A 144,179-nucleotide genomic window follows, 5' to 3' on the forward strand; every position below is an offset into this window, starting at 1 on the left:
CTGCCAGAGCTGCCAGTTTCGTTCGCAGAAGTACCAGGAGAGTCTGAACTGGAAACTGGAAGCGTTGAAGTATTAGCAGGATTTCCAGTTTCGTTTGCAGAAGTGGCTGAAAGCTGCAGTGACTGAGTAACAGACTCAGGGACGTTGAGAGAATCATGCACGCTGTCAGAGAAGTCAGCAGCTTGAAGATGATGATACACAACACTCGAATCATCGGATTAAAGAGAAGGAAACTTCGACAGCTCTTGGGGATCAGCCAAAGGAAAGGTGTCTTCCAGAAACTGAACATCACGGGACGCAAAATAATTGCCTGTCGAGAGACCAAACAGATACCAACCTTTCTTCCCAAAAGGATATCCAAGAAAAATACACCGTCGACTACGACTATCAAACTTGTCGCAAGAATGAAGATTCTTTGCATAGCATAAGCATCCGAACACTCGAAGGGATTCGAGAGTGGGAGCAGTACCATATAAAAACTCATATGGAGTTTTGAAATCGAGTACACGAGAATGGGTTCGGTTAATCAAATACGCACCGGTTAATACACATTCGCCCCAAAAATAAATAGGTAAAGAAGATTGGAAACGAAGAGCACGAGCAACATTGAGAATATGACGATGCTTTCGTTCCACCCTAGCGTTTTGTTGAGGTGTTTTGACTATAGAAGTTTGATGAATAATACCGTTCATGCGAAAGTATTCTGCAAGACCTTTGAACTCGGTCCCATTGTCACTTCGCATGATTTTCACCCTTTTGGAGAATTGTCGTTCGATCAAAGAAAAAAAAATTCTCATTAAATGAGGCACCTCATCTTTAGTTTTCATCAAAAGAACCCAAACACAACGAGAATAATCATCCACAATAGTCAAAAAATATCTTGAGCTGCAGGCCCGATTAGCGTGATAAGGACCCCAAAAATCACAGTGAATTAACTCAAATAAATCAGTAGATTTATTATCACTTAATGGAAAAACATTACGAGTCTGCTTGGCTCTATAACAAATATCACAAGCATGGAAATCTAACTGACTAGTAGTGCCACAAATTGGAGGTAAGAACTTCATTGCTTGCATGGAGGGATGACCGAGCCGTTGGTGCCATAAAGATGTAGAAGACATCCCGGACACAACATTAACACGAGTTGGTTCCCACGACTTTAGGCAATAAAGCCCTCCCATAAGTTTACCCGTACCAATCGTCATCCTCAAGGTATGGTCCTGTATAACACATTCAGAGTTAGTGAATTGAAAACGAATCATATTCTTAACATGTCGAGAGGTTAAGAATTGAGATACAGATATGAGATTGCAGGTGAATGTGGGCACAAAGAATACATCAGATAAAACGAGAGTTGGATTTAACTTCACAACTCCCATTTTGGTCGCCTTAATGCTTGCACCGTTAGGTAATCCTATTTGAATAGGTCGAATGGTATAAAGAGAATGAAAAAGAGATTCATCACAACAAACATGATTGGAAGCACCAGTGTCGATAATCCAAATATGAGCATCCTTACCATTGAGACGAACATGATTCAAAGAAGCGGAAACGTCACCAAGAGTAACATTAGTTTTGACAGATTTGTCAAGTTTACCACGGCCTGCAGTTAAACGTCGAGGTTCTCGGCCTTCCGGATAACCATGTTTCTCCCAGCATCGGTCCTCCAGATGACCATGAAAACCACAGTAAGTGCACTTCAATAGGGATTTCGACCCCCTCCTGATTTGGAAGCTGGCGGCTTTTGGCTGGGCGTAGCAAATGCCATAGGGGTAACAGATGTCTCAGCTCTGCGTTGAATATGCATCTGAACTTCCTCTTCTTGTATAAGACGTGAGTATACAGCATGTATAGAAGGCAGCGGTTCTGTACCCAAGAGATTAGATCTAACATTGTCATAGCATGGTTGAAGACCCATAAGGAATTGACGCACCTGATCAGCCATACGTCTGTTACGGAGAGTAACATTGAGTCCACAGCTACAACCAGTGCAAGTGCAATAAGGAAGAGCATCAAAGTCATTGATGTCATCCCATAGCTTCTTTAAACGTCCATAATATTCTAACATAGGCTCAGAAGGCTGTTGTTTACAACTAGCAACAACGGACTTCAATTGATATATCTTTATACCATTACCCAGTGAAAAACGAAGTTTAATATCTTCCCAAAGATCATAAGAAGTGTCACGATAAGAAATTGTGGAGCGAACGCTTGGCTCAATGGTATTAAAAATCCAAGCAACAATCATATAGTTTGTAGTCCACCAATCCTCAAGATCAGTGGAACTATCATCAGGTTTACTATACGTACCGTTAATGAAACCAAGCTTGCGTTTAGCACCCAAGGAGACTCGAAAACCTTTAGCCCATTCTTCATAATTGGAACCTTTGAGGACAACATGAGTAATAAGCGTTCCCGGGCCATCATTAGGAGCTAATGCATACAATGAATTAGGAGGTAGTTCAACCGAAGGTTGTTGAACCAATGTTTGGTGAACTAAATTCTCTCCCATGGATATAAAATTTGACTCACAATACCATGAAGGTTTGTGGAACTACTAGAATATGAAGAACACAATCTTTTGTTGTTTTTTTTTGATTTGTTTCTTGCTTTGTTTACAAAGAAAAACGTTTCCTATATAAATAAGTCTAGTGCTAGAAAATAATCCATCATCAAAACAAGTTCTCTTAAGCTAGGCAAGATAATATACAAGATATGCACAATATATATCCTAAACTAGGTAAGATATTATATACAACACATTGCCAAATATACGTGAGATATATTTGGCTAATAGGATCAATGATATATGCTACAACAACATAGTGAATTTCCATGCCTTTGCTCCTCCAAATAATTTAGAGTTTGAACCTATTTTAGACTCTTTGAGGACTTGTTGAAAAGTTACATTGACGCGGCTAGCAATTATTTCCAAGTACGGACGTGTTAAAAACACAAAAAATGGATCATTTGTCCAAATATTTTTAAAACATGGTTCTAGTGGACGAGTAAAAATTAGTATGGGTGAAATGGACACCAAAAAATAGCAAGGATTATACTTAGAAAATAGCGAGGATGAAACTGGATTCATCCTGATGTAAATTAAAAATAAGAAAAAGTATTTGAAAATGGGTAGAAGGAAACTGTTTACGTCTTGGCTATTTTTATATTTTTGTTCAATTAAACAGTATCAAATTTTAAATATCTTTTTCATCCAGAAATTGTCTTTATTGGGTTAATTAACCAATTTTGTATTAAAAATACCATGCATGTTAAGATTTTTGGTGGTCGGAAGGAAAAATATTGGATTAGATGCCATTGAAGTAGCGACTTAGATCTTTCCAGCCGCAGTAAGGACATGGAAGTACGAAATGACAAGTGAAATTCCATCCTTGGAATCATATTGAACCCCTCCACTTGAAGGGTCTATCTGTCCGTAAACCTCGTTTCCATGTTTCGGAGGGAACTTAAAAGAAATCCTTATTTTCCTCATCGAAAGAGAATCAAACGAAATCCAAACACGTTAATGTTATTAGTAGTGTTTTGTCGAGAATAAAAATCAGTAGTGTTGTTGTTTTAAGACCGACCACAGAAGATTGAACGCAAGAACATTTTACACTACAAATGATTCCTCTCGATCATCCTTATTCTGATTCATCAATCAACACATAATGGGTCGCACTCACAGTAATACATAATATCTGTTGTTGAAAATAACTTGAATTATCACGTCCTAAATTTGATAGATAAAGAAAGATTCCATTGATTAGAAAAGGGTACAAAAGATTTGAACCACCGGACAAACAGAAAAGAAAAAAGGAAAAAAGACTCGATTACAAACAAATAAGCCAAAAAATCAAAACTCCTGACAATTAAGGTGGCTCAAAGTAGACAGAATACCAGTTAGTAACCACAGTGTCAAAAGACACAGTTTCGAAATCCTTAATGTCCATAGCCCATTGAAACAAGCAGTACTTTACTATGCGAATTACATGTACCTTGATCTGCTGTTTGCCAGTAAAAACTCGTGAATTACGTTCATTCCAGGTACACCATAGAATTGCTGCCGCCAAATAATTCCACAACTTCCTTTTCTGCAAAGTATCAAAATGCAACTGCCATAACAAAAGAGCAGATGGTACTGTTGCTGGCTTTATTTTACGACAACTCGTTATCAATATTTTTCTCCATGAAGTGATGCCAAATCTGTGAAACAAAATCACAGTGAAGAAAAAGATGAGCCGCAGATTCATCCTCATTGCAAAAAAAAACAAGAAGAAGGGGTTGAATTCCTTTTCTGAGAAGGAAATCTCTAGTTGGAATTCTAAAGTGAGCAAAGCATTGTTCATAGCTTTCAAATTTTTAACCCCCAAACCTCCATTTTTTTTCTTTCTACAAATAAACGCCCACTTAACCAAATGAATTTCTCAGTTCCTTCTATTGTCATTCCACAAAAAATTTCTCATCAGTCTCTCAAGCTTTAATTCAACAGACTTGGGCATCTCAAACAGATTATCACGTCCTAAATACTCGATCCGATGACGTAGTACTTTAATTGTGTGCCCTTAATTCGCCCTTAGGGTGTATTAGTTTGATTTTCATGAATTTTTAAGAGGCGATCATAGTCTAACAAAAGAAATTTGTTGAATGATTATTAGTTATTTTTTGCTATAATAAAACCATTATCAGTTGCAAAAGAAGTAAAGATCAATCACTATCACATTAACAACCATGAAATTCAAAGAAATTATACTTGAGTTCGTCGTTCAATGCGGTTAATATTTTACGATAATCGTCATCCAATGAATTTGTTACATGTAGTAAATTACAGTAGACTTGGATGGTGAAGGTGATTTGATTAGAATTTGCAATTAGGAAATTAGATTGAGTATATTACAGAGTCGTGAACTCCCAGAGGGCTTTGAATGCGAAGGAGCAGATAGAATGGGATTTCCTTAGACGTGACGTCTTTCCTATACCGGTGTTGGTGGCAGAAGAGGATGAACTCGTTTTTATGGAGGATTTCAGTGCACAAAAATGTTACGAAATTTTGTCAGGTAATTACGATATTTGTAGTTTCGACAAACATCTTTGGAAAGGATATATTCCTAACAAGGTTAGTTTCATTCTTTGGGCTTGTTTCCACGATTCACTTCCAACAAGAGACATGTTAACTCATCGAGGCATGGCCATTGAAAGTGACATGTGTGTTCTTTGCAATGACGAAAAGGAGATGATCATATGTTTATGCATTGTTCTTGCTCCTTTGAAATTTGGGATTACTTTATTAAGGCTTTCAAGATAACTTGGCCTATGCCGAGAACCTTGTTCCATTTGTTTGAAGCGTGGTCGACGAATGTGCTGTTTGAAAGAGGTAAAGAACAAGGTTGAATTGGGTGTCCTGGAAAAATAATTGGGGACTCTAGTTACAGGACAAAAAAGGTCATGAAGTAGTAATTGGGAGTTATCCCTTATCCCCAACTTTTTTAAATGGCTAAACTACCCCAAATCATTAGTGGTAATTAAGTTAATTAATTGTTAATTAGTTTAATTAGATTAAAATCATATTTAGGGATAAAATTTTGACAAAAGAAAAATTGTGTTTTTGTGTTCAATCCTCAAAATAAAGAACCAATCCTCAAAATGAAGGAACCAATCCTCAAAATAAAGAACCCGAAGCTCAAAACAATGAGGTAAACTTCCTATAATCTTCAAATTGTATGAATGATGCCCCAAGTGGTCGATTCATGTACACTAGGCAACTACTCAGAGTGGGGATCGTTAAGGGTAATAAACGAACGACTCTAAGGAGTCGTCAATTACTTGACACAACCTTTGACGACTCAAACCTGCAACTTTTGCAGGTTATGAAAAATCGTCAACCAAGTATGATATAATTGACGACTCCAGCTAGTTAGGTCATATAGAGTCGTTAACTTAATATGTTTAGAACCCAACGACTCTAAAACTTTTTACTCTCTGAAGATGTTATTCTTAGGGTCGTTAATTAGGCATTCCTATATACTAACGACCCTAGAGAGTCATTTCATGGATCAAGGGTCGGCAAGAAAAATTTATAAAACCAAACGACCCTTCAACATCTTTAACGACTTCACATGACGATCCTTCAACATAGTTAACCACTACAACCATTTGACATAATAACCCTAGAACAAATTTTGTGTCATATAGAGTCGTTAGCGATTTAGAAATCCCTAGACGACACTATTCTAGGGAAGAAAACCATGTTTAGGGTCGTTATCTACTACACCCTAATGGTTAACGATTTTTTATCAATTCAACATGCATATCAAAAATCGTTAATCAATAAAAAACCGTGGTTAACGACCCTGGAACTGTAACTGTAATTTTGCAGTTGAAAACCTAATTTTTTTTATTTCACCTACGACGATGAATCGGTGAGATTTTTTTTTCTCAGAAGTCGTTAATGGAATGGGAAACAGTGGGAGAGAGGGAGCGGAGGAGAAGAAGAATGGGAGGAGAAGAAGTTATTAGAGAAGGGTAAAATAGTTATTTCACCATCATTTTGGAAGCCCCATATATCTTTTGGTGTGGGTATAAAATATGTCCTGGCCCCCAATTAGTTTCCATGGCCCCCAATTCAGCCCTGGTAAAGAAGTGTGGAAGATCATCCATTATGCTATTTTTTGGACTTTGTGGAAGGAGAGAAATGGAAGAGTGTTTGGTGGTCGTCAGAAAAGCACAACAGAAGCTATTGATCTTGTGGAACAGCTTGTAGTCTTATGATTTTGTGACACCAATACTTTCAAATTTGTTACCCCTAGTCTCACTTAGAGCAATTGGGAAAAGCTTATGTGAGATTGATTTCCTTTGTATTTTAAAAAAGCTTTTCTTTTTAATATAACGTTTTCTTCGGAAAAAAACTCTCATATGGCCATATACTCTAAGATAAATACCTTAATCACAGTTAAGTAAGAAATTCGTCTAGCGGAATGTTGATTCACCGAGATAATGAACACTTAAAACACATCCGTTCTCACTAATAACAAGGGTGTTTTCCATATATATTTTCCTTTATTAGTATTTACAAAGAAAACGGCTTAGAAAATTTTCTTCTGTGGATAAGCAGGCAATGCACCAGTAAGAGTTAAGTTGAGGAAGTGATAATGCAGTGATAGAACGTTCCATTAATACTTTTAAAATCTTTCCCATAATTGAAAAAAAGAAAAGATAAAAAAAACATTCGGAATTCTTGGAACCCTTGGGGAACCCTCCTTGTTGGTTAGTAAGTATGCACGCATTAAAGAGCTCGGTAGAATTTAATCAGAACGTACATGCGCCAAGTACTAAGACCGCGTTATAATCATAACCTATTAGTCCACAATGAGTTCAATTTCACTCGGAAATTCTTTCCAGTGACCCACAAAAATTTCTTAGAATCCTTCGTGAAATAACTTTGAAAGGATCTGGCGATCTGCACTTTCTAATTGTCCCTTTTTCATGCTAGTCCAAGTATATATATCAGTGTTTTCAAGTCATAACTTGAAATTCAAAGTCCAATGACTGGTGCAACAACGTAATGAATTTTCATCTTCTTACTCTGCCAAATAATTTAGGATTATGTTGTTAAAAGACAAGATATTTGATTAGATACCGATCACGTAGGGACATAGATCTTGCAAGAGACCCAGTAAGAACGTGGGATGGAAGTACTAAAGAAAGTTCAACATTGAAATCCTTGGAACAATAATTAATGGAACCCTCTTCAACTTGAAGGGCCGTCTGTCAGACGTCCATACATTTGGTTTTCCCCGTTTCAGACGGAACTTAAAAATTCCAAAATTAAACGAGAATCCAAAAACATCCATAGTGGTTTGTCTAGAACAAAATGAGTAGTGCTGTTCATAGACCTATCATTCAAGATTGAATGCATGAACAATACAAATCTCATTAATTCATTCCTTTCCACCACATATAAACCATACTGTTGTGGGATTCTTATCCTTTCGAAGAAGACTACAAACAAATCTAATTAATATATTCCTATGAAGAACAAATTTAATTAATATATTCTTTTGAAGAACATTACAAATTCCATTAATATGTATTCATTTGGAGGTTTTGATATATATAATCTTTCGCTATCAAGCAAAAGAAAATAATTACGACTTTCTTCATTGTAAGTTTACAACCACAAATTTCTGAATTAATATTTTAACATTTTTATAGAAAAGAATATTATGAATGACAATAGCGCATACCCACCACAGATCAAGTTATCTTATCGATTACATTGCTTATGAAAGTAAAATGCACAATGTCTAATTTAGAAAAATCCGGTCATTCGAAATCCGGCTTCTGATTTGATCCCACTCAACATTGAAAGAGAACTTTCGAAGGATGATAATATTCTAGGTAGTAACAATTTTCCACTAGTAGAAGTAACGTCAACACCAAATTGTAATTGGTTTAGTAGATCTTTAGCTTGGGTTAGCTGATTGACAATCAATGGCTTTTGATCCAATAAACTCATGCTAGTATTCTTCTCCATTTTAAAGTAAGTACTCATAATTCAATATCAAGAAAATTTTGTATAATTGATTGAAAGACTCTGAACTTTGCAAATTTGGGTAGTATTCAAGTGTATGCACAATGTTTTCTGGAGAAATGCCAAAATGACCAAACAAGAAAGAAGGTAGAGTTTTTGAGTGATGAATGATGAGGAAGAAGCCAAGAAGGGATGTAGATTTATGTGGAAATCCTAATGAGGTTTTATATAGAGAAATGAATGAGTTTAGGAAAGGACAGAAATGGAAAATGAGAAGTTTTCTTCCCGGAAAGACTGTCCTGAGGTAGAAATATCGAAATCTAAACTTTTGTATTGTAATGTGACCTTAAAGCTTACTTAAATACTACTACACTGCTGGAAGTGACGTTATGGTTATTTTCCCTGGTTATGTCAGTCAGATACTGCTGGTAGGATATTCCATGTGATGTGAACATTGACCATTGACATTCCATTACCTAAACAAGAATCTCACGTGTTAAACTTAAACATCTCAATAATAGATAAATTAGAAGTTAGCTTGTCATCCAGTTATCCTATCTAAATGTTAGCGTTTGGACTTTGGAGTGCTCGCTTGACGCGGCTTGTATGACGAGTAAAATTATACGCGTCAGTGTACGAGTCAAGCAGCGCTATATGATTTTATCGGCAGTGTATAAGTCGACATTTCTTTTTTAAATACTACAAATGGTCTACCCATAAAAGAAATCCTCCAATTTCAGGCGTGGATATTGGTCGTGAAAAGTTAGGTTTATTGGGACATAACTTTTGCAACCAGCATAAAATCACGTCTAAAAGAAGAAAAAAAAAACTCTAAAATAAATATTGGAATCCCCTCCTAAGGGATGGGTGTAGATTATAAGATGTAAGGAAATATTTGTCATCTTAGAAGGCATATAATTTTAATGGACGGATCAGTTTGTTTGAAATTTATATTGGTGAAAGCACATAATTAGGGGGGAAAAAATTTATAACGTTGCCCCCAATCCAACAACAATTATGATTTCTTACCCTACAATTACTATAGTTTCTAATCTCTCTTTGATTTAAAAACTCCATATATATATTTTTTTGTTTTTTTGTTTTTGTTTTGAAAGGTAAAGAAAGATATATTGATCAGAAAAGAAGAGGGTATAAAAAGACTTGTACACCCTTAAGAATACAAAAAGGACAAAGAAGCTAAGCAAGAAGAAGTTACAAGAGACCCAGTAAGAACGTGGGATGGAAGTACTAAAGAAAGTTCAACATTGAAATCCTTGGAACAATAATTAATGGAACCCTCTTCAACTTGAAGGGCCGTCTGTCAGACGTCCATACATTTGGTTTTCCCCGTTTCAGACGGAACTTAAAAATTCCAAAATTAAACGAGAATCCAAAAACATCCATAGTGGTTTGTCTAGAACAAAATGAGTAGTGCTGTTCATAGACCTATCATTCAAGATTGAATGCATGAACAATACAAATCTCATTAATTCATTCCTTTCCACCACATATAAACCATACTGTTGTGGGATTCTTATCCTTTCGAAGAAGACTACAAACAAATCTAATTAATATATTCCTATGAAGAACAAATTTAATTAATATATTCTTTTGAAGAACATTACAAATTCCATTAATATGTATTCATTTGGAGGTTTTGATATATATAATCTTTCGCTATCAAGCAAAAGAAAATAATTACGACTTTCTTCATTGTAAGTTTACAACCACAAATTTCTGAATTAATATTTTAACATTTTTATAGAAAAGAATATTATGAATGACAATAGCGCATACCCACCACAGATCAAGTTATCTTATCGATTACATTGCTTATGAAAGTAAAATGCACAATGTCTAATTTAGAAAATATAAATCACAATGCGTACTACTGGAAATGAATTATGACGTCTTAAATAAATGATAAGGTGACGTATTTTGTGATCATCGAAGAATTTGTCCTTAATTCGGCCAAATGAGAGCCATGCACCCTAGCCGACAACTCGTTTTAGTTGTCCTACGTATGATCTAATGATAGAATACTACTTTCCTTCTAATTGATTCTCACTCCGTTCCAAAATGTCTGAAAGTTTTAATATTTTTCCACAAAACTAGCAACAACATCTTTAAATTTTGTCTGAAAACTATAAATTTATTTTTAAATGGACTAATAACATTTAATGTTTGGAGACCTTTTCTCAAGGATATAGGTGGAAGATCTTGTTATCTCTTATCTTTTAATCTACGTGAAAACTCTAAAAACATCATCTAAAATATAACCGAGGGAGTATAAGAGATTATAAATTAACAATTGACTAACTAGGAAAAGACAACATGACAAGAATAAGGCAAGTGGAATTTTGTGTATTTGTACGCATTTTAGAAGTTATTTATGGAGATATTTTGTAAAAGCATCTTAACTTTTTAGGCTAATTAGGATCTGGGTCGCAGAAGATGCACTTGATACGCTAGGGTCGTTGACTAACCAAAGACTTAGTTTGACCGTCTAAATTCTTACATCAATACCCTTATAAAGATGATGTATGACATTTTATCCTAACTCGTTAGGATGCGACTGTTTGACATAGTGACTTAATAGTCAGATGACTTGGAAACTCGTCATCTAATCGCTGAGGAAAAATTCATTATTGTCTTCCTCTTATTTCCACCGCCGCCGCCCCCTCCATTCTCAATTTTTTTCCCGAGCATCCTAAAATACTTAAAATAAGACTACGTTCACCTAATCATATATCAATCCATGTTAATCAACTCTAATTTAATGAATAAATCTATGGATGATCAAACAATTTCAATTAAGTTATCATTCTCAGATATTTGTCGAAAAATTACAAACCCGCTTTTTAATATCCAACGATTATTGAGTTCATCTAGTTGTTTATTCTCATAAGCATCTATTAACCACCACGAACTTCCCTCCATTATACATAAATGAAATCTCCTACCTGAAACTTATCAAGAACAATTAACGATCGTAAGAAAAATGATTTATTGATATCATCGTCACCTAATTAACAAGTACATTGAATCTCTTTCTTTTTTCTAATTTGCCGATCACCTCAGTAGTTTGAATCAATATAGTGATTCCATTGATAAGAGATAATAGGATGTTGAATGGTTTAGATCACCGTGGGGTTGGATGTAGCAAAGAGCATCATGAGTTACACCTTATCTTTGTTTATCAACTAATAGCCCTTGAGTCTCTTGATGTTGAACACCTAACCTCTCTATTCAATCTTACTATCTGTGCCAGTAATGGAAGAACCGAGGAGAAGAGGAACTGGACCAAAGAGTTACATAGAGAATAGGTACTCAAACAGTCCACGGCAGTTATTAACGGTCTGGGTGTATAAAAAAATTTCAAAATGTTGCGAACAGATTTTTCACGGTCAAAGTGAGTCTACGACCCAGACCCTAATTAGACCAAAAAATTACGATCATTTTATAAAATATCTCTTATTTATTTATGTTTTTGAATTTGAATTTAATTTGGTGATTTTTTTCTTTCTTTTCGTGTCTATATTGCTCGGGCGAAATGCAGATGAATTTAATTTAGTAAAGTTCGAGCAGTAAACTAGTGTAATCTGGTTAGAGATATTTGGTCATACTTTCAAGCTCAAAGTTATTTTCCTGGCACTTCATAATTTAATCAAAATTAATGGTAACTACAACATATCAAATGGAACATATAGAATCAAGAAAATCGAAATCCAAATAAAGATCCGTAGGGTCGAATGCTGAAGTGAATTCACTAAGATCAAATTCTGAATTCTGCAAACTCTGTCCTTCTCCAAAACTGTTAGGAGAAATTGATGAATTTGATACTGAAGTTGATGGAGATGAAGTAAAAGAACTACCCATGAAGTGATTATCAGGTGTCATCAAAGAGAAATTGTTGTTGTTGTTGTCACTTTGTTTCTCTATACTTGGAATGGGTATTGAAGCCGAAGGAAATGAAAATGAAGATGAATTGATTACTACTTGTGGTGTACTGACTTCCTCTGTTTTATCATGACAACTTTTTTGAAAATTGATAAGTGTTCCTTGTGATTTCATCCCTTTATGATTGTATTGTTCCGGTCTGTTTTGCGATTGCCCTGGTAGTAAATGTACAGCTTGAATACAAGTATGTCTTCCGCGATACGTGACACTAAACAGCGACGGGTCTTCGTCGGATCGTTGAACTTGTTTCATTGCTAAACAGCCTTGAGGTTTTCTATGAGTACATCTGTAATAGCCTCTGAAAACATAGCAATAGTACACAATTAGAAAAAAGATAAAATGTTTAATTGATGAAAAATTTCAATCTTTGATGTAATAATCAAGATTAGTAATTCTTTGTTTTGCTCACCTTGGATAAGTGGCTCCAAGAATATCCTTCTGTCCATATTTCCTCCAACCATACCCATCATCTAGGTGTCCTTCCAGTCCCGTCTGTTCACATACCCGCACTTGTTCAGTCCATCTCTGTATAGTTTTCTTCTTTTTGGAGGGATTTCCGATGAGTAGATCAGAACCGGAATCCCTTTTCCGACTTCCGTTAACCGAACGTGGAGACTCGGTCGATCCGGTTTTCTGCGACTGAGTACCACCTTCCGAGTTGCTTGCACTTAACATGGAAAGAGAGATCTCAAATGATGATAAAATCTTAGGCAGTAACAAGTTGCCATGAGTAGTAGAAGCAGCATCAAGTTGAGATTCTAATTGCTTTAGTAGTTCTTTAGCTTGAGTTAGCTCATTGAGTATCAATGGCTTTTGTTCCATATAACTCATGCTACTATTATTCTCCTCCATTTTAATGAAACTACTCTATTTTCTGGACCAAAATTTGAAGTTTGGAGATTCGTGATTGGATAGAAGAAGATCTAAGGAGAGGGGGAGCTTAGGAGTGATGAATGATGATGAAGAGATCAGGAATGTGGATTTATAGGGAATATTAAAAAGAATGGACGAACTTGACTAAAAGGAGAGGAAGGAACAAGAAAACGAGTAGTAAGTTTCTTCTAGGAAATTAAGACTAGTCTTTTTGGTCCCACGACCATTACTGAGAAAGTGTTAGAAATATTTAGTGACTGTAGTACGTTGCAAAATCCATCTATAGATTTGCCATGTCCGCATTTTCTTGACGTCATTTTTGTTTTCCTTGCTTACGTACACTGGCTGGTGGAGAACCTCCATGTGAACAAAATTTTTTTTATATGGGGTACTGAAAATCACATGTGAACGGATACCATTGACATTATTCCACAAGTACAAGATGTAATTAAAATGTAATTAATCAGTAATCTGAATTTGGTTTTGGTCCACGGCTGAGTAGGGTTATAACGTGTATGCGTCATGTAGAATACAATAATATCTTACTAGATGACAAGATTTCTAATTAGTTAACTACTAATACTACTGCTGAATGAAAATTAAACTAAATTATCTCTGTACTCGTCGCCTCTAGAGGAAATACAACGAACATGAAAATACAAAGAATGAGTATTCTATTAAGAGTAGTTATCATCTTAGTGGAATATATTTGGGGGGCGTAGAGGTTAGATACTTTAATGGAACCCTTAATTGAATACTAGATGTAAATCAAGAGATCTCAGCACGTAGCCTACGTTAGACATACGTAGCTTTTCAGAAAATGATGATCTACGTACCTGAGTAAAATATTTTTGACGATTAGATTATGCAAATATGTACATGATTTCATTGAACATAACCCCCGCTGTGACAACTAGATAACACATGGGAAAGGTTTAACCGGTTGTTCTAACGTCATTAGTCAAGCAATTTGTTGTCCGTATTTTTCCAATCAAAGCTAACATTAATATCTTTTGATAGTCCCAAATGGTATAAATTAGCATTCTTGAATAAAAATAAAGCAAAGATTATAATACTAATGCAGGTGGAATAATTGATATGCTTCATTTTGATGCTTATAGAGGCCACCAATATGCAGGAAAATTAGCTAGGATGTCAACCGGGAAAGACAGGATATGTATGTATGTGGGATACCAAAGGATCGAATTAAGTTTTGACCTTGTCGGACATTTGTTATTGGAAAAACTGCATGATAATAAACGGCAGACCATATCTTTATTCACTCTCCCATGGTCCGTAAAATTTGGGATTATTCATAAATTGCATTAACAGTCTTATCAATTTTTCTGACATAGTTCAAGGGTTGTTTAGCAGTTGGAAAAGTTTGCATCTCTCTGACAGAGGCAAGCATCTATGGAGAAGGCTTCCCGCGGCTATTATATGGGGTATTTTGCAAGGCGAGAAATGCTTTGGTTTTGTCGAATAAACTCTTTAGGGAGTAAGATGTGATCAGAGATATTAAGATTGATGCTTTTTATTGGGCCTAAGGAAAGTTTTGTTTCGATGGAGTTGACACTTCTACTGTATTCTCAAACTGGCGACATATAACTCAATAGTTTAATTATCTTTTCTTTGTGTAGGATTGCAGGTCCTCTGTTCGGGTTTGCTTGGTCTCTGATCTTGGGGAGTGTTTTAATCGGGATGATACAATGATCGCGTGCGCGGTCCATCCTGTAAAATACAAAACATTGGATTCCTGGTCCGACGGATTTGTAAGGAATGGGTTAAGGATGGGATCCACTCCTTTCTCTCACAAACGCACTTCACAATACATTGGATTCCTGACCCGGCGGATTTGTAAGGAATGGGTTAAAGATGGGACCCACTCCTTTCTCTCACAAACGCACTCCACGGGATGACCCACCAAATTTAACCCGCCAGATGTTAATCATTTCCGTGTTTTAATTTGTTTCTTGTATTCTTTCTCCTCCTCTCACCAAATTTCTTCCTTTACTGAGCAAAATAGAAAAAAATCAAGTTACCTACATGTTAGATCTTCGGGTTCTCACTTGACGCGGCTTGCATGACGAGTAAAATTGTACGCGTGTAACAGTATAACTCTCTCACAATCTTCATATCGTTTGTAATGATGGGCAGAAATACGAATATGATGTCGTACCCTACAATCATAATGGTTTCTGATCGATGTTCCATTTTAAAACTTCGATTTAAAAAAAAAAAAAAATCCCACAGGATTTCTGTTGTTTTTTTCTATATATATATATATATACTACAAAACTATACGGTGAACTCTTCCACTTTAATGGGCTTGTCGTTGAGCTACGATCTGACTAAAAGATAAAAGTTGGCAACACACCCACATATAGATTCTTGTTTGAGGGAACAAGAAATTTGGAACAAGGGAAGTACAAGATAAAGATAACTAGAGGGAAAATATCTAATTAACTACTAATAAAGAACAAGGGAAGTACAAATTAGGATACTAATGCAGGTGTGAGGAGTAATAATTGTTCTGGTATATCCGTGTATGTTGTATAGAGTGTTATTTGATGCTTATACTCTTATTTTGTCTTTTGGTAGAGGCCACCAATATGCAGGAGAATTAGCTAGGATGTCAACCGGGAAAGACAGGATATGTATGCATGAGGGATACTCAAAGATCACATAAGTTTTGATATTGTCGGACTTTTATTAATTGAAAAGTTTAGACGTCAGTTTCTCTTTGGATGCACCAACAATTATGGAGATAGAGTAATTCTTCCAAGGACTAATTAAGGTTATAATGGCAAGGGAAGGTATGAAAAACATCAAAACATGCCTAGTACCTGCGTTGCATATGTGGTGTTCTAGTATTTGAACAGAACTTTATAATTAGTCGAAAGCAATATAACGCTGACGATTTTGACAAATTATCAAATTTCTTAGTGATAGAGTTTTTCAGCTAAATAAACACAAGTTGTAAACACTGTATATCAAATGAAGAATCAGAAGCAAAAGCCATCAAAAGAATCCCAGTCCCAATCCAAATAAAGTTCCGGAGAATCCAATGCCAAAGGTAATGCTGATGTGAATTCACATAGATCGCAATCTGAAGTTTGTAAATCCTGTCCACCTTCAATATTCGCTCTATATGGAGAAAAAAGGGAATTGGATCCTGAAGTTGAAGGAGATGAAAGAGGACTACTCATGAAGTGATTATCAGGAGTCAGCTGTGAAGAGCAAATGTTGCTTTCACTTTCTTTCTCTTTACATGGAATGGGTATTGAAGCTGAAGGAAATGAGAAAGAAGGGGACGTTAGGACTACTTGTGTCGTATCGTAATCCTTTGTATTAACATGACCACCTGTTTGAAAATTGATAAGTGTTTCTTGTGATTTTCTCTTTCGTTTTTTATCGTGCTGTTCAAGCTTTTTTTGTGGTTGCCCTGGTTGCAGAAGCGAAGCTTGAACACATGTATGTCTTCCTAGGTACATGACACTAAAGATTGATGTGTCTGTATCGGTACGTTGAACTTGCTTGGTAGCTAGACATCCTTGAGAATTTTTATGAGTACATCTGTAATAACCTCTGAAATATAGCAGTAACATCCGATTAGAGTCTACATTTTCCAAACATATAATACAATTGTGATTCAAATTAATGGACAAATGTTAATCTTTGCTCACCTTGGATGGTTGGCTCCATAAATGTCTTTGTGTCCATATTTTCTCCAACTGAAACCATCATACACAGGTTCTTCGAGTCCTGACTGTTCGCAAGCGCGTACTTGTTCCGTCCAACTAGGTATTGTTTTTCTATAATTAGAGGAAAAGAAATATATTTATGAGATGACATTTAGAACAAAAACATCTCGCCATGTCAAATTTATAAAACAAACAGATATGTATATTGATTGATCCATGTATTGATGCATACCTCTTTTTGGAGGGATTTCCAATGAGATTAGAGTTAGACCGAGGACTTCTGCTAACTGAACGAGGCGAATCAGCTGTCTGCATCAATCCGGTCATTCGAAATCCGGCTTCTGATTTGATCCCACTCAACATTGAAAGAGAACTTTCGAAGGATGATAATATTCCAGGTAGTAACAATTTTCCACTAGTAGAAGTAACGTCAACACCAAATTGTAATTGGTTTAGTAGATCTTTAGCTTGGGTTAGCTGATTGACAATCAATGGCTTTTGATCCAATAAACTCATGCTAGTATTCTTCTCCATTTTAAAGTAAGTACTCATAATTCAATATCAAGAAAAATTTGTATAATTGATTGAAAGACTCTGAACTTTTCAAATTTGGGTAGTATTCAAGTGTATGCACAATGTTTTCTGGAGAAATGCCAAAATGACCAAACAAGAAAGAAGGTAGAGTTTTTGAGTGATGAATGATGAAGAAGAAGCCAAGAAGGGATGTAGATTTATGTGGAAATCCTAATGAGGTTTTATATAGAGAAATGAATGAGTTTAGGAAAGGACAGAAATGGAAAATGAGAAGTTTTCTTCCCGGAAAGACTGTCCTGAGGTAGAAATATCGAAATCTATCCTTTTGTATTGTAATGTGACCTTAAAGCTTACTTAAATACTACTACACTGCTGGAAGTGACGTTATGGTTATTTTCCCTGGTTATGTCAGTCTATACTGCTGGTAGGATATTACATGTGATGTGAACATTGACCATTGACATTCCATTACCTAAACAAGAATCTCACGTGTTAAACTTAAACATCTCAATAATAGATAAATTAGAAGTTAGCTTGTCATCCAGTTATCCTATCTATATGTTAGCGTTTGGACTTTGGAGTGCTCGCTTGACGCGGCTTGTATGACGAGTAAAATTATACGCGTCAGTGTACGAGTCAAGCAGCGCTATATGATGTTATCGGCAGTGTATAAGTCGACATTTCTTTTTTAAATACTACAAATGGTCTATCCATAAAAGAAATCCTCCAATTTCAAGCGTGGATATTGGTCGTGAAAAGTTAGGTTTATTGGAACATAACTTTTGCAACCAGCATAAAATCACGTCTAAAAGAAGAAGAAAAAAAACTCTAAAATAAATATTGAAATCCCCTCCTAAGGGATGGGTGTAGATTATAAGATGTAAGGAAATATTTGTCATCTTAGAAGGCATATAATTTTAATGGACGGATCAGTTTGTTTGAAATTTATATTGGTGAAAGCACATAATTAGAGGGGGAAAAATTTATAACGTTGCCCCCAATCCAACAACGGTTATGATTTCTTACCCTACAATTACTATAGTTTCTAATCTCTCTTTGATTTAAAAACTCCATATATATATATATATATTTTTTTTTTGTTTTTGTTTTGATAGGTAAAGAAAGATATATTGATCAGAAAAAAAGAGGGTATAAAAAGACTTGTACACCCTTAAGAATACAAAAAGGACAAAGAAGCTAAGCAAGAAGAAGTTACAGACAACTTCTTGAATTACATAGAGTTAAAGTAGATTTTAGGCCAACTAGAGATTAAATCCTGGAAAAATAATGTTTCGAAGCCCTGAAAAACTAAACACCAACTAAAAACATAATACTTTATCTTCTGTTGAACAACAACTGCAAAGATAATTTTGTTTTGAATATCATTCCTTGCAAGCCCAATTCCCCAAAGAATTGGCACAAATATCCTGGACCAAATGTGATATCTTGTTTTGAGTTGAAACCCACATTCCAAGAAAATAACATTGCAAAATTTTATCTGGCATAATGAAATGCCAATTCAACTTCTGTTTGAAATGAGCCCAAATTTTTTCTGCAAACTCACGATGAAGAAAAAGGTGATCAGCTGTTTCAGGTTGAGAACAAAAGAACAACTTTGAGGGACATCTCTCTGCTAACATATCCCTAGTAGGTAAGCTGCTATGAGCCAGAGTCCATAAGAAGAAGCAAATCTTAGGAGGACATTTCAGCTTCCATATGTATTTGAAAATATGAGAAAGATCATTGTCAGTAGATTCTTGAGAGAGAGAGTCATAAGTAGACTTCACTGTGAAAATTCCATTGCTACCAATATCCCAAATAATTTCATCTTCCACAGTGACATTAAGAGAAACCAACTCCAAACTTCTTTGTAATTCTTCAAGTTCAGTTCTAACATTACTGTTTTGGCTTCTAGGTAATTCTAAGTTCCATTGATGCTTTTCCATTTGAAAATTTTCTACAACAGTTTTATTCTTAGCTCTTGAAACTAAAAAAAGATTTGGAAATTTCAAATACAAAGGTACATCCAAAAACCACTTGTCCATCCAAAAGCTGATACTACATGACTTCTGAATAAAGAGTAACATTGCATAATGCCCTTCCAAACTGATTTCACATAAGAACACTTATGAATCTTAGAGAACCAAAATGTGTCAGACCCATACACAATTTCCCTCCGTAGTACTTCTTTCTCTACTGCTAACCTCCAGTGTCATTTAGTTAACAATGCTTGATTCATTTTCTTGAGACTTTCAATACCAACTCACCAAATTTTCTTATTTTGCATGGAGTTAGCCATCTCATTAAATGAAGCTTCTTTCTTTTTTTGTTATCATGCCACAAAAAATCGCTAATAAATTTTTCAATCTTCTTAGCTACAAAGACATGGATGATAAACAAAGACATATAATAGATAAGTAAACTAGTTAAAACACTGTTCATTAAATGATTTTACCTGATCTGCTAAGATGACAAACAAAATGATCTATTTAAAAACTCCATATTAAGCAAATAAATACAAATAAATATCATGAGGTTGAATGGTCAATTACAACAGAGAACCACATAAGATATAAACGATTTGTTCCAACCGCATTAGAGGAACAAGTTGTTATCACTATGTTTCTAGGTTCTAAGTCTAACCATTGCATTCTAAGGGCCAATTAGAAAATTAAGCCAAGATAATTAAGAACAACTAATGCAAGTGGTCCATACGATCCATGCCAATAATAGTATATCAATTTAGCATATGCATCCACCGCATGGTTGGCTAGGCTAGGCTGTATGTCGCCTGATTTCTTTCCAATTATATGTAGTGGAATATAATTGTAGCAAAGTGGTAATTTCATCATTCATATCTTTTAGGAACCAAGGTTGGTTGTTTGTGTCGATTAAGTTTACCAGATTATCTGCTCTATGTACTTATGTTATGATACGGTAAATAAAATTTACATAATACTTAATTGTAGTAATTCGGGAGTCGCGCGCCTTCTTGTACTCTGAAATGAGTAAGTAAAACACAAATCAATATTGAGAGGTTGAGCCGTCCATGGCAACAGAGAACCACATAAGCTGTGGGAAAGATATAATCCAGATGTTCCAACTGCATTATTATTGGAAACAGCACACTGTCAATATGTTGCTCTGATCAATGCATGGCCCCTAATTAGAAAATTAAGACAAGATAAGAAAAACTGATGCAAGTGGTCCATGCCAATGATGCCATAATAGCATGTGCAAGTGAAACCTAACTGTTTGTTTATAATATTGTAAGCAGATGAGTACAATACGTTGGATTGATCGGATGTGATATCATGGTCCTTCCCCATGATTACGTCGTACGCACAATGGTGGTACGTACATAGATAACAACGAACCACCCCCATGTGAACTTATCCCGTTGACATTTGACATATTACATTAATCCCCTGTAAACAAGGATCCCGCGACATACAATCTTTTGTTATGATTTGATTTAGATTTAATTAGTGATGGCTAATCTGGACTGCATGACTATGACACTCACTGATCACCTCACCACCATTAAAATCAAGGAGTTTTATACTATGACGGGGATCATACAAATGCATTAACGAATAAGAATCAACCAATCATTTTCTAACTATATACTTGATGTTGATTTGATATTTTACTTTGTGAAAAGTACGTAAGAACCAAAGTGAAAAGTTGAAAAGATTGGTAAGTAAAATACTCCCTGGAAAAGGAAGCTTAAGCAGGCAAAGTTGAATCGAATTAACAAATGGTTAGTTGATAAATACAGTTGATTGATCCTTGGAAGAAGAAGGCGACAAAGTTGGCCAGTGGCCACCATCTTCTTAATTTTGTTTAAAGTAGTACTAATCAATCTAAAGAAACATATTAAACTGTATAATCACACAGAAAGTAAACCATCTTCATTTCCTGCTTCACACTTCTCCATCGAAAGCAAATACCTCAACTTGTGGAGGAAATGGCCGGACAGTGGACATATTCTTTCTTCTTCTCTTTTCTTGGAGAGGCAGAGGACATATTCGCTAGTTTGGATTTGGAACATAACTTTTCGTAATGATTTGCTATATGGCATCCAAAAATTTAGATTATAGGGCGTATATGTTTTCGGCCATGTTTCACATTGCGACGTTTTGAGTTGGGTCGGAGTGTAAATCCCGTTTCAGTTATGTTCATCACTTTAAGTCATGGGGTACATTTTGGATTTATGAACGAAGTTTAGATCAGGAAATAAATTTCGGAACACATAACGTTATTTGAGTCTGAATCTCTGATCAACAATCGGAATTTCCGTAGGCAGCATCGGTTAGTGATATTTTTGTTTAATTATTTTATAATTAAAGTAGTGTTTAACATTATTTCATTGGTTTTTTTTAATCAATTTTATTGGTTAAAATTGATAATATAATCCGTAAGATGTGATGTTACACATCAGCATAGCATTTTTTATTCTAATTTTGTACAAAGGTTTGTCTGATTTTTATTATTTTTTACTAAATCTTTTGTCCTTTTTATTTTGTTTTTTTAGATCAACTGATTTATTACATCCTAATTAGCTGAAATAATGACGTCTAGCGTCAGTGTTAAGTCACTTTTGCCCTCTATCAGACAACCATATTTGATTCATTTTTTTTATATATTGACTAAAATTTAAATGACAGATTGATTTTAGGAATTTACTTCATACTCATATTTTTTTTTCCAGTTTTTAATTTCTTTTTCTCGATAAAAGGATATATTATTATGAAATAAATATAAGCATCTAGTATGATAATTATCGTCGTATGTATCTCTGCAATTATTAAGGTTGCTAGTTATTTCTTTTTTGAACCACCCTATCATGGTGCACAGGAACCGAGCTGGACCGAGGAACCGTCCCGGAATCGGCGGAACCGAGCCGATATTTGTCCATAACCGAGGAACGGGGTACAGGTACCGGTCCAGAAAATAGAAACCGAGGTTGATGAGGTACAGGTACACGGTCCTGTATAAGTCCCGCACCGTCCGGACCGAAAGAACCGACCATTCGTAGCCATTAGATTTAGGGATACTGAACAAATATAGTCGTTAGATTAGGGGGGGGGGGTATATATAGTACCTTAACGATAGGGTTTCTCTCTTTCTCATTTTCGTTTTTCTTTTCCGTCTTCGAGTTCGACTCTTCCCTCTGAGAGACTGATATAGAGAGAGAACTGAGTTCTTGAGTCTCTGATTCTCTGAAGTCTGAAAGTGAACTCCATTAATCAGTGAGCACGGAACACCGAACAACACCTCTCGATCCAGAAGAAGAAGGAGAAAAAGTCAGTGATTTCAATGATTTGATTTGTGTAAGTTTTTTACTTTTTTTGCTTTTTTTCTTCTCCAATTTTAATCCTAGGACTATGGATTTCTATATGAAGTCGAGTTCTGGATGATCCTAGGACTTTTGATTAATTTAATTTAGGGTTTCAGTTTCACAGGGTAAGTTATCAATCACGTCAGGGAGAAGACGAAGGGAAAGGATTCAAGGAAGAAGCTGAAGGAAACCCATTTAGGTACTTTGTATTTCTTTAGGCTTTTTATAATTTTTTTAATTAATACTGTTTGAGTGTTCTTTTAACTTCTTTTAGATCTTTGTAGCTAACCAATTTTGTTGTTTTTCAGTTTTTAATTTTATGATGTTTTGAGTTTTTAATTTATGATGGTTGAAATGTTTCTCATATTTGTCCGTGTAAAAAGTTACACAACTTTCATTCTTTCACATTAACATGCATATATAGTGCTTCCTACTTAATCTAGCAGCTTGCTTGTGTAATGTGTGTGTGATAGTAATTATGGGCTATGCCATTTACTTCATAAGTTGTTCGATGAACCAAATGTGTCTAAATTTTATCTCAATGCTCCTTGAATTGCTATGCTGCATACTCAGTTTTGAGTAATTTTTGCTGTATCTTTTTGTTATCATTAAAAGTCTTTTCTCTTGTCAGTGATGGAAATATGGCTAAGGACATATTAGCCATTCCTGTGTCTTCTGTTGCCTCTGAGTCTGCTTTTAGCACAGGAAAGCGAGTCTTAAGTCCTTGTAGAAGCTCTTTATCTACAAAGACAGTTGAGGCATTGCTTTGCTTACAAGGAAGCCAATACAACTTGATCTTTTATCTGATTACATACTAGATGATGATGTTGAAGTTGAAGAAGGTAACATATTACATTATTACTTGTGTTTGGCAGTAATAGATATAGTCTAATAGTTACTAACTGCTATTATTTGTTTTTGCAGCGTTACTTGGTCCTATCAACACTGATGACACCACAAGTGTTGCTGACATGGATTAGAAGACCAAGATTCAAGACTACTGCAGCACTAGCTACACTGCTAGTTGTTCTTTTTTCAGATTTTCTCATTTTCAAGACTTAGTTTGTGTGTCTGTGGCTACTGCTACTTTTTTTTTTCCATATTTTCAAGACATTGTTTGTTTGGTTTGTTAGTAAATATTGCAACTTATTAGTTGCTGCTTTGAATGAGAATTTGTTATATAGAAAAAACAGGTAAAAACACAGGTAAAAGAAAACGCAGTCAGTTTTTTCGCTGAAAAGGTACCGACTGGTACCGGTCCCGTACCGGAACCGAGGTACACGGTACCGGTCCAAAAGTTCAGTACCGACCTCTGGGGGTACAGGTACTCGGCCTCGGCAAGAACCGAGCTGAACCGTACCGTGTGTACCCTTAATCATATAGAGTTATTTTTGAAGATTTTTATTTGCTTTCAGGATTTCCTTTTTCTTCTTCTTTTTCTCTATTTCTTTCCTCTCTTTTTGGGTGGGTATAACCCTTTTGTACTCCCTCTTTTGATCTAGTATAATCTTCGTTATCGATCAAAAAAAAATATTGAATTTTTCGAAATTGATTAAAAAATTCAGATGGTTATTTAGAGATTTAATCATGAACTGCATACCCTGGAAGAAAAAAGAAAACAAAATAAAAAGGTCAAAAAGTTTCTCTGTCACACCAAATTGATGTCAAAATCTTGTTATCTAGCTGTTCATATGATATCATTACGAAAGAATAAACTCAATAAATATAACCATTATATCATAATATTGTTGTTATTTAGCTGTTCATATGGTATCATTTTTACATAATATGTAGCTAGGAATTCTAATTTAAAAGGTTACAAGTTGTATCAATTAGTATTTCAATTTGAAAGTTAAACCAATGTAAGAAATTCTTTACATTTTTTTTTACCTTTTTTTTTGGGTGGAAAATTTTACTTCAACAATCATACAAGTAGCTAATTAATTGAACAAAACTAAAGAGGAACAAAAATACTACATATCAAACCGAAAATTAGAATCAAGAAAATCAAAATCCAAGTAAAGATCTGGAGAATCAAATGCTGAAGTGAATTCAGAAAGATCGTAATCCGAAGTTTGTAAATCCTGTCCATCTTCCAAGTTGTTCACTCCATGATTAGAACAGACGGAATTGGATCCTGAATTTGACGGAGACGAAAAAGGGCTACCCACGAAGTGATTATCAGGTGTCAATGAATTAAAAATGTTGTTGTAATTTTCTTTTTGTTCATCACATGGAATTGGTATCGAAGCCGACGGAAATGAGAATGAAGGCGATCTTGGTACTGGAATCGAAGGAAATGAAAATGAAGGTGATTTTAGTACTACTTTTGCCGGCGTTTCACCAAGACAACCTGTTTGAAAATTGATAATTGTTTCTTGTGATGATTTTGTTGGCTTTTGATGTTCTAGACCAGCTTTGTTTTGTGATTGCCGTGGTAGCAAGTGTGGTGCTTGAACACAAGTATGTCTAACTCGATACGTAACATTAAAGATGGATGAATCTTCGTCGGAACGTTGAACTTGTTTCATTGCTAAACAACCGTGAGAAGCTCTATGAGTACATCTATAATAGCCTCTCGGATATGCAGCTCCGAGAATGTCTTTCTGTCCATATTTCCTCCAACTATACCCGTCATCTAGAGGACCTTCAAGCCCTGTCTGCTCGCAAACACGCACTTGTTCCGTCCATCTTGCTACTGTTTTCCTACAGAAGCAGAATCAAATTTAATTAATTTCAGTCATAATCATAAAACCTTTTGAATGCCATGTGAATATTGGAAAACGAACAAATTAAATTCATCATCTATGTATACCGCTTCTTGGAGGGAGGTTCCATGAGATCGGATTCGGAATCGCTCCGAGAACTTCTGTTAACGGAACGAGGTGAATCGGTAGGGGTGCTGTCCGTCTCCGATGCCGTCATCTGAGATTGATTGTTGCCGGATTCTGACTTGCTCCCGTTCAACATGGAAAGAGAGTTTTCGAAGTACGATAATATTTGAGGGATTAACAACTTGCTTCCATTAGTGGAACTAGCAGTATGGAGATCAGTTTCTAACTGTCTTAGTAGCTCTTTAGCTTGAGCTAATTCATTGAGTATGAATAGCTTTGGATCCATATAACTCATGCCGGTAGTGTTCTTCTCCTCCATCTAGTGCACAGAGAAAATCTGAGAATTGATTGAGAAAAATCTGAGTTTGGGAAGAACTTTTATCTTTTTTGTAAGAAATTGGTGAGAAGATCTAGTGATAGATTTGAGTGATGAATGGTGATTTGTGACCATTTGAAATGAATTTATAGGGGACCATGATAGGAGGTGGGGTGAATTGAACGAGACAAAAAGAGTTGGATAGAAAATTGAAGAAAAAGGAAACGAATCGGAAGGACTGGTTATTATGTCCATTTATCCCGATATTACCCTTAAATTTTGCCCACAGTTTGTTTCTTAGTGTTGGAATTTTGTGTCCTTAAATGTCATTTCTGTTAAATGCATATTCAACCGCGTCAATTGTAGCCCGTTTAAATCGGAAAACATGATGTCATGGCCGTTTCGAGGTTATACGTCATAGGCTAGATGGATGGCGTAGGTGCTGATATGTCACCATGCGAAATGGGAACCAACCTGCCCTACCCAATTTGACATTTTGTTTTTCGTTCCTATCAACATGGATGCACTAGTGTTTATCTTAAGTTCTTTATTATCAACTTGATTAAATTTGTTAATCAAATTCAAATCATTAAATTATCTTAGTTATTTTGAGACAACCTGATCCTGTCATCTAGTGAATTTGGAATCTCAAACACTCAAGTGGCTGATAGAGAAACGAATCTCAACCCTCAGATGGGCATGTGCATTTAGCTGCAATTTGTAGCCCTATGCACTCTGCATGTTATTGTTAAGTAAATTCATAGACACTGTCATTACTAGCGAAAGAACAAAAACATATAGAATGCAATAAGCAAAGTGAAATTTTCCCAAGGATAAGCGGTATATACAATGATTTTTTTTTTATTTTTAGAATAAGAAGGCTTTCGACATCTATAAAATAAACGGAAAATGGGTCGTTTGTCCAAATATTTTTAAAACATGGTTCAAATGAACGAGTAAAAATTATTACGAGTAAAATAGACACCAAAAAAATAACAAGGATAAAACTGGATTCATCTTGACTTAAACTTAAAAAATAGCAAGGATGAAACTGGATGCATCCTGATGTAAATTAAACATAAGAAAAAATATTTAAAAATAGGAAGGATGAAACTGTTTACATTCTGACTATTTTTACATTTTTGTCCATTTAAACAGTGTCAAAATCTAAGTATCCTTTTCATCCAGAAATTGTTGATTTTGACCTTTTTAATCAATTTTGTGTAAAATCTATACAAAAAGGAAACGATGACTATCAAGAAATCGAATTTGAAAAGTTTATATGAAGTCTGGTAAATTCTGCTCCATAAACACTATAAAAGTAGGTTTCAAGATTCTCCGAAAAGAATAGCTGATGCAACTGTAACACGACAGTAAAAATTTTGGGTGATGATACTAATTGTTGAGTTTAATGTCATCATTACCAAAAAAATTTCTCAAGAGATTACTAATTTTAAGAAGTTTTACGGTGGAATTGGATTGAGTGAAAAGATTAATCATTAAAAAGAGATTAGCAACAAAGTTAATACAACGGGTAGAGCATATAAGCACGACTAAGCAATAATAATTTCATATACTACGAATGAATAGTTAATTAATGAAGTTGAAATTAGCCAAAGCGTACAAGTAAACAAAGTTACCCACCCTGATTTGATTAATTTCATAAAATTAGCTTAAAGACAATATATACGTAAAATATTGAGTTTAATTAATTAAAAACAGGATTACCAAAAGTGAACAACTTTGAAGGACAATTTCCCACTTGATCCATCCAAAACAGTACCTTCACAGCAGGCATAGAAAAGGCAAGGGAAGTGGGAAACTGAATCATTTTAAACCAATCATTCATTAGTTTTTTTATTTGGGATAATTGGTGTTTAGGACTCAGATTTTGATCAACACTAACATTTGTCCAATGTTAGTGTTTGGTACCTGGACTGGATGTTGATCCGGGCTGACCGTATATGACCAGATTTTTATTAATTTTTATAAAATACAAATATTGAGTTACAATTGTACCCCTAAAGTATTTCGTTACCCTAATTCCCCACTTTTTGTCGAGAGGTGATTTCTTTCTTCTTCATCTAAGGTTGCCGATATAACAGAGAGATTTGAGAGAAAATGTGGTGTTGTTGAATCGAGGGAAGAGTTAAAATCCGAGAATTAAAAAATAGTTGTAGGATTGTTGGGTAACAATCCGATTTACGCTTGGGTTCGAGTTTGAAGTCTAGGGTTTGAACAATCGAAGAGATTTCATTCTGTATTTTTCAAGAAATCAGAGATTCATGGAAGTTGAGACAAGGATTAGTTGCTTGTTGTTGATGGAAGAGATTTCAGAAGATTTGCAATTGAATGGGATTTGGCTTGACTTTGTGGGCGATTGATGGGTTCTTAAGCCAACAAAAAAAATAGATGAATCTGAGTTGAGTTTCGGTGAGAAGATGGGTTGAAATCGAAATGTTTTTGATGTGCAGAGGTTATGAATCTACAGGGATTAAGATAAACCAAGAAGAATTGATGAGAACTGGTGGTGTGTTGAACTAGTCGAGAAATAGGTCTCGTTGTTGGTGGCCTGAGACAATCGAATTGAACTGATTACAGGGAAGAGATGTTGTTAAAATGGGTATGTAAAGGTTGTGAAGATTGGTAAAAATAAGAAGTTCTGGAAGTGAAAGAATAATAGGTGTATGTTAGGATTACAGGGAAGAGAGAAGAAGTTCGGCAAAGTGAAATCAAACAATCATAAAGAGAAGAATCTTGTTTTTATTTCTCTGATTTTGTTCTAAAAAATCATATCTAATTGAAAAACCTTTTCATACAAATTTACTTGTTCTTCATCAAAGATCTTATCTTTCTTCTAAAATTTTGATTCAGAATCAGATTAGATGTCAGATTTACAGCCAATAAGTCTTGTTCTACAAACCCATTTGATTAATTTTGAAAACATTAGGTATTAGAACTTCAATGCGGTTTGGAGATTTTTCTCTGGGAACAAAATAATTTACCCGTTCGGCGATAAGAAGAAATAGATTGAGAGTACATGATTCTGGTGTTTCTTTGTGTTACCAGCAAGGAATCGAATATGGGGTTTGTCGATGCTTGTTTGCTGTTGAGAATGAAGAGTTGTGGTGGCTGATAGTCAAGGGATTGAGAGGAATTGATGTTCGTGTACAGAAGATGGAAAATAAAACTTTTTATGCTATGAGTTTGAGAAGAAGACTACCAGGAAGAAAATGGATTGTATGGTTCTGAAGGTGGAGAGGGTGTTACTGCAGTTCATCTACGGTAATGGAAGATTGGTTTGCTGTTGTTGGGTTTTCATGGTGGATGAGTTGGTGGTATTTTTTTATTGGGGAAGAACTTTTTTATTCTCTCTTATAGTGGTTGCGGCTGTTGAGGGGTGATCAAATTATCAATAGTTGAGAGCTTGCATTGAACTAGTTGCCACAAGAAAAATCCCACTTTGTGAGGCCAATTTTGGTGCACATCTATTTACCTCCGTATGTAAATATCCTCATCACCGTCGAACATGGAATGCATCCACGGAGCAAAATGCGTTGAAGAATTAAAATCAACATAGCCATCACTATCAATTTACGTCGATTTTTACTATTAATTGTTCAACTTCCAATTACCATTTTATTTTTCTTTATGGGGGTATGAGTATCAAAAATTTCGTATAATTTGATTATTTTCTTTTAAAAAAAATCATAACTAACTTAACTAATTGTTGCGGGTGCCTTTAGTATTTCTAGGGGTATATAAAGGAACGCCCTATTAATATCAGGTTTAAAATCAGGTTCCATACCATACCAACACTCTATTTCATCCATCGAAGCCTCACATAGAGTGTGATACTAACCGTTGGTTTTTTATAGATAGTCGAAATTATCCGCATCCGCAGGTTTTCATTCGATCTATTTTTTTCTTCTAATCGATTGTGGAGTAAATTTTTGATGGGAGCGTTTTTTGAAAGGGGCATGGAGGACAAATGATATGTTGACACACGTTTTTGATATTAATTGATTTACATGAATTCTGTCTCCAAAAATATAAAAGAAATGTATTTTTGGAGAGGAAATTGGATATCTTAATTGGTGTTTGGATATCTTATGGGGGACAACCTGATTCTGTTAGCACGGCACAACACATTAATTCATGTGTTGTACTCATGGGTTGTGTTGTGCTTAGCTTTTGACTAGTAAAACACAGCACCAACACGTTTAAATCATTGGCACAACACATGGCACGTGAAGCACGCGACTTCGTGTGCCGGACTCTGCTGGGCCGACGCGTTTTACACCTCTAATCTGATATGCTAGTGGAATTTAAATCTCAACTGTAGTTGTGAGAAATCCCACGACTAACACCCCTTATCAATTTCTATAGATCTAAACATATTGAACATGAAAATGATGATAAGAGTGCTAAAATTGTAAGTGGACACAAAGATTTTTTTTACATGGTTCGATCAATGTGATCTACATCCATGGTTCTTCATTATGATTGTTGTAATTACATGAATATTACATTTAGAATCTCCATTAATGGGTTTTTGGTAGAGCTCTAGATCTAGTTTTGGTGATAGAGGATGAAAGAGAAGATGAAAATAATACATTTGTCCTCTAGTTTACAAAATGTGTCCCCCTTTCTCTCTCCTGCCTTTCTCTTTATATAGGTGTTTACATAGTGGATGACAGCTAACATGTAGTGGAGAGCTAATAATTCCTTTATTTTCGGACCCGACGTGCGTCAATGCCGCATGCTGATATTGGTGTTTCTCGCATGTGTTCTTCATTACCGCACGACTCTTCATAGTTTTAATGTGACTTTGTGACGTCATCTTTGATATGCTTTATGTGTTCGGCTTCGCTTGATGGTGAAATGACTATTTCGCTTAGTAACAACGTGTGCGATGTTTTACCTATACATCAACTCTCAAGCGACATTTGAATAATGTTGCAATATCCAATATCTCTCCAGCTATATACTAGTGCAACCGTTGCCACGGTGGAAGGGCCGAACGAAGAAGAATCTGAAGATGGGGTTTGTTCGCGGCTACTTTCACATTCCGTTTCAGAAAAAATGATATTTTCTCCCCGTTTCGGAAAAAGTGATACTTTCACCCCGTTTCAGAAACAGTGACACTTTCGCCTCGTCCCAGAAAAAGTGATACTGTTGCCCCGTTTCAGAAAAAGTGATGGAACAGAGCGAAAGTATCACTTTTCTCAAAACGGCGCGAAAGTATCACTTTTCCCTAAACGGGGCGAAAGTATCACTTTTCTCGAAACAGGGAGAAAGGATCACTTTTCCTGAAACGGAATGTGAAAGTATTACTTTTTTCTAAAACGGAAAATTAGTCGATCCATAAACCAAAATATGGTTGCATGATGTGTTATGCATCCTTTGTGATGGTTTGCATAATGGCTACCCATTCAATTTTCGAGAATTGTGCCTAAAATGAAAGTATCACTTTTCTTGAAATGGAGGGAGTACATCGTTTTATTAGTTGCAACAGAAAATTAGTTGATGCATAAACCAAAATATAGTTACATAAAGTAATATGTTTCCTTTATGATGGTTTGCATAATGAATATATATTTAATTTTCTAAAATTGTGCCTAAAATGATAAATACCTCCGAATTTTTCGTAAAAACTCAAAATTTGATATTGTTGTATGTACTCATTGCATAGCTTTTTTTATTACCTTTCTAACGAGATAAAATTTATAAAATTCCAAGACACGAATTTTTAGATATGTTATATTAAAGTTTGCATTCCAATTATACCCCTAAAAATAGGATATATAAGGAGTTATAGTAATTGGATTAAAAGGGAGGGATAATTGTGTTTTATATCAATTAATTACTTAGGATTTACAAATAAGTGGTCATATAAAGATCCTCCCTCGCTTGGCTCGGTCGGCCCAATTACTCGATATTTGCATTTATCTGCATTAGGTAAATAATGCCACATCTGCTATTGGCTAGTAATGCTTTCGGAGGCTGGAAGAGCCTTCCTTGTTAGTGGATAAATTCCAAGGACGCTACTAGTAAATTTATGAGCAAAAATGGATAGATCTATGATGCAAAGTGAAATTTTTTCCTTTTGTGGATATAAGTACTAAAGAGAATCTAGTGAAATAAAAGAGAGACAAAAACACGACTAAGCAATATTAGTTTGACATTAACCAAATTACTAGTATTATTATCGGAAAATGAATTATTTGTCCATATATTTTTAAATCACGGTTCAAATGGACGAGTAAAAAATAGTTTGGGTGAAATGGCCAAAGAAAAAAATAGTAAGGATAAAACTGGATTCATCCTAGCTGAAATTTACAAAATAGTAAGGATGAAACTAGATACATCCTGTGTAAATTAAAAATAAGAAAAAATATTTGAAAATGGGCACGATGAAACTGGTTACATCCTGCCTATTTTTACATTTTTGTCAATTTAAACAGTATCAAAATCTAACTGTCCATTTCACTCAGGAATTATTGGTTTTGGTCTTTTTAACCGATTTTGTGTATTATTATTAGATAATTAATGGAGTTGAAATTGGGCAAAGGCTACAAGTAGACAATGTTAGCCACTCTCATTTGTCTAATTGGCTAATTAAGAAAGATAGGTATATAAAATATTGCAAAATTAATTAAGAAACAAGAAGATTACGAAAAGTAAACAACTCTCCTGGACAGTTTCCCACTTGATGATAACAACACCTCCACAGGTACGTAAAGGGCAAGGGAAGATCATAAAGAATATGGTATCGGAAGACGGAATATGTTTTTCTTTCCTTTTATGAAATAATAAATGTCAAAAAGAACGTTAACGCGGGAGAATAATCTACAATGAAATTCATTTCACACACAGGATGTTAGTTGAATTGTTGTCTCCTTGACTCTTATACTTCTACTCCTAGTTAACGAATCAAACACAAAACATAATTTAACTAGGCGTGGAAGGATGCAATTGCAATGCACCACTTTCTAATGCATATCTGGTTATGATCGTACATAGATACCCTAGTTACTCACCATCGAACATGAAACACATCCGAGTAAAATGTGAACCATATCAAAGAGATTTAGAAAGGAAGAACAGGAACTAAATTACAGGTTTTAGTGAAATGCTGACATATAAAAACCACATACTCGTATTGGGCGTTGTTTTTTCATGTCAAGCTACATTATTTCTTGTATTTCCTACCTACTACGTACATTTTCTTGCACCCTTCCATAAGATCCGAACTTATGGAAGAGAGGAAGAGTAAAGCAAAAGTGGATGTTCAGTTTCTTCTTTCATTTTTCTTTTTCGTGGTATATTCATTTTACCTTTCTACAAAGATAGTGATTTCTACATCATTTAGGCTTACCTGGAATTATTTTCTGATCGGACATCATTCTCGAACTTTTAATTGACTTGTGCCTATGGACTAATTAGTGTGGCACACCACTGGCGCCACAACTTGGATGTGTCACATAACTATCAAATAACAATCACACCCACCCACAAGCGTGGGCATTCATAGCTTTTAGTTGTGGGTCTCCCAAGGGTCCAAAAGCAATTGCATTTAACAGGGCATAAAGAAAAAATTTCTTGATCATTTTACCTGGAAAGCCTAATCAGTTCCCTGGGACTTTGCTTCGAAATAATAATATTATCTCCATAATTAAGATAAATAGTTAAATAGTTGAACAAATATTAATGAGGACTATCAAATGGATATTGAGAGCCATAAGGAAAATCAAAGCCCAAATAAAGATCTTGAGAATCCAGTGTTGAAGAAAATTCACATACTTCATAATCTGAAGTTTCTAAGTTTTGTCCACCATCAAAATAGCTCACTTGGTAAGGCGAGAAGGAACTGGATTCTGAAATTGTAGGAGATGAAGAAAAAGGACTAGTCATGAAGTGATTATCAGGTGTCGTTGAAGAGAAAATGTTGTTGTTATTGTTGTCGTTGTTACTTTCTTTATCTGTACATGATGAAATGGGTATTGAAGCCGAAGGAAATGAGAATGAAGGGGATCTTAGAACTGCTTGGGTCGTAATGAAATCCTCTGTTTTACTATGACAACTACTAGTTTGGAAATTGATTATCGTTTCTTGTGTTTTGATCCGCCTCTGATCTTGTTGATCTTGTCGGTTTTGCGATTTCCCTGGTAGCAAATGTGCACCTTGAATACAAGTACGTCTTCCGCAATATGTCACACTAAACATCGATGAGTCCTCGTCGGAACGTTGAACTTGTTTTCTAGCTAAACATCCTTGAGCATTGCTATGTGTACATCTGTGATAGCCTCTGAAAATTTGCAATATATCTAATGACACATTTAACTTCTGAAGATATATAATGCGAATTGATGAATTTTACTGTTGCTCACCTTGGATAATTGGCTCCAAGAATATCTTTCTGTCCATATTTTCTCCAACTATACCCATCATCCACAGGTTCTTCCAACCCGGTATGTTCACAAACGCGTACTTGTTCTGTCCATCTCTGTAATGTTTTCCTGTTATCACAAAATAGAAGTTGCTTATAAGATAAAACTCATACAAATAAGAATTTCACAAAACTATACAGTCAAATGGATCCAAATATACCTCTTCTTGGAGGCGTTTCCGTTGAGATCAGACTTATAATTGCTGCAAGGACTTCTGTCAATAGAACGCGGGGAATCGGACTGGATAACATCTGACTGGGATCCAGTAATTTGAGATTGGTTGCCAGCTTCCGACTTGGTCCCGGTCAACATGGAAAGGGTGTTTTCGAAAGATGATAAAATTTGAGGTAGTAGCAAATTGGCAGCAGTTGAAGTAGCAGAATCAAGACCAAATTGTAATTCCTCAAAGTAACTCTATAGCTTGGGTTAGCTCATTGAGTATCAATGGCTTTTGATCCATATAACTCATGCTACTATTATTCTCCTCCATTTTAATGAAACTACTCATGATTGGAACCAGTACTAGAACTAGTAGAGATGAAGCGGAGGAAGGAGGGATGTGGATTTATAGGAACGACCCTGACTGGGTAAGTACGAAATAACTATCCGCGTTATATTTTTGTACGCAAATTGCAAAGATGGTAATATGTCAAAGCTAAAAAAAGAAAAAACTAGTTGAACTTACTTACCCCGTATGAACCTACCAAATGGATGCGCTTGCTAATGTTGTTTTTAATAATGATTATTTTAGTTATTTTGATTACTGTGACTTTACCTTCTTCCCCATTCAAGTGGATAATTTAGAAATTATAATAATTTCAAGTGGTTTGATAATTTAGAAATTATTTTAGTTATTTTGAGTATAATTCTAATTTCAGTATTAGCAAATTTAGAAACATTAATTGGACTGAATGATGGTGTAAACCTAGGCTGAACATGGTTTCGGTTTTCCGCTAGAACCGAACCAAACCAGACCAATTAGGAAGAAACCAAACCGAACCATTTACTAATGGATTGGTTACAGTGTAGAAAGTGGAAAACGGATAGTGTTGGTTTTGGTTTGGTTTGACCTCTAAAACCGAACCAAAAACCATTGAAAAACCGATTAATTTTTAAACTTAATTTCTACCGTCGATATACAAGTATTAGATTCAACCCATTGATTTAGAGGATAAATAGAAATTCTAAATCTAATATTTTATTATGATACTCTCCCTCTTTCTCTTTCTCCTTCTCTCAGTCGCCTCCTTTCTCCACCCCCAACTACAGCTGCTGCTACTCGACTATTTTCTTCCCGTCTTCCTTTTTTTTTTATTTGTCAATAACTAAATTAAGATATATTATATATCTTCTTTTGATCTCTAGAATTAGAGTAAGCTTTAACTATTCTTGATATTTTTTTTATTTTATTTTTTTGTCTATAAATTTGTGTAAACCAATACTATCGGCAACTACGATTTTTTATCTGTAAATTTGTGTATTTTTTTTTTTGGTTTGACATAATTATTGGTTAACCAAAAAACCACTGGGACAAACCGAAACCAACTGGAACCATAAACCGAACCAATGGTTAATGGATTGGTTTGGTTTAGATTTTTAGAAACCAATAGTATTGGTTTCGGTTTGGCTAGAAACCGAACCAAAACCGACCATGAACAGCCCTAACTGTAAACTCTTTCTTTCATTCTACCGAAAATATCTTACCCACGTATAGATTCTCATTTGACAAACTAAAATTTCCGTAGAAATATACTTTTGGGCCTGGTTTTAAATTTTTTCGTAAAATCAATTATTTTTATGCAATAAGTCCAGTAGGTAAAACTAAAAGAAAAATGCTTGACTTACATGGACTAAAAAGTTAGCTTACAGAAATATAACCGCAATGAAAAAGCAAAAATAAATTCTAAAGGTCGCAGTCATTACCAAATCTATGAGCAAAAATTGATTACTATTTCATAAACAAATTGCAAAGATGCTTGAAAATTTCCTTATTTGGATATAAGTACTAAAAAGTGGATATAGATGAAGTTGGAAGGAGTGAAAATGTCGTTAATCGTGGGTTAGCAATACTAATTTGAGACTTAAAAATGATTAGTTCACCGAAAGGAGTTGAATAAGTGCAAACCGCCACTAGAGGAAGACAAAATTAGGCACCCTAATTTGTTTAATTTTCTTATAAATTTTATACTAAGAAAAATGAATACCTAATAAAAATGTTGAAAAATTAACTAAAAATAGGAATGGGAAGTTCCCAAGTCGATCCATTTGCAAAAGAGTACCTCCAGAGGTATATGAAAGGGCAAGCGAAGTGGAGGAATAGTGGATCATTTATTTATTTACTTTTCTATAAATAATAAAATTATCTAGTTAATCAATGTTATTTTTGAACACAAAACTGGTTAAAAAAATCAAAATCAATAATTCCTGAGTGAAAATGACATTTAGATTTTGATACTGTTTAGATGGACAAAAATGTAAAAATATCCAGGATATAAATAGTTTCATCCTACCCATTTTTAAATGTTTTTTCTTATTTTTAATTTACATCAGGATGCATCCAGTTTCATACTTACTGTTGTTTAAGTTTAAGTCAAGATGAATCCAATTTTATCCTTGCTATTTTTTTAGTGTCCATTTCACCCATACTGATTTTTACTCGTCCATTTGAACCATGTTTTAAAAATATTTCGACAAATAACCCATTTTCCGATTTTTCAATTAATCAAATTATTCCTCAATTGTGGCAAGTTATGGTGTAAATCTCAAGATACTGACTCCTTGTCCAAATTTAATTTCCTCAAAAAATTCAAACAAGAATCATCAACCAACCCTTGTTAGCAGTGGCATTCAGCCTCTTTGGTTTCATATTTTTTTCTACTTTCCATCTTTGTTACGCAGTGGGCTCAGGGGTATAGCACCCAAATGCTTTGATATACACAGGAGTTCTTTCTTGGGAAAGGTATATCAAGGTTGGAGCATTCCACTGAACCAAGTTGAATCCTGTTGTAATGTTTAGATTTTAACATCACTGGGAGTCATGACTGGGTGGAAGATTTAAAGAAACATTGCAAAACCCTGCAAGTACTACCAAATCATGTTGGGCTGTAGCCTGCAGGAAATCCAACTCCTTGAAAGGTAGGCTAGATTCCAAACAGTTTTCGGTCTAAAATAGATCCTTGTTTACATCTGATTCAGCATGATAAATCAAAAGGACTTTAATTGAGATGCAGTTGAAAATAAAATTACAGAAACTTGGGATGGGCAAAGCAACCTATTGTGTAGTAAGTAATCTACTTCTGTAACAAAACCTTTTTTCACAGAGAAACTAAGATTATACCTTCATCATCTTAGCCGAGTATAGACTACAGAAAACTCTGAAGGATGAAACTGATCATGCAATTTTGCAAGCAAAATTACTATGTATTATGAAAGTTCACAAAAACAAAAACAAAAAAAAGAAAAAAAAAAAAAAAAAAAAAAAAAAAAAGGAAGAAAATTGAGAAGAGGAAAACAAACAAAGAACTAACAAGCAAAAGGACTGGAATACTCAGCCTGGAAGAGGTGCTCAATACAAGGAGGGGAGGAGAGCCACACATAAGATATGTGGTTACTGGCTACAAAGGCATCAAGAGAATGCGCAACAGTATTGGCATTCTTCCTGACATGAACAAATTAAACTCAATGTCTTCAAAGGAGATAAGGTAAACTTTAAGGAGATAAAGTTCACAAATATAGATACATCAAATAGGAGTTCATATAAAATTCAGAAATCATAGTCAGTAAGAGACTTCATTAAACACGTCAAACTGAGAACATTAAGCAAAAAGAACCAAACATCATCTTGACTTCTTTGGTTTTGAAAGAAAACTGGTGCAAATAAGGCATACAATTCATTAATTGAGTTCTTTAATATGCAAATAGAAAGAGTAAAATAACTCAAGCCTTAAAAGAGACAGCTGAGTTCCTCAGTTAACCTCAGACTGTCTTCGTTGTTTTTTTGTATTCAAGGTTTGAAATGCAAGGATGGCTTCAAGTGTCTTACCAAGATGAGGGTGGAAGTATTGTTGGCATCATTTTTAGCACAAATGGCAGGATCATCTTCCCTTTATAACTTGTATGCCTGTTAGCCACAAGTGAAGAATGGCTGAGCTCTTCAAAACATCCAGTTTGGATATTGAATCCCCGAACCCTGTGCTTGCAACCAAACAAAACAATATTACGGTCTAGCGGACTGAAACCTAAAATCTGGACTGCTACATAATCACTTATCGAAAGACAAATTCCTGCTATGGTATCGTAAACTGAAATATCTGATAGAAGTGTGTGGGCTTCCAACTCAAAACCAATTGGCAATTAGTGAAGTGGCTCCACACCTTATATATTAGGATCTAGACTAACGAGTTAGCTATGTGGGACTATATTTAGTTCTCCAACATGCCCCTTCCACGTGTAGGCCTCTGTGAGTCCGCTACATCGTGGACCTGTTGTATGGTTGCCCTGCCTTCTTGGGTCTTATTGGGTCTTACGTCTCATACAGGGCATAGCTCTGATACCATGATAGAAGTGTGTGGGCTTCCAACTCAAAACCAATTGGCAATGAGTGGAGTGGCTCCACACCTTATATATTAGGATCTAGACTAAGGAGTTAGCTATGTGGGACTATATTTAGTTCTCCAACAATATCCTTGTGCAACATTTGCCAGTTTTTCCTCATCAAGCACCCAAACACTGACAATTACTTTCCTCCTTGTAACTCTAGCGTAACAGATGCCACCTTCTGACTCCCCAAGAATATGATAATAAAACATACCGAAGTGTTTATCACCTAAGTTAGCATCCAGCAAATTGATCAAACTACACTGATGCCCATCACTTCTGTTGTTATGGTTGATATTATAAACTAACATTCTATTCGACCCTTCTATCCAAAACAAAATACCGTTAAGAGTAACAACATTCTCATATTTAGTATGACACATGTAGGTACAAAAAATAGGTTCGCCACGTGGCCACACAGGAATGCACAAAATATGACCGTGGGATCTCACTTAAAAATCTCGGTCAGCGACTTGTCAAATCAAGTCAGGATAGTCATTATTGAATAAGTCAACGAAATGAAAAACCAGGCGCGAGATATCATATTGAGGAGAGGTAACTCGCTCGAAGAGTCTAAGCTGCGAAGAATCAGTTGGAGTACCCAGCAAGTTAACGATCACGAAGTAAAGGTTGGTGAAATGAGGTTGCTTGGCTGAGAAGATAATCGGAGAAGTTAATTAATTATGGAGCAATAAAAGAGACAGCTGTCCAAACAAATATCCAAAGTTGTCAGCGAAAGAAAGGGAAAAACTTTATGGAAAATGATCTGGGAGAAGTATAAATCATCTCCACGAGAGTCGGGCGAAGTAAAATGAGTTGTACACCATTAGTGTCAATTGGTCTATAAATAGGAGTCCTTGAGTAATGTAAAGGGGGTCGGATTCTAAGGGAGGTAAGAGCTAGGCTTAAAGTGAGAGATTAGGGTTTCCTTGTACTTAAGAACTTGTATCTTTCACTACTTGGAGTGATTACTTAATAAAAGATTTTATCATTGAAAGCATTTATCATGTCTTAGATCTGTTTCTCTTCTCACTTGGGTGTGCTACCGGATTTTTGGTAGTTACATTTTGGCGTCCAGAAACAGAGACTTAGATCAGGGATTTATCCTCATCTACGAGTTTCAGAAAGGTTGAAACTGTTAGGAGATTAGAGATCTTGGGAAGCTGTTTTAAGATTAGGGTTTTGTAGATCTTTTAGAAATCTTGAAGAGAGAGTAACCCTCGGTGCTGCATCGGAATATTGGAGGAAAGAAACTAGTCGGAAGATATCAAGTCAAAGATTAGTTGATGGCCAGAACACCAGATCGAGCAAGGCACTTGATAGCGACGAGGATAAGTAAACGTTTGGAAACGAAAAGAAGAGGAAGAATGGAAAGGGGAGATGCATCAAATGCAGGGGAAAGACAAGGCGTGAACAGGCGGCGGAATAATCAGACTAATGAATATGGCTTTCGGGAAGGCTCGGTACACACTTCCGACACAGACACTATTGCAGAGGAAGAAATGACTCACGAGGAGTTGGAAGAGAACATTAACGAAGAACACATCACGTTGGAGCAGCTAAGGGAGACACTTCGACTTGAACGGGAACGAGATAGGGATCTAGGAACAACACACCCGAATGATAAGGAAAAATGCTAGGTTGGAGCAGCAAAATCGCCAACTAAACGAGGAGGAAGAAGTAGACTCCATGGATCTCATGGACTCGGAAGGAAATACTATATCGTCAGGGTAAGAAGAGCCATGACGGAGGAGAGTTTCCCACCAGGACAACGGAGGAGAGCGACGAAGAACAAGGCAAAGGGAAGATAGTGGTGAAAGAGATCTGAGGAGAGCATTGGAGGCAACACGATGGGAAGAGCAAAGACGGAGGTAGGAAAAAGAAAGGATGAAGGAGGACGAAGTAAGGTGAGAAGAAGAAATGCAACACGAAGTAAACCGGAGACATGAGGAAGCAATCATACGAGGGGAGGGAAGGCTTAGCGTAATGAGAGGCGACCACCATGAAAGAAACGGAGGGAATCTGAACCACGAGGTCATGCATGAGCTACGAGATATGAGGACACTGATAAACAATTCACGAAGAGATGGAAGGTGGCAAAGGCGATAGAAGAGGCAGAAAAATCCCCATTTACCTACGAGATAATGTACGCAGACATTCCTGAGAAGTGTGTGCTGCCAACATTTTCAAGCATATTCAGCGGATCGGAAAGTGCCATGCAACATTTGTAGAAGTATACTCTGTCATTAATGCAGTGGGGACGAAACTAAGCACTACTCTATAAATACTTCCCGGCGAGCTTGACCGGGGAAGCATTGGCATGGTTTGACGGGATACCAGAAAGATCAATTTCGTTGTTTAAAGACCTCAAGAGAATATTTCTAACAACGTACATAAGTAACAATCTACTGATACCGGGAATTGAGACGTTATTTAACCTAAGGCGAAGACCAATGGAAAGTATGCGAGGACTAGTAATAAGATGGAGGACAGTGTGTAGAGAACTTGGGGGACGAGTTGACGAGAAATTTTTTATCCTATCCTTCGTGAACGCCTTATTCCCGACTGACTTATTGTACACCCAAATATTTATAATACGAAATTCCTTGACGATGAATGAATTAAGGGAGTATCAAGAGGAATATATAGTGTTGGAGGAGAAGCAGAGGCAAGTCAGCGAAGTGACACCACTTCCAGCAAAGGAAGGAAATTCAAGGCTATTACGAAGAACAATACATATCGTAAAGGATGATCCGAAACGGGAGGAAAGGGAACCTTCAACCCCCGTTCCGGCGAAACTTGTAGCTGTGTCAAGCGGGGATCAAGAGTGGATTGACCAGCAGAGATACGAGGAGTCAAGACGAAGAAACTATGAGCACCGAAGCAGTAACACAGGGTATCAAAACAGAGGAAATCAAGGACCTAGGTTTGGAGAGCGAAAACCAAATGCACCGGCCTTTGAAGAAGTAAAGCTTCCCAGACTTAATACAACTGTGGAGAAGGTATGGGAAGTGATAGTACTGACAGAAGAGATTTCTCCCCCACCAAATCTGGGAAGGGAACCACCTTCTGGTATTAGGAGTCATGAATTTTGCAGGTATCATCAGTTTCATGGTCATAACACGAACGACTGCCGAAACATCTGAAGGATCATACTTCGTCTGCTGGAACAGGGGAAGCTCGCTCATTTTCTGGAAGGATATGTGCAGCCACCCCCAACCCCACCTCACAATAATCAACCAGTGTACCGGATCGAGGAACCCACAAATTAAATTGCAATTCGATAATACATTCAGCCAAAATCATTCAAATTTTCCATGATAATATACTCAAAAGAGTGCACAAGAGGGACTTCGAAGGGAATGAGATATTTAGCGTGGAAAAGACGGGGCCGTTGGAAGAGTGGAAAAAGAGGGAGATAACATTTTCAGCAAAGAACGCACCAGAGGGAGGAGCTTTGCACACAGAGTCGTTGGTCGTAACCTTAAGTTTTGGAATATATTCAAGGTGGGAGGAAGTCGGAGCCGAGAAAGAGAAAATTTGGGCAATAGACAGAATCCTGGGAGCTCAGTCGACATACTCTTTTATCATGCATTTATAACTATGGGGTACAAAGATTACGACCTCATACCCTCGACATATAACATATATGGGTTCAACGGGGTTGCGTCAAAACCAAAGGGAGAATTAGTTGTAAAGATTTTCGCGGGCGAGTTGGAAACCAAGCTTACTGTTTGTGTGATAGATATAGACTCACCTTATAATGCTCGTATAGGTAGACCATGGATACATGGGATAAAAGGGGTTGCATCTACATATCATCAGGATGTGCGGTTTCCGATGCCAAGCGGAATGGGAGAGATTAAGGGAGACCTAAAGGATGCGCGAGATTGTATCGAAAAGGATATCCAGAACTATGAGAAAAAGGTGAGAAGAAGGATAGAACAAAATAAGAAGGTATGTGAAGCAAAGAGAGCGGAGCAACTGATGGTGTCACTATTGGGATAAGCGAAGAGCAGATTGCAACACAGAAAATCATGGAAGAGACAATAAAGATGACGAGTGCCAATGAGAAAGACCGCGAGAAGACTCCAGAAAAGGAAAACCAAGCCGAGATAAAGCAAAGTGGGAAAACAAAGATGGAAAAAATAGCTGAAGGAGGCGTAGTTGTGAGAAAGAAAAAGAAACCCCAATCGCCAAGGAAAAACGAACCTCGCAATGCGGAACAAACCCAAACAATTCAAAGCGCAAAAAGGTATCGACACAAGAGGTGGAGGAAAATATTGAATTTCCCGGTCGTCTCGATAAGGAAAACGAGGCATGCGACGAAGACAAGGAAATTGAGCAACTAAAGGAGGAGATCTACCAAGAAATACGAATGAAGGAAGACTTGATAAGAGAACGAATAAGGCTAGAAAGGAAAAACGAGAAGCTCTTGATTAAGAACAATAACCTAAAATAAAAATGAATGGAACGTGACACTAAAAGAGGGGAAATTACTTCGGGAATAAGTTGGCAGCTGAAGAATATCATGAGTATCAGCGAGATAGGAAGGGGCGAAGGGAAAAAAGTGAAAAGGAAGATTTGAAAAGAGCCATAGAAAGCAGCAGGAGGAAATTCAGGGAAAAAGAGTATCGTATGCAGCAATTGATGGCGACCCGAGGAAAAAGTGTGTCCATTCTATATTCTTTAGATTGACGGGAAACAGAGTGTCGTGATCTTTAAATATCGAGCGGTGGGATCCACCAGCATTGATGCGAGGAATGCCAGAGCATCTGCGAATATATTATCTTTACATTATTTTGCGGATCACCAACTGTGAGTCATTATTTATTCTAACGTCATCTAGTTCCATTTCAACTGCCAATCGCAATGCATGTATTACGCCTTCATACTCTGTTTCGTTATTGGTGGATGCGAATTCCAGTCTAAATGAATATTCCATTTTCGCTCCTAGCGGTGAGATAATCACTCTCCCTATTTCGTTTCCTTCTCCATTTACAGATCCATCAACTAGTATCTCCCACCTTTTTGAATTTCGCTCTCTTAATAGATTTTGAGGACTTCCCTCATCTTCGCCTACCTCCATCATCTCTTCTACACTCTCATCTTCCTCCAATGGGAACTCTGCTAAGAAATCCGCAATGACTTGTGATTTTGGTGAGGATAATATCTCATACTTGATGTTAAAGTACCCCACTTGTGCGTTCCATCTTTCTATTCTTCCAGATCTTTTCGAGTTCTCCATTACAGATTCAATTGGTACTTTTGTAAGAACTCTGATCGTATGAGCCTGAAAATATGTGCGAATCTTTTGAGATGCTACACTAGTGCAAGGATTAGCTTTTCGATCTTCGCATAATTTTTCTCTGCTTCATTGTAGGTTTTTCAGATGTAATAAATTGGTTTTTCGACTCCACCATCTAAGCGAAGATGTACGTCACTTAACGCATTCGGTGTCGAATCTAAGAATAATAATAATAATAATTCCTCCCATAGTTCAGCTTTATGCAAAATAGACACATTCATTAAGTAACTTTTAAGCTTTGCAGTGCCTTCTCACATTCAGTTATCCACTCGAATTTGGCTCCCTTCTTTAGAATGTTGAAAAAATTCTTGAAGCTAACAATCCATTCAAATTCTGCATATCCTTTAATGTCGCTGGTGTTGGCATGTCACGAACTGCTTGCACCTTCTCTAGATCTACCTGTATTCCTTTCTCCGATACAATGTATCATAGGAATTTCCCTGACGCCACTCCAAAGATATACTTTGCAGGATTTATCTTCATTTTGTATTGCCGCATTTGATCGAATATTTCTTCCAAATGGTCTACATGATCTTCAGCCTCCTTTCTCTTTACTAGCATCTCATCAACATACACTTCTAGAGTCTTGTGGATCCACTTCGGGAATATATTTTCCACCATTCTTTGATACGTAGTACCTGCATTTTTTAAACCAAAGGGAATTCTTGTGTAACAGTATAATCCTATGGGTGAGAAGAAAGCTGTGTGTTCTTGGTCCTCTTCAGACAGGGGGATTTGATTGTAGCCTTTATGCCCGTCCAATAATGATATCCTTTTATTCCCTGAGGAAGACTCTACCATCTGTGGTATATCTGGTAAAGGAAAGTTGTCTTTTGGACAAGCTTTGTTTAGGTCACTGAAGTCGATGCAGATCCTTATCCCATTGTTCTTTTTTTGGCACCACCACCATGTTTGCTATCAATTTTCGGTACTTAGTTGGTCGTATTATTCCTACATCTAGCATTTTCTGCAGCTCGGCTTCTATCTGCGGATGGTATGTTTTTGCTATGTTCCTTATTCTCTGCTTGAATGGCCGTACATCCTTCCTGACATATAACATGTGACATGCAACATCAGGATCTATATATACCTGGAATTTCATCCATCTCCCATGCGAAGACATCGCTATATTTTTTTAGAAGTTGAATTGTTTTTTCTTCTTCTTCTGCCCCCATTCCAGTTCCTATCCTTATCATTTTGGACTCCTCTTCTGTCCCTTTGTTGACCTCCTTAGTTGGCTCGGCTGCGATAAAGTTCGCCTTTGGTTCACCTAGTGGAGATGGCTCTTTGATCTCTTTCACTGGTGCCCCTTCTTTATCTGGGATTTCGCTTGGTATACCTCGACCTTCTTTCGCTCGCACCATGTATACCCTGAGTTCTTCTTCATTCTTTAACTGCTTCGCCTTTCTCCACCTATCTTTTCGCTTTTTTGCTCTTCTTTCATAGTTCTTAACATCTAACAGGTTATAGGCTTTCGCTCTTTCTGTGTCTCCTGCAATTTCTCCTATTCCGCTCGGCATCGGGAAACGTATACATTGACGTAAGGTTGATGCTACGCCTTTTATACCATGCAACCACGGTTTTTCAAAGAGCATGTTGTACGGTGACTCCACATTTACTACGCACAATGTTACCTGCACTTCTATCTCTCCTAGTGGCATATTTATAATTACCTCCCCTTTTGGCTTTGTTATTGCTTTGTTGAAACCAAGGATGTTGTATGCAGACGGCTTTAAATCTGCATCGTCATATCCCATGTTTTTGAACGTGCGATAAAATAAGATGTCAGCTGAGCTGACGGTATCTATCAAAATTCCTTCGATCGCCCATGCCTCTGAATCTTTCGTATCTTTATCCTTCTCCATCTTTCGCGCGGGTATAGTTACTACCAATGGATCTGTTCGTCGCTTCCTTGTGGTACATCGTCCGCTTCGAACATGATCTTCTGTTTTTGCTATTTGTGTAACGGAGACATCTTCTCAACACAGCCCAAGGATACGTCCCATATCAATACAAGTACGTCTTCGCCGGAACGTAACAATAAACATTGATGGGTCTTCGGCGGAACGTTGAACTTGTTTCAACGCCAAGCACCTTTGTGATTTACATCTGTAATAGCTTCTGAAAATACAGAAATGGCACCTGGTCAGAGACTAAACTTGTAAATGTGAACGGATGAATTATGTTTATGTTTCATGTTATAACCTTGGATATCTGGCTCCAAAAAACGTAATTCATTCCATATTTCCTCCACTTAAACCCATCATCCACGGGACCTTCCGTTCCTGTCTGTTCCGGTACTTGTTCTGTCCATCTCAGTACTGTTTTCCTATGATCACAGAACAAAATTCCGCTTGTAAGATAAAGTTCATACACAAAAAAAAAATTAACAAATGTGTTTTGGATAGGCAATTCAATACCATGTGAATGGTTATAAAACAGATCCAAGTATATACCTCTTCTTGGAGGGGATTCCCATGAGATCAGACCTATAATCACTACGAGGGCTTCCATTGGTAGAACAATGTGAATCGGTCGGGATAACTGAGCTCCTCGATCCCCTAATTTGAGATTGATTTCCGACTTCCGACTCAATCCCACTTGACATGGAAGGGGAATTTTCCAAGAATGATAAAATTTGAGGAATGAACACCTTGCACTCAATTTCTGCACTAAAGTTCTCCCAAATATATTAGTGAAGTTGTGCTAGTTGGACTTGGAAAATTTGATGAGAGGTAGAGCTTATGAGTGATCAATGATGAGGAAGGGGGGTTGTGCTTGTGAATGGAATTATAGACAGGTGAATGAAAGAGAGAAAATGTTTGACCAAAAGGGAAGAAATAGAAGACAAAAATGGAGTTTTTTCCAGGAAAGACTGGTCTTTGTGAATTACGAGAAGTAGCCCACCTTGATGGTCGGTTTTCCACCTGGACCATCCTACACAGTACCTCCACAGGTGTAGAAAAGGGCAATATACTTCAGACTCCTATTCATTTATATCTGAATGTTGGCCCCAAAGCTAATGCCAAAACAAAAAAAGCACATCAAAGTCTTAATTCGCAGAAAATCCATGGAATTCACAACTTTGATCAAAGCTGAAAATCCCTTATTAGCCGCAGCGTTCAGCCTCTATAGACGCATCGCAATGAAACCAACTGGATTGATTGAAAGCAGTGGGCTCAAGTGCATTTTCACAAAACCAAGTTGAATCCTGCTGTAATGTTGAGATTTTAACATTACTGAGAGTCATGACTGGGTGGAAGAGTTAAAGAAACACGGCGAAACGCTGCAAGTACTGCCAAATTATGGTTGGGCTGTATAGCCTGTAGGAAATGGATCTTCTTGAAAGCTAGGATAGATTCCAAACAATTTTCGCGCTAAATAGATCCTTGTTTACAACTAATTCAGCATGATAAATCAAAAGGATTTTAAATGAGATGCAGTTGAAAATGAATAGTTTGCTTCAGAGACTTCGGATGGAAAAAGCAAGCTGTTGCGCAAATATTTTCTTTTTTTGCTTAATCATAAAATTTTGATTACTCACACAACTAAAGAAATTACAATAAGGAACGCCAAAGCAATCTAAAGTCAAACAAGAAAGAGCAAAATAAACAGCAAAAAAGGGCAACCAACCTAAATTTTGTAATATGCCTTGTCAGGCATTTCTACCTGACGCATCCAAAGGGGTCTCTGCCATAATACTCTTCTTTCCTCCCAGACAAAAGCCTAGCAAGTCTCTTAGCCAAAGCATCCGCACAGAAATTTATCTCTCTAAAAGCAGGAACGAATCTCAAAGAAACAATTCTCCTGCTTTTTCTGCATAACTCTGGCCTTAAAATGATTCACATCAGGTCTGACCCCATCATTGACAAACCTATTTCTTTGAAACCACAAACCAACCATCACACAAAAAGCAGCAAAGATGTTGTGCTAAAGCTAATCCAATTGTGTAAGAAAATGAGAGACTAAGACCATTGAAAGAAGTCAGAAAACTCTTGAACTTGAAGAAACAGTTAAAAGACGGACTGAACTTCATCATCTCAGCTGAATATAGACTATAGAAAGCTCTAAGGATAAAAATTGATCAAATGATTTTGCAACTAAAAAGACAGTATATTAGGAAAGTTCAGAAATATAGATACATCGAATAGGAGTTCATATAAAAGCCAGCAATCATAATCCGAATTAGAAGACTTCCTTGAAAACACCAAATAGAGAAGATTAAGAAAAGAGAACCTAACATCATCTTGACTTCCTTAGATTCAAAAAACACCAGTAGTAACAAGCAAGGCATACAATTCATCAGTGTTCTCTAGTTCAAGGTTACCTCAATCTGTCTTCATTCTTTTTGTATTCAAGGTTTGAAATGTAAGGATGGCTTTAAGTGTCTTACCAAGAGGATGGTGGAAATTTTGTTGGCATCACCTTTAGCACAAATGGCAAGACCATCTTCCCCGTAACATTCATATGTCTGTTAGTCAAAAGTGAAGAATGGTTAAGCTCTTCAAAACTTCCGGTTTGGGTATTGAACTCCCAAACCCAATGCTTGCGACCGAGTAAAACAATATTATGGTCTAGTGGACTGAAACCTAAAATCCGTACTTTGCCAACATCACCTATAAGAAAACAAATTTCTGTTAAGGTGTTGTGAACTGAAATATCCTTTTGCAGCATTTGCCAATTGTCATTATCAAGCAACCAGACACTCACAGTAATTTTCCTATTTGTAACTCTAGTACTAGCGTAACAGATCCTCCCTTCTGACTCCCCGAGAATACGACTAGTAAAGGTATCAAACTCATTATCACTGATGTCCGCATCTGGCAGATCGATTAAACTACACTGATGTCCATCACTTTCGTTGTTCTGATTGACATTATAAACCAACATTCTATTCGACCTTTCCATCCAAAAAAAAACACCAGAAGAGTAGTAACAACATTCTCATTATCACACTCAAACCACTCAACATCTTGATCACAGTAAACTTTGAAATTTCTCCATTCACCCAAATCAGAACAAAACACATCAACATAAAATATCTTTGAGGGCCAATCAAATATCGGAATACGCACAACCTTATAACAACAACTTGCAGATAACGATAACTCACAGAATATACCACTAATAACAAATCGACTACCCCGGGAACCCGGTAGTGAAGAAATCCAAACCCATTTTTGTGTAAGTGGATTACAAACATGATACCTCCTTTCCTCAGAAGAATAATCTTCATTTCTTACTGATAAACAAAGTACCAGACCATTACTAGAACCTAGCAGGTATAATTCAGCTCCTTCTAATGGTATCTCATTTATCAGAAACTCAAAAGAGAAAAAATGTTCATTTCTAGATATAAATCTTGAATGTAAATCAGGATATGAGTTTCTAAAATTCAAAGGGTTTTCATCAGAAAATGGAAAAGTTAATCTAACTGTATGATACTGTAACCATGGGAGAGATTTGTTGTTAAATTGGAACCATTTGGTAATGAAATTAGGGTCTGAGAGTAATGAAAACCATACCTTTGAAACTGATCTGAATCTGTAAATTGAAGTTAGAGGAAGATACATAAAGATCTCAACAAATGTATCATCTGTTATTGATGAAGAAGAATCCAATCGAGATCGTAAACCCCCATAAATTTGATTTACCATTTCTTAAGTTCTTGATGATGATACCTAGAAAAATCCCCAAAACCCATACTTCAACTATAAACAGCTTTGATTAAATATTACACCTTTACTGAACTCGGGCTCAATGTGACTAGGCTATTTCCACTTTTAAGGCCCAGTAAAATCTTTGTACACCACCACCACATTATTATGAAGTAGGGGTGAGCATAAAAACTGGAACCGCGGATTTGACCCGTATCCGTCCGCAAAATTGCGGATTTAACCCAAACCACAAAACGTATGGGCCGGACACGGGTGGAATTCTCAAATCCGCACGTTGTAGCGGTTTGGGTGCGGTTGAATATTGAAAAACGCGGATTACCCGCACCGTAGGTTAGTTAAGTAAAACCTTATAACATAAGACAGGCCCAGACCCCAATTCAATAGCATTGGCTTCCACTAGGCTTAAATGGGCTTCCACTAGGCTTCCAATTCAATTCAATAGTAAAGTAAAACCTTAAATGAGCTTCCACTAGGCTTTACGCAACGGTAGTAACGACTACCAACTAAAAACACGATGCCAAAGACAGGCCCAGATCTTTTTTTTTTTATCCCTAATCCGCGGTTAATCCGCAACCGGACCGCACAATCCGCGGATCCGCGGATGTAAAATCCGCGGATGATTGGGACGGTCACGGTTTGATTTTTCAAATCCGCAGCTTTGACGGTTTGGTTGCGGGTGACCCCTAATCCGCAACCGTCCGTCCGTTGGAAACCCCTATTATGAAGGCTGTTTTTAGGCATACGTAAAACTTCCAGGGCACAGTGAATAAAGATAAAAAAGTTGTAAGTAGCAAAATCAGAATCCCCTTAACTAAATATTTTTGTTAATGGCAAATCTGCCCTTTTAGAATTAGTGTTAATACTAATGATTAGTTAAAATAATTCTGATTAGTGACTAATAATTAGTGATTAGTGATTAGTTTTAAGATTATTTTAGTTATAAATTTGTGTAGATGAAAATTTTTGAGTAAGAAAAAAAAAGTTAGATTTTTTTGGAGAAGGAGAAGGGGAAAATGAGAGAAAAGCTTGTATTTGATTCAACGGATAAGGAGGGTACACTTCTATCTTATGTTTAATTTCACTTATGTAGCTTAAAATCATAAAACGTTTGTGTTTTTTCACTAAGGTTCGGTGAGTCTGGAATATGTTCGGCTTAATATATCAGCCGAACCCACCTGGATATTGACAACTAATGAACAGTTCGGCAAGCTGAAAGTGTTATTATTATGAGCCTAACCCACTTTGTAGCCCCTAGTTCGTCTTGTTTAAAAATGTCATAATGAGCCGAACCTAATCCTGTATGATCTGGAAGAAAAATTATGTGAGGTTCCGCTTATATTGATAAAATCGTAAGCGCCGAACCTTTTGGTAGTACATGGTTCGACTATTTACATAAGTATTATATAAGCCGAACCTGATCATTTATATTCCTGATAATTGTTGGGGTAAGAATTTTGTATTGGTTCGGCACATAATGTGAATATTGTAATAGCCGAACCTCGTAACTGTGCTAGGTTCGGCACATATTATGATTATCGAGTAGCCGAACCCCTATGCATCTCTATTTGTGACTAGGTTCGGCTTGAAATGTCATGTCGAACAGTCCATATACACTTACAGGAAGCTTTTGTGAAAAACAGTTCGGCTAAAAACGCAACTCAATTTTGAGCCGAACCCAACACCGTAACCGTCATTTAATTGATGAAAAACAACAAATAGGAAATTGAGTTTGTAAAACTTACTTTCTTATCCTCATTTCCGGAGTTGGAGATGCAGTTGGTTCAATTTCTGGTTCGATTGGTGGTTGATTTTCAGTTTCTACACCTTCATTTTCAATTGGTTCTTCTTCTTCAATTGACGGATCAGAAGATGATTTGGTTTGCCTAGTCCCTTCTTTTCTTTGTACAAGTCATTATGTAGTTGAGTTTAATCGATGATCAAATTTTTACGAATCGACAATTAATCACGGTGATGAATTTTTTTTTCGCCGGAGGGGAAGAGTTCGTTTATAGGAGGAAGAAGAAGAGATGTAAAGGGAAACTGATTTTGATTTTTTAGAAAACTGATTTTAGATTTTTGTATTAAGGGTATATAGGTAATTGAACTACCCATAGGGTACCCCTTATAAGGTCACCCAAGATGGGACTATTGTTTTGTATGCCTAGAAAGATTTACGTATGCCTAAAAACAGCCTTCCTTATTATTGCTTTTTCTATGAAACCCGTTATAGGAGCTGTTGAATCCATTGGAGGGGCCACTCTAAGATAACAAAATCGGTTACCCGTTAGCAATTTTAAAAGCCCTTTATCTAAATATTTTTCGTAATAGCTAAGAGCATCTCCAATGCTTGGGGTCAAGGTCATCCTATGTGGGGGTCTGATTAGTATCTTTTAGTTGTGAATCATTTACTACATGACAAAAAAATAATGAAGATAACACTCTTTACCTAAATTTCATCTCCAATCTTCAAGGTCCTATTTAACACTTTTTGTCTAACTTTAGAGACAAAAGATGATGTGGACTTAAGACCCAGGATCATGAAGAATGTCTTATTTAGACTTTTTCCTTTACCCCCATTTGGTCCCCATATGGACAGGCCATCTCTTTTAATAACCTTCACCCTAGTGTTGGAGATGAAAAGTTGGTAGAAAAAATCTTAAATCATATGTGTCATATCAATTTAAGACCTTCACCCCTAACATTGGAGATGCTCTAAGAAACCCTTATTTACTCAACGTTCATCATTTAATTAGCTAATTATTAGAGTAATGAATTTTGTGAGTTCAAATTTGTGCACCCCTTTAAAATCGGGGTGCACGTTCCGGCCCCTTTTATTGGTGAGTTTTTCGGTCAAAACCACTTTCAATATTTAGTATTCAGTATAGTTTTACAACAAAAATTAAAATACAAATTTCTATGCAGAAAAATATTTTCTCTCCCATTCTGCTGCAATTTTCTCATAACAATAATACTGTTGAGTTCATCTTCTTCATATTTTGTTCTGTTCATTTTGATAATTTCTTGCATTTTAATTTGCATTTCTTCTACCTAGTTCCAGAACATTAATGTTCTAAACACAATGAAAATTGAAGTCCGAGTTCCCTTAGACAGTAAAAGAAAAGCAATCTAACATACATAAAAGAATCGTTTTTACTATCTTTATACTGTATTGGAAATCTTCAAGACTCGAATTCATGGCTTGATTATTGATTTTCCTAATTTTTTTTTTTACTTAAAACACGTATTAATAAGGAACGCGCAATTGGGGAATATAGGAAAAAGGCAAAAACGAGATTTAAATAGTAAATCAAGGTCATCCCCTATCCAGATAATTTATATAATTCCTAATCTACCCCTTACTAATCATGTTTAGTGGTTAAATATAATTAGTTAAGTTAATAGGTTAGTTTGATAATCATTAGAATATGTCATTATCATTGAATTTGTTGATGCAACAACATCAAATCAAGATATTTGTGATCATAAAGGTTTAGGTGAGGAACTTATCCAGGAAAGTAAACATGCTGAACATATAAGTTCTCCAATTGCTAATATATAGGTATTGATGTATTGAAATTTGATTTTTTCATTGAATTCGCCATTGTTGCGCCTGAAAAACTCAGTGCCGGCATGGTTAAAGTATGAATACCATGTCGGTAGTGACCAAATCGGCATGGTATTCATACTTTCACCATGCCGATACACAATATCCCCCAATTTTGAAATTGTAAGTACACTGCCGACACAGAAAGTTCATTATCGAGCATGCCAGTAGTAGTGCCGGCATGGTCGATTCCCAAGTATACCGTGCCGGTTTGAGGACAAAAACATAAAAGAAATTTGTATGAAATAGCAAGTATCGACATTGTATTCATCCTAAAAACCATGCCGGCACTAGTATCGGCATGGTATTCATTCTAAAAACCATGCCTACAATGGTATAGCATAGTATTCATTCTAAAAACCATGCCAGCACTAGTATCGACATGATATGCTTCTTGCTCAACAACAATTCATTTTTACCTATCTTTAAGAAGTTGTTAGGGTTTGATTTTGATTTTGATTTTTAGTTTTAAATTTTAATTTAGATGGAAGGTATTTTAGTATTTTCACCCCAAAAAACACCCGTTAGCAAATATTATTGGATGGGGTAAGTAATTCATATCCCTCAATTAAAAAAAGTATCCCCCAATTGCGCGTTCTTAATAAGACCTGGGTTTTTTTTTTGTTTTTTGTTTCCTTTGGGGAAGAGAGATTACAGTTAGAAAGCTTTGATGTATATGGATTTTTTTATAGAGTTTAAGGTTCAAAGAAGGCAAAGATATAAGAAAATTACCCAACAACAAAATATGATAAACATCATGCAGAAGTGAAATTGGCAAAAACATATCAATAATTGAATATCGTGATTTAAAGAATAATTCATTGAATCATTGATAGAAGAAGAAGTGAATATGGCAAAAACATATCAATAATTGAATATCGTGATTTAGAGAATAATTCAATGAATCATTGATAAAAGAAACTTGATTACAATAACATAAACTAGGTTGGTAACTGCATTTGCAAAACATTTTAGATTGTTGATTAGAATTAGTAAATTAGGTTTGTTTTTCTTTTTTATTGAATTAGATTGATTTACGATTGTTGATTAGAATTAGTGAACTAGGTTTGTTTGATCGATGAAAGGGTTATTAATGGAGAATAATAATTAAAGTTTGAGGAGAGGAGAAGAGAAGAGGTGAAAGAAAACTGATTTTGATTTTAGTTCTCTATTGATTAGGTTAAAATAGTAAAGGGACTTTTAGACTTTTTAACGATGCAAGGACGACCCCCAACCATTTAGGTAGACATTAGAATAATAGGTGAAGTCCCTCTAATGGATTCAACAACCCTTATAATAGGTATCTTTTCTATTTGGATTTGGATTTGTAACCGTGGAATTAGTTTAGTGGTAAAACCTTTACCATGCGATAGGAAATACATTAAGTACAATTTCTGATTTTTGGAAAGGCAATACTTTCACCTTTTCAATTTTGTAAAAATAGATTAAACCGGAAGAAAAAAAAAAGTTGTAAAAATCTCACTTTTTCAAAAACAAAAGGAGTATTTGATTTCAAGTCCATGAAGAGACAACGAATAGAAACATAGGGCATGTATGCAGCATTCCTAAAATGCAGTTAGATGACAGATAAAATATTAGTTTAGTTAAATACCAAATTAAATTAGGTTATCTACCAAACCAAGTGACGACATACATCTCTATTTTCTTTTTTGTTATACGAAAAAAGAGATAACTACACAGTTACTCAATAATAAAATTTGGAAGTGCAAAGCTACGATTAGCCTCGTGCAGAAACACATAATAAATACGTATTGAATTGGTGTGACCAGTGATGCTTACATAAAAGTTTGAAATAAATACATCAAATTTGTACCTTTTCGATTTAAGTATCCTAGAGTGTTGCATGAGGAAGCTAAGTTTCCAAATTAGTAAGCCATAGAGTTTTGCTTCTAATGAATCTTGAAAAAATTTATCATCACAAAAGAAATTTCTTCAAAATTTCTATCATTCATTTGATGGAACCCCAGATTGAATCTTCCTTGCACTTCCTTATGATAAATATCATTTATTTACCACATAGTGGCACTAGAGCTGGCAAACGGGCGGGCCGGGGCTTGCCCGTTGCGGGTTCCACGGGTTCGGGTTGATACGGGTTGAAACCCGCGGGTTGAAATTCTCCACGGGTTGTCATTTCTTCAACCCGTGCCCGTAACGGGTTTAACCCGCGGGTTCACGGGTTAGCCCGCCCGTTTTATACCTTAAGAACATATCCTAAATGAGATCAAATTTTGGAGCCATTATTTAGCTAAAAACAAACCCTATATAATCTACATTGTTCTAATAGTAATAATGAATATCGACTACAACATTCCCTTATCGCAACCGCTTAATCTCCCTTTCTCCAGAATGAGCATCCCTCGGTAAGTCTAGCTTTACCTCCAGTTGGTTGGCACAAGACAGTTTGACAATTTCCACATACAACCACTGTTTGTGAGTGACTGAATACAGTTGTTCTGCCTTCAAAAATCCAACAACAACACAAAGATTCAAATATTCATATATTCTCCAAAATCACAAGAAAAACTGAAAAATACAAGTAATAACTACTACTTACATGTTGAAGCATCCTTGGCACTTAATATCTGACAGCATAATTGTTAGTTTTTGTGCCCACTAGACAGCAGTGAAGCGAGACATTCCTTCGGCTTGTATTGCCGACGAGGTTGACTGCTGCCACCCTACATCCATAGTAGTATCATGTTGGGGTAAAAAGTAAAGTGGCAAAACCTTCTTGCAGAAGAAATGTCGCTGTCACTGCCGAAATCTTCCATACACAAGCAAATTGGCAATGGTGGCAGAAATTCAAGGGAAAAGACAAAAAAAGTTGTTGTCTATCAAAAACACAAAATGCTGAAAACAATACAGTAGCCCCCTTGAGTAGTTGATTGTAATAAACTCACCGGTACTACGACGTTCACTAGCCCCATCTTCTCTGCTTCAGAAGCATTGTAAAATCGAGCTAGAAACCACATTTCACGTGCTTTTTTCGGCCCGACCTGGTAAACCACCACCAGAAGAAAAATAACATGTTAAGGGCTATGATTCCCCCACTGCGCCAGAGAATTCAGTTTCAACACTTACCAAACGAGACATGATGGAACTTCCATAACCTGCGTCAAGACTTCCAACCTGCACAAATCCACCGTAAAAGGTATTTTGAGGAGATCAGAAAAATAATTCTAGTGTGCAATTTCTAGATATGCATTAAAAAATTAACATTCCAAAGAATGCTCATAAAACAAGCATAATACGAGTACCTTTGGACCTGTCTGGCCAAAAACGGCATTGTCAGCAGCTATTGTTAAATCACAAACCATATGCAATACATGTCCTCCTCCAACCGCATAACCTGCAAAGATATGTAGTAAACCTTTTTTGCCTTCTTCAACCATAGCAACGTGATTTCCTTTCACAAGTTTTCTCTTAATCCATGTAAAATACTTTCTGAAACCCGAAGATAAATGAACTTGTAGCAGGTTCTGTGCACGCCGGTTGAAACAACCCACAATTGCAGACATCTCATCGTGGAGAGACGGAAAGAATGTCCCATCACAAACTACAGAATCAAACCATTCATTACAAACCCCAATTAGATGTACAAATAATAACTCAATAAAAAGAATGAGGCCAGAGAACGTTACTCGAAAAGTCTCCGAGACAGTCTGAGTTCACATTTGATCGCAACATCAATTAGGGAGTGTCTCTTAGACTGCAAATGATGTCCTCCCATTAAAGTGATCAAGCAAATTGGAACATTGACATCTCAAAAACATCCAACAAGTTAAAGCGTTTCCAAAATTATTCTCAAATACATACAAACTGAATGGGAAGCAGTTTCGTTGACAGGCAGGCAGGCTAGCAAAAACACAATAGTGGAACTTCAAGTTAGTTCCGAAAAATTGAAATCATCCAATTTTGCAACAATTTCCACAGAAACACATAAACACAAACAAGCAAATAAACCCAAATCAGATTCAATAAAATGAAATCATAGATAAGAGATTGATAATGATGAAGATGGTGATTAGTACTAGGAGTAGTTACCATGAAGAAGGAGTTTGGGATTGAACCAAACGCTTAAGCTTGTGCCTCCTCTTCTCCAAATCAGGTTTTGGATTCAACAGATCGATATCATTTGAGAGAACCTGAAAAATACAACAACACCATCAGAATCAGAATCATCAATAGAGATGACTAATGAAACGAACAACGAATTAATGAACCACGAATCTTCTTACCATGATGAAGAAAACCCTAGAAAGCCTTTCGTTTCCTTCTTCTGAGCCGCAGCGGAGATTTTAGGTTTTGGAGGAACTGAGAAATTTTTTGTTTGAGGAGTTATATAAGAGAGAAGTTAGATCTTACGATATCAGCCGTTGATAGCATTACGGGTTTACGGGTTCAACCCGCGGGTTCCCGGGCTGGGACGGGTTAACCCGTTTACTCACAAGCCGGCATTTCTCCAACCCGAACCCGGCTTGTTTTGAAACCAGCCGAGCCGGGTTCGGGTTTTCACGGGCCGGGCACGGATTAACCCGCGGGTTTTGGCTTGTTTGCCAGCTCTAAGTGGCACCATCCTCAGCATGAAATTATATATTTTTTCTCTGCAACTCCTTGGCCTAGATGACAGCTAACTCAACTCATTTTCTTGCACGGTTTCTATTGTAGCCGTAGGCTGTGAAGTTCCTTGCTCCTACACAATTTCCTGAAAAGAACACAGCAATCAAGGAAAAGTTAGTACAAGGAATATGAATAATATTACCGTTATTTTCCCTGTCAGAGGATGAGTCCATTGAACAGTTGATGGTAATGCCAAATTTCTCCTTGTGATGTCTAGTAATCCTTTCCTTGTTGGTGTCCTCAGTATGCCTTTGATGATAGAGATTGTTAAAAATATGAGTACGATTGTGCAAGACTATGTCAACGGAATAAAGGTGTTGTCTGATGCTGTTTGCAATAGCCTTAACAGAAGGAGTGATTTTAGTGAAGACCAAATTACATCTGGCTATTCCGTATGAACCAGCAAGTAATGGCAGCAACTATCTAAGGACCCAGCTGGGATTATTTGGATGAACCTGGTGCTAAGGCAGTCGTGGAAGGAATTTTCCCCTCTAAAGATATCGTGGTCCTCCGCAAACAACTAAGACCAAACAGAAGAGGTATAAGGGAAAAATATGAGGGTATGAGAGATGTCTTCAGCTGCAGTTTTGTAAAGATTGCAGATAGGATCAATATAACTGAGGAATTTGTAGAGAGGATACCATGAGCACATTTCCATATAAACATTTGAATGGAGGGATAAGTCTCAAGCTCCGAAATATCTTTCCAGTTAGAATTCGGGGTATCATCCTTACATATTTGTCATGTATTCGCTCGTTATACAAGTATTTAAAAGTGAACCCTTCCTTTATCAATTAAGCTGCATGTAGGGCTGCACATGGGACGGGACAGTACGGGTTTTTGCCTAACTCAGTACTTGTACCTCCCTATGACCAGTACTTGTACCTTGTACTTGTACCTGTACCTAGAGCTGGCAAACGGGCGGGCCGGGGCTTGCCCGTTGCGGGTTCCACGGGTTCGGGTTGATACGGGTTGAAACCCGCGGGTTGAAATTCTCCACGGGTTGTCATTTCTTCAACCCGTGCCCGTAACGGGTTTAACCCGCGGGTTCACGGGTTAGCCCGCCCGTTTTATACCTTAAGAACATATCCTAAATGAGATCAAATTTTGGAGCCATTATTTAGCTAAAAACAAACCCTATATAATCTACATTGTTCTAATAGTAATAATGAATATCGACTACAACATTCCCTTATCGCAACCGCTTAATCTCCCTTTCTCCAGAATGAGCATCCCTCGGTAAGTCTAGCTTTACCTCCAGTTGGTTGGCACAAGACAGTTTGACAATTTCCACATACAACCACTGTTTGTGAGTGACTGAATACAGTTGTTCTGCCTTCAAAAATCCAACAACAACACAAAGATTCAAATATTCATATATTCTCCAAAATCACAAGAAAAACTGAAAAATACAAGTAATAACTACTACTTACATGTTGAAGCATCCTTGGCACTTAATATCTGACAGCATAATTGTTAGTTTTTGTGCCCACTAGACAGCAGTGAAGCGAGACATTCCTTCGGCTTGTATTGCCGACGAGGTTGACTGCTGCCACCCTACATCCATAGTAGTATCATGTTGGGGTAAAAAGTAAAGTGGCAAAACCTTCTTGCAGAAGAAATGTCGCTGTCACTGCCGAAATCTTCCATACACAAGCAAATTGGCAATGGTGGCAGAAATTCAAGGGAAAAGACAAAAAAAGTTGTTGTCTATCAAAAACACAAAATGCTGAAAACAATACAGTAGCCCCCTTGAGTAGTTGATTGTAATAAACTCACCGGTACTACGACGTTCACTAGCCCCATCTTCTCTGCTTCAGAAGCATTGTAAAATCGAGCTAGAAACCACATTTCACGTGCTTTTTTCGGCCCGACCTGGTAAACCACCACCAGAAGAAAAATAACATGTTAAGGGCTATGATTCCCCCACTGCGCCAGAGAATTCAGTTTCAACACTTACCAAACGAGACATGATGGAACTTCCATAACCTGCGTCAAGACTTCCAACCTGCACAAATCCACCGTAAAAGGTATTTTGAGGAGATCAGAAAAATAATTCTAGTGTGCAATTTCTAGATATGCATTAAAAAATTAACATTCCAAAGAATGCTCATAAAACAAGCATAATACGGGTACCTTTGGACCTGTCTGGCCAAAAACGGCATTGTCAGCAGCTATTGTTAAATCACAAACCATATGCAATACATGTCCTCCTCCAACCGCATAACCTGCAAAGATATGTAGTAAACCTTTTTTGCCTTCTTCAACCATAGCAACGTGATTTCCTTTCACAAGTTTTCTCTTAATCCATGTAAAATACTTTCTGAAACCCGAAGATAAATGAACTTGTAGCAGGTTCTGTGCACGCCGGTTGAAACAACCCACAATTGCAGACATCTCATCGTGGAGAGACGGAAAGAATGTCCCATCACAAACTACAGAATCAAACCATTCATTACAAACCCCAATTAGATGTACAAATAATAACTCAATAAAAAGAATGAGGCCAGAGAACGTTACTCGAAAAGTCTCCGAGACAGTCTGAGTTCACATTTGATCGCAACATCAATTAGGGAGTGTCTCTTAGACTGCAAATGATGTCCTCCCATTAAAGTGATCAAGCAAATTGGAACATTGACATCTCAAAAACATCCAACAAGTTAAAACGTTTCCAAAATTATTCTCAAATACATACAAACTGAATGGGAAGCAGTTTCGTTGACAGGCAGGCAGGCTAGCAAAAACACAATAGTGGAACTTCAAGTTAGTTCCGAAAAATTGAAATCATCCAATTTTGCAACAATTTCCACAGAAACACATAAACACAAACAAGCAAATAAACCCAAATCAGATTCAATAAAATGAAATCATAGATAAGAGATTGATAATGATGAAGATGGTGGTTAGTACTAGGAGTAGTTACCATGAAGAAGGAGTTTGGGATTGAACCAAACGCTTAAGCTTGTGCCTCCTCTTCTCCAAATCAGGTTTTGGATTCAACAGATCGATATCATTTGAGAGAACCTGAAAAATACAACAACACCATCAGAATCAGAATCATCAATAGAGATGACTAATGAAACGAACAACGAATTAATGAACCACGAATCTTCTTACCATGATGAAGAAAACCCTAGAAAGCCTTTCGTTTCCTTCTTCTGAGCCGCAGCGGAGATTTTAGGTTTTGGAGGAACTGAGAAATTTTTTGTTTGAGGAGTTATATAAGAGAGAAGTTAGATCTTACGATATCAGCCGTTGATAGCATTACGGGTTTACGGGTTCAACCCGCGGGTTCCCGGGCTGGGACGGGTTAACCCGTTTACTCACAAGCCGGCATTTCTCCAACCCGAACCCGGCTTGTTTTGAAACCAGCCGAGCCGGGTTCGGGTTTTCACGGGCCGGGCACGGATTAACCCGCGGGTTTTGGCTTGTTTGCCAGCTCTAAGTGGCACCATCCTCAGCATGAAATTATATATTTTTTCTCTGCAACTCCTTGGCCTAGATGACAGCTAACTCAACTCATTTTCTTGCACGGTTTCTATTGTAGCCGTAGGCTGTGAAGTTCCTTGCTCCTACACAATTTCCTGAAAAGAACACAGCAATCAAGGAAAAGTTAGTACAAGGAATATGAATAATATTACCGTTATTTTCCCTGTCAGAGGATGAGTCCATTGAACAGTTGATGGTAATGCCAAATTTCTCCTTGTGATGTCTAGTAATCCTTTCCTTGTTGGTGTCCTCAGTATGCCTTTGATGATAGAGATTGTTAAAAATATGAGTACGATTGTGCAAGACTATGTCAACGGAATAAAGGTGTTGTCTGATGCTGTTTGCAATAGCCTTAACAGAAGGAGTGATTTTAGTGAAGACCAAATTACATCTGGCTATTCCGTATGAACCAGCAAGTAATGGCAGCAACTATCTAAGGACCCAGCTGGGATTATTTGGATGAACCTGGTGCTAAGGCAGTCGTGGAAGGAATTTTCCCCTCTAAAGATATCGTGGTCCTCCGCAAACAACTAAGACCAAACAGAAGAGGTATAAGGGAAAAATATGAGGGTATGAGAGATGTCTTCAGCTGCAGTTTTGTAAAGATTGCAGATAGGATCAATATAACTGAGGAATTTGTAGAGAGGATACCATGAGCACATTTCCATATAAACATTTGAATGGAGGGATAAGTCTCAAGCTCCGAAATATCTTTCCAGTTAGAATTCGGGGTATCATCCTTACATATTTGTCATGTATTCGCTCGTTATACAAGTATTTAAAAGTGAACCCTTCCTTTATCAATTAAGCTGCATGTAGGGCTGCACATGGGACGGGACAGTACGGGTTTTTGCCTAACTCAGTACTTGTACCTCCCTATGACCAGTACTTGTACCTTGTACTTGTACCTGTACCTAGAGCTGGCAAACGGGCGGGCCGGGGCTTGCCCGTTGCGGGTTCCACGGGTTCGGGTTGATACGGGTTGAAACCCGCGGGTTGAAATTCTCCACGGGTTGTCATTTCTTCAACCCGTGCCCGTAACGGGTTTAACCCGCGGGTTCACGGGTTAGCCCGCCCGTTTTATACCTTAAGAACATATCCTAAATGAGATCAAATTTTGGAGCCATTATTTAGCTAAAAACAAACCCTATATAATCTACATTGTTCTAATAGTAATAATGAATATCGACTACAACATTCCCTTATCGCAACCGCTTAATCTCCCTTTCTCCAGAATGAGCATCCCTCGGTAAGTCTAGCTTTACCTCCAGTTGGTTGGCACAAGACAGTTTGACAATTTCCACATACAACCACTGTTTGTGAGTGACTGAATACAGTTGTTCTGCCTTCAAAAATCCAACAACAACACAAAGATTCAAATATTCATATATTCTCCAAAATCACAAGAAAAACTGAAAAATACAAGTAATAACTACTACTTACATGTTGAAGCATCCTTGGCACTTAATATCTGACAGCATAATTGTTAGTTTTTGTGCCCACTAGACAGCAGTGAAGCGAGACATTCCTTCGGCTTGTATTGCCGACGAGGTTGACTGCTGCCACCCTACATCCATAGTAGTATCATGTTGGGGTAAAAAGTAAAGTGGCAAAACCTTCTTGCAGAAGAAATGTCGCTGTCACTGCCGAAATCTTCCATACACAAGCAAATTGGCAATGGTGGCAGAAATTCAAGGGAAAAGACAAAAAAAGTTGTTGTCTATCAAAAACACAAAATGCTGAAAACAATACAGTAGCCCCCTTGAGTAGTTGATTGTAATAAACTCACCGGTACTACGACGTTCACTAGCCCCATCTTCTCTGCTTCAGAAGCATTGTAAAATCGAGCTAGAAACCACATTTCACGTGCTTTTTTCGGCCCGACCTGGTAAACCACCACCAGAAGAAAAATAACATGTTAAGGGCTATGATTCCCCCACTGCGCCAGAGAATTCAGTTTCAACACTTACCAAACGAGACATGATGGAACTTCCATAACCTGCGTCAAGACTTCCAACCTGCACAAATCCACCGTAAAAGGTATTTTGAGGAGATCAGAAAAATAATTCTAGTGTGCAATTTCTAGATATGCATTAAAAAATTAACATTCCAAAGAATGCTCATAAAACAAGCATAATACGGGTACCTTTGGACCTGTCTGGCCAAAAACGGCATTGTCAGCAGCTATTGTTAAATCACAAACCATATGCAATACATGTCCTCCTCCAACCGCATAACCTGCAAAGATATGTAGTAAACCTTTTTTGCCTTCTTCAACCATAGCAACGTGATTTCCTTTCACAAGTTTTCTCTTAATCCATGTAAAATACTTTCTGAAACCCGAAGATAAATGAACTTGTAGCAGGTTCTGTGCACGCCGGTTGAAACAACCCACAATTGCAGACATCTCATCGTGGAGAGACGGAAAGAATGTCCCATCACAAACTACAGAATCAAACCATTCATTACAAACCCCAATTAGATGTACAAATAATAACTCAATAAAAAGAATGAGGCCAGAGAACGTTACTCGAAAAGTCTCCGAGACAGTCTGAGTTCACATTTGATCGCAACATCAATTAGGGAGTGTCTCTTAGACTGCAAATGATGTCCTCCCATTAAAGTGATCAAGCAAATTGGAACATTGACATCTCAAAAACATCCAACAAGTTAAAACGTTTCCAAAATTATTCTCAAATACATACAAACTGAATGGGAAGCAGTTTCGTTGACAGGCAGGCAGGCTAGCAAAAACACAATAGTGGAACTTCAAGTTAGTTCCGAAAAATTGAAATCATCCAATTTTGCAACAATTTCCACAGAAACACATAAACACAAACAAGCAAATAAACCCAAATCAGATTCAATAAAATGAAATCATAGATAAGAGATTGATAATGATGAAGATGGTGGTTAGTACTAGGAGTAGTTACCATGAAGAAGGAGTTTGGGATTGAACCAAACGCTTAAGCTTGTGCCTCCTCTTCTCCAAATCAGGTTTTGGATTCAACAGATCGATATCATTTGAGAGAACCTGAAAAATACAACAACACCATCAGAATCAGAATCATCAATAGAGATGACTAATGAAACGAACAACGAATTAATGAACCACGAATCTTCTTACCATGATGAAGAAAACCCTAGAAAGCCTTTCGTTTCCTTCTTCTGAGCCGCAGCGGAGATTTTAGGTTTTGGAGGAACTGAGAAATTTTTTGTTTGAGGAGTTATATAAGAGAGAAGTTAGATCTTACGATATCAGCCGTTGATAGCATTACGGGTTTACGGGTTCAACCCGCGGGTTCCCGGGCTGGGACGGGTTAACCCGTTTACTCACAAGCCGGCATTTCTCCAACCCGAACCCGGCTTGTTTTGAAACCAGCCGAGCCGGGTTCGGGTTTTCACGGGCCGGGCACGGATTAACCCGCGGGTTTTGGCTTGTTTGCCAGCTCTAAGTGGCACCATCCTCAGCATGAAATTATATATTTTTTCTCTGCAACTCCTTGGCCTAGATGACAGCTAACTCAACTCATTTTCTTGCACGGTTTCTATTGTAGCCGTAGGCTGTGAAGTTCCTTGCTCCTACACAATTTCCTGAAAAGAACACAGCAATCAAGGAAAAGTTAGTACAAGGAATATGAATAATATTACCGTTATTTTCCCTGTCAGAGGATGAGTCCATTGAACAGTTGATGGTAATGCCAAATTTCTCCTTGTGATGTCTAGTAATCCTTTCCTTGTTGGTGTCCTCAGTATGCCTTTGATGATAGAGATTGTTAAAAATATGAGTACGATTGTGCAAGACTATGTCAACGGAATAAAGGTGTTGTCTGATGCTGTTTGCAATAGCCTTAACAGAAGGAGTGATTTTAGTGAAGACCAAATTACATCTGGCTATTCCGTATGAACCAGCAAGTAATGGCAGCAACTATCTAAGGACCCAGCTGGGATTATTTGGATGAACCTGGTGCTAAGGCAGTCGTGGAAGGAATTTTCCCCTCTAAAGATATCGTGGTCCTCCGCAAACAACTAAGACCAAACAGAAGAGGTATAAGGGAAAAATATGAGGGTATGAGAGATGTCTTCAGCTGCAGTTTTGTAAAGATTGCAGATAGGATCAATATAACTGAGGAATTTGTAGAGAGGATACCATGAGCACATTTCCATATAAACATTTGAATGGAGGGATAAGTCTCAAGCTCCGAAATATCTTTCCAGTTAGAATTCGGGGTATCATCCTTACATATTTGTCATGTATTCGCTCGTTATACAAGTATTTAAAAGTGAACCCTTCCTTTATCAATTAAGCTGCATGTAGGGCTGCACATGGGACGGGACAGTACGGGTTTTTGCCTAACTCAGTACTTGTACCTCCCTATGACCAGTACTTGTACCTTGTACTTGTACCTGTACCTAGAGCTGGCAAACGGGCGGGCCGGGGCTTGCCCGTTGCGGGTTCCACGGGTTCGGGTTGATACGGGTTGAAACCCGCGGGTTGAAATTCTCCACGGGTTGTCATTTCTTCAACCCGTGCCCGTAACGGGTTTAACCCGCGGGTTCACGGGTTAGCCCGCCCGTTTTATACCTTAAGAACATATCCTAAATGAGATCAAATTTTGGAGCCATTATTTAGCTAAAAACAAACCCTATATAATCTACATTGTTCTAATAGTAATAATGAATATCGACTACAACATTCCCTTATCGCAACCGCTTAATCTCCCTTTCTCCAGAATGAGCATCCCTCGGTAAGTCTAGCTTTACCTCCAGTTGGTTGGCACAAGACAGTTTGACAATTTCCACATACAACCACTGTTTGTGAGTGACTGAATACAGTTGTTCTGCCTTCAAAAATCCAACAACAACACAAAGATTCAAATATTCATATATTCTCCAAAATCACAAGAAAAACTGAAAAATACAAGTAATAACTACTACTTACATGTTGAAGCATCCTTGGCACTTAATATCTGACAGCATAATTGTTAGTTTTTGTGCCCACTAGACAGCAGTGAAGCGAGACATTCCTTCGGCTTGTATTTCCGACGAGGTTGACTGCTGCCACCCTACATCCATAGTAGTATCCTGTTGGGGTAAAAAGTAAAGTGGCAAAACCTTCTTGCAGAAGAAATGTCGCTGTCACTGCCGAAATCTTCCATACACAAGCAAATTGGCAATGGTGGCAGAAATTCAAGGGAAAAGACAAAAAAAGTTGTTGTCTATCAAAAACACAAAATGCTGAAAACAATACAGTAGCCCCCTTGAGTAGTTGATTGTAATAAACTCACCGGTACTACGACGTTCACTAGCCCCATCTTCTCTGCTTCAGAAGCATTGTAAAATCGAGCTAGAAACCACATTTCACGTGCTTTTTTCGGCCCGACCTGGTAAACCACCACCAGAAGAAAAATAACATGTTAAGGGCTATGATTCCCCCACTGCGCCAGAGAATTCAGTTTCAACACTTACCAAACGAGACATGATGGAACTTCCATAACCTGCGTCAAGACTTCCAACCTGCACAAATCCACCGTAAAAGGTATTTTGAGGAGATCAGAAAAATAATTCTAGTGTGCAATTTCTAGATATGCATTAAAAAATTAACATTCCAAAGAATGCTCATAAAACAAGCATAATACGAGTACCTTTGGACCTGTCTGGCCAAAAACGGCATTGTCAGCAGCTATTGTTAAATCACAAACCATATGCAATACATGTCCTCCTCCAACCGCATAACCTGCAAAGATATGTAGTAAACCTTTTTTGCCTTCTTCAACCATAGCAACGTGATTTCCTTTCACAAGTTTTCTCTTAATCCATGTAAAATACTTTCTGAAACCCGAAGATAAATGAACTTGTAGCAGGTTCTGTGCACGCCGGTTGAAACAACCCACAATTGCAGACATCTCATCGTGGAGAGACGGAAAGAATGTCCCATCACAAACTACAGAATCAAACCATTCATTACAAACCCCAATTAGATGTACAAATAATAACTCAATAAAAAGAATGAGGCCAGAGAACGTTACTCGAAAAGTCTCCGAGACAGTCTGAGTTCACATTTGATCGCAACATCAATTAGGGAGTGTCTCTTAGACTGCAAATGATGTCCTCCCATTAAAGTGATCAAGCAAATTGGAACATTGACATCTCAAAAACATCCAACAAGTTAAAGCGTTTCCAAAATTATTCTCAAATACATACAAACTGAATGGGAAGCAGTTTCGTTGACAGGCAGGCAGGCTAGCAAAAACACAATAGTGGAACTTCAAGTTAGTTCCGAAAAATTGAAATCATCCAATTTTGCAACAATTTCCACAGAAACACATAAACACAAACAAGCAAATAAACCCAAATCAGATTCAATAAAATGAAATCATAGATAAGAGATTGATAATGATGAAGATGGTGGTTAGTACTAGGAGTAGTTACCATGAAGAAGGAGTTTGGGATTGAACCAAACGCTTAAGCTTGTGCCTCCTCTTCTCCAAATCAGGTTTTGGATTCAACAGATCGATATCATTTGAGAGAACCTGAAAAATACAACAACACCATCAGAATCAGAATCATCAATAGAGATGACTAATGAAACGAACAACGAATTAATGAACCACGAATCTTCTTACCATGATGAAGAAAACCCTAGAAAGCCTTTCGTTTCCTTCTTCTGAGCCGCAGCGGAGATTTTAGGTTTTGGAGGAACTGAGAAATTTTTTGTTTGAGGAGTTATATAAGAGAGAAGTTAGATCTTACGATCTCAGCCGTTGATAGCATTACGGGTTTACGGGTTCAACCCGCGGGTTCCCGGGCCGGGACGGGTTAACCCGTTTACTCACAAGCCGGCATTTCTCCAACCCGAACCCGGCTTGTTTTGAAACCAGCCGAGCCGGGTTCGGGTTTCACGGGCCGGGCACGGATTAACCCGCGGGTTTTGGCTTGTTTGCCAGCTCTACCTGTACCTGTACCTGTGCAGTACGGGACGGGACCTGTACCTGTTTAACTCGGTACGGGAACGGGACGGGACCGGTTCTTTACCTGTAGAATATGTATAATTATAAGAAAAAAACAAAGCAAAATAATCTTCAAAGTTCTAAGTTCAACCACTTCAACTGTTAACACCTGAATCCATACTTCATACGCATAAGTTTAAAATGCATTTGGCATTTGACCTGAATTAGGGCTGCACATGGGACGGGACGGTACGGGTTTTTTCCTAACTCAGTACTTGTACCTCCCTATGACCGGTACTTGTACCTTGTACTTGTACCTGTACCTGTACAGTACGGGACGAGACGGGACCTGTACCTGTTTAACTCGGTACGGGAATGGGACGGGACCGGTTCTTTACCTGTAGAATATGTAAAATTATAAGAAAAAAACAAAGCAAAAAAATCTTCAAAGTTCTAAGTTCAACCACTTCAACTGTTAACACCTGAATCCATACTTCATACGCATAAGTTTAAAATGCATTTGGCATTTGACCTGAATACATATATTCAAAGTTCTAAGTTCAATTCAACTGTTTAACACTTAAGTAGAAAAAACAGAAAGCAAAGCAAAAAAACAGCACTTCGGCAGTTCGGCTTTGGCACTTGACCACTTCCATAAATTTGCTTCAACAAGAAACGAACTTCATCTCCAAGCATCAAACATCCAAGACCTCTTAATGAGTCTTCGCAACCAGCTTTGACAAATCCCTATAAATGGTCATACGACTCGGGACTTTGAATCTAGGATCCAACACTTGCATTAAGGCCCTAAACCCTTCACCTTCAACCATTCTGAATGGCACCTCATCAAGAATGATAAACATAGCAAGAGCCATTCTACACCTTTCCTGACTGTAATTAGATGCATCACCGGCAGTAGTTCTATCTTCAGTTGGATCTCCTTGTGCAGCTTACTGAGCGTCAGTAGAAGGTGCAGGTACAAATGTAGGGTAAATAGAGGAACCAACTTCAGTTGCAGCTCGACTTTAAGTTGTATTTGCATCCATCTGAAATGAAAAAAAGGGACAAAGGTAGTTATGTTATGCGACACAGATTTAGTTGGTCAATCGAACTATATGTGACAGAGGTAGACATGGACATAGTAAGGCACAAAAAACGGATGAGAGCTCAACTGATATGCATCAACAAGAATGAAATGGATTGAATTCCTACTAAATTAAACCCTATACTATAATATCATGAATCAAATGATATCATTATCTTTGTAAGCTTCTTCATTGTATCTTCCATTTAAAAAAAACAGTACTACACCTACTAATTGAACCGCAAATTCCTGAAAAATGCTACTACATCAAACATAATGAAATTTTACAATGAATCGAACATGGGTTGGATCAATATATCACAATTAAAAAGATAGAACCAAAATAATCTCACAACTAAGTTTAAGCATTTGTAACAACAAATTTTGACACAGATTTCATTGATTTCTCATAACCAATCGATTTAAAAATTCAACAACAAAACCTTGAGGTCTTCTTACGAACACATGACTATCATAATCCAAATTCTCATTCAATTCAAGAAGCCTACTCCCATAACAAAACAAAAGCAGAAACCCTAACTATTATTACCTGTTGCAGACTTGCAGTTGCAGTCTTGCATACTTGCAGTAAATAAAAAACGAATCGATGATTAGAACTTAGTAGATGGTGATGATGAATCGATGATTAGAACTTAAAAGATGGTGATGATCAATCGATGATTAGAACTTAGAAGATGGACTGGTGCATCGACGATGGCCTCTTCTCTTCTCTTCTCTGAGAGGAAAATGAAAACCTAAGGCTGAGCCGCTGAGATAGGGAACAGGAAATGAGGAGAATACGATGGATAAAGGGTATAACCCCTACTATCAACGGCTAGGATTTAACCCTAATTTCAACGGATAGAGATCCTGGGTACTACGGGACGGGACGGGAGGGGAATAGCATAGAACCGTTACTCGTACCTCCCTATGACACGGTACCAGTTTTGCTACTTATATCCGTCCCATCTGACCACGGTTCCGGGACGGTACCGGTACGGTTCTTGTGGTTTCGGGACGGTTCCATGGGATGGGACGGTTCCTGTGCATCCCTAGCTGCATGTATATATGATAGTATCTTCCCTTGGAGATTAAAGTAGCATAGATAACTGCTTGGTCTTTTGGAGAGAATCAAATAGATAAAATATCATTCTCTCATTCCTTTGTCGGTTGAAAAGTTGATTAACTAAATAATATTCTAAACATACCGCCCCAAAGACAAATCAAAAAACGCCTCCTCTCATATACTTAATATGGTGGGGCCCAATAATGAGACACCCTGCTGGTTCACTTGATAAATGCCATGATTATAGCAGCGGGTTCACTTGTTTTGTTAAATCGATATGTAAATACGTAAATTCAACTATTAGCGATGCAGCAAATAGGTTAGCCAAACTAGCTAGAAAATCTAATAGGTAAATACATGTAGGTGCTAATTGAAGAAATAATTAAGAGAAAAATCTATTACTAAGCAAATATTAGCTTAGAAGTGCATGGGACTTCACATCCAAATGTTATAATTTCCACGATCAGGAGAAAAATAATTACTGTTTTTAATAAGAACTACTTGCTAATTGAACAAAATTAGTAAATATTCATCAAATGGAAAACAAGAATCACAAGCCATCAAAAAAATTCAAATCTTGTAGATTCTGTCCACCTCCAAAATTGTTCAGACTATACTTGGAGCGGGCATGGAGCAGAAGGAAATGAGAATGAAAGTGATTTTAGTACTACTTTTTCTCACCCGATTCCTCCATTTCAACATGACAACCAGGGACGGGCCTAGCAAGGGGCTAACCCGGGCTATAGCCCGTCCCTAAATCTGGAAAACTATTTGTTAGATACACAAATCAGTCGCATTTTTAGACTTAGCCCAAAAGTAAATAGATAATTACCCAATTTTAGCCCACTGGCCACAGTCAATACTTTATACGTGTGAGGAATAAGTTCCCCACGCGAGCACTCCACTAGTCGAAGTAATAAGTCAGAAATGATTTTTTTTTTTTCTTTGCTTGGTCGAACAATTGGTAACGGAACTTCTCTGACTCAATTTTGTTCGATTTGATATTGACGACATCGATTTGAAGTTTGTAAGAAGACTGCATGACGCGCAATTGAAAATTCAAGGTATTTATAGTAGATGTAGTTTTCGTATAGCTTGCCAATCTAGGGTTTTCTTTCGTATATGCTTACAAGGATAATTAGAGTACGTAAAATTCAGCTTCTTACCAAGGATTTAGCTAGCTTTAGCAGGATGTATGTAAGTGATTGTTCACTCCATAGTCCCTTGATTTCGAATATAGTTTTTGATTGATTATTTGGTATTTTGGCTAAGATAAGCGTAGTGGCTTGAGTGTGGTTCATATGGGTTGCACTAGTGTGACGTATGTTTTATTGCTCTTAGGATGGGTGTCCTGACCTCCTCCTCCTCCCTTGCTTTAGTATTTCTCAGCTCTGTAAATAGCTTTTTGTTTCATTAATACCGCGAATTATGGTTCACATTTTTGTTTTGTGAATTACTCGTAGTTTTTGCTTCCATTGCTCTATTTTTGAAACAGATCCACCAATGCGTGATGTATTTATTACAATCGAAGGGTTTTCAGACTTTAAGAAGATTGGTTCTATGACTAAAGTATACGACGTTTTCATTTGTTCAACACCTCGGATGGAAACTCTTCACATATATAGTTCAAATGCTATACTTGTACTCACCTACTTACACAATCTTAATTTATACGCAACTTTTTTGTTATAACTTATAACATTTAGATACAAAGTAAAATGGATTTTAAGTCATTTATGATGTGATATCTATTGGGTTCGAGACTTAGGTTGTTGTTAAACTTATGGAGCTAAACACTTGGAATTTTGTGAGGTTTATGGTTATTCTTGTTGCAGGTGATACAGTCTACCAATAGCTACAAAACTTGGAAACAGTTTGGGATTTGGTTGTTCGCCAAGATGCATAAGATATACTTGCACATCTGTAGAACTTCTGTTTTCAATATCTCACTAATTTTTTTTTTTTGCATAAGTTTAGCCCTACCCAGTAATAATTCCTGGGTCCGTCACTGATGACAACCTGTTTGAAAATTGATTAATGTTTCCGGTGATCCTTTCTGTTGTTTTTCATCTTGTTGATCATGCCTGTTTTGTGATTGCTCTGGTAACAAATGTGCTGATTGAATACAAGTATGTCTTGGCCGGTACGTGACATTAAGCATTGATGGATCTTCCTCGGAACGTTGAACTTGTTTCAACGCCGAGCACCCTTGGGTTTTGTGAGTACATCTGTAATAGCTTCTGGAAATATCTAGTTAGAAACTAAACTTGTAAATGTGAACGGATGAATTATGTTTATGTTTCATGTCATAACCTTGGATATGTGGCTCCAAAAACGTAATTCATTCCATATTTCCTCCACTTAAACCCATCATCTAGTAAGGGACCTTCCTGCCCTGTTAGTTCCCGTACTTGTTCTGTCCATCTCAGTATTGTTTTCCTATGATCACAAAAACAAAAAAAGTTCGCTTATAAGATAAAATTCCATACATAAAATATTTGAGAAATCTATTTTGAATAGTCAAATACCATGTGAATAGTTATTGAACAGATCCAAGTATACCTCTTCTTGGAGGGGTTTCCGTTAATAGAACAAGGGGAATCAGCCGAATAATACGCCTGAACTTCCTCAACTCCAAACCAGGTACGCGAGTTTTATGGCCTTGGCGAATAAATCGTGAATTTTACGAATTTCCGAATTATTTGGCCGTTTGATGCGCCGGCTGTTATTACGGATTTTCTTACTTTTACCCATGTATATTCATAGCACACCCGATCCAAATCATGCTCGTGAATTTCAAGATATTTTTTTCTTTTTTTCAAAAATGTTAAGCTCACTTAGTTTACTTAGTTCCTATCTACACCTTGAGCCACTGCACCGGGTCTGTTTGTTGGTGTAAATTATATATGTAGGAATTACCTATAGGTACTATTATAGTGGTACTAGTTAGTGGCAGGTCCACCCATTAAAGTCCAGTAACTGGAGGTCCATAGTTTTAGAGAAGAAAAAAATTGGACCCAAAATTTTATTCCCAGGTCCTAGACACGTGCGAGACTATTGGTGTACATATTTATAATACCCAAATTAACCTTTAGTGCAATAAATATATAAACAAGGGATTGATTATTTTTTCCAGATTTGTTTTTTCTTTTCTCTTTCCTCTCACTGCTGCTACTGGATTTTGATGAAATCCAATTCATTTTCTTCATCCTCTCTCGTTTGTGTATCATGAAAAGTTCTGGTGATGAATATTTTTATAAGGTCTTGATCGATTCACGAATCCAAGATCGATTCTGTTTATATGGAGCTTCTGGTAAGTTGATTTAATCATTAATTAGTTGATGTTTGATTATGTTTTCCGGTCTTCGTGCTTAATTAGATCTGATATTTTAATTTCATTTTGTTGGTCTTTGATTTGTCTTTAGTTTGATTTTGTATATTAATCATCAGTACGTATATGATGTACAGGTGGTTTTTGATGAAAATAGTTCAGATCTAGTTATAAAATCATGTTTTATGTTCATTTCGTTACTAAATCTGATATTTTTAGTTTTGTTTTTGTTGGATTTTGGTTTAGTTTCAGTTTGCTTTTGTGTATTAACCATCAGTACGTGTATGACGTACTATTTTTCTGTGTTTACTATGCATCTATAGGTTTGGTTTCAGTTTTGGTTGTGTATTAACCATCAGTTCGTATATGACGTACTGTTTTTATGAATCTTGATCGTAATTATTCGATCTTTTTGGGCTAGATTATGATTTTTTTTAGCTTATTTGAACTTTCAATTTGATTATCTTGTTATTTTTGTTTCTTTATTTTCTCAAAATCATGTTTGTTTGTTGTTTCACGGGTATTATCCGGCAGTACATATGTTGCATACTAATTTGAACTTCTTTTGATTTTGTTTTATTCTTAGTTTTATCACTTGTTGTGGTTTGATCCATAAGTACATATCTTTCATACTAAAATAAGACTCTCGATTATGTTTTTTTGATAGATTCATTACATGCGGTTTGTTTTTTAGTTCATGAATCAGCAGTACATATGTGTCATACTGATACGAACTGCTTTTGATTATGTTTTATTCTTAGTTATATCATTTGTTGTTGTTTCATCCATAGTACATATATGTGATACTGAAATACGACTCTCTCGATTCTGTTATTTTTCTCCATGGAGCTGTTTTAGATAGTGAATTAGCAGTATATATATTGAATACTGAAAAACTGCTTTTTGAATCAGTTTTATACATATATTTTAGTCAGTTAATTCTTATGATTTTGGAAGTACATATATGGAATACCGAAATAAAAATGATTCATGAGTACGTATGCAAATTACTGAAATATGTTCTTTGATTATGTTATATTCATGGATTCATCAATTGTTCTTTACATGCAGTTGATTTTTAGTTCATGAATATTCAGCACGTATACGTCGTACTGATAAAAACTTCTCTCGATTCTATTTTATCCATATTTTGACACATTTTTTTGTTTGATCTATGAGTACGTATGCGAAATACTGAAATATGTGCTAGCTTTGTATAACTTATTATGTGTTTACTGTGCATATATAGGTTTTCCTTTATTTTTTATATTATTTAATATTGTATTGAAAAAATATTAGAGATTAATTTGGTATGATACTACAATATATGTGATGTAATATGTTTTCTAATTTATTTTTCATTGATTCTAATAGATGATTAAAGATTTTTCGTGGGGTTGTAGTAATAGTGGTTATAAAATAGGGTTCTTTTCAGACTTGTGAAAGCAGATTTTTTTAGATTTAATAAAAATTATATACACAAAAATATTAACAATGGTGCAAGAGGTACTGGGGTTTAGGATTCCACCGAATTCATTTCTTAAGGTTCAAATAATGATTCTTTTAACAATTATAGCTCAGTAAATATATAAAATATATTGACTCTTATTTTTGCCAAGATAAATTCTCCAAATATTAGATGTAAATGTTAAGCATGAGGCATCAAATCATCTAAGCTAAGCATGCCTCATCAAATCAAATGACAACTAATTTTTTCAAATCATAATTTCAATTAAAATTAGTGCAAAAGTCATGAGAAGAATTAAATATAATTACCCAAGTGTGAAATAAGGCTTCCTCCATCACCCCAGTGTTGGGGTTTAGCTCATCATAGTAAAAATGCTCTCAAAATATTTCATTGATGCTCAAAAGTGTTTTACAATGAAGAGAAATACAAGAAATTGATGTAAAACAGAACTCTGCGACCCACAGGAGGCGTCCAGAATCAACGACAAATCTGAGGTGCTGTTGTCGTTGAAGAACTACGACCCACACTGGACAGTCGATGTTTCTGTTGATAAACGACTGATGCTGCGAGTCCGTTCTTCGTGTTCTTCAGGCGTGTTAATGGCAGCAGCAGCAACAGCAGGAAACTTCTCTGCAACTCCTCCTGCGCCTCTCTGCTCGCCTCCAAACCTCCCCAAACTCTCGACACCCTCTATAGTAGACCCAAAGAGCCTTTATATACTGTTTAATGCCTTCAAATCTTCACAATAACTCCCCGAAATCTACATTAACGTCGGGAATATTTTCTTTGTATTTCATGCAGGATATGGGATTTTCTTCCCTGTTTAACTCTTCTACGCGTCTCTGGATTGTCTTAAATTGTTCGTATAATATCATGAGAGAATATCTTCTCAAATATCTTCTCCCAATCTTCACATAGCTTCCGTAATTAAAAATATCTCGCTCCCCTGTTTACTTCCAAACTCGGATTTCTGGCCCAAGTTTTTCAATCCAATTCATTGTACCAAGCCTGTTAGGCTATATTAGGTCCATCCCAATCATTTCCAGCGATTGAATCTCGCTCAAAGCCCACACAAGATCGAACCCTAAACTGCCAGTGAAGTGTGCATGGCATAAGATTTTCCCGCCATTTTTTGAATCGTGAAGAAAGGGTGTCCTCCCCCTAACCAGAACTAGGGTGAGAATAGCAGCTGCCTTGGGGGTGGCCTGGGGGTGCCCCTTAGTAATTAGGTTACCCCTTATCCAAAAGCGAGAGTCCGAATAACACTTGTCCTCCGGGGGCCAAAATCAACTTTTCGAGCCGAATTTTCCAAAAATATTTATTTCCAAAAAATACCTACAAATACATAAAATAACAAAATTAGTACAAAATCGAGTGTCAACAATATATAGTATTGAGATCAAATTAGACACAAAAATGTGTCTATCAAATACCCCTAAACTTATTATTTGCTAGTCCTCGAGCAAAATTTATTCTTGAAAAGTGACCGAGTTAATCTCGGGTGGGTTTATCAGAGGTGTACCCACAAAAACCAATACTCCAGACCCTAGCTATCTACGAAAAATCTTGGAAAGCACTAAAGAACCTCCTTGGTTGGCATACTTATTAATTACAGGAGGAAGTACCCTGACGCGAAATTCCAATTGCTGTATACGAGTTTGCACTCAAGCATACTAAAATTCATATAAGTGACAGAGCTCTACTAAGATAGTTTCACGATGGACATCATACTCGGAGTCAGACTAATCACATGAAAAGATTAAGAAGATGGAAAAAGAAAAATGTAGATGGTTGAAAAGTGAACGGTGTTTCCCATATCTGTCTGAAGGCCTCTGCCAAGGTGAACCTAACCTAAATGACTGAGATACCGGTCTGACTAATATTAACACACTGGCATATACAAGGGAACCAGTGGTCAATAACTTAAATCTAGATCAACAAACTGGCAAATACAAGGGAACCAGCAGTTGACTACACATAACAATTCAACCATTTTTTTTTTTAACTTAACGACATGAATAGATCTTTTGGATCCAAGCGCATGCTTCTTGTCAGCAGATTACACGATAGTTCCCACGGGTCCTGCATTCCACGCTTGCTTAGGCGACGGAAACAGGGAGAACACACGCATATTGCTATCCAAGTGTTAATACTTATTCCGATTGGTCTAACTGGTCCGGTCTTTTTTTTTTTTGAAAAAGGTAACTCAGTCACTCTATTTCACCCTAGCAAAGGTAACAACTTGAATCGTGTGCCCCACCAAATCACTTGAAACAAAAGAAAACTAAAAATAGAAAGTGAAAAGGACTCGACAAGATATGGCGAAACTATCATGTTATTTCTAACACCTGAGCTCTGTGCTTTTATGAATAGACTCTATAGATGTTTCCATCTAGTCAGATTGGTTCCTCAGCTCCTAAAACAAAAATGTTTCCATCCACTTAGATTGGTTAGTGCTATCCTTAATAAGCGTAAATTTCTAGGCTCTGGAGTTTATTTATTGCAACTAAAAAGTTTCTCCCATACCCCCAAACTTAAATCTAACATTGTCCTCAATGTTCTAAAGATGAAACTAAAAGCATGAACAAGGAGAAACTGTTACTATTTGAAGCAAAAGAGTTAAGGAAGGATATTACCGTGTTGCAAGAATATTGGGTTACCTCCCAAGAAGTGCTAAGTTTAAAGTCTTCAGCCAGACTTAGGAAAGGATTAGTCAACTCGAACCATAAAGTAACAGTCGAAATAATTGTGGGTCTTCAAAACGAAAAAGAGCTGACCAAAGGAAACTACAATAACCCAAGAAAGTGAACAAGAATAACATGCCCTTATCTAGTTTCCTGATTAAGATATTTATATCTAATTGCGGTTCAGGTTCTATGAAAGGGTCTAAATAAAATATTTTCCTCGGATGCGTTTCCTCATAGGTTGGATCCAAATTATTAGGTCCTAGAGTCTGGAAAAACTCAAATAAGAACTTAGAATCACAAAATAATAATAACCTAAATAACTGAGGATCCTTTAAGTCAATCAGGTTTGACTTATATAATTGACCACAGTGAGAGTAGTGGTCATTCTTAAGCAAATGTGTCGATTCTAATTTCCTAAAGCATTTAGGTCTAGTCTCACAACTTAATATTCGACACATTTGGAATATAAACGTTCCCACAGTTGGAAGAAAACTATTTGGTGGGAAAACAAAGTCAATCTGGGTATCATAGCCTAGGCAAACCACATCAACCAGAGGATGGGTTTCTAACGACTGAACTTCTTCCTGGACATCATTAGGTTCGGGAAAACGAGTATGAAGGTAATCTTGTAAAATGGTTGAGGCACATAATTCAAGTCCCAAGTGAGGGACCTTTCTAAGAGTTAAAGGTAAGGCACTAGGAAGGTGATAATCACCCCCAAACTTAGAGTTTTCAGTGTCTCTAGAAAGACCTCTAATTATTTCTTGAATTTCCGTATCTTCAGAGTCCTTAAAATATTCAAGAGATTCTTCTAAGTTATTATCAGGTAGTGCATCTTTACTCATCTCTACGGGTATATCTTCTTCATCTAATACTATTGTTTCTAAGTCGCTAGACTCTAAAACAGCATTTTCGGAATAAACCCGTTCCTCTAAACCACTATCGGCTTCGTAATCAAAAGGAAAAACTACATCGTCTAAAACGGTGGTATCCCTAATCAAATCCTCGTCCTTTTGAATAGGTGAATAATCTTAAAAATTATTTGGATTTGAACTAGAAATAATATCATTATAAAGCTCAATTGGATTAATAGATTCCTGATCACTATGCCTACATATTTCAGATTCTTCATTACTACTATCCTCATCATCATAATAGTAAAAAGATGATTGAACCTTATCTAAATAAGTAGTGTCTTTTATTCTAACCTCGTCCTCTAGATTGGGCAAATAATCACTATTGATATCAAGGGTAGAATTGGAAACACTATTTTGGAAATTTAGATTATTTCGAGCAGCATTAGCTAACTGTTCATTTTCTGCCTCTAAACGTGCTTGAATTTCACTAAGCGTAACACTTATACTTTCACAAGTCTCATTGAATATCTTAGACCGTTGTGTACTCTCTTCTCTTGAACTAACTACACGTTCATACTCCCTTCGAATTTGTTGGTAGGTTTCTTCTAGAGATTGAACAGGTTTAGAAATGTCATAATCAGGACTAGTTTTTAAGTAATTTTCCAAAAACGCATGACTAGTACTATACTATTCCTGATTTTCTTGCTCGTAAGACCAATTCGTGTGTGGATAGTAATTGGGCTCACTATGGTATGAACCATAACCTTGAAAAGGTTGGCGTTCCCAACTACTATTCCCACCATGGTCATAAAACTGATGATGTCCATATTCAAATTCAGGTCGATACTCATTGTATTGGCTTCTATCATACCAGTTCGACATTCTTAATTGCAAGGGAATTCTACACAATCACAAACAAGGCCGACTCGACTCCACCAAAACAAACCTAAAGATTTCTAGCAAACAAAAAGCATGATGGCTCCACTTAGATTGTTTCTAGACCAGCTTCTATCTTTCGAAAGGGAATTCGTTGCAATTTGAGCAAACCCCTCTGGAATCAATCTGAGTCAAAGTAAGTTGAATAGAGGCGAGGGAAGCTTAGTAGAGCTTTGATACCCAAGGCCTCACCGCTATCACAAGGCGGCGCAGTCACGTATTCAACTCACAGAAACCATCATGAACTTTGGAGTGTGCTTAAAGAGCAACCAATATTTTTCGAACGAGTTTCCTATTAAGCTCCTTACCCTATCGGTCTCGTTCTATTCCAAATTTTAAGCTTAGGTTCGCGTTCGGTTTCGTTTTCCTAAGGCGGGCAAGAAGAGAACGGTGATGAAATCCGAACCCTTATCTTGTTTAGGCCAGGCCTTGCCCTTTACTAGGAAAATAAAGACAGTCCGATTCGTCCTCAAACAATTATCACCTTAAGGCAGACAGTAACCCATTTGCAGGAGATTCGCGGGTGTTTCGATTGGACTTACCTCCCGTACCAGACGGGCGATGAACCGTTGTCGTCGACTCGGGCCACGACTCCTATGCCGTGTGCGAACCCGAGGGGCCGAGACGATATAGTAATCGTCGTCCTTCCCTGCACACAGTTTATATAATTTTTTATTTTTTTTAATAATAATACCCTTCCGTAGGGTTAAAAAAATAAAGTCCAATTGTTTAAAGTCCAAAGTCCAAAATAAATAAAAAAAATAAAAAAAAAAATTACAGTTTTCCTCACACACTCTAAAAAAATTAAAAATTAAAAAATTAAAAACTAAATCCTAAAATTGTCCTTTTTTTTTTCTTTTCGCTTTTCGCTTTAAGCTTTTCCCTCTCCAAGTCCTTGGTGCTCCACTTCGAACCTGTAAATCAAAGACAAAAAGACAAAGTAAAAAGGAACAAATAATAAAAAAAAAACCTAAAAATTCTACCTAAGCACAAATCCGCGTCGGCGACGCCAAAATGATTAAAGATTTTTCGTGGGGTTGTAGTAATAGTGGTTATAAAATAGGGTTCTTTTCAGACTTGTGAAAGCAGATTTTTTTAGATTTAATAAAAATTATATACACAAAAATATTAACAATGGTGCAAGAGGTACTGGGGTTTAGGATTCCACTGAATTCATTTCTTAAGGTTCAAATAATGATTCTTTTAACAATTATAGCTCAGTAAATATATAAAATATATTGACTCTTATTTTTGCCAAGATAAATTCTCCAAATATTAGATGTAAATGTTAAGCATGAGGCATCAAATCATCTAAGCTAAGCATGCCGCATCAAATCAAATGATAACTAATTTTTTCAAATCATAATTTCAATTAAAATTAGTGCAAAAGTCATGAGAAGAATTAAATATAATTACCCAAGTGTGAAATAAGGCTTCCTCCATCACCCCAGTGTTGGGGTTTAGCTCATCATAGTAAAAATGCTCTCAAAATATTTCATTGATGCTCAAAAGTGTTTTACAATGAAGAGAAATACAAGAAATTGATGTAAAACAGAACTCTGCGACCCACAGGAGGCGTCCAGAATCAACGACAGATCTGAGGTGCTGTTGTCGTTGAAGAACTACGACCCACACTGGACAGTCGATGTTTCTGTTGATAAACGACTGATGCTGCGAGTCCGTTCTTCGTGTTCTTCAGGCGTGTTAATGGCAGCAGCAGCAACAGCAGGAAACTTCTCTGCAACTCCTCCTGCGCCTCTCTGCTCGCCTCCAAACCTCCCCAAACTCTCGACACCCTCTATAGTAGACCCAAAGAGCCTTTATATACTGTTTAATGCCTTCAAATCTTCACAATAACTCCCCGAAATCTACATTAACGTCGGGAATATTTTCTTTGTATTTCATGCAGGATATGGGATTTTCTTCCCTGTTTAACTCTTATACGCGTCTCTGGATTGTCTTAAATTGTTCGTATAATATCATGAGAGAATATCTTCCCAAATATCTTCTCCCAATCTTCACACAGCTTCCGTAATTAAAAATATCTCGGTCCCCTGTTTACTTCCAAACTCGGATTTCTGGCCCAAGTTTTTCAATCCAATTCATTGTACCAAGCCTGTTAGGCTATATTAGGTCCATCCCAATCATTTCCAGCGATTGAATCTCGCTCAAAGCCCACACAAGATCGAACCCTAAACTGCCAGTGAAGTGTGCATGGCATAAGATTTTCCCGCCATTTTTTGAATCGTGAAGAAAGGATGTCCTCCCCCTAACCAGAACTGGGGTGCGAATAGCAGCTGCCTTGGGGGTGGCCTGGGGGTGCCCCTTAGTAATTAGGTTACCCCTTATCCAAAAGCGAGAGTCCGAATAACACTTGTCCTCCGGGGGCCAAAATCAACTTTTCGAGCCGAATTTTTCAAAAATATTTATTTCCAAAAAATACCTACAAATACATAAAATAACAAAATTAGTACAAAATCGAGTGCCAACAATATATAGTATTGAGATCAATAGACACAAAAATGTGTCTATCAATAGACATATACTCTACCTGTAAGCAGTGCAGCAGAAATATACACGAATTTGTGAGCAGTGCAGCAGATATGTACTCGAATTTGTGAGCAGTGTAGTACAGAAATATGTACTCAAATTTAAAAGCAGTGCAGCAGACATGTACTCGAATTTGTAAGCAGTGTAATATAGAAGATATGTACTCAAATTTGTAAGAAGTGCAGCAAATATGTACTCGAATTTGTAAGCAGTGTAGTATAGAAGATATGTACTCAAATTTATAAGTAGTGTAGCAGATATGTACTCGATATAATGATGGTGTAGGCACACACGTTTGGCAGTAGAGGGTATTATGGTCATTTCAATGTTTTCAACTAATTTGGACCTCCGAATAATAGAAAATTCCGGTTGGACCCTACTATAAATAACTATATGGGCTTAGGACCAACCAACAAATTTTCCTATATTTCTACCGTTAGATGGTATTTAACTTGTTACACACAAATGAAATATACCTTCATTTAGATATGGGTAACCGTACCTAAACGTGTATATTGAGTTGACTCAATAACAGTTAACCGAAGTTAGCCATATGAACACTTTTCTCTTAACCTTGTTCATCTTAACATTTCTAGATATATTGATAATAAAATGAATCCAATTGTGTTATACATAGAGTTGTTCAATTTTTTATATTCTCATAGAAGTATTCAAGACACAATTGAAGAAAAATCGGATTGATTCAAAAGAATCAATTCATGAACATTATAGCCAGGGTTTGCAAAGATTGTCCTTAATTTATAAATGTATTTTTTCATGAGTATGAAATCATACTTAACCGATTTAAGAACTTGAACCACTTAAGTTTGCAAAAAGGTACGCGAACTTAAGTTCCGGACAATGGTCACAAGCCGACAGTTTACAAACGGGTACGCAAACTTTAGCTCCGGACCGAACTCAGTTGAAACCGTTTACGAACGGGTACGCAAACTTGGTTCCCGGACTTCAACAGTTAAATCAGTTTTCGAAAAGGTATTTAAACTTAAGTACCCTGACTTAAAAAGTTGAATAAGTTTGCGAACGGGTATGCAAACTTCCGGTTCTGAATTCCGTCAAAACAGTTCGTACACTAAGTACACAAACCGTAATATATCCATACATGGGTTTTATCTCTTAACTCCCATTTCAATCATTGAAACAGTCTTAGAAGACGACAATAGATGTCTCACGCAAACTATTAGCTTATAAGCAATTTTCAAGTGATCGAATGGTAAATAAGAAAAATTCTGAGCCTACATCAAATGACTGTCTCACACAAATCATGTAAGATGTTACCGGGTGATTTTCACATGATCATCTTTTGACTTTCGTCAAGAATAATGATGAACGTGGTTAAAGCAAAAAGCTTACCAACACATATTTAGAGAAAGATATAAACGAGTTAAGATCAACTTGAAATATCATATGTGTATAATGTAAAGTCTATATACATATACGACTTTGTCTCAATAGGAGATAGAATATAATAGACTTCTGAGTGATATATGAGTTCAAGTCTCCACATACCTTTTGTTGATGAAGTTCCACAAGATCCTCTTAATAGTTCTTCGTCTTCAATCGATGAACAGCGTGAAGTCTAAAGCTCAACTACACATTATATCTTAATCCGAGACATAACTATAAGTAGACTAGAAATCAAGACTTATAGTTTTGACAACTAAACTTGACAAACAAGCTTGAGATAGCAAAGCTTGCGATTTCGCCGAGAAGTGCTCTAACACCACTTGAACTACTAATGTACATTATAAAAAATAATTTGTTCAAATTTCAATTCCCCAATTTGCTCAAATAATTTGCATCTGCTATTATAATTTCCTATTATCTCTTTTCACCAAAGATTTCACCAAAGAAGTCCAAATAAGTTAATACACATATAGACTAATTGACCCAATTTATTTTATACAATCCTTCTACTGTTTACCAAATTTATTTTATACGATCCTTATATTGGTCACCCAATTTATTTTATGCGACATTCAGAGAAAAGTACCGAATTTATTTTATTGGACATTGTTGGGAACGATATATGTTTATTATTTCATTGATGGGGTTTTTGTGTTACTTTTGTTTTGATGGGTTTTTTATGGATGGATAGTGACACCTTTTTTGGGGTTATAACTCGCGGACCGTTTTACAAAAGTAGTGAATTTGTTTATATAATTGACAAATACAACTTAAGAAGAAAAACTCTCCGATATGGGACTAAAAGGTTTATATTGTTTCTTAAAACTACTAAAAATTGGAAACTCCACAATGTGGGACTAATAAGTTTCATTCACAAAAGAAAACAATAAATTATAATTTTTATTAAAAATTTAAAAAATTATTTTTTATTAATCGTTTTCCAACATATACATACCTCTTTTTGTCGGAGTTCCCGCTGAGACTGGAGTCGCAATTGCTTCTAGAGCTTCCGTTAACCAAACATGGAAACTCGGGTGATGTGGTCGTCAGAGGCTCATCGACGGTTTTAGACATGATTCCTCTCAGCATGGAAATAGAATATTCAGAGGAGGATAAGATTACAGGTACTAACAAGTGCACATTAGTAGAAGCAGCAGCATCAAGATCGGATCCTAGCTGTTTTAGTAGCTCTTTAGCTTGGGCTAATTGATGGAGTATCAATGGCGTTTGATTCGAGTAACTCATGCTTTTATGGTTCTCTGTTCTAATCCGACTACTCAATTAGTACTCAACTAAGAAGATTCCTAAGAAAGTGAAAATTTTGAGAAATGGGTAGGGTTTGTCTTATTTGGTGATGTGTTTCAACTGACTCAAACATAAAGATCTAGAGAGAGAGTGATGACGGATGAGGAAAAGGGTTTGAAGAGGGTTGTGCATTTATAGAGTTCTTTGACGATCCCAAATTGAGCCCTAATATTCCAAATCTGCACTAAGTTTTTCCTTTCACCTTTGGAACTTGATATGCTTACGTTTATGGTGATATGTCAGTATGTCACCATGTGAGCCTACCCATTTGACATTACTCTTTCAACATGGATGCATGTGCTAATAATTTACTTGGTTAACTCATATGAAAATGGAACCTTACTTCCTAAGCACTGCATTAGCACTAAGGAAAGCATTTTAAAGCTTACTGTGGATGCATCTTGGATATCTAATTCTATGGCTGCTGGTTTTTCTGAGAACTTATGTACTGCAACAGGTTTCCAGTGAGCAAGGAGGGGAAATTACTTCACAGGCAGAACTCAGAAGCAATAGCGGTATTTGAGGCAACAAAATGGGCAGAAGATATGTCCTTAGTGAACTTCTCTATTGAAGGTCCATGACAGCAAAAGGGTCATAGTTAACCTAAATAGAAGGTCAATAGAGAATCAGTTGGCGAACTAAGGGATTTTTGGACGAAACAACGAAAATTATAGCTGGGGTGAGTAACATTATGGGGGTCCAGTAACATTTTGGAACTAGTTAACTTCCCAATGCAAATTGTAGAATCGTTTGAAATTTTCCTTTTATGGGCAAGTACTAAAGGGAATCTGTCTGTCCTATTGTTACAATTAAGAAAAGAGAGAAGTTTGCCTCCCTGTTTGCCTAAGCACATAGGGTTACCACCCTGGTCCCTGACAGAGGATAGAAAATTCCCACTTGTGCTTCAGAAACTGCAAAAACAGTACCTGATCACCTGAGGAAAGGGCAAGTAGTGGAAGGCCAGTGCATCTGTTAGACTACCACCATTCATGTGTTTATTATTTGAAATAACATCTTTTGTTGGGACGTTGTTACTTATTGTGAATCTCAAGTTATTCGGTTTGTCAATGTGTTGTTGATTCAACATATAGATAAAAATAAAGTACGGTACGGAATTCGTTTTTTCACTCCTTTTATGGTAAGTTGCAAGATTTCTGGTGCCCAAACTTCAAAGTTGTCGTTTATGTAGTTGATTCAGAATCTAACAGAATCACGTTCAAGCACTAACAGAATCACGTTCAAGCTCTAAGTGTGGTTCAAATTTTTCGTCCATCATGTGGCGACACTTGATCGTTCTGCTCCAAATTAACATGGCTGCTAACGGGGTACCAACTTGTTTGGGGTATATGCTTGGGGGTATATCATTCTGAAGGTGAAAAATGTTTTATATGGGATTTGATATATCCCGAAGTAAACTGGCACATGCTATTAAAAATCTTGCAAATTAAACACCGACGATTACTGTAAGATATTAGACCTCCTATGAAATTAAATGAATTTGCTTTGCATCAAAAGAAAAAAAAGAACAAATGAAATTTTATGTCCAAATGTTACGGGTCCTTCGATTAAAAAAATAAACAACATGGATCAAATAGGAGCAAGGGCATGTCTGTTTTTTGCTGATTCGGGGTCTGAATCTAACTCGGCCCCTGACTCGGCCGAGTCAGATGTCAGATCGTTTTATTTTGTTTGGGCCGAGTCAGATGTCAGATCGTTTTATTTTGTTTTTGTTTTTTAGAGTCAGATCTGACTCGCGATCTGAGTCAGACCTAACTCCTGATTCGGACCCGTTTGAGTCAGGTAATAAAATACCCGTTTGAGTCAGATGAGTCATATCTGATTCAAAAAACAAACATATTGAGTCAGATCCAGATGTGTCAGGTGATTTCAGTCAGATCCAGGCGAGTCGGATCCAGACGAGTCAGGAGAAACAAACATACTCTAAGACCAATGCAACCAATTGAACTTGTAAAACTCGGTTTTGTGAGCGCAAGTGCTATTCACCTCCCTAGTCAACGCTATGTTTACACACCCCGGCAATATCATCCACTAATCTAAAACCCTAAATATAGAGATAAGTGAACCTTAAATCCACTTAATCTAAAGGTGAATAAGACTTTCAACTTGCAAGCCGAACTGCTCTCGTCCGTCAACATTGATAATGCTCAACTACAAATTAGGTTAAGCTGTCAAGTTATACACTTTATAATCTTGACTGATAAGTCAAAGAAAAAAACACCAATCACGACTTTAGAAAAATATTTTTCGTGATGAATATGCTTTTCGTTATAACCTAGTTAAAATGTTCGATGAGATAGTTAATTGTTTGCGCATCCCTTTCCTAGCAACAGAATTCGATTGGTCTAAGCATAAATGACAAATCGCATTCATACATGGTTGTGGCAGCGGCCGGAGTGGCGGTGGTGGGGTGGTGAAACAAGAATCTATGTTAACTTACAAGTTAGGAGTACCTCTTTTTATTGTGAGGATGTGAAGAGTCCAAGACTATTAAGCTAGCGGGCGTTGACGAATTTCAATAATTCCCAACTGTTTTATGTTCAATAATTCTCAACTGTATTATCACTGTCAACAGAAGATAATGAAGTCAGACGTAATTGGTAGCTCTTGACAAGGGTCTTTTAGCCTATGATAATATTTTTATCTACAAGTTGACAGCTGGAACACAAATCCAGGTGTGTTGCGCCAAACTGCTATGGAGGAGCAAGGAAGTGGGTTATTTCACTAAATACGCAAGCAGTCCAGTAGATACGATACTTTAAGTTGCAGAAGCAAAAGAATTACATATGGAAGGTTCACTATAGCGCCATTAGATCAAATGACCTAGTCACCTAGATAAAATTCATCACAAAATGATATTTCAAAAGAAAAACATCAGAAAATGCTAAACCATCTATGGGGTCATTGCTCAAGTAAAATTCCCAAGGAGAAATGGGACAAGGAACATGGAGATTTAGGACACGGAATCCAGCAGGCCTACTTGGGGCTCTAACATATATGTAATATTATGTATTGTCAAAAAAAAATTAATCACACTTTTGATTGATAACAACACGAATTACAGACGATATGAAATCAACAAGATTCCGAAGTAACTACAGCCACAAATCTTAAATGTTATGGTTCGCAAGAAATATGAATACTAATAAACTACTGATAATGCACATAATTAAAAAGTAAGACAGGAAGAGGATCAATATCATAGGAAATGTGGAGGGATATAATCTACTAAGAAATCCCAATCCCAACGTGAGTCTAGAGTCTTGGGAGAATCATTTGCAACGGAAATTGGATGGGCTTCTGGTGATGAAACGATCATTTCATCCATTTTAGAGTCATGAGAATCAGCAGTATTTTGGAATATGTTCTGTTCACCATTTCTACCTTCAAGATTGTAGTTCGATTCTGCAGTTGTCGAGGTACTTGTAGGAGAAAAATTAGTACTAGTAGTTTCTAAGAAACGGTTCTCAACTTTCAAAGATGGGAAAGAGAAAGAAGGAAAAGAATCGAGTTCTTTCAGATTGCCAAAATCATTCTCCTCTTTCACAACTTCAAGGTAACTAGACGTTTGGAAGCTTATAATTGTCTCTTCTGCTGATTTTTTCTCCCTTGGTTGATTAATAATATGGTTGTTAGATTCTTGCTTAATTGGTGAACATCGCCCTGGTGATACTAACTCCGAGCCTTCAACACAACAGTGTCTTCCTATATAAGAAACGTTGAAGATGGACGAATCTAGTTCGGATCGTTGAACTTGTTTCATTGCCGAGCAACCTTGAGTTTTTTGAGAAGTACACTTGTAATAACCTCTGCATAGTTAGTTTTCTAGTTAGGGAAAGGGAAAGATACGGACATACGATCATCATCTACATTTCTTTCATTCTTAGGCGACCTTATAGCTAGGGAAGGCACTGCTTTAAAGTACTATACTACTCCTAATATCTTTTTTAAGTTTTTCAAAAGGGAAAAATGGATAGTGTACACATACTAGTATACTAAATTCACTAAGCTGCTTCATTGCACACTTACTAGATATTAGAATTTCAAACGGAGTACTAGTCCGGTATATATAGATCGATACCGATCCATTAGCTTTGGTACATATAATCTCATATCAGAAGATCAAACAAGGAAAATGCAGTGCTAACAAAATAAAATAAAATCTTTGTTTTTCTCACCTAGGGTATTTAGCACCAATGATATCTTTCTGTCCATATTTTCTCCAACTGTATCCATCATCTAGGGGTCCTTCCAGGCCTGTCTGCTCACAAACTCGCACCTTTTGGGTACATCTCGCCAACCTTTTCCGACATCTAGAAATCAATATATTGCATTTGCATAGTAGTTAATAAGCTGATAGATCGATTCCATAAAATTGACACAAAAAATACTTGAAGTACCTAACCCTGTATCACCGGTACATACCTCTTTCTTGAACCATCTCCATAGAGATCCGATTCACAATCGCTTACAGGACTTCCACTGACATGACCCGGTGACTCCATAGTTGATTCATTTTCCAACTTGACTCGATCTAGCATCGAAAGGGAAGTTTCAAAGGAAGATAAGATCCTTGCTATAAGAACTTCACGAGAAGAAGATGAAGTAGGGTTAAGCTGAGTTTGGAGTTCCTTTACCAACTCTCTTGCTTGGACTCTCATTTATAATCAAAAACTTGTGATCTAACCGAAGCATCATCTCATTACTGTCCTCACTCATTTTTATAGATTAAGCACAAAACTATAGATCTAGAGAAATCAACAAACAACAGAGAAAAAAGACGCAATATGCTTGAAGAGTGTTTGATTAATCACCCATAGAAATATCTCCTAATATATTGGAGCCTGCTAGATTCAAAAGGAACACAAATATAAGGGTGGGTTTTCTTCTTTTCTTTGGTGAAGAGATCACTCTCAAAGATCTTATAGTATAAGGTAAGCTTAGTGAATGATCAAGCTCAGGATGGATGAAGTTCAAGTTGAAAATATGAAAATGGGTAGTTTCTGTTTGTCTTTTTGGATATTGACTTTAGGATCTAGCTAAGAAAAGGATGGTGTGAGTGGTGAGTACTACTTTTCATTGGAAAAAAATAAACCATAGATAATTAATGATTTGCATAAAAAGGAAGAGGGTAAATATGAATTGGACTAAAATAAATTCACAAAATTAGTTAAAAAGACCAAAAAACAATAATTTCTGGGTGAAAAGGATATTTAGATTTTGATATTTTTTCTTATTTTAAATTTACATCAGGATGTATCCAGTTTCATCTTTGCTATTTCTTAAGTTTAAGTTAGGATGAATCCAGTTTTATCCTTGTTATTTTTTTGGTGTCCATTTCACCCATACTAATTTTTACTCATCCATTTGAACCATGTTTTAAAAATATTTGGACAAATGACCAATTTTCCGAAATAAGTTTGATAAAATGGAAGTTTTTGACTAAGAAAACGAGTTTTTGTTGGATAATGAAACCATGATAAGATGGACTAGATTTACTTTTGTCCAAAATACCCACATTAGAGTAAGGATAATCTTGTCCTTAAATGTCATTTGACATGTAAAATGAAGAAAGTGAGTTATCATTAAGTAGCTAAGCACTTTCAAAGTTCAAACCGTTTATTCCAAATTAGGTTTAAAGAGAGAGTATGCTTTTAAGTATAGTGATGTCATATGATATACGTCATCTTTATCTTTTTCTTACGAATTGCGTACATTGGTTTGTGGTCACACATGGGAACCCACCATATGGTTTTACCCATAAACGTGGAATCATGTGCTTTATCTCTTGAAAGTTGGAATTGTAACTTTTATTAAGTAGTAAATATACTAGTAAGCGATTTCTCGGGGTTTATCACCGTGTGAGGGTGATGATGAGACCCACCTTCACCTTCACATATTCAAATGCTGAGACGCATTCCCTTCATCCATCGGTCTCCTTTGAGTGTAAAATACAGGATAAATCCCGGTGTGTGTAGAATCCTTGTTCCAGATAAAGATTGGGATTATGTAAACTCTAATATCATGGCTAAATTTTGTTTGAGATTTGGACTGTGTTTGTTTATCTTATGTTTAATTAAAAGATTTATTATAGCAAGGTTGATCATCCTAGCTAGTCATTTTGGCGAGGTTTCATTGATACCTGTTAATAAAAGTTACAATCTTTTTTATATTTGTGTTTGTGAGTAAAGATATACTATGTTTACGGTAGCGTCAGAGTCTAATGCAGTGTAATTGTATGTACTTTTCTGAATGTCGATGCTCTTTATAGCATAAAAAAAGAGAAATAAAAAAGAAGAAGAACTTTATATAATCCTTGGTGTGATGGTATAATGTGGTTGGAACGTGTTAGATTTAATGTGTTCATCTTACCCCAAAATGAGGCAAAAAAAAAGCATAAAGAAATGCAAGAATATACCTCATAAGGGAAAGGGGCATAGAAGAAAAAATCAGATGCTTTAATCTCTATCTATAAGATTATAATACTTATTAGCATTTTCGGTGAGGACACTTTTAGCATCATTACATAGACTTTTTAATCTCTAGATTTTGATTCCATTCCATCGATTGGAATTTGTACTAACTGAAAGAATTTGGTTCAGTGATTAGAATACTTAGAATTTGGATTATTGGTTAATATATAATTATAAAATGTTAGGTATACGCTGTCGTACAGCTTTCAATGAATTGATTAGAACCAATTTGGTTGAAGTTTAGTAATTAAAGCAACCTAATCCCTGATTAAGACCATATTTTCTAAGGAAAATAATGCTGGGGTTCTCTGTATTACGAATAAATATTGATTAATAGTAAAGCTAATCAGACAGTCTGCAATGGATCAGGTTATTAAAAATTTAATTCGGTCATAAAAAATTGGTGAATTGGGAAACTGCCCCATACTAGGATGCCCCGTTGGGAAAATGCCCCGCCAAATAAAGCTTATGAGAAAATACCCCATCGTTACATTTTCCATCCAATCTCAGTTAAATGGTCAAACTCCCCGCATTTAATAGTTAATATCTTCTCCGACGGGCTTCTTCTCTACTGTGTCTCCTCCATTAAACCTTAAAACCGATGATTGAGAATGTAAAACAATTCATCAACCCCTGATAATCCATCGTCTCTACCTCTATTGCATCTATTTACTATCCTTTGACCTCCTCCTCAAAGCTTAACTACACCTACTACTGATGACAATGCCGATGATATAAATGATTTCGATTAATTTGAAATCATATTTCCAATCCGTGATTCCGATGCTTACCTTCTTCTAGATCATTTAACTCAACAACGCTTGTAGCTGATGAAGTTTGATTTTTTAGGGTTCACAGGATTCGAGTTCTTTTTTTTTCCGTGAAACCATATAATCAACTTTTTCAATGGTTTGTAAATTGTAATGGATATAGATTTTTAGGGTTCATAAATTTTGGGATTTCAGGATTCAGTTTTCTGCTCAAGGGCTTAGAAGAACGAAGAAGTAGATGAATTCTTTTTCGTGTTATTCATCAACACTAAACAGATTAGATGGCATACCAGTAGCCGTTGGATTACAATGAAACGTTTCTTTTTTCGCACATGCAATCCCGCATGTGAACAATTTAACCTTTTAACTAGGATTGGATGGAAAGTGTAACGATGGGGCATTTTCCTATAAATTTAATTTGATGGGGCATTTTCCCAACGGGGCATCCAATTTTTGGACATTTTTCAATTAGGAGAGTAGACAAAAAATATACATACATTTTGGAGTTGGAGGAAAAGGAAAAAGACGTTGGGGGATCAGTTACACAGAGCAAATGAAATACTAGAAAGTTACTGCAGAAATGTACATTTATCCACATAATCGACAAGGGATTTTTCTGCAGTACCAGGAGAAGGATGAAGCTTTTGGTTGATCAAGAAAAACGCAAATATATGGAAACCCTCCTTGCCACAAAAATTTGTCCCTAACATCTTCCGATTCTTCCCCATTAAGTTCAGTCGTTCTTTAATTGTACATGGCTTGTGAATTGACCATTTCCAACTATTAAGAAATTTGCATATATATTTTGTATATACGGCAGTTAGGGAATATCTTGTATGTTAGGAAAGATATTAATTGGGTGAAATCTGCTCACCATTTTTGTAAAGGCGTATCTGCCTATTTAGTCAAGGCTTAGACGGTATTGTAATCAAGCTTTTGAGAAATAACAAAACCTCCATCTTCTTACCTTGTCGTTTCATGGCATCTGAGCCAGGTTCGACTTAACCGAATTTAAATAAGGAAATCTGTTAAAAGATTAGCATCATGACCGGAAAAGATGCTAGAAACGATTCAAATACTAAAGTATGGAAAGTTGATTCAACTTCACCTTATTATTTACACCCTTCAGATCATCCGGGTATGTTGATCTCTCCGGTGAAGTTTAATGGTGATAATTATGAAGAATGGTCTCGATCGATGATGAATGCCTTTCGAGCCAAACGAAAAACATGTTTTTTTGATGGAAAACTTACTCAGCCTGATGAAGAGAATGTGTATATTGAAGATTGGTGGAGTGTTAATTCTATGCTGATTGGATGGATTCTAACATCCATCGAATCAACACTTCGATCAAGTTTGACATATTTTGGTACTGTCAAAGAATTATGGGATGATTTGAAGCAACATTACTCTATTGGTAATGGACCAAGATTGATGCAGTTACGTTCAGATCTAGCAAGATGTCGACAAGATGGACATACTGTACCAGCATATTATGGACGGTTGACAGCTATCTGGGAAGAAATCAAGGATCATGTTAAACCACCTTTGTGCAGCTGTGGTAAGTATATATATTCTCTTATCACTAAATGGAATAAGCAACGTGATGAAGAACGTATACATCAGTTTTTAATGGGTTTGGATGATGCAGTATATGGAACTGTTAGATCTCGTATATTGCTCATGATCCTCTTCCAAACTTGAGTCGTGTATATGCTCTTATTGTTCAAGAAGAAAGATATCAAACAATTACAAAAACTCGTGATGTGCGTGCTGATGTTGTTGGTTTTGCAGCGCAAAATCAGAAAATATCAAAGGGATATGATAAGGGCGCGGTCTTTGTCTCTACAGAGAAACCAACTTGCAAGCACTGTGGAAAGATAGGTCATGAGATACAAAATTGTTTTCAACTGAAAGGGTACTCGGAATGGTGGAATGAGGAGAACAGCACTGGACGTGGACGAGGACGAGGACGCGGTCAACATGGAACGAATATTGGTCGTGGAAAGTGGTCCCCAACTGGAGTTAATGTTGCACTGACAAATACCAATTCGGGTGGAAGCTCACTTTCATCACATGATCGTCCGGGTTTTGCTAATACCCTTACTGATGCCCAAGGGGAAGTCATTGTTGGAATGCGTAAACACTCGAATATTGATGGTTCGAAGGAGAAGCTGACTGGTAAGTGGATACTTGACACAGGGGCCTCAAGACATATAACAGGGAATAAAGAGGTTTCTCTTAAAACATATCCAATTGGTTTTTCTTCAATAAAACTTCTGAATGGTACATACTCAGTTTCTTCATGTGAAGGCAATGTGGTGTTTCGAGATAACATGAGATTATATCGTGTTTTATACGTTCCTGATCTTCACTGCAATCTGATTTCGTTAGCATGCTTAATGAAAGATCTCAAATGTATTGTCACTTTGACTGATAAGTTGTGTGTGATACATGACCGAACTACGAGGACGCTGATTGGTGTGGGTGAGGAACGATATGGGTCTACATCTCCTACAGTGGAGCGCATATTATGGCAAATCGTGTTACCACCGGTGAAGATTATTATTTGTGGCATAGGCGTTTAGGTCATCCTTCTAATGAGATTATTTCTTTGCTTCCTGATATGAATAAAGCTGATTGTCAACAGTGTCTTAAAGAACCATGTGATATTTGTTTTTAGGCTAAACAAACTCGTGCTACTTTTTCTATTAGTGAGAGTAAAGCAAATGATATCTTCAGTTTAGTTCATTGTGATGTATGGGGTGCATATAGTACTTCGTCTTCTTGTGGTGCACATTATTTTCTTACTATTGTTGATGATTATTCACAATGTGTTTGGGTTTATTTAATGGTACATAAAACTGAGGTGGTGCAGATTTTTAAGAATTTTTGTGCTATGGCTAAGACTCAATTTGATAGACAAGTTAAGCACGTTCCGAGTGATAACGGTACTGAATTTCGTCCATTAATTCCATTTTTTTGTGAACAAGGGAACGAATTTCAAGCTTCTTGTGTAGATACACCGCAAAAGAATGGAAGAGTGGCACGCAAACATCATCATATATTAAATGTGGCACGTTCTTTACGATTTCAGCCGAATTTACCTCTTCGTTTTTGGGATGAGTGCATTCTAAGTGCCGCTTATATTATTAATCGCACATCTAGTACCTTTCTTAATGGAAAAACTCCATATGTATTGTTACATAAGAAGTCTCCTATTTATACTCATATTCGAGTATTTGGATGTTTATGTTATGCAAGTCTTGTCCCTCGTGATCGAAACAAGTTTAATCCACGGATTCGACGTTGTGTATTTGTTGGGTATCCTTATGGAAAAAAGGGTTGGAAATTATTTGATTTGCAAAGAAAATAATTTTTTGTTTCTCGTGACGTGGTTTTGTTTGAGAATAGATTTCCTTATGCAGCAACTTATTCAGTTGATAACACAGGAGGTTGTCAAGATGAAAGGATGATAATTCTTGATGAGCAATCAGATTTTTTATTGACTGACGGAACCAGGATAGGGGAGTCCATAACTGTTGAGAATTCTGCTGCAACACACAGTGCTTTGTTTACTGACAGTGCAGAATTGCACGAGCATGTTGTGCTGCATAAGACAGCAACAGACAGACCGACACAGTGTACAACAGACAGCAGGGACAGATCTGACAGGAACTCAAGGAACAGTGGACATGATGTGGACAGGACTGTGCATGTAACTGATAGAGGGAACAACACTGTCAGCACTGAAACAGTCAGCAGACGCAGAAACTCCGGGATAAACAAACAGTGTCAAACGTATGAGATTTCAGAACCACAGATTATCACATGTGAGATTTCAGAACCCGTTACTCTTTTATGTGACGACTCACATACCAGAACAGGTGCCGCGTCAGACATACTTTCACCTGATAAGAATTTGACAGATGGGGACAGTGATGATAGTTCTCGGATTTTAGAGGATTTACCAGCTACAGAAAGTCACCCATTAAATAGTGATATTTCTGATCCAGGGGTTAGAAGAAGTGTTTGTTCCAGGGTTCGTAATACTCGAATCAGTGATTATGAATGTAACACTATCGTAAAAATAGACCCCAGCTCCTCCATTCCCCACTCGTCACCATCCTCAGGTACGCCTTATCCCATAACTAATTATGTCTCATGTGATAAATTTTCTGCTAACCACACTCAGTTTATGGCTGCTATTACTACTCTTAAAGAACCAACTAGCTATGCCGAAGCTTTGAAACTTCCATGTTGGCGCATCGCTATGGCTGAGGAAATGGTGCTCTTGATAAAAATGGCACATTATCTATTACTGATCTTCCACCAGGAAAAAAGGCTATTGGTTGTAAGTGAGTTTACAAAATTAAATATAATTCTGATGGTTGTGTCGAAAGGTATAAAGCTCGATTAGTTGTTATTGGTAATAGACATGTTGAAGGAGTTGATTACCATGAAACCTTTGCTCCCGTAGCCAAAATGGTTTCGGTTAAAACTTTTTTGGCAGTCGCAGTGGCTCAAGATTTGGAGTTGCACCAAATGTATGTTCACAATGCCTTTATACACGGGGATCTTGATGAGGAAGTATATATGCAACTTCTTCCAGGCTATTCGACTACTTATTCGGGCAAAGTATGTCGTCTTCATAAATCTTTGTATGGTCTTCGTCAAAATCCACGTAATTGGTTTGCTAATCTTGCAAGTGCTCTTAAGGACTTTGGATTTATACAGTCTTATGTTGATTAGTCTCTATTTACTCTACGATGAGGTGAGAATTCCATCAATGTACTTTTTATGGTGATGATTTGATTATTGTTGGGAATAATTCCGCTGCTATTGCTACTTTTAATACATACTTAATTCGGTGCTTTCATATGAAAGATTTAGGTCCTCTCAAGTACTTTTTGGGTATTGAAATATCTCGAGGTACTGAAGGTCTATTTTTATCTCAACGAAAATATACCTTGGATATACTTTCTGAGACTGGATTTCTTGGAGCCAAACCAGCTGCTTCACCTATTGATCAACATAATCGTTTGGCTTTAGATGATGGACCTTTGTATTCAGATTCATCTCAGTATCGCTGAATTATTGGACGTTTGATTTATTTGACCATTACGTGTCCTTAATTGTGTTATTCGGTAAACGTATTGGATCAGTTCATGCAATCTCCTCGATTTGCACATTAGGAAGCTGCTCTTCGAGTTCTTCATTATCTTAAGAGTCATCCGAGTCAAGGGATTGTTTTACGTAAGGACAATACTCTCCAACTTATTTCTTATTGTGACTCTGATTGGGCCTCCTTCCCCCTTAGTCGTCTTTCTCTTACCGGCTATTTTATATTTTTGGGAGGCTCGCCTATATCTTGGAAGACAAAGAAGCAGCACACCGTGTCGCGTTCTTCGGCCGAAGATGGGTACCGTTCTATGGCTTATACTTGTAGTGAACTCACTTGGTTCAAGGCGTTATTCAAATCTCTTGGTGTGTCCCACTCTCAGCCTATGCGTCTTTATTATGACAGTCAATCCGCACTTCATATTGCTGCTAATCTTGTTTTTCATGAGCGCACCAAACACATTGAGATTGATTTTCACTATATACGTTATCACATTCAATCGGGTGCTATTACCACTTCCCATATTCGCACAACGGTTCAACTTGCTGATATCTTCACCAAAGCGCTTGGACGCCCTCAGTTTAAGCTTCTTCTTCACAAGTTGGGAATTCGTGATCTCCATGCTCCAACTTGAGGGGGAGTATTCAGAGATTTGCATATATATTTTGTATATACGGTAGTTAGGGAATATCTTGTATGTTAGGAAAGAAAGATATTAATTGGGTGAAATCTGCTCACCATTTTTGTAAAGGCATATCTGCCTATTTAGTCAAGGCTTGGCCGGTTTTGTAATCAAGCTTTTGAGAAATAACAAAACCTTCATCTTCTCACCTTGTCGTTTCACCAACTGAGTACACACCAGTCCTCGATCATGAGTCTCAGAGGATACAAAACAAAATGACTGCAACAATATGCCAGCTTGACGCCATAGCAAAAATCCGCCGCTATGCAATCACAAGAAGAAAAAAATTGCAGAAATTTTCAACTGTCAAAAATTCACAAGTAATCCGCACACTACTGAAAAAGAAAAGGAAAAAAAAAAACAAGAAATCATATTAACACTCTACGTCTTAAATAAGTTAGATGATGATGTCAAAATGTTAAAGAGAGGACCATATGCTCCCAGTACCCACAAATATTAAAAAAGAAAGGCGGCCATTACACTTTTAAGTTAATTTTTTCTGATGAGGCATTCACAAGACAAGATGACATGTAGCTAGGGAAGGTTCCTATTTTTAGAGTAAAACTATTTTGAAGGGGTGGATATTGAATCAATGATTCTTTTCTTTTTGTTTGTTTAGTTTTCCTCTTCTTAATACACTTCGAGAATAATTTTGTCCCTTTATAGCTTAATTTGATGCAAAACTAGATTCCATTTATCATATCGGTCATGTCCCTGTCCATGTACAACTAGATGCAGAATACCCTCGTGTATTGAATGTTCAATATTTTGCATAGCACATCGATATTCAACTCCTACGGGAAACACTTCCTACCACGGATAAATACACCAACTTTCCCCTTCACACAGGTATCACAATTCAATTCTCTTTCAGGATTGGTACATGGGCTTATATAAATCAATGGTTTGCTTATCTCAGGAAGTGAGGAATTTCTTAATTGGAAATATTTCATTCGTCATTTAAACTTTGTATTATCCGTTGAAGTTTCTTGTTAAATCATTAATCTTTTATCTTTGAAAAGGGAAAAAAATAATGGAACTCACAAATCATTTTCAGCCTGTAAAGGCATCTATGTCTTTTTTAGTGAAAAAGTCTAGTCGGCTCATACAACTTAACAAAGGAAAATTTTACAAAACTAAAAACACGTTTTATAAGTGTTACCATGGATACAAAATTAGGAAATTAACGGTTACATAACTATTCTTACTTGTGTTGAACCCCAATCATAAATGATGCTCAAACTCGAACCAAAAAGACAAGAGTTGCTTCCATGTCTTGAAAAATATCGTCAAGTATTATAATTGACGATTGATACACCGCTTTCTTTTTTCCGGTGGTTTTTGCAGTTGATATAACTAGTGTACAGTACAATTCCGATAAACTTTTAGAACCGTGGAGGACTAAATTCAATTGGGAAATCCCATTCCCAGTTAGAGTCCATAAGATTCAAGTAACTATTATTCGCGGACGAAGTTGCACTAACAGTTGGTGAAATCATCATATGATCTTTAGCATCATGAGAATCAGCAGTAGTTTGTAGTAAATCTTCACCAATATTGTAACCTTCAATACTGTTCATTTTGTAGTTGGATTCTGAAGCTGTGGGAGTGCTTATAAATGTTGGACTGGGACTAGGACTAGGACTGGGACTAGGAGTATGGATTTCAGGTTTGACCGAAGAAGGGTGGAAGTAATTATCTTTAGTCTCCGAGCAATTACCAGTATTGGGTTGCGGTGAACTAGTAGAATAGATTGAAAAAGAAGGAAAAGACTTAAACTGTTTATCTTTGTCTTTTGCAACTTGAATACTTGATGTTTGAAAATTTATGTACGTCTCTTCAAATGATTTATCCTCCCTTTTCTCTTGATGATAATTTGAGCGATTAAGCTGATCATGTTCTTGTTTAATTGGTGAATATTGCTCTGAAAGAAGTTCTGATGTTTCAATGCAACTGTGTTTTCCAATATAAGTAACATCGAAGACGGATGAATCTAGTTCAGATCGTTGAACTTGTTTCATTGCTAAGCAACCTTGAGCACTTCGAAGACTACATTTGTAATAACCTCTGCATGATAAAAAACAACATCCACTTGTTAAAGATCATTCAAAAGAAAATTTTGCAATTGTGCTAATTGGTGACTTAAGAATTTTATTACTCGTCACCTAGGGTGCTTAGCTCCAAGAATGTCTTTCTGCCCATATTTTCTCCAATCGTATCCGTCATCTAGGGGTCCTTCAAGTCCCGTCTGTGCAGAAGCACGTACTTGTTTCGTCCATCTCACAATCCCTTTCCTACAATCTGATATAAGTGAGTCATATGCATATATAAGCTAGATGAATTCTATGCTGGACATAATTTTCAGTAAACACCATAGAGTTTGTTATTAGTACTTGTACCTCTTTCGTGAACCTCCTTGAAAAAGATCAGAATTGGGGCTTCCATTTACATAACCCAAGGGAGACTCCGGGTTAGATTCGTTCTCCATCTTTACTCGTTCTAGCATCGAGAGAAAAGTCTCAACGGAACATAAGATTCTAGTTATCAAGTCATGACAAGAAAAAGAAGAGGGATTAAGCTGAGCTTGGAGTTCCTTTACTAGATCTCTTGCTTGAATTATCTCTTTGATAATCAAAAGCTTTTGATCCATGTTCTCATCCATTTTTTAAGCTTACCCACTATAATTAGTATGTTGCTGATATTGGAAGTAAAGAAAACAAGTTTAGGTGTGGATGATTGATAGATTTGAAATTTGAGTTTGAGTAGTTATGTCTTGTCGTTGATTAACAAGGAAGGAGATAAGTATTTAAAGGGAATAATGGATATTAAGTTAATTATTATTTTTATTATTTGGTTTAATTTATTAGTATAGACAAATATAGTGTGCTTAAAGAGAGCTACAACGTTGTTTCTTAATAGATTAAGCAAAAGATGCCTTATTGAATAACAAGCGGGCATAAGTATGGATAAAGTATAATAGGTGTAAGCGCAGTGGGTTGGCATAGTGGTGGCTCAAGACATAAGAAGAAAAAAGCAGAAAAAGAATTAATGTTTGTAAATTTAGTACAACTGGTGTAGTTTGTTTGAATTCGAGACCTGTCTGTTGTAATAGTTAGATCCAACGGTATTACAAGGGCATTATCTTCCTTTCTAATAGCATGCTACCAATGATGTATCTTAATCTTAAACAAGGGTAATAGCTAGCGCATTGATCTAAAAGTTTTAGTTCACTTTTCCTTTGAATCAAAAAAGAGAAGAAAAAAAAAAGCAACTACAACTGACATGTTTTTTTCCATAAACATCACTTTAAAATGTAAAAGGAAGAAGAAAAAGAAGTATCATTAACGAACCAGGAGTGTTCAAATCTTGTTCCTTGTCACCTTCAGAACAAAACGAAATCTATCACTAGATTCTTTCTATCCACTCTACTTCTTAAGAAAGTCCCTTATTATGTTAATGATGTAATGTGGTATACGTCGTTTACTCCTTGCATTTTCCTTTACTCGTTTGCTTACGATTACATAAATAAACTGATTAGGGGAATGGAACCGCACACGATTAAGTGGATTATTGGTTAAATCTCATGTAGTACTTGATTAGTTTTTACTATTTTTAAACAGGGATAACTAATTTTTATTATATGAATGGAGATAAAGAAATGTGCTTAAAATGCAGTTAACAGGTAGTTTCTTGATTATTTTGTTCCATTAAAGAAATATGGTTTGCTGATCAATAAGGAGGGGCAGCGCATATATGAAACTGTGGGTCAAATGAAAAGTGGTTAGCATTTTTACATGTTTTGGGTATCTGAAGAGTCTCAATCAAATTTGATCTGTTCCATAAAATAACTATCTATTGTTAATGTATCTGAAGTTTTTACAGAAATAATTAGGTAAATTTTTTTGTGAATTTGTTTGCATGATAGTTAAATACAATAAAATAAAGTTACATACGATTATACAGATTACAAATACAAAGAGTCTTCATCAAATAAACTGCTTGCAATCACATCAGCAGATAAGCTCTATCCCCCGAAGTAATGCCATCCTAAACAAGCGAGTTGACTTGAAATTACAGGTCTTGGTCAGACCAATTAACATGTAAAAGGAAGAAGAAAAGGTGGTGTCAACTATCCTGGAATGTTCCTTGCCTACCTTTTAGTACATAACAAATAAAATCTTTCACTAGATTCTATCAAATTCCACTCTTCTTCTTCATCTTTTTCTCACTTACCCATATTGGCATATATCCTAGCGAAAAGTCTTTGGGTTGGTACATACAAGGTAGTGATGTCAGTCGCGAGGAAGAGTACGATCGTTTACTCGTTCGTTTACTGCTTTGTTGACTCATTACACCATTTTCTTTACTCGTTTGCTTACCTTTGTAAAATTTGATTGGGGGAGGTAGAAGCAAACCTCGTGCTTATTTCTCTGGAGAAATACTTAGTTTTGTCAGTAAATTCCTTTTTAAATTAAATGGCTACCTCTTTTTTGGGTTTTCCATTTGTAGGATAAAATAATTATAGCATAACGCGTAACATGGTCCTAAAGGGACCATCAACCAACAGTTAAGTCGCTGAAGACTAGACTTACTAAATTAGTCAAGCATTTTATAGTTGTAAAAAGGAACCAACCAGGAGTTTGAATTCATTTCTTCATTTTCGATGGAACTTTGAATTATAGTTGGGTCTGGCTTCAGAATCTCAATGAAGTCTTTAAGTCGTTAATCTATAATGGTTTTAGGAAAAATCTAGGTTAAAGGAGAATCGAGTCTAGTCGCAACTAGTATCACACAGGAGGTGTGATGATTAGGTTTCCCAGTTGTTAGAGTTCTCCCTTATATAGTCTTCAAATCAGGGTTTGTAGTCAATGCTACCTTGGTAACAAAGCATTCAATATTCACCGTTAGATGAGAACTTGATTAGAGTCAAGCTAATATATTTCAATTGTTAGATCGAACTTATATTGTTATACACAAATGAAATGTGACTTCATTTAGGTATGAGTAACCGTACCCAAATGTGTGCAAATGTGTGCACATAGTTGGCGCAACAATGGTTAACCGAAGTTAGCCATATGAACACTTTCATATCAACCTTGTTCATTTTAATTACAACTAGTTCAAATGACTCAAATGAAACTAGTTATGGAGTTGTTCAATTGTTTACATTCTCATAGAAGTATACAAGACACAATTGAAGCAAAATTGACTTTGATTCACTTGAATCAATTCATGAACATTATAACCACGGTTTGCAAAAAATTGCATTCCTTAATATATAAGTGTATTTGTTCATGAAAAAACCGATTTTAGAACTTAACCCACTCAAGTATGCAAACGGGTACGCATACTTAGAGTTCCATATTTGGACTAGGTTCGCTAGTATGAGAACGGGTACGCATATTGTCGTACGTGACCAAACTCAGTTGAATTCCTGGACTTGAACTTTTCAGTCGGTACGCATACGGGTATGTATACTAAGTTCCCGGACTTTCAACTAACCAACCAGTATGCATACGGTTATGCATACTATGGTTCCCGGACTTGGAATAACTTGCAACATTTAGCATACAAGTACGCATGCTGTGTTATATCTAATAATAGTTAATTGTACTAAACTCCCATTTCCATCATTGAAACATTCTTAGAAGACAGGAATAGCTGTCTCACACAAACTATTAGCTTCAAAGCAATTTTCAAGTGATCAATAGATCAATACGAAACATTCCGAGTCTACATCAAATGACTATCTCACAGAAATCATTTAAGATGTTACTAGGCGATTTTTACATGGTCATCTTTTGAATTTCGTCAAGAATAAAGATGAACATGGTTAAAATGAAAGCTTACCAACATATATTTCGAGAAATATGTAAGCGAGATAAACTCAGCTCGAAATATCAAATGTGTATAATATAAAGTCTATATATCTATACGACTTTTGTCTCAATATGAGATAGAATAGAAATATACTTTTGAGTGATAGATGAGTTCAGATCTCCACATACCTTTTGTTGATGAAGTTCCACAAGATCTCCTTAGTAGTTCTCCGTCGAAGTCTAAAGCTCAACTACACATTATATTCTAATTCGAGACATAGCTATAAACTAGAAATGAAGACTTATAGTTTTAGAAACTAAACTTGACAAACAAGTTTGAGATAGCAACGCTTTCGAGTTCGACCGAGCAGTGCTCTAACAATCTCCCCTTTTGTCAATTTTAGTGACAAAACTATTAATACATATGGAGTACAAAATAAATAAACTTTGTAGCTTCTCATCCAAATCATTTATTTCCTTGGTTCTTCAACATTACTCGAAATCTTCGTTACTTCCAAGTACTCCAGTGATTCTGAACGTGTTCAACTAAGCATCATAGTTGTTGAAGATCCGTAGCCATAACAATAAGAAAACAATTGTTCTCAATTGTTGTTATACAGTGACATAGTATGATTACACACCATCAAAGACCAATTGTATCACAACTTTGACAATAATACTACGGTGATATGTATCACTCCTCCTTAGTCAATACTTCATCTCATAATGAAAACCACTCCCCCTTACATAAAGATTTTTTAAGAACCCGATACCTGTACCTATTACTGGCCGGTTTTTATGTATGACTACTTGGTTCTGAACATATATTTGTACTTGGACCTGTAACTGTAACACAGGTCTGGTACAAGTACAATACCAGGTTTTTACCTATTCCAACTGTAACACAAAAATCAATTTCCAAAATCAACAGGAACACAAACACAATTTTCCTCTCTTGAGATACCATCATTCATGTGCTTCAAATTCTATCTGAAAGTACTAAGTGTTCCTATTTACAAGTGTGAAATCAATAGACGTGAAACAATACTTATTTCTCTCCGTATACCAGAGAAGATAAAGAAGATTGTTCATAATATGTTGCGCACTTAAAAACCCTTACTTACATCAGTTGAAATATGAAATGAATCTCCCATGGTAGAATCCATCCTCTTTGTAGTTGATTTTTGTTGTTTTTAGAAATGTGATTCATACAAGTGAAATCTGAAATCCTAGCGAAAAATAAAACACCATATGATTAGGAAACAATAAACATTATATAATTAGGAGTAATAAGTATCATTAGGGTCAGATTGTGGAGTACAAATCAAAGAAACATGAATTAATGGGGATAACCAAAAATAAAAGCATATCTAATTTCTTCAAGGATGACTTGATCAGTTCCAACAGAACTTGTAAGCATGAATGAATTTGATCTCCCGATATATAGATATGTACCCCATAATTCCTTATCTTTTGTTAATGATAGCAACAAAAAGAGAGGTAAAGAGTTGTCTAAGAAATTAAACATTAAAAATAAAGAGATAATTATATGATTGAGATCGTAGATTGCTAGATTCTTGTTCTATTAATTTTATTGTCAACCTTTAGAGACGCTGGTGGTGCTGGCTGTGATGGAGAATTAGATAATGGTGGTGGCGTCGCTCATGACTGCACCGACGAAGAAAAAGAACAAGGGAAGTGAATCTCATTGTGAGAGTGAGAAAGAGAGAATATTAATCTACACTTAGCATGGACGACTAAGATTAGATATATATCATATTTATCAATGGTTAGAATTAATCTGTTCTTTTTAGTCCGGGCCAGTCGGGAATATGAGAAGAACCTCTATTTCTGCCTCTTAAACAACCAGTTCTGATTCTCGATCCCGTTTCTTGTGCCCCTTAAACAACCAGTTCTGGTTCTTTCGGTTTCGGTCTGGTTCCTGTTGTGCAGCTCTAGTACTACTAGCTGACTTTCCGTGACACTTAAATTATACCACTCAAAGATATAAGATATTCTTGCAACAAAGAGAAAATTAAATGTATTGGAAATGCATCGCAAAAGGGAATCAAAATAAAACAAAGAACATGGAGCTCAGGACAATGTATCATGGTTTTTTTCTTCCGATAAATGTAACTCCTGATTGCGGACGAATAAAACCCGACGGACATGAGACATATCGATGTTACATCCGCTCGGAAAATCCCATTGTTAACCGAGCAGTGGTATATCAAGTTTGGTTGTCAATTTATATCATGTTTCATTCAAGTCATTTAGATTAATAAAATAACATGCAAGGTTATATATGGTAATAGCCTTGGTCATATTAGTATGATCAAGGTGTAAAGGAATTACATTGAATTACAAAGTTTAACGTTTATCTTTTAAACTTCATAAATGCGTCATTGACATAATCTATGAAACTTATTACTCGATAATGTATTGGATGTAGGTATGATTTCATCCTAGGAAACTATGTTTTAGTACATTGGTTTAAGTAAGTAGATATACGAACTTGTTTCATAATCAAAAGGAAATCAATAGGTATTTTGGTCCGATTTTCTATGAAGATCTACTGGATGACCAATTCGTACCTAAAGAGGGAATTAAGGTAGAACCGATCCTAACTTATGTTGGGAGTCAAGATAGAATAGTTCCCTACCTATGTACTGTTATATGGTAGAACTGATCCCTACGTATCTATCTTTACAAGGTAGAACCGTCACCTACATATCTATTAGTATAAGGTAAAACCGATCCTAACCCATTTCGGGAAGTAAGGTAGAACAGATCCCGACCTATCTATCTTTGTAAGGTAGATCCAATTCCCTTAAGCAAAAAATGTATTCTAATATCACGTGCACTACAGGGTTTGTGTGATTTTGGAAATTGGGTTTGCATAATAGTAAAGTTCAAGATGTCGACATGGTGAGGGATTTGAACATGTGGATATTTTTTATTAATTAATTGTTCAAAGATGTTCCTTGATATTATTTGTTGGATATTAGTTGTGATTTTGACAAAACCGAAAATATGCGTATCTTTGAGAATTTTCGATTTTTTTTGTATTTACTTGGTATCCAAACTACCTTGGTCCATAAATAGAAAAGTTTGCTCCACTTACAAACTTGATCCTTAGCCGGGAAAACTTCATCTTTTTTTTCTTTGGGGGAGCCGACTACTAGTATTTTTTGTAATACTATATCGGAGAGGAAAGTACCCTAATTAGGAGAAATCTCTTATGTCCCGCTTATTTAAAGTCGTTTGTGGGATCGAGAAGCTCTATTAGTACCGTTGGTAGGAAACTAGAATTTGCATTGTTGTTTTAGTTTTCGATTATTGATTTAATTGACTAACGGTTGAATATTTGATTGCACCTAGTTTGATGGTTCAATGATCATTCTATTATGATATAAGGTAATTTCTAGATCTGTAAGATAGATCCATTGATTTTCCATAGTTAACCAACTCCGTTCTGTGCGAAAAATCAATAGAGTAATAAAAATTTTATTTACAGGTTGTTACTTTGAATATTAAATCGAAGATTGAAGATTTTGAAGATTTGAAGACTTAGTTCTTGAGACTTTGAATATTGAAGTACTCAGGTTCATCGGTAATAAACTTGAAACTATTAGCATATAGGACCAAATATATTGTTAACCCTAAAATTGACAACTTCATCATCCAATTTTAGTGATTAGAAAACAAATGCAAACATCTCCGATGTTGATGAAAGTTTTACATAAGATCCATCGTATCGTTGCTCCAAACATAACAAAATTTGAAACATATCCAACGTCTAGATAAAAAGATATTCATGACGCCGTATGACTGTTTCAATGAATGTTACTACGGTTACATATTGAAATATCACGTATATTAGATTACATCCAATGGTTTGATCTTTATGAAATTTTTACGATGTATACATAAGCACAATATATAGCACATATTAGCATAATCCAAAGATTGGAATTTTTAAAGTTAGGTTTTCTTACGCTGTTATAAATTAGGATTTTGCTGAAAGTAGATAGTTTCATTAAAATCCGATTTTGGAGATTGCGTCATATGCCGATTTAATTTAAATTTTAAAATAGAATTTAATACCTAATTAGGTTGAACGTATTAAAATTTCATGAAAATCTAACGGTAAAATATCTATGTTTGAGAAGCATACGTTCGTGGAACCCTAATATACTATGAAAACAAAATTATTTTTTGGAACGAGAATACCTGGTAACGCATCCATAATAAAAATTAAGATTGATTAGAACCAGGACAATATTTTTGTAAAGTGATCCATGATTAATCTCGAGCGACAAAACTAATAAAAAAATTGCACAAAGTGGTTGTGCTGATAACGCGTTGAAGTAATATGTAAGAAACAGAAATAGGTAAAAAAATAAATATTCATATGGGTATCAATGTAGCAGAGTCGGGCCTTTTCTTCCGGCCCAAAATTCATACACTAACAAGAAAAAAGAAAATCGGGCCTTTTCTTCCGGCCCAAACATCATACACTAACAAGAAAAAAAAGAAATTTTTTACCATGGCTGAACTCGAACACAACCTATGGGGCAATACTAACAATCCATCCACTGAGCAATCAATTCGTTGTTGATTTAAATTTAAATTTGACCTTATTTAACCTAATACCATTACCTCCCAAGAGTAAGCTTACTATCATTTGTGTTATCCTTGTGTATTCTTATTGACATCGAGAAAGAAAGTTCTTATTTAATACTTTCATTTTTTTCTATATATAAAATATTCATTAACACCATTATTTAGTCGTAAATTTTTCTTTGGTACCGTCGATAATCTTACAAATTAAATAAAAATTATTGATCTTTTTTTGTTTATTATTGTTACAAAATATTTGACATTGTAAAAGGCGTTATGAAAAATTTCGCACAGGGTCCTTCTAGAAACAAGATCGGCTCTGCAATGTAGTATTACATAGGAAATAAGCCTCTATTTATAGGCTAGGGTGTCAAGTTACAAAGAGAGTTCATAAAGAGAAAAGACCAAATAGCTCACACTCCACTATTTACCGAAGGCAATTTTTATTTACCTTTTCTTCTCTTTTCTTTGTTTTTTCATTTTTTATTCTTTTAACAGAAAGGTTACAAGTTACAAAGAGAGTCCATAAAGACGAAAAACCAAATAGCTCACACTCCATTATTTAGGAAGGCAATTTTTATTTACAAAACTAGAAACACGTTTCCTATATGATATCAAATATACAAAATTAAAAAATATGATAATTCGTAATGCCTGACTGCTGTGATGTAGTCGGGCCACATCCAATAAAAAAGAAGACAAACTGTTTCAAAACATGTCAAATAAATAAGATGGCCATATACTTCTACGATTGGGCCCGCAGCTGCTCCGTTCACACCGTTGAAGCCAACCTTATGCTCCGTTGCTTGTCAAGTACTATCACCGACGTCGATTGACTCAATGATGGTTTCAGTTGATAAACTACTGTACAGGACAATTACAATTAACTTAACTCATAAAAACTTTGGAGGACTATAATCTATTGGGAAATCCCAGTCCCAACTAGAGTCCAGTTGATTCAAATAACTATATTCAGAGGACGAAGTTGCACCAACAGTACTTGGTGAAATATTGTAAAATTTTCAATATTTTTCATTTTGTAGTTGGATTCTGAAGTTGTGGGAGTACTTATAAATGCAGGACTAAGACTAGGACTAGGAGAATGAGTTTCAGGTTGAACCGAAGAAGGGTAGAAGTGATTTTCTTTACTCCCTAGGCAGGTACCAATATCAGGTTGTGGTGAAGTAGTAGAATAGATAGAAAAAGAAGGAAAAGACTCAAATTGTTTATCCTTGTCTTTTGCAACTTGAAAACTTGATGTTTGAAAGTTTATATATGTCTCATCAGATGATTTATCCTCCCTTGGCTCTTCATGATAATTTGGCCAATGACGCTGATCATGCTCTTGTTTATTTGTTGAATATTGGTCTGAAAGTAGTGCTGCTGTTTCATTACAGTGGTGTTTTCCAATATACGTAACGTTGAAGTTGAACAAGTCTAGTTTGGATCGTTGAACTTGTTTCATTGCTAACCAACCTTGAGTCCTTCGATAATGACATTTGAAATAACCTCTGCAAAGTGATTTATAAGAATATCTAGTTAGACAAATAACATCATCAAAGAGAAAATTTTGCCTCTGGACTAGTGGGTGGATTGGTGACTTGAGAGTGTTATTGTTCCCTTTACCTAGGGTACTTTGCTGCCCATATTTCTTCCAATTGTATCCATCATGTAGGGGTCCTTCTAGTCCTGTTTCTGATGAAGCACGTACTTGTTCCGTCCATCTTACTACCGCTCTGATATACGTGATCAGACATATGTATAAGCTAGACGACAAATCCTCTACTGAAATAATATTGTACGTTTTGTATATACCATACAGTTGTGTCAGTTTTTAAAAGTCCAAGGTTATATTAAAGTTTAAACCTCGTAGAGGTCTATTACCTACAAGCCCAGGTAGTTAGATAAAGAAAGAGAAAATTCCCCCATCCCGATGCTGACGAGTTTCGAATTCAGATAGCTGGTATCATTACCCAACGACTTTAACATTTTATTACAGTGACATCTGCCAGTTGTGTCAGTTCTTATACCTTTTTCGTGACCGACCTGGAACGAAATCGGAATTGATATCCCTGAGGGGGCTTCCGGTACTGATATGAACCTTGGATGAGTTCGGGGTGGATTCGTTCTCCATCTTTACTTTTTCTAGCATCGAGAGAGAAGTCTCAACTGAGTTTAAAATTTTGGTTATTAAGTCGTGAAAAATATAGGAGGAATTAAGCTGACATTGAAGTTCCTTTAGTAGCTCTCTTGCATGGATTATCTCTTTGATAATCAAAGGCTTCTTATCTGTGTTCTCATCCATATTGTAATTATATGCTTACCACCATAAACTATACGTTGCAAATAGTGGGATGTAAAGAAGTGAAGTTTAGGTGTGGATGATCGATAAATTTGAATCCGGAGAGTTTGGATTTTCAAGTTTGAGTAGTTGTTATGTTTTGTCGGGGAGTACTCAAAATTCAGGTTAATTATATATATCAATTACTTTGTTGAATGAATTATTGTATGAGTCAAGACAAAAAAAATGTGCCTAAAATGGAGATAACGATGTTGTTTATTAATCGAAAAAAGATAAAGCAAAAGATACTTTGATGAGCGACCAAAGACATTCTTTAAATCCTACAACCACACAAATATGAAGATCCATTGGTAATCAATCGATCTCAAAAGTAAATCATTTCTCTCCCTCTCTACAATCTTTCTCTCTTTTAATTTCTTGATTAAGGATCTTAAAAAGAACTATTCCTCTCACAAGGCCAGTCTACCCTTTATATAAGGTATTACATAGTGGATGACAACTAAGATATCTCCTTATTTCGGAATGACTGTGCGCTATTATCGCACACTTATACCTGCCTACATCGCAGATCTTCCATACTTCACACAGATCCTCACATTTTACTCGTGATTATGCTGACTTCATCTGATACATCATCTTGACTTAACTGTGCGCGATCATATTCGCTCTCATTATATCTTCTTTTCTTCCCATAACTTGTATGTGCGATACTTTATTCCTACATTTTTCCTCTTCTCATATTGTTCTTTCCGTGAAATGAGCGAAGTGAGAACCTTTTAATATTTATCACCGCACATGTTCAACTTTTCAAATTCTATCCCAGCGACACATCTCCGGATTTTAAGATTTCTTTTTTAATGCGTATCTTTTCAACCATACATTTCTTGACACATCTTTTTAACCGCCTCTTTCTATCGGTTTTTTTCTCGCATTAATGAAATAAAGCCTTGGGAACGGTGAATAACTTCCCCTTTTCAGTCTTTCTTCTTATTTTTCTTCTTCTTTCTCTCTGCTACTGCATCCATTCAGTACTATTATTTACAGTTCAGTTTCTCCTTCTTACTGTTCTTCACGTCCTGATTTAATCTTATTGCTTTCATCAATCCCATTCTGAAAATGGTTATATCAATTGCTAAGAAGAATGAATTGGCCTTCACAGCTTTAAAAGAAGAACTCGGTACAAGAGGTTATTCACTCACTCTTCCCCCTGGATGTAATTATTCATCCAAACTCACTCTTGATTTGATCAACTCAGAACAATGGACAAATCAAAGAATAATTGTCTCCTTAGAGCAACTTCAGAATGGTCTTCTTATCCCGTTGTATAATGCTAACATCCCTTTATTCTATGAAATCCTTGTTGACAAGCGATTTGCTCGAGCCGTTTTTCAATTGAGTGGTAACACAATTAGAATAGTTCTTGAATATGCTCGTCGCGCATCAGGATTGGGAACTTCTTATGAATATGCAGTGTGAAACGAACTGTATCGTGATAAAGTTATTGACCCCCGTGAGTATACTCTTGATAACTTCTTTCAGTATTAATATATGGCACTTATGAAAAATGAATCTACAAAATGGGTCATTCGCATAAGAAGAAATGAGAATATCGATGAAGATAAGAGAATAATGCGAGATGTCGATTGGAATAGTAACTCGAACAAGACTTGTCGTAGATCTAATGATTTGGGTTGGGTGAATTGTCCTGTTATTGTCTTATGTAGCTGGCAGAGCTGTGGATAACTCAGATCTTCCTATTCCTCAGAAATTTTCTTATTATCATCCTTGGGAATTCATCTTGTCGGAAGAATAAAAAAAGGTATGTAAGATCTTCGCATTGGTATTTTGACCCTCGTATGTTTATTATTTTTGCATTAACATTTAGATTCTCCTATATTAGACTATAAGGGGGAAGGATAAAATCAAGCAAGCTAAGAAATCCATTGAAGACACTCCTTCGCGAAATAATAAGGTAAGGAACATTCCACCTTTCATTTTAAATATATTGTTTCCTCTATTTCTTATCATTATTATTCGCATAGATGAGTTCTTCTGGTGTCAAGACTAAGAAGAGGATCAAAATCAAATCTAAAAGAACCCGATCTTCTTCTTCTCCCTCAAATCTTGAAAATAAGCGTAAGAGAGTATATGATTCCGCTTCAAATACTGAATCCAGCGACGATGACATCCTCGCATCTGAAGACTCATTAATTGATTCTTCAATGAAAGTCTTATCTGGCGTGTTTTTGGATTCCATGACTTCTATGGGTAATGATGAGTTAACTCGTACCCTTGAAATGGTATCAAAAATTTGTGATGCTCCTCGCTTAGATGATTCTTCACTTCGCAGAGCTTCATCTTTATTAATTCCTAGATTTCAAATTTTTTTTGGTCTTCTAGTAATTTCTATCCTTTTTTAGTTTTTTAGCAAGTTTTAATCTTCGCATCATCATATCATTTCGTCATTCTATATCATTAACTATTTTTTTTATCTTCACAGATGTCTCGCATGTCATATGCAGTATCCTCAGATTATGAAAGAAGACTTCAATCTCTTTTAACTAAGAATTCTAAACTTGAAGCTGAAGTTTCTACTTCTGCGAATAAGATATCAGAGCTTCTCAAAACGAATGATCAACTGACTGGTATTTTATTCTATAACCATTTATCTGTCTTATGCCGCCCCCTTTTTTTTTATATTCGCTTTTCTTGAATTATGTATTCTTGCAGAAATGTATCGACTCTCCGATGAAGCAGCTTCTTTATTTCGCTATGCCCATCATCCTGTCGATGATGACACTCTTTTGAACTATCTTAATTCTCCTTTAAATTATCTCACTAAAGATAGAATAAACTCCCTTTCTTTTGAAAAACTCAAATCAGAATACCAACTCCTCAGTATTGATCATAGAAGTTCCCCAACCTCTTGTAACAGCTTCAAACGTCGTTTTTGGGAATCCAAAGATAAAATTAAAGTTTTAGAAACAAAAAATAATTCCCTTATTGATGAGAAAGATAAATCTATTCTTATGGGTGCGAAGGCATTAGAAAATTTTCAAAAACTTTTACTTGAAGTCCAAGTCGAGCGATATTTAGCTTTACGCGATAAGGAAACACTCATGGAGGAAAGAAATCTTATCCGATCCCAGCTCCTTATAGAAAGTGAAGATGATTTTAAATGGGATGCTAGGGTTTTTAATGATGCTAGAACTGATTTAGCTGTAAAAGTGAGCCTTGAATCCGAACATACTGTTTAATTAAAGACATTATTTCCAATAATGAAGGTCATCTACTGCTCTTTTATACTTCCTATTTCTTCTGAAAGATAAAATATCTTCTTTCCAATTATAACACAACTTTATATTTCGCAGAGAAAGAGAGAACTATGCTGAAGAAATTAAAGAATTAAAGAAGAAACTCAAAGAATTCCAAAGGCTATCAAAAGATTTGGGTGCGAAGTATACTGCCCGTGATTCCAAATATCGCAAGCTCAAGAAGAATTATGTTGTTACTGTCTCAAATAATAACAAAGATGCCCTTCACGGTCGTAACGCAGCAATAAAGATAGTGTGTGACGAAAATAATATTCCCCTTTCCCATTATCCTATTGAAGATGTTTCTCCCAACAAAGATATTCCTTTTATTTCTCATAGTGAGGTTGAGTATGAAAATACGAAAAAGGTGAAGAAGAAATTCATGATTCTGACGTTGAGCGAAGCAATAATGATAATCAGAATAATGAAGATAATCCGCACGAAGACTGATTTCGTTTTGTCGTTGTAGATTCTTCTTTCTGCCTCTTGTATATCCTTGTATCTTTTTGAATTTTTCCCTTTTAGTGTTCTTCTTGAATATACATTAGACTTCTTAAATATATTGATAATTTTCTTCCCTTTATTTTTATATTTGTATTTGTAAAATACCAACTTTTCTCATGTGACCATGAGTTTATTATATAGGGAAAGTAACATCATTTTTGATGCTTGCATTCCCATTCTTGCCTATGTTAGTTGACGCAGAATGATATACTCATGATCTTGTATGTTTCGCATACCTCAGTCATGTACTTGTGCGAGTGTTTTCGCAACGTACGATAATAGATCATAACTCTTATGCTTCACAGCATATATCTCTAGAGGTCTTATTGTGCCTTCCTAAGTAAAGGTCTTATTTTGCATGTCTCCATTTTTCTGTGCGACGAAATCGTAGTTGTATTATTACCTCTTCAGGTTTTCTTGTACGAGAAATCGCAGGACGTCTTTACATTTTACTATATCGACCCATTGATATCGTCTTAAATTCTTCTTGTATTATTACCTCTACAGGTTTTCTCGTGCGTAAATGCGATAATCCTTAATACTCTTGTGAGTAAAAAGCCTCATGACATTTATGTCTTTGACACAATTCATCTCCCTAACGGAGGGTGTCGTCCTTATCTTCCCCCTAGTTGCCCCTTCAAGGAGTCTTACCTCTACTGGGTTAAGGTTGGATCCTCCCATCCGGTAATACAACAACCAGTTGATTTCGCAATCTCTTTTCCCTCCACCGATAAGGTTTACGGTTACGAGATTGCACCCTAAGTGGGGTATCTTCGGACCGAGCCAGTGCATCATAGTCAGGACTTGTCAAGAGTGGTAAAGTAGACTCCAACTCCCCTCGCACTCTTGATTCAACCGTGTACCTCGGCGCCTTGATCGAGTTTCTGCACTCCATAGGATTTATCCCCAATTTTTCGATTTAGGCGTCCCTCCCGGATGGGCTTTCTCGTTTTTTTCATCCCAAAATCTCCATGACTCAAGTTCCAGGGTTGGTATAGCTTTCCCTTGAGTCATGCTTAACTAGCTTGCGAATTATGAAGTGCTTTAGGTCTTACTTTTTGCCTCTTGCATATATGCGAACTAGGGTGCACGCCACAATCGCATAGCTAGGCTCCCCAATTGGAGTCTTCATCTGCTTCTATCATTCCCTCTCTTGCAGTTCTTTGGTCTTCTTCTTCAGTAGAATCAGTTTGTGAAGTATGCATGCTTACTCTATCATGATCGATAGGGTTGTTTTGTTCTTATATATGTTGAGGTCCAATTGGATCTTCGTTTCTTTGAATATTTCTTTCATCCATTTCTGGTTGATCTGGAATTTCACCTCTTCTTCTCTCAGCAATTCTTGTACTCCTTCTCGTTGTCGTTTGTTCAATAGTTGATCCATTTCTCACCATCACTCCTTCTTTTTGGGATTAAATTTCTAAACAAATTCACCAACACGATTTATCACTCCAGATGTTTTCTAACGCCAAATGTAATTACAGGAAATCCTACAACCATACAAATATGAAGATCCTTTGGTAATCAATCGATCTCAAAGTAAATCATTTCTTTATTTATCAAAATCATAAGAATGAATTACACGTAATAGAGATTCTAAGTTTTCTCTCCCTCTCTATAATCTTTCTCTTTCTTAATTTCTTGACTAAGGATCCTAAAAAGAACTTTCCCTCTCACAAGGCCAATGTACCCTTTATATAGAGTATTACATAGTGGATGACAACTAAGATATCCCATTGTTTCGGAATTACTGTGCGCTATTATCGCACACTTATACCTGCATACATCGCAGATCTTCCATACTTCGCACATATCCTCACATTTTACTCGTGATTATGCTGACTTCATCTGATACGTCATGTTGACTTAACTGTGCGCGATCATATTCGCTATCATTATATCTTCTTTTCTTCGCATAACTTGTATGTGCGATACTTTATTCCTATAATATATTAAAGGAAACAAATCAAGAAACTGGCGAGGGACATAGATATGGATCATATATAATTGGTGTAAGAAGAGGGTTGACATTATCTCAGTGGTGGAGCATTTGACTGCAGATCAAAGTTCCAACCCGGTTGAGCCTTAAAAGATGATTATATTTATTGTTTAAGAAAAATAAAATGCTTAAAATAATCTTTCCTTTTGAATCAGAAAAGAAGAAGAAACAACTACGAAACATTTTCCCTTGGAGCTTCTCCAATGGCATGTGTGTGCAGATAAATGTCAAAACCCATCTAGGATACACATCCATCTTCTCTAAAATCATTCTCCAACCCGGATGTCATAATTCAAAGTATGCATGACTTTAGGTAGAAAATGTCAAGGGGAATGTCTAGTTTCCCACATTTTCCTTGACATTGTCTACCATCCTAGTCATTTTTTTTAATTAAAAATATATTTTATTTACTAAAATTAATTCTAATATAATAAATAATCATTTTTAGATCTAATAAAATCTTAAAATTACTAAACATAAAATTTACATTTAATAAGAAAATGATCACAAACAACACCATTGGAGATGAATAACTTTTTTCACCTAAACTTAATGAAAACTTGGAATAAAAATATCTTGTTTGTGTTGCCACATAGGAAATACATACAACAACCATTGGAGAAGCTCTTAAACACTATACATTACCTTCACATGTAAAAGGAAGAAAATAAAAGAGTTTCACATTCGGATACTAGACGGTTCCACTCCATTTCTTCTGCCATTCTCACTTACCCATTTTTTTCTGCAGAAAATCTCTTGTCAATAGCTTGGACCAAACACAAAATCTAATATGAACATATAGATCAAACTCATATATAGGTTAGATCAAAATCAAATATCCACATTAAATTGGAAAATAATAAAAATACATGTGTAACACGCATTTTAAAATTAGCATACATAAGTATATAGACAATAAAACAGAGAAGCAAGTGTATTAATCAAAGTTTATAGACATTATCAAAGTTAATAAGAAGTTTTTATTTTTGTATTCCCCTCTGTCCAAATTATATAAGCAGAGAAACCTAATCTCTTAGATTAAGAAATTTGTATGGGTTTTATAATTATCAGCCCTTTTTTTTGTTTTACCCTTTATTTTTAGTGAAAACTACAAAAATTAAAATTAAAATTAGATTTGGTATAATGTCATGTTGGAAAAGAGTCATCTGGTATATAGATGAAAGCTAATGCGCGGCTTATGTAACTTGGATGGAGGGCGTGATAGCAAAGATATTTGGTAAGTACCGTAGAATGAAGTTGCAAGGCGTGAAGTGATTGATTACAGATTCGTAACGGGTTTCATTTGGGTGTTTACGTGTCTAGGCGGTTTTAAGAGAGTTGGGATACAGAATAGAATCTTTGCTTTTCTTTAAGATGTTTTTGTCGATTATATCAATAATAAGTTGATATTAAAATATGATTAGTTAATTAATTATGGAGTTCCACGAACAAGAAAACAAAGTTAGCCACCCAGTTTCGTTTAATTTTTATTAAATCTCGGCTCAGTATTAAAAGCAGGATCCCAAAATGTTGCCCACCTTCATTAATGGTCAGTAAATGGTTCCATCCTAAACAGTACCTCCACAGGTGTAGGAAAGGGCAAATGGAAGTTGCTTATTAATAGCGTGGGATAATATTTCACCCACAATTCATTTATTTTCTATTTTCCTAAATAATAATATATCAATCCATCCTAAATTAAAAGAAACGTTGACGAGAGAGAATCTCTAACACAGACATATCGGTTCATGAAGTAGCCTATTAATAGATTTCTTTTCATGCGCAGATTTTGGGTCGCCAAATTGAGTTATAGATCTCTCGTGGACAATTTTTTATTTTTATCACAATGCAATTTTGAGTTGCGAGGTAATTTAAATGAGATTATCTCCATAATTAGGAGAAAAATCCTTAACTCATCTGGTTGTACAAAATTATTGATGAGTATACAACAAATAGAAAATTAAAATCATAAGCCATGGAAATAATTGAAATCGAAATAAACATCTGCAGAATCAAATGCCGAAGTTATTATTGAAGTGTGCTCACAAATATCATAGCCCAAAGTTTGCAAGTCCTGCACTCTACAAGGAGAAAAGGAACCAGATTCTGAAGTTGCCGGAGCTAATAAATATGGAGATAAAAACGGACTACCCATGGAGTACTGAATATCAGGTACCATCGAGGAGGAAATGTCGTTGTTGCTTTGTCTCTCTATACATTGAATGGATGTAGATGGCGATCTTAGTAATGTTTGGGTCGTCCCAGAATTCTCTGTTTTAACATGACAACCTGATTGAAAATTGATGATAGTTTCTTGTGATTTTTTCAGTGGTTTTGCATATAGTTGATCAGCTCTGTAAACTGATTGGCCTGGGAGGAAATGTGCAGCTTGAATACAAGTATGTTTTCCACTATATGTGACATTAAAGATCGATGTGTCTTCGTCCGATCGTTGAACTTTTTTCATAGCTAAACACCCATGAGCAGTTTTATGAGCACATCTGTAATAACCTCTGCAAAAATAACATCCAATTAAAGACTAAATAGTTACACCGTTGTAAATTGATGACTTCCCTTCATCTTTATTTGTGTATTGTTCATCAAGTTCAGAGTTAATTTCTTGCGCACCTTGGATGTTTGGCTCCAAGAATGTCTTTTTGTCCATATTTCTTCCAACTATACCCATCTGCTATGGGCCCTTGGAGGCCAGTTTTTTCACAAACGTGTACTTGTTCCGTCCATGTCTGTACCGTTTTCCTGTAATCGCAGAGAAATATACACTTAAAGAGATGGAACTCACAATAACGATATCTGCACGAACTTTATTAGATACTATTAAAGAGATCCATGTATATAAACCTCTTTTTGTAGGGGTTCGAACCAAGATCAGAGTCGCAATCGCTTCTAGGACCTCCATTTACCATACTTCGAGAGTCAGTCGATCCGGTCGTTTGAGGCTCATTGACGAATTCGGATTTGATTCCCGTCAACCTGGAAAGGGATTCTTCAAAAGAAGATAAGATTATAGGTACCGACAAGTGTACATTAGTAGAAGCAGCAGTACCAAGATCAGTTTCTGACTGTTCTGGTAGATCTTTAGCTTGGACTAATTCATTGAGTAATAATTGATTCTGATCCAAGTAACTCATGCTTGTGCTGTTCTCCATTTTAATGAGACTACTCATTGAATTAGTATAAAAGGATAATAAGAGAAGTGGGTTACTTAAAGTGATGAGGACGAGCTTAAAAAGATATTTAAGAATCAACAGAGAAATGAAAACGTAGTGATTGTTTGTTCTAGTTTGTGATATGTGTAACTGACTCAAAAAGGAAATCTAGAACGAAAAAATGATGAACAAAAGGGGTTGAAGAGAGTTGATCATTTATAGAGTTCTTTGACCATCCAAAATATAACCCTAATATTCTTCATCTGCACTATTAGTTAATTTTTCTTTCAAATTTGGTAGTTGATGTTCCTACGTTTATGGTGTTATGTAACCAATCACCATGTGAGCATCATTTGACATTTCCCTTTGAATATGAATGCATGTGCATGGTGTGCTACTATTTTACCCAACTGGTATGTATCTGTCATAAACAATTGTAATCATGATCCACGTTTTGGTTGATTTAACAGAGATTCTTGACAAGCTGTCTAGAAACAATCTAAAGCATCTTTCTTAAAAGTAAGCCCAAAATTGAAAAACTTATTTGGGTGGATGGTGAGTCCCTTATGAATACGGTCCCACTGTGGAAGTGAGGTTCCGGAGTTGTGTATTTTCAGCTTAAGAAACAGAAGCAGTAGCAGTACCGGGAAGCGGCTAAAAGGGCTAAAAACAAGGCATTAGTAAACTTCTCTATTTGAAAGGTGACTGCAAAAGGGTCATTACTTAAGGCCACGCACTATTGTGCAGGGCATCCCTTTCCTATCCCTCAAATGTAAGGAAGGGATATGAATCACAAGGCAACCTCATTATGGTGTTATTTTATCCCTTCCCTATATGACACGGAAACTGAGTCTCCGTGTCAATATTGCGAAATGGAAATTGATTTTCCGTTGTATAGGTATAAGTTTACTGAAACCACTCCCGGATTTCCCATTTCTTCTTGTTCTATATTTTTCCTCCCCTAAACCCTCTCCACCCCCATTTGATTAGCATGTAGACTTACCGTGTTTCATGAGCTGAAATTAAAAGGGTTTGCTCCTAACTCCCAGATGAACTAATTCCCTGCTTCAATTTCAAATTTCATCTACAATATAATCATAGGTGAGTGATTTTAACTTTAGGGTTTAAAGTTAATTTTATTTTGATTTGGATGAAAATGTTGATATTTTAGGTTGATTTTGATGTCTCTCCTTGTATGTTGATCGTTGATTGAACCAATTTGTTTGAGAATTAAGGGATTGTATAAATATTCGAAGAATTGTATGGTTTAGGGTTGATTGTTGAAGAATTGTATTAATGGATAGTTTAGGCTTCATTGTTGAATGAACCAATACGGGTCAGGTGATTAGGATTGAATTGTGATGTTGTAGATGGAAATGAGCCATTGTATTGTGATTAGATAATAATGTGATTAGGATGGAAATGTTATTAGGATTGTAAATGCTTTTGGACATTGTATTGCGATGGAAATTGATAATGTGCTTGAAGCAATATGTTTTGTGATGATTTTGTGATTAACCAATGTGTTGGAATGTAACTTTTTGTATATGTGTGATATAGATGTATTTCGAAAATTTGCAACGTGTTATAGATGGAACAATTCTGGTTTCTTCAAAAGACAAAAGTGAGAATCAAATTAAATGTCCAACTACGTTGGATGCCAGGACTAAAGCAAGGAGACATCGAAGCATTGTAAACCATGTTCACGAATTGTATACCGCAATTTCCAAATTTCGGCATGCTAAAAAAATTATTGACAACTGTGGGTTTGATTCCATTTTCCAGGAATTAGCCACGAAGTTTTTGGTTCCCGAAGTATCCCATGGTTAGGTAATGATTTTGTTAATAACTTATTAATGTCTATCTCTCGTCTATCTGTGACAACGGATATGGATTCCTGAAGTAATCTATCCATTTTAAATAGACGATAGAGATATATGTCTCAGAAACCGGAACAATCAACACGATTTTTTGAACCATTTTATAACCCTTGTAGAGGTTTGTGAATTTCGAAATACCATTCGGGTTCGGTTAATATGATACACGACTTCGTAAGGGCGTGTATCATTCTTGTGGTATAAAAGCTAGTATTATTAACGTCTTGTATTATTCTGGACCTGAAGGATCCGTTGAGTCTTGAAAATATTTGGTACTACCACCTTCAAATAATAAATGAGCATTTTTATGGAGTATTTTATTTCATTTGTTTTGTGCCAGAAGCACGTTTAGAGAAGCTTGAGACTCTTTACCATATGAAGATTCTATCAGTAGAATCCGACAATGTCATTAGCTAGAAGTTTAATGACCTCGATTTTTCATGCTGAGGCATGGTCGATATGGACACCAAAGTTCTACCAAGATGAGTAGACGATTCAAAATGCTCATGGACATCCTTTACAGAACCTGAAGCTTGTATAGATGAGGATGTAAATTGTGTTGTTGGTCCCTGAAACAATTAGTTGTTTAAATTGCATTAACATTAGCATTTTGAATCACCAACATTAATCCCTTGAAAGAATTCACGATGGCATTTTGTAGGGATTATTTTCCTGCAGTGTGGACAATTTTTAATACTTCATTGTATTAATAGACGCATCTTCTAGATGATCTCTTGTTTATATTGACACGTAATGTTGGATTTGTCGAACCATTTGTGAAAATCTTGTGGTTGCGTATCCATTTTTGGACTTTCCAGTTAAATCTGTTTATTTTTGTGGTAAATTGATATGCTTTTGATGCTTTGCCTTCAGTTGGTGTTATATCGATCATATAGTTAGCACATGTGCGCACCCGACATGGTCTAGTTGAGTTCTTTGTTTAAGCATCTTTAGTTTATTGCTCGACCAAATACTTACCATCAATTATGTCTTGCAAATCAACCTTACAATTTACGTGTTTAGTCCATAGCGTCACCTAGTTATATATGTTGGTTTCCATTCATAAGACATTTAAAACCATGTGTTGGTAATGTCTCACTGAAGATGAAACTGTATTGCAACCGTTGGGGGGAGGAAGTAAGCCGTCAAAAGGGAACGGCGTGAAATGTCTCATATCTTGTCGAGCCTGTAGCTGTTTTTCGGTACTTTTTGTGTAGTTAAATTAAAACCATCATGAGCAGAATTTCCTTTGAAAATCAGGCAATTATGGAAGCAGAAGATTCTAGAAAATCAGTATTCGTATTTCAGCTGTAAGAATTCAAGAGTACCTGAATTGCTCTCTCCTATCTTTTTGAAAACTTAGACGCCATGGCTGAGTAAATCTTAGCAAACCTTTGGGTAAGGGTGGGTTATGAGCATCAAGGAACGGATCTGAGGGTTATGAGTTAGAACATATTTGATGCGATGGATTTCTTTCTTTTTTCTTAGGTTTTTAGGATTTTAGATTGTCCCTGCTTGATGGTTCCTCTACGATTTGGAGCTTCTTTCTTTTGTTTCTTGTTGTCTTCTATTCTTTGTTGGTTTTTCTTTCTTATGATGTTTCTTGGATTTATTTCTTCCCTTTTCTTCCGAAATTCTTTGGTCTTTCTCCTCTCTCTTATTTGTTCCTTCTTGTTTCTTGGGTATGGTATCTTATTCTCGGTTCCCGATTCTTGGTTCTTTTCTGGATCTGTTTGTAGTGATTCTTGGCCTTTGTCTCTCTAGACTAATTGTTCTTGATTTTGCTCTTATTATTACTCTTAAGCGGTCTCTTTCCTTTTATCTTTTCCTAATTTGTAGATTTGGATGTTTGTTTGCAATCCTTTATTTCCTCTCTCTGGTGGTTTCTTATCTTTCGCTTTAGTATATGGACCATTTTAATTTTACTGATGTCTTTCAATTTCTTTCTCTTCCGTGCTTTAATCTCTCAATTTTTTTAATTTGTCTTTATGCCTTTTTTGTGGGTGTTCTTGGATTCATTTAAATTTCCAGTTTGTTTTGTTGTTATAATCAGCAGGATATTTCTAAAAGTCTTATATCAATATTGGTATGCTAAGATGATAAAAATGTAGATCTATTTTTCTGGTGATAGGTGGTTTTCTAAAATGCATCTTGGTAAACTCAAATATGATTCCAAAATGTGGAAGGTGTCTCGTATTACCATCATTATTGTTTGTTTGCGGTACCTCCATCTCTGTCTTTTTTCTTTGAGTGTTAGCTCTCTTGACCTGTTTGTTGTTGTAAGTCTGGCGGTTCATATTTCTTCTCTATTTCCTCTCTTTTACTAAGATCTGGGTGGTCTACCCCTTTTCTTTCTTGAATGTTTTGTTTCTTTTTTGTTTGTTATTCCCCATCTTCTCTTTCCTTTTCTAGTCTTTTGTCTCGGGTTCCTTTGTGCCCGTAATCTCTGTTCTTATATTAATTACTTGAATTTCTATAAATTCTCTGTCTATTGCTTGTGTGCTCATGTTTAGTTTGCACCGGTTTCCTTTGGTGCTACTAGTTTTTCTATTGGATCTTATTTTGTCTCTGTTGTGTGTATGTCTCCATAGTGCTTTTTTGAATTAAATATAGTTGTCAAATAGTTTTAAGAGTCTTTTGCTTCTGTTTTTGACTTTGCATTTTCTTTTTGGGAATTAATCATCACATCTATATTGCTCATTTCCCTCACATCTTTACCTTTGCTCCTCTGACCCAACAGAGCCCAAAGGTACACTAGCCTCATCTTTCTGCGTTCCTTTATTTTTTTTCATCCGTTTAATAGTATATACTTTACTCTTGCTAAGCCAAGGAACCATAATCATCGGAATCTGCTTAAAATTACAAGCTCAGGAGTGTAGTGCCAATTTGTATCTTGGCTAAACAGGGGCCTTTTTGCTGAACTTAATCTTATTTTAAGTATTTTAGCTTTATTTTGTTTTTATTTTGATGGAAACATTTGAGGTTCATTAGTGATTGTTTTTCTTGTTGCTTAAGGATAATTTATTTTCCGTGATTTCTCCAATTCCTTTGTATTTTTAATGGAGATGCCTAAATGCTAGATAGCTTAGTAATATTTATCATCTGAACTGTGCTTAGCCCTAAATTTTGCTTATAGTGAATTTCCTGTTAGTGCTAGTTGCATTTTTAAATTATTTCATGTTTATTAGCTTTCCCTAATATTATGTATTGTGTCTGTGTTCAGATTTTGTGTAATTTAACCTACCTTTGTGTTTATTCTTGGAATAGGAAAATGAAAACTCCTATGAAACAACATGATGCTGAAATCAGTACTAGCTATGTTATATATTGTTGTATTTTCTTGAAGATGCAACTCTCACTATTCAAATCTTCGATTGCAGAAAAAGATATACCGTCATCCTCAATCATTAAGAAGAGATCTCTTTCCTGTATAGGCCGCCGTGACACTTTTATCAGATTTGTTCGTGATAGAATGGCTCAGGAATCCATAGTTTTATTGCGAGCATCGTCGCTCAACCTTCACAACTTATTTGTGAAATCCTACATATTGCCAGTATTAGAAGACTTCTCATTGGGTAACGATGGAGAACAAATGCTTCCTAGGTTATTGAAGAATTACAAATGTTTTGTTTATCTTTATCCTTGTTTATTTAGTTTTAAGATCTTCTCTAGGACTCATCGCGTTGTGCTCTTTTCCTTCGTCAAGGTTTTATCCCGTTGGTTATGGGTTTTCCTTGTCAAGGTTTTTACCGACGCAACATATGAGTGTCCAACACCTTTTAGTGGTTTTATTAATTACATTCTAGATTTTGTCTTTTATTTTCCATGTAATCTATTTACTATTGTAACTACTGATGCTAATGACGTAAGTTAGTCTGTGAATGAAATACATAATTTACAAAAAAAGAAAAAAAAAGATTCCAGAAATGAGATAGTAATATTTCCGCAATGATCGACTAAGATGCCATCAGAAGTTGGCGTGATTAAGGTTGATAACCTTTCAGGTTATTCCACTTAATCAGGGGGAGAAAAGTCACTACAAGAGGATGGTGCAAATTATGTTGATAACCTAAAAACGTTCTCTCACCTTAACCAGAGGGAGAAAGACTGACATCTGAAGATGGCACGTATTATGTCGACAAATTTAAGGGATTTCCCTTAAAGTCATAGAGATGACAAACACCACCTAAAGGTTGCAGTAAGAAGTCGACAATTAAATAGGCTATCTGATTTAGTTTTTATCCTGATCAAACAAAGTTCGGCTTCCACTAGAATTGGCGTGAAACATCTCATTTGTTTTCTCACACCAAGATATTGGATGCAATTGAGGTGTTGGATATTACTCATGATTAAAACAAATAACTGCAGTAGCTCTGGGAAAATATTGTTGGTCACTTGCTTGAGGATACAGACACGGGAAGTTGTCTCAGCAGGTTAAATCATGCATCTCGCAATGACCAAGTTGTGTGTTAAGACACGCTTGAGGCCTGAAGGAATGCCTCACAAAGAAAAATACAATCACTTTTGTAATATGTAGTTCTCTTGAAGAGACTACAGATAGTGCTCGTGGAGACTATCAGAATATGATCCTTGAACCTCATTAAAGATGAGGAAATGAATGCCCATGAAGTGGTGCTGGTACCAGTCTGTGAAACTTTTATTGAGAGTGCCTGCACTAGAGAAATGTGTGGGATATATATGATTGTCGATTATCTATCTACAATAGTGGTTGTTATCCCTCTGCAGAGGAACATCGACATTGTGATTGGTAGGCATATGACATGTTCCCCTCAAACTAAGGTAGAGGATGGAATCTCTCGGAAAAGCGCAAAAGATCGGATCCGACTCACACTGTAAAATTGTGACGCCTGAATGTTACAAGTTGGTGTTTAAAATAAAGCGCAGAGAGAGTTGTATTATCGCTTTAAGCGCGATTGGGGATTTCCTACTGAACCCCGGCATTGGTTCTGTAAAACTAAAAGTATTCCCCTAATATTGATGCACTTTAGCGTGGTAGTCCTTGAAGGACTCTGATTACATCTTGCGATGACTTATGATTGGTGATTATATTTGAATATTTGAAGGCTTCGAGTTTCTGACTCAGGCAGCCACCTAACTTTGTGAACTACGTTAGGCTTGAAATTAGGTCATAATCACTACTTCTAAAAGGGGAAGTTTTTCAACAATTCTTGTATCCGGATAGCGCTAAAATCCACGCTTGAACTAAGTTTATGTTATTACTTTAAGTTTAAAATCCGGATAACAATCGATGATATCATCTTTGGCTTCAAGGCCCTTGATAGCGCTAAAATCCACGCTTGAACTAAGTTTTGAGATCCCGCTGAAATTGAAATATTTGCTCGACCTGAAGTTCGAAGACATGCTAGCATATAAAACTTGTCTATATAGACCAGAGTACCTGGTTTTGATACTCTTGATACTTATTGTGCTACTAAATTAACATCATTAGCTTGTTATTTCCAAAAGCGGAAAATGATCGATCTATCTGATACGTACGTAGAAATAATAATTTATGGTCCAGAAGTATCATACACAAATATAATGCATGCATTATCTTGTTGTTCTAAAAAAAATTTTGCAGGTTATATTGTTGTAGGATAAAATATGATTCTAAGGTATTTATGAGTTTACAAAAGGACTTTCGTTGTTATTCCTGAAGTTAAAGAGGCAAACTAAAATTGGTGTGTAACGGATAGAGGATTTAAATGCGAGGTGTACATTGCTAGTGGTGCACTCGGCGCAAGACCTGCAGTCAATCCTCCATAAAGTGCAAAATGGTAAAGCAGTTTGCTAAAGGCTATATAACATTTGCACCACCAATTGCTTTAAGAAGTTAGGCTTCAGGGGGAGTAAACTCATAGAACCATTGGCTGGACTTAAAAGTGTTGTAGTCTTTTTCCTTCACTAAGGTTTTGTCCCAATGGATTTTGCTTGTCAAGGTTTTAACGAGGCAGCATATGCGTGTCCAGCACCATTATCGGGCGATGTCTGTTGTACTCTTTCACTCTGGTCTGGTTTTATCCCACGTGGTTTTCCAGACAAGGTTTTTAACGAGGCAACATTTGCATTGACGTCGATATTATTATGAGTTTTTTGCGTTCAGGTTTTGTCCCAAGTGGTTTTCCTGACGCAGACATTTAGGTTTTGCCCAAAGTGGTTTTTCCTAACGCAATTTTGATGGAAGTCATGGTGGTGACCAAGCTCACTCCAAGTTCAGGTTTTTCCTAAATGGTTTTCTTGACGCAGTTTCAGTAATATGAGAAAATTCGTGACTACCATCATCAATTCAAAGCTATCAGTGTTGTACTCTTTTTCCTTCGACCAGTTTTTGCATCCCAGTTTTTCTGGCAAGGTTTTAACGAGGCAATATTTTATAATGGCGGTCCAAGGGGAGTGTTGTGTTACACCTCATTGTGGGGTGGCCCATCATATGCCGGTTAAAGAATAGTCTCGAATCATTTACCGACCTACTTACAGATAAGTAGGTCTCAACCCGTGTCGTAACGGCACGAGCAAGGATATGTGTTTCAAATGTATCCAACGATTCATACATGTCGTAATTGTTTGAGAAGAATCGAACCGATCGATCCAGATTTAAATGTTTTGAGGAGTTGGTTAATAAACATGTCCTTATCCTCAAATCTTTTAATACTGTGTATGTAAGTCATACAACCCTTTGGGACAAAGATAGTTAATCGCTAAAGAAAATCCTATGGATAGTTGAATATTACTTCGTTCACCACTTCAAAAAAATATCATCAAAGGTCATTCACCAAACTTGTAACAAAACTTAAAACATCTAAAATTACTTTAAAATCAGATTAGTCTTGCAAAATTTGTTAGCATTAGAATTTAATTTTTCTCTTTGATATAAATTGTTGGGTTCCCAATTTAAATAGATTTGTGTTTATTCATTTTCCTAAAATTTATAATAATATTTAATTCTTTATCCATTTTTTTCTTGTCTTTTTACCTATTATCATGAATTATTTCTCAAACATGCATAATTACACGAAGTTGGGGAGAAATGACAAAAACAGAAATCATAACAAAAAAAAGGGAATAAAGAGAGATGTGAGAAACTGAATAGATTACAATTAATTCACGTGTAGTCTTGCATAATCCCATGAAGTAGGGGAGAAATAATGACAGAAATAGAAACCATGACAACAAAAAGGGAATAAAAAAAGACATGAGAAACTGAACCGATTAAATTAATTCGCGTATAGCCTTGTGTTTGGTCAATTTTTATAGATTTCATTTTTCTTCCTTCCCCTACCAGGCAAATCTTAAAATCACAGCATCTTCTTTTTTGGAAAAATATGTCCTTTAAAAATTGTTTTAATTTTTAAAAATAAAAATAAAAAAATAATTTGAAAACTAAAATCAAACTAAAACAAAAAAAAAAGACAAATTAACCAAGGATGACTAAATAATTTACCTATCTTAGGACACCTTTTCTCACTCTACTACCATTATTTCTTCCACCACCACATTATCGTCACCACTCCACCAGTCTCACCAATACCCACCACCATTATTCCCACCACCGATCCACCACCACCACCCACCATCAAACCACCATTACTGCTTAATTTACCTATCTTAGGACCCCTTTTCTCAACTTGCTACCACTACTTCTTCCACCACCACATTATCGTCACCACTCCACCAGTCTCACCAATACCCACCACCATTATCCGCACCACTACCCACCATCACAACCACCAAAAATGCTGACTAATGTGGTTAATATCAAATAAATTTATTATGGATCAACACAAATATATTTATTTGATTAGTTAAAGAAACATTTATTATGAAATATCAATTGAACATTTATTATTAAATTTTAATTAAACGTGATCTATAGCGGTAGATTTATGTTCTGCAAGTATAAATTTGATCGTCCTTTATCTAGCCTAGCTTGTCCAAACTTTTTTTTGTATTCTGGAAATATAATCAATTTTATTTTAATACTAAAAACCGTGATTTATTAGATCGAGTACTTTAAATAGATGGGATCCCATTTGGGTGATCCAGCGGTCATGTTTATATTGTCTTATACGATTTAGTATCTTCCTCAAAATATTTGTGTTTTGTCTTTACCAGTTGTGCTAAAAACAGCCAACTACATCTATCACAATAAAATGTTGCCCATTTTGTAAAGACAAAAAAACTATTATTGTCCAGTACTATTCACTAACATCCATCACCGTACGTAAAAACCAGCCACTCCCACTATTTTTTCCACCACCAGTAATGTTACCGCCTCCACCACTCACAAATACCCGCCACTGTTTCCACCACCCGCTGCTTCTTTCACTACCACCATTAAAAATTATTAATATAATTTTTAATCGGGATCACTGTAGTACAGTGGTAAAATCTTTGGTTGATGATACCAGTTACTTGAGTTCGAAACTCGCCAGCACCAAATTCTTTACCGATCAATATATATATAGTTTTTAATAAACTTATTTATTAATAAAAGTATGTATTTATTAGATTCATTAAATGCACATTTATCATGAAAAATTAATTAATCATTCATCATGAGCAATTAATAGGACACTAATTAATAGAGTATTCATAATGGTTAGTTAAAAAAATCACGGCCGTAGATTTATCCCTCCTAAGACAAATCTCGACCGCTCTTTATCTAATCTAACTTAGTCAAACTTTGTTTTGTATTCTAACTTAGCCAGACTAATCTTAATCCTTAAGATTTAGACATAATTTGATGTAAACACGTCCTCATACGTGGATTTAATTGTATCATTAGTTGGATATTTTGTTAGGCTATAAATGGCCTACCCCTTTATGTAACTAATACACACAAAGAAAGAAATGTATACTGAGAAGGAAGAAATGAAAAGAGAAACGAAAGTTCCATTCCTCCCATATAACTTTTCATGTTATTAATTTGTATGTTATCCATTTAGTGGACTAATTAGATAGTCAATTATCGGTCTATCTTCTCATCATCCTACGTTTAAGATGAGCTATAAGTGTCTGTGGATCGATTTGATTATCATACAACAAATTGGGATTGTTCTTATTTTTCTTTAATTTTTTGTTGTTGTATGCTCAGGAGTATCCAATAAATTCCATTTCTTATAATTTAAACATCATTTAGCATTTTGTTGTGAAACCTTATGCAGTGGCATTTTTGTTGTCTTTTATAGTGGATCATTGTGCCCCATAGTGAAAAAGCCCGCAAATAAATGCTCTAGCTTTGATATGTCACATCCAATTTGCAACCTCAACCACTCCGTGGACATTGATAATGCTTACCCTACTATTAGGGTTAACTGGTCAAGATCATAGACACTGTATACTCTTGAGTGGTGACCCAATCAAAGAAAAAAACTCTGTTTGCGGCTTTGCGCCGTTTCCAAAAACAAAAAAAACCTAAGTTTAGGCCAAATAACAAATAACAATCATACATGGTGGTGGCGGCGGCCGCAGTAGCTCTGGTGGGGTGGTGAACAAGAAATCCAAGTCAACTATTATGAGCGTACGAAGAGTCCACATGTTGGTAAGACAATTTTAGGCCAGCCCAAACAGACATGAGAACAACCAAGCAAAAAAATATTAAAAATATTAAAAAACGAGCACAAATAGAATTGAGAACCAATCCTATAGTTAGAACCATTTTTAGCAAGCTAGTGGATGTCGAGGAATTTCAATAATTCTCAAGTGTTTTATCACGGTCATGTGTCAATGTTAGTAAAGTCTGCCGTTTTGGTAGCTGTTGAGAAGGATCTATCATCCTATGATATAATATATCTATTTACAAGTGGACAACTGGAGCACAAATCCAGGTGTGTTGCACCGAACTGCAATGGAGAAGCAAGACTTTATTGGACACCTTCTTCTTCATTGTCATTACTCATTACTATGGCAAGGAGAAGTGGGTTTTCTTCACTAAAGCAACCAAGATATGCTTGAAATCTATGCAAGCCATCCAGGATATACAATTCTTTAAGTGGCAAAAGCAAAAAAAGCGCATACGGAAGGTTCACTAAAGAATGGAAGAATGCTAACCACGGATGGGGTCCTTGCACAAGTAAAATCTCAAAGGAGATGGGATAAGGATTAAAGAGCATGGAGATGCAAGACATGGAATACATCAGGCCTACGTGTACTGTCAACAACAAATCACACTTCCGATTGATAATAACACGAATTACAAATTTACAAACCACATAAAATTAATAAGTTTTATAAGTAACTATAGCCATCTAAATCATAAATGTTGGAGAACGATTAATAAAAAAATAATTTTTTAAAGTTTTAATAAAAAATTATAATTTATTGTTTTATTTTGTGAATGAAACTTTTTAGTCCCACATCGTGGAGTTTCCAATTTTTAGCAGTTTTAAGAAACTATATAAAGCTTTTAGTCCCACATCGGGGAGTTTTTCTTCGTAAGTTGTATTTGTCAATTATATAAAGAAATTCACCACTTTTGTAAAATCTATGGGAAAGGGGTTGCTCTATATTTTAGAGGGACCCCTAAGGGAAAATATTTTATAGCGGTTTTTAAGCATTCGCGATTTTCCTTAACGGTTTTTTCGGAGTTGCCAAGCTCAAGTTGAGCATCTACTACATATGCTAGTAGTAGGTGTATTAGGGTGTTTTATCCTGGAGATATCCGTCCTGTGAGGGCTATAGCATCACTCTTGAGTGTAGCCGGGCGCTAATGTCTTAAGGACAGCGTGTTGAACACGTGACTCACTCTATTTTCCAAAGTTTTGCCTTGTTGCTGTTGCGGAGATACGGGGAGCTTGTTCGTTTCGTCAAAGCAATCACTTCCATTATAAAGGAGCTAAGTATCAATAACTTTTGCTTATTTGGTTTTTCTTTGTTTTTGATTATTGCACCCAACAATCTTAAGACATTAGCGCCCGTAATAATCGAAAACGATTGATTGGTTTGTGAATCATGGATGTTAATTGTGGAGTGAAAAAACAAAAACGAATTTCTGGTCAGCTGTAGAGTTTCAATTTTATCTTTTAATATAGAAGGAATTTCGATGAACCCTTTTGACACAACGTAGTAGACATCCTGATAGTTACCCGCGTAAAATTTCAGAATTTTTGGAGTTGTAAAAGTATTTTTTTGATATTTTATAAAACAGAAAAACGTTTCTGAAAAATTCTGACGAGCAGAAAATTGTTGTTAACTAAATTAATTTTTGTGGGGTAACCATGAGTTTTTTGAAACGCTGATTCAAACGAAGTTTGTATATATAGATGTTATCTTCAAAACTCATATTTTACTTTCTGATTTGGAATTGTGATTTGTGAATAAAGGTGTCATCTCCGAGGGACATGGCTAATAGCCGCATGTGGTTGGAAACAAATCTTCCAAAGATGGCAAAGGTGAGAACATCGAACGCAACTCTAAGCATGGTCTTCATGATAAAGGTATATTTCGTAAACCTGAATCCGGAATTACTTTAGTTAAGGGTGAGTGTTATGTTTGTAAAATTTCTGGCCACGCGGCAGTAAATTGTAGACAACATAAAAACCTTAATAAGTAGAAAGTTAATGCTAATTTAGTTGAAACAAACTAGAACGAGTTTGGTGGCATGATGTCGGAAGTTATTTTAATAACCAATGTGAGAGACCAGTAGGTGGACTCTGGAGCCACCAAGAATGTTTGTTGAAACAGAGACCTGTTCACCTCCTATCATAGGATAGGGGATGTCGAGAAACTCTTATTGAGTAACTCATATGCAATAGAGGTTGCATAAAAGGAAAAGGTCGAGCAGAAGCTCATATCTGTAATATTCTCACATTGAATGAAGTTTTCATGTTCCGAGCATATGCGAAAATCTTGTATCTTGTTCTGTTGTAGATGGAAAAATATTTAAGATCTTAATTGAATCTGGAAAACTTGTTGTAACTAGGCAGTGATTTTTTAAGCAAGAGTTATAGGACTTTGGGTCTATATAAGCTTAACGGAAAAACTGATGATGTGAACGTAGTTGATTCTTGTGATATCTTTGTGTGATTGATTGTTTTACGTGGTAGACTTGGAACCGTAAACTTATAAGTCAATGCTTAACTGGCTAGCATAGGCTTCGTACCCAAATTTAGTTTGGATTTTGAACACAAAAGTGAAATCTGAAGAATCAAAATATGCTATAAAATCTTTTAGCACAAATGTTCAGAGTAATTCTAAGCCTTTAGAATTAATTCAGTTAGGCCTAGTTGACATGAGTTCAACCCAAAACCACTGTGGTAAAAGATGGTTATAACTTCCGTAGATGATTGTACGAGGTACTATCTTGTATACTTGCTTAGGATAAGGATGACGCCTTAGAAGCCTTAAGATGTATAAACTTGAAGTTGGAAACAATTAGAAGCCTTGAACATAACAACCGTATCCTTAAGGAGATGATAATTTCCATGTTGATTAGTTCAGGATTACCTGCGGCCTTGTGGGGGGAGGCAGTCCTCTTAACTAGTATATCCTGAATAAAGTACCCTTTTAAGAATCAGATGAAACTCCATATGGTTTATGGAACGGTAGATGACCTTCTTATGAATGTGTCAAAGTGTGGGGGCGTTTGACTAAGATTGTAATTCCTCTTCCTAAAAGAACTAGATTGAAACCAAAAATGTTGATTGTGTTTTCGTATAGGGTATATTGAGTATACTTCTACAAATAGATTTTTGGTTGTGTGTTCTGATTTTTTCTGACATTGGTGTGAATATTATTACGGAATCTAGGGATGCTGAGTTCTTTGAACATGTTTATTCTAAACCTGTACCTCATTAGAGATGTGTTGTTGATCCCCTAGATTTATCTTCAAATAGTCAGAACTTATTTTAAAGGAAGATGAAGTTGATGTTGAGCCTAAGAGAAGTAAAATAATTAGACTTGAGACTTCTTATGAAACCGACTTCATAACATGCCTAGCTTAGTCTGAGCCACAGACTTGTAAAGAAGCCTTAATATCTACTGAAACCCCATTCTGGTAAGAAGCTTCATTTAGTGAAATGGACTCAGTCCGTTGGAACCAGACTTGGGAGCTTTCTAGTTTACCTCCAGGTTGTAAGACCATGGGATGTAAATGAGTCTTTAAGAGGAAACGATAGGTAGATGAAACTGTGGAAAAATATTAAGCTAAGTTGGTAGCTAAAGGCTATAAACTAAAAGAAGGTGTAGATTTCCTTGATTCTAATTCAATTGTGACGGAAATTACTTCCGTTGAGATACTAATTGTTATTGCTGCCATAAAGAACGTAGAGATACATCAGATGGATGTTAAGACAGCTTTTTCTAAAACCGTGAATTAGGTAAAGAAATTTACATAGATCAACCTGAAGACTTTGTAGTGAAAGGTTGTGAATACAAAGTTTGTAATTTGAAAAATCTTTGTATGGTTTTCAAATAAGCACGTAAACAGTGACATGGAAAATTTAATCATGTGATAATGGATAGTGGATTTAAATTAATGAATCTGACAAGTATGTCTACAAGTAACTTGTTAAGGATGTTTGTAATTGTATGCTTGTATGTTGATGATATGCTTGATACAAACATAGATGTGATCAATTCCACTAAAAACATGCACTGAATGAGAACATTGACTTGAAAGACTTGGGCCCTTTTGATGTAATTAGGGATGAGGATTAGAAGATAATCAAACATTTATAAGTCTTAGTCGTTCTCATTATGTTGAGTTGTGCTTAAGAGATACAATCAGTCTGATTGTAAACCTGCTTGTACTTCGTACGATTATTCTTGTAGTCTCAAGAAAAATAGGGTAGTGGAGTATCTTAACTTGAATACTCAAAAGTTATAGGATGTCTGATGAATTTAATGAACTGTAAGAGTCCAGACATTGCCTATATTGTGAGTAAGTTAAGTGGATATAATTGTAGTCCAGAGCAAGAGAATTCAGATGCACTGAGTAGAGTATTATGGTACCTAAAATACTCTTTTGATTTATGAAAGGTATCTTGTTGTCCTTGGGACTTTATGATGCAAACTGGATAGTTGACTCAGAGGAGTCTAAGTCTACGAGTGGATATGGTTTCACTCTAACATGTGGGTTTGTTGTTGGAAGATTTCCAAACAAACATATCGCTCAATTCATTATGGAATCTGAGAGTATTGCGTTAGATAAAGCATGAGAGGGGGCCGAGTGCCTAAGATGATTTTTAGAAGACATTCCTCTTTGGCATAGGCCTGTGCCAGCTATATCTATACATTGTGTTAGCCAAGCTATAATAGTTAAAGCTAAGAAATAACTAATCTCAATCGGCGTTATTTCCATTGATTGGATAAAGTCCAAGGAGAATATCGCGCAATCTTTGACGCAAGGTTTGTACAAAGAGATAGTTAAAAATGCATCGAGGGGGTTGGGGATTAAGCTCATATATTAAACTTGCCATGAAGGATACTCAACCTTGCTGACTGGAGATCCCATGATCAAGGTTTCGAATGAGACAACTAATTTGTGGTGGGTAAAGGTAAACACTATCAGAGATTTTCATTCTCTGTCCCTTCCCTATGGTGTAGACGTGATAGTGTGACTGCATGTGGAGGATGACTTTTTAATAAGTCTTAATGAGTTCTATAGTTTCAATTTAAGATTGAAGTGGGGTGTAGCAGTAACACTCTTTATGGAAACTCACCTATCTGAATGAGGAAGTGGGTCGCTTCCTGTGAGAATATGAGCTGATTCTCTAGAGCATTCTGAGAAACAGGATACGTCCAGGGCCAAAACGGACAAAACGGCACGAGCTTGGCAGCAATCTTGGAGATATCACCCGTGGTTGTTATCACGAATTACATCAAATGCTAGCAGTACAAGACATAGTTCACTGTCTCTAGCAAGTAATTCTGGTAATATCTCACTAAGCAAAGGTTCAAGACCTCATGGACACCTCTGCCTAAAATGGTATTTCCTGCGTTTTTTATGTGATTTTCATTTTGATGGTTTTGGTATTAATGGAACTTAGGACCTAAAGGTCACTAAGGGTTCACTAGTTCATGCTTTTTCACTTTGGTGAAAGATACCTATAGTCTCACCATGTGAGAATTAAAGATGAAAGCTCTCAATACTATTATGATTTATGCAATCCATAGTATGACCCTGTGGTCAACACACTTTTGTGTGAGGGAGAGGACGTAGAAATGACTAGTATGATTTCAACACTTGCACGATCAGTCTGTTTGGATCGTGAGGTTGGGATGTTTATTTACCAAGATCTATCTGTGTTTTCATGTTTTATTGAGTTTTCATTCATGTGGGGGATTGTTGGAGAACGATTAATAAAAAAATAATTTTTTAAAGTTTTAATAAAAAATTATAATTTATTGTTTTATTTTGTGAATGAAACTTTTTAGTCCCACATCGTGGAGTTTCCAATTTTTAGCAGTTTTAAGAAACTATATAAAGCTTTTAGTCCCACATCGGGGAGTTTTTCTTCGTAAGTTGTATTTGTCAATTATATAAAGAAATTCACCACTTTTGTAAAATCTATGGGAAAGGGGTTGCTCTATATTTTAGAGGGACCCCTAAGGGAAAATATTTTATAGCGGTTTTTAAGCATTCGCGATTTTCCTTAACGGTTTTTTCGGAGTTGCCAAGCTCAAGTTGAGCATCTACTACATATGCTAGTAGTAGGTGTATTAGGGTGTTTTATCCTGGAGATATCCGTCCTGTGAGGGCTATAGCATCACTCTTGAGTGTAGCCGGGCGCTAATGTCTTAAGGACAGCGTGTTGAACACGTGACTCACTCTATTTTCCAAAGTTTTGCCTTGTTGCTGTTGCGGAGATACGGGGAGCTTGTTCGTTTCGTCAAAGCAATCACTTCCATTATAAAGGAGCTAAGTATCAATAACTTTTGCTTATTTGGTTTTTCTTTGTTTTTGATTATTGCACCCAACAATAAATGTTATGGCTCATACTCTCACAACAAATATCAGCAATTATACTACTATACTACTGATAATGCACATTACTAGAAAGTAAGACAGGAAGACGATCAATATCACAGGAAATGTGGAGGACTATAATCTACTAGGAAACCCAGATCCCAACATGAGTCTAGAGTCGTGGGAGAATCTACTTTTAATACACATAACTAGAAAGGAAGATGTGAAGAGGATCAATATTATAGGAAATGTGAAGGACTATAATCTACGAGGAAATCCCAATCCCAACATGAGTCTAGAGTCGTGGGAGAATCATTTGCAGCGGAAATTGCATGGGCTTCTGGTGATGAAACGATCATTTCATCTATTTTAGAGTCATGAGAATCAGCAGTATTTTCAAATGTGTTCTGTTCACCACTTCTACCTTCAAGATTGTAGTTCGACTTCGACTCTGCAGTTGTCGGGGTACTGATATACGTAGGAGAAGAATTAGTGCTAGTAGTTTCAAAGAAGTGGTTCTCAACTTTCAAAGGTGGGAAAGAGAAAGAAGGAAACGAATCGAGTTCTTTATGGTTTCCAAAATCTTTCTCCTCTTTCACAACTCGATGGTAACTAGACGTTTGAAAGCTTATAAATGTCTCTTGTGGCGATTTTTTCTCCCTTGACTCTTGATTATTAATATGGTTGTTGGCTTCTTGCTTAATTGGTGAACATTTCTCTGGTGATACTAACTCTGAGCCTTCAACACAACTATGTCTTCCTATATATGTAACATTGAAGATAGACGAGTCTAATTCGGATCGTTGAACTTGTTTCATTGCCGAACAACCTTGATTTTTTTGAAAAGTACACTTGTAATAACCTCTGCAAAAATTTTAATAATGGTTTCTATTAGAGAAAGGAAAAGATATGGACGGATTAATCATCTACGTTTCTTTCATTCTTAAGCGGCCTTATAGAGAGTATGTTAATGCTTTAGAGTACTAGTACAAGATAGTGTACACATACTAGTACTAGTCCTAGTACTAAATTCCCTAAACTATGACGCGCACTTGCTAGGTATTAGAACATCAAACGGGTTACTAGTCAGGTATACATTGGTACCGAGCGATCTAGTAGCTGCAATACATGCAATCTCAGATCAAAAATCCCTAAATTGCTGATCAATAAGGTAAGCGGAAAATGGGTCATTTGTCTAATATTTTTAAAATATGGTTCTAATGGACGAGTAAAAATTATTACGGGTGAAATGGATAAAAAAAAGATAGCAAGGATGAAAGTGAATTCATCATGGCTTAAACTTAAAAAATAGCGAGGATGAAACTGGATGCATCCTTATGTAAATTAAAAATAAGAAAAAGTATTTGAAAATGGGTAGGATGAAACTGTTTACATCCTCGTTATTTTAACACTTTTGTCCATTTAAACAGTATCAAAACCTAGATATCTTTTTCACCCAACAATTGTTGATTTTTGTCTTTTTAACAAATTTTGTGTAAGGAAAATGGAGTGCAAGTAAAATAAAATTAAATGTTTAAATCTTTTGCTCACCTAGGGTACTTAGCACCAAGGATGTCTTTCTGTCCATATTTTCTCCAACTATATCCATCATCTATGGGTCCTTCGAGCCCTGTTTGCTCACAAACTCGCACCTTTTGCGTCCATCGCGTCAACTTTTTCCGACATCTAAAAAACAGTATCATAAGCTAACGCAAAAAACTTTATCCAAAATTAATTATCGGAATTACCTAACCATGTATCAATAGACAAGTAGGTACATACCTCTTTCTTGAACCATCTCCGGAGAGATCCGACTCACAATCGCTTATAGATCTTCCAGTGACATGACCTGATTCATTTTCCAACTTGACTCGATCTAGCATCGAAAGGGAAGTTTCAAAGGAAGATAAGATCCTTGTTATTAGCACTTTCCGAGAAGAAGATGAAATAGGGTTAAGCTGAGTTTGTAGCTCCTTTACTAACTCTCTTGCTTGGATTATCTCATTCATAATCAGAGGCTTGTGATCTAATCCAAGCATCATCTCATTACTTTTGTCACTCATCTTTGTAACTTCAACACAAAACTTTAGATCTAAAGAAATCAACAAACAACGGAGAAAAGGATGGAAAATGCTTGAAGAATGTTGGATTCAGCACTCAGAGTAGTATCTCCTAATATATTGGAGCCTTGCCTGATTCAAAAGTCAAAAGCAAGACAAATTGAAGGTTGTATTTTCTACTTTTCTATGGTGATGAGGATCACTCTCAAAGATCTCATAGTATAGGGTATGAGCCTAGTGAATTAACGATCAAGCCTAAGATGGAAGTTCAAGTTGAAATATGAAATGGGTAGCTTGTCTGTCTTTTGGATATTGACTTTATCAGCTATCTAGAAAGGGATGGTGGTGACTGGTGTGTGTGGTGAGTACTAGTTTTCATTGGAAAAAAACCATGGATAGTTAATGATTTGCATGAAGGCAGAGAGGGTAAGTATGAATTGGACTCGAGAGAAGTTTGATAAACTGAATATTTTACCAAGAAAAAGAGTTTTTGTTGATCTTTTGTTGGATGATGAAGATGGGATCATGGGATGGACTAGATTTACTTTATTTAGAAAAAGACTAATTTAGTAGGCGAAACTTTACTAAAATACCCATATTAGGGTTTGAATAATCTTGTCCTTAAATGTCATTTGACATGTAAAAATGAAGAAAGATAAAGTTATCATCAGTGGAGAAGCACCTTCCAACCTTGTTCCTGATCACGTATGGTGAGGTCATATGGTGTACGTCATCTGCTCGTTTGCTTACGATTGCATACCTAGAGCAATGGTTCATACACATGGGAACCCACCATTGGTGTTTTTACCCATAAACGTGGAATCACGTGCTTTATCTCTTGAAAGTTGGAATCGTAACTTTCGTTTAGTGGTAGATAATATTCTTAATTACTAGATTCCTACTAAGTGATCTTTTTAGGGTTTTGAGATTATTTCTTGGATTATGTAAAGTCTAATGTAATCATGGCTAAATTTAGTATATATGAGATGCGGGCTTTGTTTGTTTATTGTTCAAAAAATTTATTACAATAAGGGTTGATCATCCAAGCTAGTCTAGTCGTGTTTGCAAGGGTAACGGAAATGCTAGGTCTCCCCGATTCTTTTCCCGACGAAAATCCGCGTCTAACAAAACACCAGCCCCACTTTTACTCATTGAGCATCCAGATGCACAAACGGCATCCCATAAACTGTCCGTCACAGATACCTGTTCGAATATTACTTTCGTATAAATGAAATGCCAATGCTTTTATAACTCAAGGAAAAGGGTTAGAGAATATGTTCTAAAAAAAAGGGCCAACCTATTATAAATGTAGGTAACTAAGTATGCCTAAACATCACAGTACAAAAATTTAGAACCAATGCCAGAAAGCTTCAGATGCTTGCATATTACTCCGTTAGTATATTCTATGAGGACATTCTTAGCGTCATTACATATGGTTGTTCTGTATAAATTATAATCCTTGTTCAGGGAACTATACTTTTTTACATTTCTGTGTTGGCAAATGTAATCATAGTATGTTTGTCTCAGGGGTGTGGACTGTGGACTATGGAGTTATAATCTCACAAATTTGATTCCATTCTGTCCATTGAGATTTGTACCAACTGAAAGATTTTGATTTAGTGATTAGAATATGAATAGTTAGAATTTGTATTATTGGTAAATATAAATATAAAATGTTAGGTATACGCTGTTTTACAGCTTTCAATTAATTGATTAGATCCAATTTGACTAAAGTTTAGTGATTAAAGCAACCTAATCCTTGATTAAGACCATACTTTTTCAGGAATATAATGCTTAGATTCTCTGTATTTAGAATAAATATTTAATAATAATAATAATTAATACTATATCAGACAGTCTACAGTGGACCAGGTTAACTAAAAGTTATTTCCATCAAAAAAAATTTCTTAAAACGTTATCTTCTTTGCATACGTCATGATATTAGAAGAAAAAAAAAACAGATAGGAAGAAAAGGATAAAGTTATTTGGGCAAGCTCCGGTGAGCTAAACAAATGTTAGAAATCATTGTAGTAGATTAAATGACGATAATTCTACAGCTATTGCGGGTTAAATCCCATGACAATTACCGCACCACATAAAAAATTGGGGACCCACAGTGGGACTCGTAAGCCCATCCCTGCAAACTCCTGTGGGTCTTTGGAGATGTGAGACGCGGTGATTGCCACGATGCCAGACCCGGTAGCCGTAGCATCACTCACTAAATGATGAGTTTTATCCACCTAATCAGTAAGCGAATGATGATGCAGTACGTACCAGGGGAAGGATCAAGTGTTTTCCATTTTCTTTTCTTTTTTCGGAGGAAAAAAAACATACAAGAACACATGTTTCTACTCTTTAAAGTTTAAACAACATATAATGTTGTCAAAATGTTAAAGTATCAGATAAAGGAGGCCATTACAATATTCTATTTAATTTTTTTTGTGATGACACGTTCAACAACCAAGATGACATATAGCTAGGAAAGGTTCCTAACTCCTATTTTTGAGTAAAACTATTTTGATGGGGTGGATTAATTAATCAATGATTCCTTTCTTTTTATTTGTTTATTTTTCCTCTTCTTAAGACACTTACAGAATAATTTTATCCCTTAATAGATTAGTCTGATGCAAAACTAGATTCTTTTTATCATATCAGTCCATGTCCTTACTGGATTCAGAATAGGAACACCTAACCCTCGTGTATTGGAAGTTTATGATTTTGCATAGCACATCGGTATTTACAGCTCCCAAAACAGTAAACTGTGGGTACTTATAGAAAAACACTTCCTACCTCATGAAAATACACCTACTTTTCCCACAAGGCTGCTAATGGGGTATCAAATTGCTCGGTGTACTAATCCAAAGACAATAGCTATTTTGTTCTATTGTATTTTGGTACATCCCCAAACAATTTGGTAGCCCCTATTAACAATCTTGCTTTTCCCACTCGATTCACTTTCAGGATTGTTACGTGAGCCTACATAAATCAATTTCTTATGGTTTGCTTATTAACTGTGTTAAGGTATTAGAAAGTGGGGAACTTTTTAATTAAAAATCTTTGATTTATCATTTTTTTTTCTAAATAATATAATTTTATTGCTAAAAAAATTTCAAAACAGAAACCAGTCAAGACATTGCAAGGCTTAGTTTGTTTACACTCAAAAAAAAGAAAGAAATACAACACATCTTTGACCTTTCATTAGAATCTAAAGTATGTAGTATTCATATCTTCCATATTTCCTATAAAACATGGATTATATTGTAGTGGAATTATAGGAAAAGAGAAAGAGGCAAAGAGGAAAAAGGATTCTATTGATAAGAGTTCTATATGTTACATGAATATGATACATGTATATACATGGAGATGGGAAAATCAAAAGACATTTGGTTATGGGCCGCACATCTATGGGCTGTAAGCCCTACAACACTCCCCCTTGTGCGGTCCAATAGAATTCCGTATGCATTGCTTCATATAAAGTGCTTCAAATATAGTTCTTCAAATGTATTCTTCTCCTTGATGACTTGTACCGAAATCAATTGCCTCATAACATTGACAAGGAAAAACCCAGTGGGACAAAACCTTGGTACAACTATTCACATGTAGTACTTCACATGTTATCTCGTATTTTACATGTAGTTCATCACATGGAATACGATCTTCAAAGACCGACGAATCTAAGTTAATTGCCTCGTTAAAACTTTGTCATGAAAACCCAGAGGGACAAAACCCGAACTAAAGAAAAAGAGTACAATATTAATTAAACTTAGAACATAGTTGGATGTGTATACATAGCCTTATTAAAACCTTGACAAGGAAAACCCAATGGGATTATAAAACCATGACGAAGGGAAAAGAGTACAACGTGATAGATGCAAATAAAGGTGATCTGTTAAAGATGATCACTTTGCTCCGTTAAAGTTGATTAGTTTCTTCACAACTCCTAAGGAAGAAAATCCTCGTGGGAAAGCCAATAACCTTAGCTGGGAAACTACATTCCC

General features: G+C 36.2%; 11 protein-coding genes across 12 annotated transcripts; all 11 read right to left on the reverse strand.

Annotated features, from left to right (window-relative positions):
• Positions 1-12,156: 12,156 nt before the first annotated feature.
• On the reverse strand, positions 12,157-13,483 carry LOC113339359 (probable WRKY transcription factor 30). Its single transcript, XM_026584647.1, has 2 exons — positions 12,900-13,483; positions 12,157-12,788 (listed from the first exon to the last, which is right to left on the reverse strand). Exons 1-2 carry the CDS (start codon positions 13,340-13,342, stop codon positions 12,224-12,226), a joined length of 1,008 nt encoding a protein of 335 aa, XP_026440432.1. The 5' UTR covers positions 13,343-13,483; the 3' UTR covers positions 12,157-12,223.
• Positions 13,484-16,319: 2,836 nt separating this feature from the next.
• Positions 16,320-17,770, reverse strand: LOC113339736 (probable WRKY transcription factor 41). The gene is made up of 3 exons (XM_026584966.1): positions 17,300-17,770; positions 17,050-17,178; positions 16,320-16,951 (listed from the first exon to the last, which is right to left on the reverse strand). The coding sequence occupies exons 1-3, from the start codon at positions 17,617-17,619 to the stop codon at positions 16,369-16,371; spliced, it is 1,032 nt and encodes a 343-aa protein (XP_026440751.1). The 5' UTR covers positions 17,620-17,770; the 3' UTR covers positions 16,320-16,368.
• Positions 17,771-24,768: 6,998 nt separating this feature from the next.
• LOC113339822 (probable WRKY transcription factor 41) lies at positions 24,769-26,235 on the reverse strand. The gene is made up of 2 exons (XM_026585044.1): positions 25,761-26,235; positions 24,769-25,651 (listed from the first exon to the last, which is right to left on the reverse strand). The coding sequence occupies exons 1-2, from the start codon at positions 26,096-26,098 to the stop codon at positions 24,919-24,921; spliced, it is 1,071 nt and encodes a 356-aa protein (XP_026440829.1). The 5' UTR covers positions 26,099-26,235; the 3' UTR covers positions 24,769-24,918.
• Positions 26,236-33,727: 7,492 nt separating this feature from the next.
• LOC113339795 (probable WRKY transcription factor 41) lies at positions 33,728-35,062 on the reverse strand. The gene is made up of 3 exons (XM_026585021.1): positions 34,709-35,062; positions 34,489-34,617; positions 33,728-34,406 (listed from the first exon to the last, which is right to left on the reverse strand). The coding sequence occupies exons 1-3, from the start codon at positions 34,858-34,860 to the stop codon at positions 33,806-33,808; spliced, it is 882 nt and encodes a 293-aa protein (XP_026440806.1). The 5' UTR covers positions 34,861-35,062; the 3' UTR covers positions 33,728-33,805.
• A 21,388-nt stretch (positions 35,063-56,450) lies between these two features.
• On the reverse strand, positions 56,451-58,141 carry LOC113339487 (probable enoyl-CoA hydratase echA8). The gene is made up of 6 exons (XM_026584750.1): positions 58,121-58,141; positions 57,831-57,900; positions 57,013-57,311; positions 56,837-56,884; positions 56,656-56,751; positions 56,451-56,519 (listed from the first exon to the last, which is right to left on the reverse strand). The coding sequence occupies exons 1-6, from the start codon at positions 58,139-58,141 to the stop codon at positions 56,451-56,453; spliced, it is 603 nt and encodes a 200-aa protein (XP_026440535.1).
• Positions 58,142-59,949: 1,808 nt separating this feature from the next.
• Positions 59,950-61,640, reverse strand: LOC113339488 (probable enoyl-CoA hydratase echA8). The gene is made up of 6 exons (XM_026584751.1): positions 61,620-61,640; positions 61,330-61,399; positions 60,512-60,810; positions 60,336-60,383; positions 60,155-60,250; positions 59,950-60,018 (listed from the first exon to the last, which is right to left on the reverse strand). Exons 1-6 carry the CDS (start codon positions 61,638-61,640, stop codon positions 59,950-59,952), a joined length of 603 nt encoding a protein of 200 aa, XP_026440536.1.
• A 1,808-nt stretch (positions 61,641-63,448) lies between these two features.
• On the reverse strand, positions 63,449-65,139 carry LOC113339490 (probable enoyl-CoA hydratase echA8). The gene is made up of 6 exons (XM_026584752.1): positions 65,119-65,139; positions 64,829-64,898; positions 64,011-64,309; positions 63,835-63,882; positions 63,654-63,749; positions 63,449-63,517 (listed from the first exon to the last, which is right to left on the reverse strand). The coding sequence occupies exons 1-6, from the start codon at positions 65,137-65,139 to the stop codon at positions 63,449-63,451; spliced, it is 603 nt and encodes a 200-aa protein (XP_026440537.1).
• A 23,601-nt stretch (positions 65,140-88,740) lies between these two features.
• LOC113339491 (probable WRKY transcription factor 41) lies at positions 88,741-90,454 on the reverse strand. The gene is made up of 3 exons (XM_026584753.1): positions 89,967-90,454; positions 89,720-89,854; positions 88,741-89,350 (listed from the first exon to the last, which is right to left on the reverse strand). Exons 1-3 carry the CDS (start codon positions 90,200-90,202, stop codon positions 88,741-88,743), a joined length of 981 nt encoding a protein of 326 aa, XP_026440538.1. The 5' UTR covers positions 90,203-90,454.
• A 9,205-nt stretch (positions 90,455-99,659) lies between these two features.
• On the reverse strand, positions 99,660-101,345 carry LOC113339295 (probable WRKY transcription factor 53). The gene is made up of 3 exons (XM_026584593.1): positions 100,988-101,345; positions 100,754-100,882; positions 99,660-100,655 (listed from the first exon to the last, which is right to left on the reverse strand). The coding sequence occupies exons 1-3, from the start codon at positions 101,248-101,250 to the stop codon at positions 99,974-99,976; spliced, it is 1,074 nt and encodes a 357-aa protein (XP_026440378.1). The 5' UTR covers positions 101,251-101,345; the 3' UTR covers positions 99,660-99,973.
• Positions 101,346-119,045: 17,700 nt separating this feature from the next.
• LOC113339898 (probable WRKY transcription factor 53) lies at positions 119,046-120,424 on the reverse strand. 2 transcript variants are annotated; one of them, XM_026585116.1, is made up of 3 exons: positions 120,009-120,424; positions 119,778-119,906; positions 119,046-119,662 (listed from the first exon to the last, which is right to left on the reverse strand). In XM_026585116.1, exons 1-3 carry the CDS (start codon positions 120,332-120,334, stop codon positions 119,116-119,118), a joined length of 1,002 nt encoding a protein of 333 aa, XP_026440901.1. In that variant the 5' UTR covers positions 120,335-120,424; the 3' UTR covers positions 119,046-119,115. The 2 variants fall into 2 exon arrangements, with proteins under 2 accessions (XP_026440901.1, XP_026440902.1); XM_026585117.1 differs by lacking the exon at positions 119,046-119,662 and having other exon boundaries at positions 119,730-119,906.
• Positions 120,425-138,199: 17,775 nt separating this feature from the next.
• LOC113339318 (probable WRKY transcription factor 41) lies at positions 138,200-140,660 on the reverse strand. Its single transcript, XM_026584609.1, has 3 exons — positions 139,904-140,660; positions 139,673-139,807; positions 138,200-138,985 (listed from the first exon to the last, which is right to left on the reverse strand). Exons 1-3 carry the CDS (start codon positions 140,182-140,184, stop codon positions 138,361-138,363), a joined length of 1,041 nt encoding a protein of 346 aa, XP_026440394.1. The 5' UTR covers positions 140,185-140,660; the 3' UTR covers positions 138,200-138,360.
• Between the last annotated feature and the right edge of the window lie 3,519 nt (positions 140,661-144,179).

This window comes from Papaver somniferum, unplaced genomic scaffold (genome assembly GCF_003573695.1).
Source record: "Papaver somniferum cultivar HN1 unplaced genomic scaffold, ASM357369v1 unplaced-scaffold_21, whole genome shotgun sequence".
Taxonomy (NCBI): domain Eukaryota; kingdom Viridiplantae; phylum Streptophyta; class Magnoliopsida; order Ranunculales; family Papaveraceae; genus Papaver; species Papaver somniferum.

Bases quoted from the DNA above. Each gene is read 5' to 3' on its own strand.
- LOC113339488 (XM_026584751.1), bottom strand. From the start codon at position 61,640: ATGCTATCAACGGCTGATATC. The intron at 60,384-60,511 runs GTACCCGTATTA...GGATTTGTGCAG, and splicing joins TTGGCCAGACAGGTCCAAAG to GTTGGAAGTCTTGACGCAGG. The intron at 60,251-60,335 runs GTAAGTGTTGAA...GTGGTTTACCAG, and splicing joins GTTCCATCATGTCTCGTTTG to GTCGGGCCGAAAAAAGCACG.
- LOC113339898 (XM_026585116.1), bottom strand. From the start codon at position 120,334: ATGAGTAGTCTCATTAAAATGGAGAACAGCACAAGCATGAGTTACTTG. The intron at 119,907-120,008 runs GTTTATATACAT...CTGCGATTACAG, and splicing joins TCGAACCCCTACAAAAAGAG to GAAAACGGTACAGACATGGA. The intron at 119,663-119,777 runs GTGCGCAAGAAA...TTATTTTTGCAG, and splicing joins CTTGGAGCCAAACATCCAAG to AGGTTATTACAGATGTGCTC.
- LOC113339491 (XM_026584753.1), bottom strand. From the start codon at position 90,202: ATGAGAGTCCAAGCAAGAGAGTTGGTAAAGGAACTCCAAACTCAGCTT. The intron at 89,855-89,966 runs GTATGTACCGGT...ATTGATTTCTAG, and splicing joins GGAGATGGTTCAAGAAAGAG to ATGTCGGAAAAGGTTGGCGA. The intron at 89,351-89,719 runs GTGAGAAAAACA...CTAACTATGCAG, and splicing joins ATTGGTGCTAAATACCCTAG to AGGTTATTACAAGTGTACTT.
- LOC113339295 (XM_026584593.1), bottom strand. From the start codon at position 101,250: ATGGATGAGAACATGGATCAAAAGCTTTTGATTATCAAAGAGATAATT. The intron at 100,883-100,987 runs GTACAAGTACTA...ATCAGATTGTAG, and splicing joins CAAGGAGGTTCACGAAAGAG to GAAAGGGATTGTGAGATGGA. The intron at 100,656-100,753 runs GTGACGAGTAAT...TTTATCATGCAG, and splicing joins CTTGGAGCTAAGCACCCTAG to AGGTTATTACAAATGTAGTC.
- LOC113339487 (XM_026584750.1), bottom strand. From the start codon at position 58,141: ATGCTATCAACGGCTGATATC. The intron at 56,885-57,012 runs GTACTCGTATTA...GGATTTGTGCAG, and splicing joins TTGGCCAGACAGGTCCAAAG to GTTGGAAGTCTTGACGCAGG. The intron at 56,520-56,655 runs GTGAGTTTATTA...TGTGTATGGAAG, and splicing joins TAGTGAACGTCGTAGTACCG to ATTTCGGCAGTGACAGCGAC.
- LOC113339318 (XM_026584609.1), bottom strand. From the start codon at position 140,184: ATGAGTGACAAAAGTAATGAGATGATGCTTGGATTAGATCACAAGCCT. The intron at 139,808-139,903 runs GTATGTACCTAC...ACTGTTTTTTAG, and splicing joins GGAGATGGTTCAAGAAAGAG to ATGTCGGAAAAAGTTGACGC. The intron at 138,986-139,672 runs GTGAGCAAAAGA...AAATTTTTGCAG, and splicing joins CTTGGTGCTAAGTACCCTAG to AGGTTATTACAAGTGTACTT.
- LOC113339795 (XM_026585021.1), bottom strand. From the start codon at position 34,860: ATGTTGACCGGGACCAAGTCGGAAGCTGGCAACCAATCTCAAATTACT. The intron at 34,618-34,708 runs GTATATTTGGAT...TTGTGATAACAG, and splicing joins GGAAACGCCTCCAAGAAGAG to GAAAACATTACAGAGATGGA. The intron at 34,407-34,488 runs GTGAGCAACAGT...GCAAATTTTCAG, and splicing joins CTTGGAGCCAATTATCCAAG to AGGCTATCACAGATGTACAC.
- LOC113339822 (XM_026585044.1), bottom strand. From the start codon at position 26,098: ATGGAGGAGAAGAACACTACCGGCATGAGTTATATGGATCCAAAGCTA. The intron at 25,652-25,760 runs GTATACATAGAT...CTGCTTCTGTAG, and splicing joins GAACCTCCCTCCAAGAAGCG to GAAAACAGTAGCAAGATGGA.
- LOC113339490 (XM_026584752.1), bottom strand. From the start codon at position 65,139: ATGCTATCAACGGCTGATATC. The intron at 64,899-65,118 runs GTAAGATCTAAC...TGTATTTTTCAG, and splicing joins TGCTATCAACGGCTGATATC to GTTCTCTCAAATGATATCGA. The intron at 64,310-64,828 runs GTTTGGTTCAAT...TTGATTCTGTAG, and splicing joins GAGGAGGCACAAGCTTAAGC to TTTGTGATGGGACATTCTTT.
- LOC113339359 (XM_026584647.1), bottom strand. From the start codon at position 13,342: ATGGAGGAGAATAATAGTAGCATGAGTTATATGGAACAAAAGCCATTG. The intron at 12,789-12,899 runs GTGAGCAAAACA...CTATGTTTTCAG, and splicing joins CTTGGAGCCACTTATCCAAG to AGGCTATTACAGATGTACTC.
- LOC113339736 (XM_026584966.1), bottom strand. From the start codon at position 17,619: ATGAGTACTTACTTTAAAATGGAGAAGAATACTAGCATGAGTTTATTG. The intron at 17,179-17,299 runs GTATGCATCAAT...CTCTAATTATAG, and splicing joins GGAAATCCCTCCAAAAAGAG to AAAAACAATACCTAGTTGGA. The intron at 16,952-17,049 runs GTGAGCAAAGAT...GCTATATTTCAG, and splicing joins TATGGAGCCAACCATCCAAG to AGGTTATTACAGATGTACTC.